This window comes from Alosa alosa, chromosome 8 (genome assembly GCF_017589495.1).
Source record: "Alosa alosa isolate M-15738 ecotype Scorff River chromosome 8, AALO_Geno_1.1, whole genome shotgun sequence".
NCBI classification, from domain to species: Eukaryota; Metazoa; Chordata; class Actinopteri; order Clupeiformes; family Clupeidae; genus Alosa; species Alosa alosa.
The window spans coordinates 8,354,137-8,490,054 of NC_063196.1; the positions used below are offsets into that span (position 1 = coordinate 8,354,137).

Genomic DNA, 135,918 nt, shown 5'->3' on the forward strand with positions numbered 1-135,918 from the left:
AACTCCTTCCAAAAGGTTGCTGAGAATTGCGGCCCCCGGTCTGACACTATATCCTGGGGTAGGCCATGGATACGAAACACATGTTCCAGGACCACCTGGGCGGTCTCCTTAGCAGAGGGTAGTTTAGGAAGAGGCACGAAGTGGGTCATCTTACTAAAGCGGTCAACAATGGTAAGGATGACTGTGTCCGTCAGAGGGCGGAAGACCCGTAACAAAGTCCAGTGAAACGTGGGACCAGGGCCGCTTGGGTACGAGTAGGGGTTGCAGCAACCCAGCAGGAGGCTGGTTGGGGGTCTTGTTTCGGTTACAAGTGGGACAAGCTCGGATGAATTCTTGGACATCCCGTCTCATCCGCCGCCACCAGAACCGCTGGCGGACCAGATGAAGGGTGCGAGTGATGCCGGGATGACAGGCCAGACGGGATTCGTGCCCCCACTGGATCACAGGTGACCTGAGATTTGCTGGAACAAACAGACGGTTGGGGGCGCTGGTGCTTGGGCCTGGCTGGTTCAGAAGAGCCTCCATGACCTGCTTCTCGATCTCCCAGGTGAGGGCCGCTACGACAAAGTGGCTGGGAAGAATGGGAGCTGGCATGGCGGTGATCTCGTCCTTCTGAAACATCCGGGAAAGGGCATCAGGTTTGATGTTGCGAGATCCCGGGCGGTAGGAGAGCGTGAAATTGAAGCGGGTAAAGAACAGAGACCACCGCTGTTGACGGGAGTTCAGCCTCCTGGCTGTTTGGATATACTCCAGGTTTTTGTGGTCTGTCCACACTACGAATGGTTCCTTTGACCCCTCTAACCAGTGCCGCCATTCTTCAAGGGCGAGCTTGACGGCCAGCAGCTCGCGGTTCCCAATGTCGTAGTTGCATTCGGCTGGGGTTAGCCGACGGGAGTAGAAGGCACAGGGGTGCATCTTGCCATCCTCGGCTGCTCTCTGAGAAAGCACTGCACCCACTCCCACGTCCGAAGCATCTACCTCCACCACAAACTGCCTTGCTGCATCTGGCATTTGGAGGATGGGAGCGGAAGTGAAACGTGTCTTGAGGCTATTGAAGGCCTTATCAGCAGCTGCTGTCCATTGGTACGACTGTTTAGTGCTGGTTAGCGCCGTGAGTGGTGCAGCCACTGTGCTATAGTTTCGGATGAACCTCCTATAAAAGTTTGCAAAGCCCAGGAACTGTTGCAACTTTTTCCGAGACTCAGGGACTGGCCAGGACGTGACAGCCGACACCTTCGTGAGATCCATCTGAATGCTGCCCTCGTTGATCACATACCCCAGGAATGAAACGGTCTTGGAACTCGCACTTCTCTGCCTTCACAAAAAGAGAGTTCTCCAGCAGGCGGCGCAGGACCAACTGGACATGGTGTGTGTGTTCTGACAGAGTCTTTGAGAATATTAAAATATCGTTAAGGTACACAAAAACGAATGTATTTAGCATGTCCCTGAGGATATCATTCACTAGGGCTTGAAAAACTGCTGGGGCATTGGTGAGGCCGGATGGCATGACGAGGTATTCATAGTGGCCGGTTGGTGTGTTGAACGCAGTCTTCCACTCATCTCCCTCTCTCACCCGCACCAGATGGTAGGCATTGCGAAGGTCCAGCTTCGTGAATACGGTGGCTCCCTGCAGCAGTTCGAAGGCAGACGAAAGTAAGGGCAGTGGGTAGCGATTCTTAACCGTGATGTCGTTCAGACCCCGGTAATCTATGCATGGACGAAGAGAACCGTCCTTCTTACCGACGAAGAAGAATCCCGCTCCTGCGGGGGAAGAAGACGGTCTGATTATCCCGGCGGCAAGAGAGTCATTAATGTAGTCTTCCATGGCCTTTCTTTCCGGGGCTGACAGTGAATACAGACGACCCTTGGGAAGTGCTGTGCCAGGCAGGAGATCAATCGCGCAGTCATAGGGTCTGTGAGATGTCGCCTTGGATTTGTTGAACACCTCTTTCAGGCTGTGGTAACAGGTCGGAACATTGGATATGTCCTGGGTAGCGCTAGATATTTCCCGGTGAACGGGCAGGGTGGCCCCCCTTAAACAGGTCTGGTGACAACTCCTTCCCCACGCACGGACTGTTCCTGTCTCCCAGTCGATGTGGGGGTTGTGCTGACGGAGCCACGGGTATCCGAGAATGAGTGGTTGGCCAGGTGAGTGTAGGAGGTGAAACTGGATGGACTCTTGGTGGTTTCCTGACAGCAGAATTGTCACAGGGGCTGAGATGTGAGTGACCGTGCCCAGATGATGTCCATCCAGGGCTCGTGCAGGAATGGGTTGTGCCAGTTGATGATGGTTCACGTCCAGTTGCCGTGCAAGCTCAGGGTCCATGATGTTTGCTTCGGCTCCAGAATCCACAAGGGCGGCCAACGTATGAGTCGTGTCGGAAAGCTGAAGGCGGAGATGAAGCAGGGGTTTTCGGATGGAGGGAGACTGAAGACTTGTTGAGCTCACCCGGATCTCCCCTACACCTGGTGAGCTGCGGCTTTTGCCGGACAGGTGGCGACCACGGTGATTTTCACCACCACAGTAGAGGCAAAGGTTGGAGGTTAGACGGCGCCGACGCTCCTCGGGAGTCAGAGAGGCACGGCCAATCTCCATGGCCTCAGGCTGATTGAGTTGGCCTTGGGACTTGACAGGCAGGGGCTGGACAGAGGAGGTATCGACCCGAGTGCGGATGGCAGGTTGACTGAGACGCCCCTTCTCCCTCCTCCGGGTCTGTATACGGTGGTCAATGCGGACGGCAAGGTCAATGGCGGCATCAAGCGTTGAGGGCGGGTCATGAGAAACAAGCTCGTCTTTGATATAGTCCGCCAAGCTGTGGAGGAAGGCTTGCACCAGTGCCTCTGAGTTAAACGAGCTTTGACTGGCCAGGGTAATGAAAAGTCAATGGAGAAGTCTGCCACTGTCCGATTGCCCTGACGGATGGTGAGCAGAGCTTGTGACGCTTCGGCTGTTGGCGAGCCTAGATCAAAGACCTTTAACATCTCCTCCTCAAAGGCACTGAAGGAGGCACAGGCTGGGGTTTGCCGGTCGAATTCCGCCGTTCCCCCACAACCGAAGCTCGGGCCGGTGAGGTGGGTGATGACATACCCCACCTTGGCTCCCTCCGTTGAGAAGGTTCTGGGCTGTAGTGCGAACTGGATTCGGCAGCTGCTCAAGAATGGTCTTACTTGCTCTTGGTTTCCATCGAAACGTTCCGGGTTCCCAATCTTTGGTTCAGGAGCGTGGGGATCTGGTGGCAGCACTGCCGGTGGTACAGGAACAGAAGAACCAGGGGTGGGTGCAGGTGGAGTAGCCGGGTTTGAGAGTAGTTGCAGGGCTTGGGCTAGCAGTTGTTGCTGCAGTTGGAACTGTTGCTGTTGTAGCTGAAACTGTTGCTGCTGCTGTTGAAGCGGTTGCTGCTGCTGGATCTGTTGTTGCTGCTGGTTGGATTGCTGTTGGTTGCCTAGCTGGAGAAGGGAAGCGATGTCGCCAGCCATCCGATTGATGTCTCCCTCAGTGCGTTCCAGTCGCTGTAGGGCAGTCACCTCGGGCTCTTCCTCCATAGTGGTCAGGGAGTGCGCTGGGTCCATGATGGTCAGATCGTTCTGTGAGGGACAGAAGACGACCCAAGAGCGCAAGTTCAAATTCAGAGTCTTTTTATTGAAGGGTTCAGGGGGGAAGAGGAGTGAGAGAAACGTGAGGTCTTGGAGGTTCCGGTTCCAGGGGTGCTAGGAGTGCCAGAGGTGTCAGGGGTTCCAGGGGTTCTCGGGGCTCTGGGGTTTTCCAAGTCTCCGGGGGGTTCCAGTCCAAGGTGCTGAGTGTGTGTGTCCCCCAGTGATCGAGCGGCGTCTCGGGCTGAGGGTGGTGACGCGCCGGGGCTCGCTCGTCTGGTGGTCGGAGGCCTGGGGAATCACACACACAACAGCAAGGTGAACAGCAGGCAGTAGTACAGACCAGGGCTAGGCACTAAACGTGGTGAGAGACAGAAGGCAGATTCGAGTTACCGGGGGGGCTGAAGATCGGAGAGTAATCGAGAAGATCCGGAAGGCGGGTCGGGATAACCGGGGCAGTAGAACAGGGAGGCAGTCAAGAAAGGATCCGAATCACAGGTAGGAGTCAGAGAGTAGACAGGCAGGCAGGTTATTGGTCCAGGTTTGAAGACGATCTGACAGGGCTTGGCTGAAAAACAGGGCTTTATATACTGGGAGAGGTTAGTGGAGAAATGCAGTGCAGCTGGCAGAGTAATTAGAGCAGAGTGGGGCAAGGTGAGGATGGTGAGTGGGAAATGCAGCGCAGCTGGCCAGGTAACAAGAGCAGAGCAGGGCGGAGCCAGGTGGAGCTCGTTAGGCAGAGTAGAGAGAGAGTGAGCAGAGTGGCAGAGAATTGAATCAATTAAGGTTGTTACCAGGGAGAGAGAATGCTCATGACATACGACATATTGTTTACCAATATGAGTCACTGTCACATCCATAAAGCTGGAACTGCCCCAAACCAGACGCATCAGTTGAACATGCCCTTAAATACATGACACACAAAATGGAGTATGAGTATGATTTGCTATAGGCTGGCAGTCTTACATGGGCGGATTATGAACTTTCGGGCCCCTGGGCCCAGATGTATTAAGGGCCCCCCACTTATTGTCGTATAAGTGGGAGGGGGGGGTTTGGGGGTCCTCCCCCAGAAAAAAATTAATTTGTTTGATGTGATTTCCTGTATTCTGGTGCATTTTGGGGATGGCCAATACTAAATTCAATCAGATTCATAGCCTACATCCTGATTTGTTGATATTGAGGCATGCAAAGGCTTGGGCTTCAGGGCCCCCTGACCCCTTGGGCCCCTGGGCCTGGGCCCGGTAGGCCCGTGCAGTAATCCATCCCTGCAGTCTTATACAGTACAAACCAGTAGAGCATAGCTGTCAACCCTCCCGTTTTTTCCGGGTTTCTCACATATTTTTACTTTTTTCCCGCAGTCTTCCCGTTTTAATATTTATATTATATAATATCATAACATTAGCTCTACCATCGGACTTGTCAGTCTCTGTTGATACCCCCTTGCCCTTCCAGCGAAACAGATGTTTTCAAAGCATCATTTTGCTTGCTTGAAGGTGACAGTGAGACTATTTAAGATGACGGCGTGGTTGTCGTGAGAGCACGATTCAGTGGCACCTGCATAGTGTACGGCTGCACGCACTGTGTGTATCGGCCTACCAGGCTACTCAGAGTCCGCTACGAGTAGAGAAAGAATTCCCCGTTTGTATATTCACTCCAAGTTGGCCTACAATAACTTCCCAACTCTGCACTGTAGCCCATAAACTGCATGACAGGCTATTTCTATTTTTCTTTAAAATAACCAAATGCATTTGTTCAACTTTATGAAGAAGAATTACGCACTAGGCTACTTGGAACACACACATTTTGTTTGCACAGGAGAGAGAATGGCAGCGCACAAGGGCATCGATTACAGAACTTTAGCCTTGTTACGGCTGTATAAAGTTGACCAAATGAATATAGGCTGTTGTTAGGCGTAAATAAAGTAGGCTACTTTGTTGTATTGTTTAGCTGACCAATGCATGACCTTGCAATTGCGAAACGGACTAAAACTGCAACCCTTCAAACGTTGGGGGACGAATGTTGACATTTTCCCGTATTCTGCGTGAGAAACCCGGGAAATCTCCCTTATTTTCAAAGCTCAATGTTGACAGCTATGCAGTAGAGGGATCCTCTGCTTCATATGTGATGTTACTGTGTATGTGTTATATGTGATGCAGTGTAACACATTTCCTACAATTTTCAAAAAGCCATTTTCAAGGCTATTGGAAGTATTCAAGCCTATGTACAGGCAGTGAATGTTCCAAGTGACTGGTGAGTATGGTTGCGGATTACCATCCTAACAACTCCTGCCGGCTATCCCCATAATAGATAGGGCACGATAGGTGAGCTATCACCATAATAGATAGGGCACGATAGGTGAGCTATCCCCACAGTAAGTATAAGCATATATACTCTTTTGATCCCGTGAGGGAAATTTGGTCTGCATTTATCCCAATCCGTGAATTAGTGAAACACACTCAGCACACAGTGAACACACAGTGAGGTGAAGCACACACTAATCCCGGCGCAGTGAGCTGCCTGCAACAACAGCGGCGCTCGGGGAGCAGTGAGGGGTTAGGTGCCTTGCTCAAGGGCACTTCAGCCGTGCCTACTGGTCAGGGTTTGCACCGGCAACCCTCCGGTTACAAGTCCGAAGCGCTAACCAGTAGGCCACGGCTGCCCTCAATAGATAGGGCATGATAGGTGAGCTATCCCCACAATAGATAAGGCATGATACTGTAGATGAGCTATCCCCACAATAGATAGGGCACGATAGGTGAGCTATCCCCACAATAGATGGGGCACGATAGATGAGCTATCCCCACATAGGGCACGATACGTGAGCTATCCCCACAATAGATAGGACACGATAGGTGTGTAGCCTGCCTGAACACTGGCCACACTCAGGGGGCTCTCGGCTTGCCTCACCTCTGTCCCCTCTGCAGTAGGACGGACCTCTGTATGTTGTGCCTGTGCACCATACATTGTGCCTGTGCTGCAGCAGTCTTTGATGGGGCACTCTCGCTCCCTGGTGTGCACCGCTGCTGGTAGAACACCTCCCCCCAATCAAAACAACACAGGGGAAAATACGCAAATAGTCTTGGCGCTACAATATCATCACAATTGTCAAAGCTAGATGTGATCATTGAAAACACGCCGCTTCGTTCATAGGCTACCGGGTCTGCCGCACATGCTGTAATTTAATATTGAGGCCACTGTGTTCCCCTGTGTCTTCTGTTTTCCCAGCGTGTGCGTGTGTGTGTGCGCGAGAGTGTTTGTGTCTCCCTCTCCCTCCTGTGTAATGTGTCAATGAGTTCTGATGTGTTTTGATTGGGGGGAGGTGTCCGGGAGGGAATATTTAGGGGTTCAGATAGGTTAGCGATTGATAAGGGGAGGGAATCAAACTTTTCCCAAATCCCGTAGGGAGTAGGTACACAACATCTTTGCCCGAAATAAAATGTGTTAAACACTCCTTTTGTTCGGACTTAAATTCCTGAATATTTGAAAGCGTATAGCTAGCACAGACTGATTTGCTTCATTAACTTCCGCCATTGCCAACTCCTCGAAGACTACAATTCAAACACAGCACAGAATCTCAACGTCGTCTCTCACAACTCCCGCCTCCTGCTCGCTGATTGGCTCGGGGTCGAATTGTTTGTTGCGAGCGAGGCCAATGGCCGGAATCCCAGACGGAGTCGTGGAGGGAGATGAAAATTGAGCGGAAGTACGTGGAAGGCAAGGCCAGGCTAGCAGTAGACAGGAAATCAGTGGGAGTAGACAAGGAAAGGACAGCTGGCGTGTGGGTTTAGGAAATGACCACAGGCTGGACTCAGACCTGGGTCCCCATGGGCATTGGAGCTACATATTGTTTGGGACACCAACGCTCCTGTTGTACTGTGGCTCAGTGAAATGTCTTCAACCACACTCTCCTCTGACTGACTGTTTGTCGTCCACACATCATTCGCACAGTTATCTGCGGTTTGCCTCTTGAAACTCACTTAATTGATGTCACCAGCTTTGTGTGAAAATAGTAGACCCCTTGCACACCTCCACCTACGGTTTATCGGACTGAGGGACTGCTCGGCTGACACTACTGTGGCCAGTAGCACTGGTGCACCACAGGGGGTGGTGAGTCCCCCTGCATTGTTGACACTTTACAGTTCTGACTTCAAAAAGAACTCTGAGTGACTCATGCCTGCCAATATTCTCAGTTGACACCACATTTGTGAGTAAATTAAGGGTGGGCGGGAGTGTGTGTGTGTGTATGGGCGGGAGTGTGTGTGTGTGTGTGTGTGTGTGTGTGTTGGGGGGCAGCGGCGCCGGAACGAGTTTGAAAGTGGGGGTGCAAAAAAAAAGAAAGACAAATTTGGTTTCGGGCTGGGTTCCCCGAGACCATTTTGAAAATTCCAGAGGCCAACTATTCAGCACGTTTTCACGTGGGATATTACGATATAAGATAGTCTAATAATAATTTTTAAGGTGCGTGGTTAGGTGCTGTGGTTTCATTCAAGCTGATTGGACTGCAAGTAGCGTCTTTTTACGCACAGAGTGATTTAGTCTAAGCTACAAGTTCTAAATGAATAATCTGCTAAAATAAACTGCGCCTGATATTGACAGACACAGACACACCAGCATAACCTGGATTTCCATTCAAGGAATAAAGGAGGTAGTCTATAGTCTACAATAATAATAATCACAATCTCCATTTTCTGTCATTTTCTGTGCACGCAGCTAAGCCTTGTTAATGACTGTGATGAAAAGATCTGCACGTAACCTACTTGCTACATTTTGAAGGTTAGCGTAAAAGGTCCCCGGTAACCTGTCACTGTTTATCCCCGTAAGAAAACGACACTAGAATTAGTTACCCAACTGTGCCTGTTCCCTTTGTGTTTGACTGTAATCGTGTTATACATTAATTAGTGATTAAAAATGACCTTTCTGCGCTCCATACTTGTAACACGAACTTTACGTGTGTGCCTGTCTGCACTCATGATTCTCTACAACTTTTTACTGCATTGCCATGAAGTAAAGGCAAAAAAGGTGTTTCTTTGTCGAACAAATTGGGATGCAATGTGAGCCTTGATATACCAATACCATGCAGGAATTTGCTCTCAAACCTGGATTATGAACATTCTTTGCCATAGAGAAACACTCAATAGCGTTGGATTATAAACATGCTTTGCCACAGAGAAAAACGTTAGGTAAGTCGAGCTATATGAAGTTATTATTTTGCTGTCACTTCGTCTGTTTTATAACCCAGAAGGATGTACTTGGAATCAAATGATAGCTCTGTGTCTCCTCTTTCATCTGACATGCGTGGCATAGGCTATCTATCCGATGACAGGTCCGCGAGTAATTCAAACGAGAGTAATGGGTGTGCAGTTGGTTTTTGTACATGACGTTATTATTTTGCAGTCACTTTGTCTGTTTTCACAAGCCAGAAGGATCGACATACTTGGTACCAATGGATAGCCCTGTGTCCCCTCTTTCATCTGATAAGCTTGCCATATCTATGCGTTCACGGGTTCGCGAGTAATTCAAACGAGAGTGGGTGCACAGGTGAACGCAGAGACTAAATATGATGCAATTTGATTTAATTTCATGTTTTTGTTTTTTTATCTTCATACTTTAAAGTACAGACAAGTGCGTGGTCTCGTTGGAAAGCCCTACTTCTGCTCTGTCACAGGATAAAGGCTTCTCGCTGCTTTAAACAGTTGCGGAGCAATGTAACAGAGAAGAAAGGGTGTTTTTTGACGCACTTTGCATCAATCGGCTTCGAAGGGTTACAATCTCACGTACCCCCTGGAGTGCCTTCACGTACCCCCAGGGGTACGCGTACCCCCATTTGGGAACCACTGCTCTAATCAATGCGATGCCGTGTCGGTGTTGTGGTCAACAACTGCCCTTTTTTTTTTACTCCCGAAAAGTGCGTTCGCACCCCCTGCACCGGTGCTTCCAGCGGGGGGGGGTTCTGGACTTGGGCTGGACTGGGCCATAAAGTGAGTCATGAATTGCAAATGACAGGATATGATGATAGTGTCATATACTAAACAGAAGTATTCGTTTTCTTGTCTTTACTGACAGGACAGAGGAGAATTGGACATGACATGTGGGGGAAATGTGTGGGAGAGATAACAAATTGGATCAGGAAATTACCTCAGATAGGATTTGAATAGGCCTATAGGTCAGAACACTTGAGCACTGGACACGAATGTTGTCTTGAACACTTGTACTATGGCTCCCCCCTCCTTCCATTACTTCGTCTATGCCAGTGGTTCTCAAACTTTTTCTTTCATTCCCCACTTTGATCAAGGGGGGCATTCTCGAGCCCCACCTGTCCCTCATCGCTCTAAGAAAGTGGTAGGTCAAGCTTAAAATTGTCAAATTTATTGAAATAATGACAAGTTCTAATCCTCTTCAACAAAGTTAAAACCAGCTGGTGCTGCAGATATAATAATAAATAAATACATAACACACATATTTCTGTTTTCCAGCAACATATTAGGAAGTAGCCTATAGGCCATTTTACAGCATTGTAGGCCTACAATATATTCAATGAAATACCAACATGCTGCATTAAATGGATCCATAATCCAGTCATACTGAGCACTGCTGGTTGGGAAATATTTTTGAAATAAACTTGCAGGGATGTGATGTAGGTCTACTGTTTAATACGTGGGATCACAAGAGTGCCTCCCAATCAGACGTTTTGCTATTTCACTCAGAAATCTCAAAGGCATAAAACTGTCGCGATCGAGGCGCCTGTCCCATACTCAAGTTTTTTTGGTGAATGCAGTAATCTTATTTGCTAGGTGAGGTAGGTGCTTGTCTTTGCCTTGTAACTGGACATTTAACTCAAAAGTATCGCTAAGATATCAAATATATCGCTAAGATAGGCCAGCTTCGTCAAGAAATGTTCATTAGTGAACGTGCTTGCAGATTGAAACATGCGCTATTCCTCCAAGAAGAGGCGACTCGGAGCTCAAACACGCGCGACAGCACTTTACTTCGGGAAAGCCACCTTGCCTCGCTGTGAAACAGTACAGCCTTTTGGTCAGCTACCATCTCTTCGCAAAGTGCGGAGAATAGACACGCTTTTAAGGGCCGGGTTTTGATGAAATTCACCACTCTCACTACAACGTTCAAAATCTCATGTTGGTCGTAACTAACTAAGCTGCCTTGACACGAGCGCTTCCCTGTGAATAACAGAGTGCGTCCATTGCGCATCGGGTGCTACCTGGGCCCAGGCTACAGATAAAATAAATAAATAAACTCTTGTTTTTCACGTCATTTCGCGCCCCACCTGGCATGTGCGACCCACAGTTTGAGAAACGCTGGTCTATGCGGTCAAGCCTGACAGAGGGAGGGTACATTGATACATGCATGTAGAGGGTGAAGGGTATTGCAGTGTGAGCAAGCAATTTTAAGCAATGAGCCCCTCGAGTCCGTAGGTTACACTGATTTTAGAACAGCTAAGGGGGGTTTTACAGCTTTTCTAAAATCAGTGTAACCTACAGCCTTAAATATAGCCCCACACTCACTAAGAAGTTCAGTGAACTTTGGGAAACTTCTCTATCTATAAGCTATATCTATTCTCTATCTATCTATAAGCGCATTGTTTCCTAACGTATCAAGGCGACCTGTGGGCTGCAGCTTGAATTTGTCAGGACAGAAGCCAGTCACCTTCCCTACCTGTATGCAGCGTGGAGCAAATGACAACAGCATTGTCAAAGGTAAGTAAGGCATTTAGTTTTATCCAATTTTTATGATAGTCAGTCTTTCTCGGTGTCGTGTTGCTTTAGCTAAGCTGATCTGAGTGCCCACATTCCGTTAGCAGCTATCACTAGCTAACGTTAGTGATGTCTATGACTCAGTATAGACATCACTCACTATGAATGGTAGAAGCTTGCAATGTTCTGGGAAGACATAACCGGTAATGCTGAACAAGGATGTTCCTAAAACATTCACTTTCAGGAACAATTTTGTGTAAAATGGATGTCAGCAAGGAACGTTCTTGGAAATAGTGTGGTGTTGTTGAAATAGTGGCTATTAGGCTAAGCTAGCCTGCTAGCTAATCTTAGTGGCTTAATTCCACAACTAGTGATAGCCGTAGCTGCTACAGTTCAATTATCAGTATAATTATCTGATTAGCTATTTCCCTGTTTTGCCTAAATGTATGTTCCTAAAATATTCACCTTTATAGAAAGACCTTTGTATTGGATGCCAGCGAGGATAGCTAGCTCACTGTGGAGTAAGCTAAACCCTTGATTAAACCTCACTCCCGCCCAAAGTTTTTAGCAATGTCTTGCAACTGCTGCCACTCGATCTGCATATAGGTTGAAAAAAATTAAATGGCAATGTAATTTTTAATGCAACATATGTCAATAGAATGCAGGCACATAAAACAATGGCAACCCCACATTCGCCGATCGCGGTCCCTTAAAAAATGCTTGATCAGAGCCAACAAATGGACAAGTTATAGCTTCATCACCATGTAAATGTCCTCCAAGATGTTTAAAAAAGTCCACTGCACTACAAACCTATATAAAAAAATAATAATTTTCTACTCTTGTTTGTTGTTGCAGACTCTTCTGTTGCAATGCAATGTAAGGAGTGTCCGTTTTCTCACCCGGATGTAGAGACCCTCCTGACCCATTACAGGCTTCATCACGGTCACCAGGGAAAAAGCTGGCTCTGCCTTCACCCCAAGTGCATGTGCATCTTTAAGACTTAAGGTAAGCTTACATTAAAATTTAATTTGGCACGGTACCATGCAAAAGACAAATCACCTCAGGTCGAAACTACATTCAGTTGTCAATAGTGTACATTCTAATGTGATTGTAGTGCAGTGGACTTTTTTAAACATCTTGGAGGACATTTACGTCGTGGTGAAGTTATAACTTGTCCATTTGTAGGCTGCGACCATAGCATTGGCAATGTACAAAACTTTGTGACACACAAAAGTAGGAAGCACAAACACTTCACAATTAGGGAACTCGAAAATGCAGTAGGTGCACCAGTTAATGATGAACTCAACGTGTTTTAAAATGTATGCAAATTATTTAATTAGATACTGCCTAATTTGCATATGTAAACACTAAATTACAGAAAACTTGTAATACATTATTTTCTCATATTAATGTAAGTTATCTACTGGGAAAGTTTCATAGTGAAATCTGCTAGTTAAAAATTTTACCCTATTCACCTGTAGTGTCTCGCCTTAAGTAAAAAAAGAATTAAGAAGACATCTGAGCTGCACCAGCATTCCTCTCCTTCTCTTTACATTTTCTGTCCTGGCCTGGTTGCACCAGATGGTCGCTAAAAAGGCACACGTCTTGGAGAACCATTGTCTTTTAATTTATTTTTTTTTGCAAATTTAGTGATGTAGTTCTGTGCTTTTCCACCAAGGATGCAGATGCTGAGGAGGACTAGAGGCATGAAAATTGGAATCTTGACTGTCATTGAAGACGACCTCGCCATGAAAGCACCGGACACTGTCACCAATATCGCCATCGTCCTGGAAGAGACTGTTGTTCTACAGGACATCAAGGATCTGCCATCTGCACTGGCCTACCTATGCGGACTCCTGCATGACATGGGGTGCCAATACTTATGACCCCTGTATTTTAAGGAAAAACATTTATTTATTTATGATACATTATTCTTGTTGGATTAAATGTTGGATATTTCCCTCATTTTTTAACTTAAGGCATTAAGATCAATTTCTAAAAGATGATTTAATATTCCTCTTTTTAGTCAGCAGTAGCAGAGGTGCCAATAATTCTGGAGGGTACTGTAGGTCAGGGGTGTTCAAACTGGCTAAAAATAAAAACATTGTTTGATCTATTTGGATTTTTGAGTTGTTATTTAGACTTGTTTTTGGTTAGAGTCAATGTATTAGTTGGAATTATTATTTTCAAGTTGGGAGCATTTGTTGATTCAACTTGATTATTTAAGTTCTTTACTGTCAAGTACAACTTACTCAAAAAAGCTAGTGAAATGTGTTGACTTGTTTTTTTAAGTTGGAAGAACTTTTGATTCAACTTGAATTTTTGAGTTGCCAACCTAATGTAAGTCCACCTTACTCACAATACTAAGTTTGCATTACTAGATATTTCAAGTTGGGAGCATTTGTTGATTTAACTTGATTATTTGAGTTCTTCACTGTCAAGTTGAAATTACTCAAAAAAGCTAGTGAAATGTGTTGACTTGTTTTTCTTAAGTAAACGCAGAGTTTTTTTTACAGTGTATGTCATAGTTAAAATTTTGAAAAAAAAAAAAAAAAAAATTGGATGGTTATACAATTGATTTTTTTTATATGGGCTGACTGTCCTCTTTCTTGAAAACAAAGCTGCTCTACTGACCCAGTGCTTTAGTGATGGGGTTTTCTGGAGAGTCGAAGGGACGGAAAAGATCACGTCACAAAGGAATATCCCGTTGCTCCCGGAAGTGTGTTGGAGTCGGTCCATGTCCTTGGAAAGGCCCTGGACTGAGACTGAGTCTGATTTGGAGGTTGATATAAGCATGATTGCTTCCTGGTAAAACGTAACCTTCCTTGAAACGTAACCTTCCTTGCCCGGTTACTGTTTGTGAAAAAGCAGCTGTGTTGCTTATGTCATGCTATAGTACTGTATACAAGTACTATAAGTACTGTGTTGCTTATGCCATGCTATAGTATACAAGTATGCTTTAGGGAGTCTTCTAGGTCCTAGAACTCCTCCCCACATTCTGCATAGCCAAAATGTTAAGTTCACATGTCTGAGTAGGAACTGAATTTTTTCACATTAGTTCACTTTTTTTTTTTTCATGTTAATTTCATTGAATTGAAAAAAAAAAAAGCTTTCATTTTACATAAGCTTTAAAAAAAAAAAAAAAAAAAAAAAAAGTTAGGGCAACATACTGTAGATTTCACAGAACGAGAGACATGTTCAAAGTGGACCTTGTGAATTTAGGGCCAATCTCAATTCTCTATTTTACCCCTTCCCCTTAGTTTTGCGCGTGCACGTGAGACGAAGGGCTATCTCAATTCTCATTTCGATCGAGGGGTAGGGATACGGGCAAGGGGTAGATACCCCTTAAAACCAAGCAAGATCGGGAGCTTACTTGAAACCGAGGGGTAAGAGAAATACCCAACATAGCCTACACCGCTCACACCGGAAAAATAAGCACACCGAGAGATTCATTGACATGAAATGTTGGCATTAATAAGGATTAAAATGGTAATTGTTTTATGTTGCATTCAATCTTGTGACCATATATTGAAGGTCCTGTTCTTCACGAGGAAGTTTTCAAAAAATCGCTGTTTTGTGAATGTTAACAGCACATCATTATTTGCGCGAATGTCTCGCATTTTACATATTTCCATGTCTACCCCGCGAATTGGCAGCATACCATGTCAGAAATGTCCAACAGCAGCTAAATTCGCTGAACTTTTTTACCGCTCGTCTGATATGAATGCTGCATAGGCCTACTGCTGCCGACTCCTCGCATAGGCAGGTAGCGATTGCTTCTGATGTCAAGTAACGACCATTTGGATATTATTGTAAAATATCAAAGGAGTTGTGGGATGTTTACATAGCAAACTGCATGTTTATTTTGTCCCCTATCCCTGTTTCATTCACCCGGTCCAAGGTAGGCTGCGAACGAACATAGGCACGTTCAGCTGTTGTTGAAATAATCCCTGAACAGTTTTATTCCGAGCTGAAAATGCAATTATAGCCTATTTGACAGAAGGCAGGTTGCTAGTGACAAAATATTAGCTTTCAGTGTGGTACGATCTCTGTAAATTACGTTAATTCAAGTGTTTCAATCATCCAGCTCTCCCTTATGGTTGGCTAGTGGTATCTCATTTCCAAGGGGAATATTCTTCACCCCTATGCCTTGCCACTCGGTTTCGAGGGACAAGGGCTAGGGGTAAAATGAAGGGATAGGGGAAGGGGTAAAACAGAGAATTGAGATTGGCCCCAATGCCGGTACAGGTCAGAGCATGGAGTGTTCATACAGAGCTCCCTCTGGTGGCTTATTTTCCTGCCTGAACACATCAGCTTTAAGATACACCATTACAAATCATTAATTGTCATTTACCTGGGACAATCTCCTTGGAACGACTTGTGATTAAGTGCCTTGCTCCAGGGCACGATGCAGGTAGATCCTGTAAATCTTCTGGTGTTCCAGCATGACAGCATATTTCTAAAAACTTGTACCTGGGATCAGAGTGCCACTACAAGGTCAGCACAGTTAGTGGTTTTGGTTGAGTTCTGCGAAATACAACAGCCTACTTTCGCTTGTACCAAGAATTAGGCTATTTTGAGATGAACATTTTGATAACAAAATCGAGGAACTAGAGAAATATCTGAAGGGAAAATATAAAACCTTGAAAGAAAAAAACCTAGAACCTAAATATAAACCAATTGAGTGTCCAAACACAAACTTGCTACTCTCTCAGCTGCTACTCTCTCAAGTCAATGTCTCCAGTTTTGGGACATGCTGGAAATGCCTTTGGGCCTGCTGGACATGTTTTTATAATAATAATAATAATAATAATACATTTTATTTAGAGAGCCTTTCATGTCACCCAAGGTCACTTCACAAATAAACAAAAACAAAAAGGTTGTAAAATTATAGTCATCTCAAAAAAATAAATTAAAAGTAAAAGTAAAAATAAAAAAGTAAAAATCAGTCAGTCAGTCAGTCCATAAGCCATCTTAAAGAGATATGTTTTAAGTGTGCTTTTAAAGTCAGTAATTGAGTCACAATGTCTCATGTAGTCTGGCAGTGAATTCCACAGCTTGGGGGCTATGTAGCTGAAAGCCCTCTCTCCCTGGGTGCTGAGGTTCACGTTAGGGACATGCAGTAGGCCTGCTGAGGAGGATCTCAGTGAGCGGACAGGAGTGTAGACTTCTAGGAGTTCAGTGAGGTAGGTGGGGGTATAATTGTGTAGGGCCTTGTATGCCAGGAGTAGGACTTTGAAATGTATTCTGTAGGCAACTGGAAGCCAGTGCAGTTGCATCAGTAATGGTGTTACATGACTAGTGGATTTGGAGCCTATAATAATCCTCGCTGCAGAATTCTGAATTAGTTGGAGCCGATGGAGTAGCTTGTTAGGGATTCCGGACAAGACGGAATTACAGTAATCAAGGCGCGATGTCACATACGCATTTACAAGGACTTCTGCACTCTGCTGGGTGAGCGCTGGGCGAAGCCGTGCAATGTTCCTTAGATGGAAAAAAGCACTTCGAGACTTTATGTGCGCACTAAATGAAAGTGTGTTGTCCAGTATGACACCAAGGCTCTTGACCTGGTTGGAGCAAGGGATGGTGCTGCCATCTATACAAAGGGTGAAAGGTTCCATCTTAGCAAGAGCTGATTTGGAGCCAACCACTAAGAGCTCAGTCTTACTGCTATTCAGCTTCAGGTAGTTTTGTGTCATCCACAAGTTTATGTCATGCAGGCAGGCAGTAATTGCAGCTGGAGGAAGAGTGGCAGTAGGTTTTGTAGATAAGTAGAGCTGGGTGTCGTCAGCATAGCAGTGAAATTGAACACCATGTTGTCTGAGGATAGTGCCAAGTGGGAGGAGGTAGATAATAAACAACAGAGGGCCCAACACAGACCCCTGGGGTACCCCTCTTGTCACAATTATTATGATAAACTTAAACTATAAATTATAAACTATAAACTATTCTAGCTTAGTGCTTGGGATCAGAGTACCACAACTAGGCCAGTAAAGGTAATGGCTGTGGTTGGGTTTAAAAGGATCGAGCCTGCCCGCCAAATATTGCTCCTGAATTGTTTTACTATCTACTGTATGAACCACTGCAAAGTAGTACAACATTCAACATGGATTTTTTGGGGGGCAATATCTGGTATACAGACTCTATATTTCCTATTGACTTTTCCAGCTGTCCAGCATCTACAGTTGACCAGTGTTGGATGTACGTGGCCTTAGTTGACTTTTCACTTGTGGATGAGTTCTGCTAAATAGGACAGCCTACTTAAACCTTTACCAAAACATTAGCCTATTTGTTACCATTGAAGAGGAAGTAACTGTGGCACATGTTTCAGCAACAGTTTTAGATTATTGGATTATTCAAGGATTAAAGTTTTCCGTCATACGACGGATTTCTGTCAATTTGATTTTTAGAAATGTCATATTTGAGATCGAGGCAGATCCGATGAGAAAAAAAAATAAGAGGGGGGGGGACTATCACCTTTTCTTTTCCTTCTTTCCAACTACAAATATTAGGTCCGATGAATTAATGTGTGTGATGGTAAATGTTTAAAGACCTAATAGTGTTCTTGATAACTTTCTGTGTCTCAATCAGTGACCGCTCAAGAAGATAGCCTACGTCAGCCATGAGTTTCGCTTTGTTTATGTTGTAGCTACACGCTTGTCTCATTGGCCTGGGGCGTTTGCTTAAAAAAAGAACACGTATGGAGGACTAATAACGGTCTAAAAGTTGGATTATAGTGACACATTCGAGACAGCTGATGAGGTTGCGTTTAACTTTTTTGGATATGATATTGTGAGCTCTATGTGCGAATTCGGAAAAGAAGCGTAGGCTGTGTTCTTTCCGTGCATCAATGTAGACAATTTCTTACTATCGCGAACTCTTGTCAGGGGAGGTCATTCATTTTGGGTGTCACCTATGACTTGAACGGAACGGAAGGTTTTGACTGAGTGTGTTAACATAAAATAATAATAATATTGTCATCATCGCGAACTGTTTAGTAAGGGGGTCAGTCGTGTTTGTGACGCACAGACAGCCTTGTAGCCTATTTTGCTTAGGCCTCACTTTTAACGACAGTAGGTTGTGAGTGTATGTTGACAAAAAATAACCATGCAATTAAAATAGTCAACTTAAAACTTTGCTATAAAATATTATTAATTTATAGCACAAAACCATAACCAGTAGGCCTACCAGAACCTTGCATATTAGTGTAATTTGTGTGCGTCTATTTGGCAAGGCCACTAGCTGTCATGGATGCGTTGTTGCTAAAGGAAGGCAGGTGTCAAAAGTTAAAAAATAAATGGAGATGGGCGGCTGTTGGAAATGGGGGAGAACTAACAAGCCATGGTGTAAAGAAATTAAAGTGCCAGGGTTTGCTTTTTCGGGTTTGCTGCAAGAAAATTGTTTATGGATGCAATAGGAAAACGTTTTAGTACGCCACCAATCAGAAGACCGCCATAAGATTAACGTTCGTGCATTTCAGGACATCTTCCCCACCTGGTGCAACTAGCCACCACAACAGCTACGTTTATCTACTGACCGTTTTTACGTTTAGAAAGTAGGCTACGCATGTTCTTTCATAGCGCCAACCGCGACCTGTCCCTCACCATATCGCAACCTCTTGTCAACCTTATACAATCTGTTGCTGAAGACAAAAGCGCCCTCTCCAGATTGTCGTTATCAAATGTGCAGACCGCCTGCATGAGCACACACAGTATTGCTGCTCATTGGAAAACTGAGTTGTCTGTAAAACTCAAAATTACCATATTTTCATTAAATGCGGATGAGGCAACAAATGGAAATATGAACAATATCTAGAATGTTCTGATTCGTTACTTTGATGAGGAAATTGGAAGTCTTGCAAACTTGATTTTATAGATTTTACTTGTGTTGATTTGCATATTAACAAGAAAAAAATCTCCCCTTTAAACACTTTTGGCCTGAAGTAATTAAATAAGAGTGTAAGTTAAAGCCTTTCTACAATATTGCTGCAGTAGAAAAGAACAGCAATGGCTAATCAGCAATGGTCAGGGATGGTACTAAAATATATTTTTGTTCATCAGGAAAACTCAATCTCAATCAAGAACACTCTCAATTCGCCTTATTCACATGGTGGCCATTGGCGGCTAAAACGAGGCTACAGGGTACACAACCCATAGGATTGTTATGATCTATGCATTCACCTGTAGGTTGCATTAATTATATAGAAAGTGTCCCCTGTAGCCTCGTTTTGGTTTAAACAATGGCCGCCGTGTGAATAAGGCGAATACTCTCTTTATTTTGCTGTTTGCGTCTTTTTGTACATTAAAAACCAATAGGTCGCGACCGCAAAAGGGGTGCTATCTCTATAGGTAGATATGAACAACGTATGATTTATGGCCTGAAAAAAAAGTTCAGTCAAACAATTTTTTTTCTCTTTAATCCCTGATTATTATTCAATCATTAGTTTTGTCTCAAGGTTTTCAGAATCAGAATCAGTGCAGTATGTTGACACAGAGAAGGAATTAGCTTCCGACCATTGGTATCTCTCCAGCAGTACAAATACGCAACATACTGTGACGTGGGTATCAAATGATCACACCATGATTGTTGATTCGCTCTCTACCGTTTATTTAACAAGTCAGATACATACATACAGTAACAACAACACAGCCCTTTTATGTTTTTAAAGCTCACAGCACACATGGTGGGGGTGGGAGAGACCACACTTAACCAAGAACCTGACATAGGCTACCCACCACCCAAACACATAATGCACACACTGGTTAACATAAATACCCGCACTACATTGGTCATTTTGCATAGAATATCATACAGAAAATGTACATATTTACATACAGGACACAGTAAGATACATTTTTCATATCTAAGATTTGATGTAAGATAATAAGGTCATGACGTAGTAGTATACGTAGTGCAAAAAAGAGTAGGCTACCGTACATGACACAAGAGGCCCAAGTAATACAAGAGTATGCACACAATAGGTGACTCAAGTCAGCTATTTATGAGGGTGATGTCATGAGGAAATCATTGTGTTGTGGAGATCACAATAATATATGGACATTTGTAGAATAGTGCAGTATGAGGCCAGTTGGTGTATTGCACTTTATGAGTAGGGAATGTACTGTATGTTAGAAGTTCATTTTAGAGGAGACTGACCACATGGTGCAGTTGCCAGACTGTGAGCTGCAGTTCGGCTACTCTGAACAGGTAGTTCACAGCATTTTCAGTGTTGATGTGTGTGTCCATTAGAGTGTGGCTACCCGACCCGAGCCCGACGGGACTAGTGTTGCACGGTGTATCGATACCAAAAAGGTATCACGATGTCTTCACGCAAAAAACGATACGATTTCCGACGTTTTTAGAATCGATACTTTATTAAAATAATAACGTTCATGCGTCTGTGTGAACTGCTGCTCTCTGCTCCTTGCACGCATCTAGGCAAGAGGGCGTGTCAAGCAGGCATCTCTGAGTGAGTGAGTGGCAGCTAACATCCACAAAGTTCTTTGCCGACAGTCCTCTGCCTTGTGGATAAAACAAAAGGTGAAGTGAAATCTGGAACTATATGGGATACATCGGGAATATAGTGAAGGTAAGCCATCAGGTACACAGAGGCCCGTTTGTAAAATATGTGTCAAAGTCATTTATAAGCTGTAGCCTAGGCTACGCATGGCTAAACACCTCGCAGACATATCCCAACACTTTTAAAGAGTTCAAAGAACGGCAGGTTAACGAATATGCTATAGAAAACACGACTACATGGTTAGTGCCAAGTTCTTCTCTTCTGTTTTAGTCTAGCCTAAGTGAAACGAGTAGGCCTATGGTTCTCTGGGATAAAGCGAACCTTCCTTCATCAATGAATTTTGACGACACATAACGAGGTCATTCATTTTGATGAGACATAACGAGCTGCTGTAGCCTAATCATAGGGTGCTAATGTGATGAAAGCGCAACGTTCACGCCGGAATATCATTACCATAACTTGTAAACAATCTATTTCATGTTCGGTCAGTACTACTGGTAATATTTGTCATGGCATGTAGACTGCAATTTGTTCAATAATTATTGCCCAGATGTTGGATAGGCAACCCGAAATGCGCTAATTAAAGCCCACAGCATATTACCACCGTAGGCTACATGTTGAGTAAAAATAGCGGCTTATTGTTACGTGGTAGAAAATCATGTTATCAAAGAAATGGACGTAATGTAGGAATGCACACAGATATATTGCAACAGGTAATGGTAGGCCTATCTGACGAAGACCTGAGTGGTTGGAACGTCGTACTTGTACACTGGGCACAAGACTATCCTCACATTTTTCCCTTTGCAACTGTCAAAGAAATCCCAGAGCCCGTCTACGGAGAGCCTTGCCACTCCGTATTAAGTCCCATTGTACCGAATTTTGGATGCAGTTCCACCAGAGTTCCACTGGGGGCGATTGCCATGAGTGCAGAATGAATGGGAGTCAATGGAGCTAGACGGCTAAATTTGTCTCTTTCACCTGATTGTCGTTTACAAATCTCAGATTTGATTGTAGTTTGTATAACTTCAACATGGGTTATAGGTCAAAAGTTGAATGAACGAGTACTTATGTCCTTTTGATTTCTTACAGGTTGGGTCGTTGTTGCACATAACACGCTAGCATTGTGCTAATGAATGATGTCATTGACACATTTTAAAGGCTTTTTAGAACAATTAAGTGACTTTAAAAAATATAATACTCAACCAAGTGTATTTTCTTTGCCTCCCCTTTCGAATACAATACTCAAATTACTTGAAAAAAAATTATATCCCGAGAAAAGTGGATTTTTGGGGGTACAGCTCCATAGACCTCCATGCATTCTGCACTCGTGGACGAGCGCCCTCATGTGGAACCACAGAAGGAACTGCAACCAGTTCAGAAACCGGAAGTTTTCCGAGAGTGGCAGTTCTCCCCTTATTAGACATTCTCTGGAAATCCCTTGAACACGAGAAGGCCTAGGGTAGCCTATACTGTACATCAGATGGCCTAAAGATTAGGTTTTTTCAGTTGGCTTACCATCGTACTGCGCTGAATCTTGTAACTCGTAGATGGTTCACATAGAAATTCTTCTCACATTTCCTTCACCTTCAAAGTCATCAAAGTTAAACATTTATTTATGTTTATTTTTATTTATTTATTATTATTAATATCATGCTAACAAGTGATATCAAGTCGTGTTAATGTTGAAACTACCACACATGATCATCTTCAAACACAATCATGGTAAAATAAAACAAAAAAGTTATAGCCTTCATCTTTCCACCTTTCCGACCTACAGTCAATCCACAGAAAATTATTAACGTTAGTGCCGTTTTTTTATTAGGTTTACTTGCCTCTATGTAATGCTTTACCTTAACATATGGTATTGTAGGCTACATAGCTTTGTTCATGAGTTTCCGTGCTGGCAGGACTTCTTATCTTATTCTCAGCTTCTTATCCAAACAATACGGTTGTCTCTCTACTGTGCGAGGCATCTCAGGCATACAGTAGCTAGTTCATTCACCAGGGTGTAAATAGCATACAGTACTATATACACCAGGGTATGAATAGCATCCACTTCTAACTATACATTGATGCAAACAGCATACCTTATTCAGAGTACATTATATTTGTATTTAAATATATGGTAATATTTGTACCAGACGAGGTACTAATAGAACACATTGCTGTGTGCACCGGGGTACGAATAGCATACAGTGATATTTGTACCAGACGGGGTACTAATAGGACACATTGCTGTGTGCACCGGGGTACGAATAGAATTCACTTCTTATTGCACCAGGGTACGAATAGCATACACTGCTAATTGTACCAGGGGTGCAAATAGCCTTACCCTTATTTTTTTTCTGGGGACTTTTTACTTTTACTCCTTACATTTTAACACGAATATCAGTACTTTCTACTCCTTACGTTTTAAAAAACTGACTCGTTGCTTTAGTTTCAAATAGTTAATGAGTTACCGTTATTATTTTTCGTGTCATCAATAGTGGATGGGAATAGGCTATACGTTGTACTTGACGCACCACTACAAGATGACTCGACAGATTTGGGTGGCATTCATTTGCGGCAAATCATTGCAGCTTGATGGCAGTAACGTTAACATTAGCACATAGTAGTAGGCTATGTCTCAATTAAATTTAGTCAAAAATGCCCTCCTCCTCTCCTCGCCTTTAGTGCTTCCCTTCTAGCTGCAGTGTAGCCTATATCCTTAGCAATAAGTAGATGCAGCATTGGGTCTTGAACAGGGATGTAGTTGAGGCTACACACAAGTAGGCCTAAAAGTTTACCCACCTCTGAAATTTCAGAAATAATTTATCCACCTCTTATTAGAGTTTATCCACCTCTCAAAAGAGTTTGTTCACCAATTACAACTGTTAACATTTAAAAATCACACTGTATTATCCACAATAATATAACAATATGTGCACTCATCAACACTCTATGAACCACTTAATGTCACTTTTGTTATAAACATTGGACAATAACCTCCACCATCATCAAACAAGTTCTGAATGCCTTTTCAAAAAGTCTGATACCACATGGAGCAGTCCACCTCGTGATCACAGAATTCATAGTTCACCCACCGCTTATTTTACCACTACATTCCTGGTCTTGAAATATTCACAGGAATCCATAGGAATTAAATATTCATGTTGTTTTATCCAATATTAGTTGTGCAGATGTATAGTCCATCTTATGCACACCCATGAAGCCAACTAAGAAAATGCAAAAATAGTGTAATTTGTGTAATTATTCCATTTTGTGTAGTCATTCTATACCTGGTGCTAGGGCTCAGTTGTGTTTCTAAAATCATATCAAGTGACCTAAAGGGCTGAAATGTGGTTAGTTCAGAGATGCTTGTTATCCGGCAGAAAGAAAAAACAATATTCTAGGCTCTGTAACTTTGTGCCAGTGCTTCATAAGAAACTACAGGATCTTAGCTTTCTAAAGATGTCCAGCATTTGATGGTAGGCCAAAAGAACACACTGCCCTCTGAAGTAGGCAGTGCAATGTGTGTGTGTGTGTGGGGGGTTACAATGATAAAATTTAAAAGAGAGAAGCTTGCACTCTTGCACTCTAGTAGCCTAATTGTGTGGTCCAGGTACCGTTGCATAAAAAAAATGGTTGTCATTCACAAGACTACTTTTACTTTTATACTTTAAGTCAATTTCCAAGCCTGTACTTTGTTACTTTTACTTGAGGAAAGAAGTTAAATCAGTACTTCTACTTTTACCAGAGTATTTTTTAACACAAGTATTTGTACTTCTACTTGAGTACGGGAAGTGAGTACTTTTGCCATCTCTGGTTTTATGGCTCTAGGTGGAATATGCTTGCTGTAATATTTAAAACGGCATTTATCTGCTTCAGAGGGCACTGCTGTAGTACATACCAACACAAGTACAGATGTGAGAGTGTACAATAAAACACAAAAAAATGTAGACCGTATGTATATATTGTAACGACCCTGGCCTTGGATGCCTGTGCTGCTTCTCTTTCCCTGTTTGTGGCAGGTGGCTAGGGCCCAGGTGTATTACGGATTGCAGACCAAGACCCAAACGCAGACCAAATGCAATCAAGCAGGTTTTATTGAAGATCCCAGTCAGTAGAAAACACCACAAATGACAGTATAACAGGTGAACAGTTGTACTGTTGTTAAAGTCCAAAGACAACTCAGAAGATCCAGGAAAAAAGTTCCAAAAACAGATAAAAAGCACAAAAGATCCAGTCAAATAAAGTCCAGGGCAACTCTCAGAAGATCCAGGAAAAAGGTTCCAAAAACAGACAAAAGCACTGGCAAACACAGACAGGCTAGGCAAAGAACTTTAACATCAGGCTTCAAAGCTTAAATAGCAGAAGGGAGGCCTCTGATTAAATGAACAGCAAACTAGGCACAGGGAGAAATCAATTGCAACAGAGCCTCATAGTAGGCTGCCATGAAAGACAGCCCTCTTTCTACTAAACAAATAAAATGTCCTGCCCACCAAGGATGATGTGAAACCATGTGTGGGGAGGCTAGATTTTTCAAGATTCTGTCACGTCTTGTCCTGAAAATGTATTAAATGATAAATATGAAATCATGAAAATATATGTCTATAATGTATCAGCTCTAATATGTATTATATGGATGCCATTGATATGCTCTTGTTACTGAAGGCAAGTGAAGATAAGTTAGTAAATACAAATACAGGAATTCTAGACAAATTGACTACCAACTGTCTAATGCACCTATCATAAATATAGCTGATTTGCAACACCCATCCCTGGGGGGTTTAAGAGGGCAAGATACGCACAACAAGATACAATGAAGCACAAAGTAATAAGGATAATTAAGCAATGCGGTAAGATACACACACACACACACACACACAGAGGATTGCTGTTTGAAGAACCAGGATTTTTCCTATTTTGTAGATTTTTCCAGTGCTTTTGAGTGTTTTTTGGTTGGTTTACATGTTTGTATGGCGCCCTCTCTGGTCATTGTAAAGAGCTACCTGAGTGGCAGAGAAAATAGTGCTGCTGGCTTCCTTTGTGTCTGACCCTAGTGCAAGGCCTTTAACTATTTATTTGTAATTTTTTTGTAATCTATCGTATTGTCAAGAGCACTGAAGAGGTGTATGGCTTGACTGTTAAGTTCAAATATCAACAATCTTTCTCATGTATTGCTCATACCCGCTTCAAGGAAAACTTAATAGTGTTGTAAGTGGAAAATAATGCTGGTCCTTTCAAACAAGGAAATACAACGTAAGTATTTACTGTTGTTTACGGATTTTAAATTTTTCCATTATTTTGACAGTGAATGGTCATGTGAAAGATGACTGGGCTGTTCACCATGCCGTTTTGTTTTCCCCAGTCGTATCTTCTCTGGAGAAGCTTTTTTTTTCAAATGAGTAAATAGCACAGCATAATGTTTGGGGATGTATGACCTCTAGATGGCGACCAATCCTAGCTGATGTTGAAGAGAGGGGAACTTTGCAAATTGGAGTCACTCTGGGTTAGGGTTTGGTTGGGTGGGACAAAACACAAAACATCTTCAGACAAACACAGAAATTGCACACACACACACACACACACACACACACACATAAAATCCACAAGCCAGGATAAAGCCACATCTCTTTCACCTCTCTTTTTTTTTGGTGTCTGTTGGCAGATGCTGTACAAAGTCAGATGTAATAAGTACCCTGTGTGTTGATGGATGTTGCCTTTAACATTTATCGTGTAGGTCAACAGTAATGTCATCAGTGTCCTGTTGGGTTCTCCTGCTGTAGATATCTCAGAAGATCTCTCTGTAGACGCTAATGCTGTGAGTGAGTGTGACAGCAGTGTGCTTTCAAGGCAATTTTCCGAGTTGAGCAATTTCCAAAGGATTTGCCCGTTTCTGTGAAACCCTCCACTAGAAATAAATAAACAAATAAATAAACAAAGCTGACAGCTATGACGGGGTCAAGGGGTACACCTGAAGGGTATCTACACAAGGAATGTAGAACGCCTCTATATTATTCAATAAATACTATGTTTTGAAAACTGCATGTGCTTGCATATGAACAGCATCTGTAATGTTCTCAAGATGATGTCATAAGACAAAAAAACAATAATAAACAAACACATTGTAGTGGCACAAGGGCTGCTCATGGCATGAGCAAGCCATGTGTGATGATGAGCTGTGTGTGATGAGATTGTACTTCACTTTTGGCTTCAATGTGGGGGTAGATTAACAAGGCAGAGGCTTCAGGAACACTGTTCACTGTTTAGAAAACCGTGGCTCTTGGAAGGGAAAACATATATTCTGAAAAGAAGTAGGAACATGATAGGGAAAATGTATGGCTATCATGGTTCTTTTAATAATGAATCCAGGTCCAGGCAGTTGGATTTGAAGAAATTAAAAGGCTTTTATTCACTGAGCTAGATCTGTCCGACTTCTCGATGTGTGGAGTGCATTATTGCATTTACACTTCCCCAGTACCGTATGGTGTGTTCAGATGTAAACATCTTGTGTGTGTGATTTTGTAAGTATAAACACCTTTAATAAAAAAGCTACACATGCTTTCGTCCACCTTGCATCTTAATGTTATGTTATTCATCGCCCCACTAGCACCTCTTATAATTGTATTGGTCTTTTGGAGTCGGGAATAGTTTAATGTCAATAGACCTTTTCCAATGACATCATAAACTTTTCACAAGGAAGTGTATTCACCAGGCCTTACAGATCTTACAAATGTTCAAGTTAAGATGTGCATGTGCCATTGTTACTCTGGCTGCAAAGGTGACTTAGCCTTATAATCTGCTGCTTGTGTTGACCTTATGAACCACACACACACACACACACACACATGCCCCACGCACACACACACACATACACACACCCTCTGACCCCCCAAACACACCTTACTCCCCTCTAGACTACCCCTGGGTCCTGAGAGGGTGCCAACCATTTGTCTGATGCTGCTAAGATGGAGCCACAGGGGACACATCATTACATTTAGTGAAGCCATACAGACGGTCGACTGAAGTTGATTCAGTCTATGGTGCTATTGTATGTGTGTGTGTGTTTGTGCACGTGTGTGTGTGTGTATTAAGATGTCTGATTTGGGCTGGCAACCCTCCCGCTCCACTAGCCCCTCAATTCAGATTAACAGAATCAGAAGTCATCACCATCAGCAATAACATTGCCACCATCAATTCCACTACCCTTCCTCTACTTGTCGCCTCTCTCTTCCTTCTCTTCCTCCTCTTCCTAGATGCCTGCAGGTGATACTGGCGAGATTGATTTTTTCAAGTGGCTGAATCTAGCGGCTTGCGCTCGAGTCTCATAATCAAGTTCATGATAATCAAGCGCTCCACGCAGACCCTCATTTGTATGGCTCCTCATCTCCCTCTGCATCCAAAAAACAAAACAACACAAACAAACAAATAAACAAACAAAGACCAGAGTGACATCGCAGCATGCTCAGCCATCACAACAGCCCACTGAGATGCCAGTGGAAATGGCTACTGTCCTGCTTTGATGTGGTTCTGGTCAATTATTCAGGACACCAGCTGTAGGCTGAAGCACCACCAGCCAAAGAGGTCAGCTATTAAACTGTGCCCTGTTGGTGGCATCAGTGTGGTTACTATTTTCTCAGAGAGTAAATACCTATGTCTTCTTAAATGTCACCCTTGAATAGACCTCTGAAATTCGTCTATACCTTTGTTCGTCATCCTTTCCCATATGGTACCGGGATCTCCTTATATGGGCAAAGACCACTGTGGTTTCTAGACGGCTGCGTTTCTACCTGATGATAGCGTTCGTTTGATTAGGATCCCTTTTAAGAGGGTCTGCAAAGTAGCCCCTTGCTGTTGCCGGAGTGATTTCCAACCGTGATTTCACCGGGCCTTGAAGGCCTCCAGGGAGATGGCTCCAGCAGTGACAACAGAGCAGTTACTGAGATCCAGGAAGGGTCACCCAAGAAAAAAATAAGAGAGATGATTGAAGATGAGGTGACCGAGATGTAACCTGCTTTCAAGCTTAGCAAGAGAGAGAGAGAGAAGAAGAAGCATTAGTCGTGCATGTTCTGTTCAAAAGCACACAGTGGCGTCCCAGCGGGTCTTGTTTCAACAAGGGGAGTGTGAATGGGGCATGTGGTTTGTTCCATTAAGGAGATGGCAAATGGAACAGCAAACAGTGGCGCTGCATCTGTGCCTCCACCTTGCCCTGAGAAGTAAATTATCGCACCTTGAAAGCAGTCATCCACCTCCACTCACTCCATTTGAGGGGGAAAAGACTGTGGCCAAGTGGCGAAATGAATGAAATGAAAGAGTCACATTCTGTCATTTCAATCACATGGCAACATCTCTGTGTGATATTTCCAGTTTTCCGTGCATGTGGCACAATTTTTTAAGACAGCAACAAACTTTCCATTATTTAAAGCATAAACCATGGGGCTGTGAGGTCCCAGTCACACGTCAATATTTAAACGTCTCTAAATGTTTTATGTTGGAAACAATCACAAAAAATATATTCGTAAATGTTGTTTATAAATGATCCCTCCAAAAGTAGACATCTTGGGTTGCGAGAAAACCATACAGAGATTAAGAAGCCATTCATTGACCTGGACGAGAACCTTCTAGTTTCAATTCCCTGTTGGATGCAGTGTAAGAAATGTGTCAATGGTCCATTTACACTGATTCACACCATCACTGCCCAGCTATGAAAAAGTAGCGCTGCCTTCTCGCTTGCATGTGATGTTTTAACTGTAAGCCATGTATGAAAAACATCCACCTTGGGGAATACAATGGCAGAGAGGACAGCAAAAACTCCTACAGTTAAAGGTTTAGTTAGTAAATAAAATACATAAGGATAAACTATCAAACCCAGACCTACATGTTTATGGGACACAACTCAACACTAGCTGTCAACTTACCCTATCCGTATAGCAACACTAAGATATATTTCAGTCAGGACCACTTTGTCAAGAAGGTTGATTGCTCTTGGTAATGCATAATGTTTCATTTGGTGGTATGCTCTGTTCTGGGAGCCCCCTGCCCTTCCATGTGCAAATCAATGTCTAGTTGTGTCAATGTCAACAACTAGACATTGATAAGTCAGATGTATGAGGAGGAGATGGGGTGGAGGTGGGTTGCAAAAAGGCTTGCAGAGAAAGCGGCAAGAGTAGGCATGCTACAGCAGCTTAAAAAGGGCACCCTGAAAGGGACCAATATAAGAGCGAGTGATCAGCTGATCAATCAGCTGGGTAGTCAGCTGAGCAGTTAGCCAAGTTGCTGAGCATGACTCCTAACGCTATGCTCCATTTGAGTGATGCTATTTGTATGTCTGACTCACAGAATCTGGCAATATGGGCTGTTAGAGTGGACCAAAATGTTGCATTGAAGCTTAAATTGCAGCATTACTTTGAAGGCTATCAAGGTAGTTGACATAAGTGTGCTTGTTTTTGATCGGAGGGGATAAACATGACAAACAACAAACAAAGGAAAAGCCAGTGATTTTCCTCAACAATGCACTGAGGATGTTCCTGACTATGCCGACAGTTAGAGTCTACAGTTAGAGACATACCGTGTAAAGAATGCTATCATAATAAGGACTGCTGAAAAGTGAGGCGTCTAAAATCTGTATTTACCAAGAGCTATGGGACATTTGTGAAGATGTATCTGTGCCCTTTAAAGCAATTTTGCAACAAGTCAGGCGTTAACAACTTCCTAGTATTTTGCTTTATTTATTTATTTATATAGCTGATGCGTTTATGCAATAGCCTGACGAGCCAGACCCACATTAAAATGTAGGGTCTGGGCACTCACCGTTCGCAGTGCTCAGTCCGAGGGGCGGGATAATCGGTTGTCTTTCAAACTCCCTCTGCACGCAATAGGACAGCGCTGAGTCCCATGCGTTTTCCCACAAGCGGAGCTAGTTGGCTAGTTCAAACTTTTGCCAACTTAAAACAAGCTTAACTCGTGTCACACTGTTGGCCAACAGCAACATCCATCTTCTTTGTTTTCATATAGCAGGGAATTCCAGCCAAACCGTTGCAACTCTGCCATCAATCATTGTGTTAAGCCCGCCTAACGACTCTATACACGATTTGATTGGCCTGATAGAAGTTTAATTTTTCGAGGTCACAAGCCAACGGAGAGTTGCTAGACTAGCCCTGGAAGCAAATGTAATTTGCTGCCGCTAGGGTGCGTCTAGATTTCTAGGCTATTTGGAGACAATAATCGCTCAGACAGTCCACCTGAGGCAATGGTGTAGCTAGGAATCGAAACCACAATGTAATGGCTACTGCATGTTATCCGAGTTCCTTAGCCACTAAACTACTACCACCACCCCTGAGCCCTTTAAATGTTTGTTTGTATGTGTCATACATACATCTACAGTGACAGCGACACAACCACAGTCCTAAAACAAAGTCAAGGGAGAAAAAACAAAGGCGCTCAGTCATTTCATTTAGGTTTGGAGGCAAATGGGCAGGGTGAGGTTGGATATAAATAGGTTGGTCAAGTCAATCCACTCCACCAATCATTGTTTAGCACGTATATACCCAATGTTGATATCCAATAAACCAATGAGCTCTACCAATCACATTGATGAAACATCTCCAACACAAGCTTAGCAGTATGTAAAATGGCAGCATAATGTGCTTATTTGGCGTAAAGAAAGTCAAGGTTGTCCAACAAATGGAGACAAATGCAACCATATGACTTTAATTGTAGAACACATTTTGGAAATAATGAAAAAAACACTGAATAATAGATAACACATCACATTAATTAATGAAATAACCTGATTTCAGTGCTTTGCCATGTACTAATCATTGAAGACAATATTGGGGTGTCTGTTGTTTGGACTCTCAGCCACATTGTTCAGGACTCACTGCATGGCATACTATCTGTAAAATTGGCCAAAAAAATGAACATTTAGCCATACACATTATACTTTCAGCAATTCCACTCTGTATTGCTATCCAACAACATCCTTGTTTATCATTGGCTGTTCTACAAATTCCCAGGATGTTGATGTTAATTTGTGTGTGAAGCAGTTTCCTTTGGCCATTGTTTGGGCTTTGAATTGCAGCTTTGATGCCAAAATAATAATTTCCAGTCTTGAACTACAGCGTAAACAGTCTAAAAAAGATAAACAGTCTATGTCCATTCTGTTGAGATATACAATTCAAACCATTGTGTTATGGATGAGTGTCAAAATAAATATTTCTTGCCATACCAATTGGAACAATTGCTGAGATTACATCATCAGCACACAACACACACACACACACACACACACAGAGCCAGAGTGGGACCACTTTTCAGCCCGGGAGTTTCAGGCCCAAGACCAGCCTACTTTTTCCATGGTGGTGGAAATTGGATAAATTAAGCAACAGTTCAGTTCTTACTATCCTGTAGTTTTTATTAGTACCATGGTTCAACAATGTGTAAAGGTTATGTAATAATTTACCTAAACTGAGAAGTTAACAAAAAATATTCCACTATTCCACAAGGATAGGTTGATAAGTTAACAAAAACAAAAGAAAGAAATAAAGCATTTGAAATGTATTCCACTCTTCCACAAAGAGGCATATTGAACTAATGTTTACATGTTTTTCAGCGTGAGTAGGCTATCATATTGGTGCTTGGTGATGTACTCCTCTACTACTCACTTCTGAGCAAACAAGGCATATAGGTTGATCATGTAGACTACCATTGTCATATACTGATCTTTCTTACATTAAATAATTTTAATTCATATTGTTTACTCTTTTGTCCTCTCTACTTGTCACTCATGACCTCCTCATCGCTAATTTCGGGCTCATCATCATCATCATTTTCAGCAGGGACTGGCTGATCTACTGCTCAGAGGCTACAATTTTCACTGCATAGCCACACAGACACACAGATCAAGCTTGGGTTTCGTTGTCAATATTTGCATAATATTCGCAACGTCTAAGAATCGCAATGTTGGATGATACAAAAAGGCTAATATTTTAATTTATTTAATAAGTTGATAACGCTAACGCCCAATATTACCCAATAATTACGTTGCTAATCATTGGCTAGGCTATCTCTCTTACCAGTTGCCAGTGTCTGTCTTCTTAAAAAAAAATCTGGAAGCTTGGCACATTTGGCAACATCCTCCTCCAATGCCTTCCTTTCTTTTTTTACCTGGCCTTTCCAGTCCCTCCTGGCCTCTTCATGCCATCCATCCTCCCTGACGCTTATCGCTACGGTAGGGCCAGCCCGGCTATCGGTAGGCCTATCTGAGAAAACTTTTTGGAAAAGACGGGCTATATGGACCTCCCACACACACACAAGCAAATACACAAATTCAAACTCAGGAAATTAAAATAAAAAATGTTTGTCACAATGGAACTTCAATGACACAAAGTTGTACACTGCCATACAAACACAAAAACTGACAAACACATACACTGTACATACATTCAGTACAAAAATATTCATATCTGTATATCAAAGAGGTGTGACTTGGTTTCTATCGACAGAACGTGTGTGTGTGTGTGTGTGTGTGTGTGTGTGTGTGTGTGTGTGTGTGTGAAACGGGGGGTGCAGTAGTCTAGCCCAGCTCTGTCCTGCTGGTGATCAGGAACTCATCTGCTCCCTAAATTTGTGTGTATGTTGTGTGTGTATGTATGTATGTATGTATGTGTGTGTGTGTGTGTGTGTGTGTGTGTGTGTGTGTGAAACGGGGGGTGCAGTAGTCTAGCCCAGCTGGTGATCAGGAACTCATCTGCTCCCTAATTCTGTGTGTGTGTGTGTATGTATGTGTTGGTACGCATGTGTGCGTGTGTGTGTGTGTATGTGTGCGTGAGTGAGTGTGTGCATGCGTGCGAGTGTGTGTGCGAGCGTGTGTACGAAACAGGGAGGATACTCTAGTTCCGTCTAGTCGGGTCAGCAGGAACTCATCTGCTCTTGGTTGAGGAGGCCAGGGGGAGCTGCGGAGTGCGACACTAGTGGCGCGGCGCTGCGGTTATCCCGACTGCTGTTGCGCCACCGGAGGTTGCTGGCCGTGTCATAGCCACCGTCGCCCTCGTCTTTATCAGAGGTCAAGTCGGTCTGCAGGCAGCAACAGACGCGGCAGCACGGGCAGCAGCAACACAGCACGCAGAGATTGCGCAGCTCACGGCGGAAGGACTTCCGAAAGACATAGTAGATGAGCGGGTTGTAGGCGGTGGAGCCCTTGGCGAACAGGCACGGCAGCAGGCTGACGAGCGGAGTCACGCTGTCCTTGCCTGCGGTGTGGAACATGGTCCAAAGACTGATGGCCACGTAGGGCGTCCATGCCACCAAGAAGCCAGAGCTGATCAACACAGCCATCTGGGAGGGAGAGGGAGGGCCATAGAAAAATAGGGAGAGAAGAAAATAAATAAAATAAAATAAATAACAAACCCCTCTATTTATCTATCTATCTGTCTACTTATCTATCTATCTATCTATCTATCTATCTATCTATCTATCTATCTATCTATCTATCTGTCTGTCTGTCTGTCTGTCTACTTATCTTTCCTTTCGCCAAACACAGAGGAGTTGAATCAGTTGTTATATGTAATCTGTCAATTATAATTTTGCCATTTCTTTTACAGTTTTTTTCCGTAAAAAACTGCTGTACTGTTGAGCAGTCTGGTCTTTTGTCCCTGTATGATAATGAATAATATGGTCTGACTAAACTGCAGTACAAACAGTACTCTAAAGCAGGGGTTTTCAACCGGTGGTCCGCGGCCCACTTGTGGTCCGGTGGTCCCTGACCATGGATTCAGTAATGTACAGTAGTTACAATGTGGGAATCAGTATTTTTATACAGGGGTGGTCCTGGCATTGCGTAATTAGTCAGAATGGTTCAATCAGTTGAAAACCCCTGATCTAAAGGTATACAGTAAATTCTGTGCTTTTGCAGGTAGTCCACTGTGTGGTGTACTTACTGTTGTGTAAACAGTAAAGGCAAAGATCCTTGATTACTAGCTTTAACCCTCTCTGGTAAAGGTGCAGTGATTGATTGCACATGATGTCACGTTTGTTGATGTTTATGTTTGTATTTAAATTCTTAGCAGACATTTTTGTCCAAAACAATATTCATTATATTTTAACCAAGGACCAAACAAAATGCTTGAATAGTAGCCCACCCCTCCCTTCAGTATTCCCAGGGAAATCTCACACAGAGGCTGCCCCCACTTTGTTTGTTTCCTGTTTTCAGAGCCTGGACTGCCTACAGAGCCCAGTTTTTTTTTACAGTGTGCTCATGGGATGGGTAGCTAGCGGATTGTGAGATGTTCACTGAATGTGACAAAAATATTATGGGCTTGAAAATCGCGTCCGATTGCTGACTCTACCTTTAATGGTGATACGAGAAATGCATCCAATTGACTGAGGAAAAACTGTAACAGCAAGACTGACACTGACAAAGATTAAAACAATTATATAATTAAAAAAACAAACCCAAGAAACCACAAATAGAAAACAAACAAGCCCATAAAACAACCCAAGGGTTATTCCACGTCAATTCAACCAGGGCCCACGCACTTAGGTCTCAAAACATTCTGACAAAATTACCAGGTGTACCTATGTTACCCAGGAGACACACTGTAAAATTACTCTTATGTAAGATCAATACTTTCCAAGATACAGCCAGTTTTACAGGGGGAGGGGGGTGTCGATTTTGTTCGGCCTCTTTTTTTTGTCAAAGTTCACAAGCCCACAGCGCAAGAACTAAACCATGTAGGAGGCTCAAATTTTGCATGCTGGTACATAAATAGGAATAGTATGTAGCAAACTCGTCATGTTTGGTCTGGATAATCCTGCATGGCCATAGCTGTCCCTCAAAGTTGATACAAATTTTATTGGAGTTTTTGGCTGGGCTCTGTTTAAGCCTTCAGAAGACATATTTGTACTCAACATAGGTTCTTGATTTATGTTCAGGGTGGAAAATAAAAAAGAAAGATTTGCAAAAGACAAGTCAAATTGGTGTTTTCAAAAAGAAGGGATCATGGAGAATAAAGAAAAACATATTTAAAAAATCTTTGTATATTCCCACAAGGTGTTTGGGTGCTCTGAAAATTATAACCAAAATGATTTTTCAGACTTGTGAGGTCTGCTGTTCAGACCCTGAAGGGATTTGTTTTCTGTTCATTGCTTTTTGTGAGAGTGTTTCTACTTATCTCAGTAAGGAAAATAAATCAAGAGCCTATGTTGAGTACAAATATGTCTTCTGAAGGCTTAAACAGAGCTATTTATGTACCAGCATGCAAAATTTGAGCCTTTTGACAAAAAAAAGAGGCCGAACATTGACACCCCCCTCCCCCTGTAAAACTGTCTGTATCTCGGAAAGTATTGATCTTACATAAGAGTAATTTTACAGTGTGTCTCCTGGGTAACATAGGTACACCTGGTAATTTTTTCAGAATTTTTTGAGACCTAAGTGCGTGGGCCCTGGTTGAACTGACGTGGAATGACCCCCAAACAAAGAGAAAAAGAGTGAATTGGGGAGAGGGAAGACCAGTGAAAGATACAGACAGAGAGCAAGAGGGAGAGAGAGTGAGACAGGAAGAGAGTGCGATAAAGAAAACAGGATGTAGGACGCTGACAGATCCTGAATTGGGCTCTGGGAAATTTCATTGACAGATGGGGTCAATTGACCAATTGCTGAAAGGCGTGTGTGTCGAGTCCACACGCCAGATTAAATCATTTTAGATTCACTGCAGTATGGTCCACAAGCTATTCCTACTGGTCCGCCAACATTCTGTCTACATGTGACTCCAAAAAAGAAGTTGTGAGTTACATTGATGAGTTGTCTGCCATATTAAACCAACTATGTGAATCCAAACAGTGTTATTCAAACTGTCTGTTTAATAGTCCTGACAGATTTCAACAAATAAACAGTTTTGTGATGTTGCTTACTCCAGTTTACTCTTTGTAATAATAATAACAGTTCCAAAACACCTGTGCTGAATGAGTGTATATCAGGAGAGTGGGATGTATTTCTGATGCTGGAGGACGTAATCTAGTAACTCATTGGCTACTGACCAAGTTAGTAGCCGGAAACTTGCATGGAAAAGTGCATCCATAATTTTCCATGGTCTCTAATGGGAGTGTTGCCACTCTGTTTTCGGTAACACTTTACAAAATAACAAGTTGTCGTCGTTCTGTCTTCCTCTGCTGCTATGAATGTGTTATGAACTCACCCGTCAAGTTAAGGGTCACCCTGTTTTCTTTACCACTCTGCACATAAGCATATGTGGCATGTTAGACTTCAGACTTTGTCCATCATTCAAATCAGGACCTAACCAGCAACAAGGAAGGACACACCAAACAGGGCTCACCAGAATGACCTTCCGCTCCACGTTGCCATAGTTGGGCAGGTGGTTGCTGTTCTGGATGGTCTGGTAGGCCTTGTGCAGCTTCCAGGCGATGCCCGAGTAGGACAACACGATGACCAGGCATGGCAGGATGGTGCACAGCACGGTCAGGGCCATGATGAAGGTGGAGTCGTTGAGCGAGTTCTGGTAGCTGGCCCAGTCGACCGAGCAGGCCATGCCATATGGTTCGGGGCCATAGCCACCCCAGCCCAGCAGGGGGCAGACCGCCCACATCAGGGCGTAGAGCCAGATGAGGGCGATGTACATGCCAATGGTGCTGCGCTGGAACTTGTTACCTGCAAACGAGCCAAAAACAAACAATCTGTGACATGTCAGTTATCAAAGGTAAAAGTGACAAAAGGTGACAAAGTGACACAGACTCTCAACAACAGGTTTGGAAATTGACTTTCTCTCCACACAAGATGGCGGTGACCTAAAAAAGAGAAAAGTAATTTGTTGACTGCACAAGCGGTCTTTTAAAATACCATTTCTTTAGTAGCATACTTTGAAGATACAGGCTGTTGGTATACCTGCTGGGCATTGCTGCCTGACGCACCTCCACCAGTGCACTCTATGCAAGTGTGTTCCCCTATACACCTATGGGCAGGAACGGGTCATCAGCTGGGGACCACCAGTCACTGATGTTTTGCTCCTTTAACCCCAGTACATCTCTTGGTGGCGGAGCGATGGCTGGTATCTCTACCTGCCACCCCCTGCTGATGCCCTAGGTGTTCTGCCCCCACCCTCTATCTCTCCTCCTCAGCCACAGCCAGAAGCTGCCCTTCTCTGCCTCCTCCGCCAGTTCCTTGATGGCTTTATAATGTCATTTTTGGAGCCTATAGGAGTGATTTACTTTGATACATTTTTTATACGTTGCCCATATGCTATATGCTTATTCCGCTCTTACTCAAAAACTGCACCCACTGACATTGTTTTGGTACCAAATGAAAATCTTCACTCATTATCATCCACAAATAGGCCTTAGGTTGTTGTTAGACCAGAGTTTCCCTTTAGGCTCTTAACATCTGGCATCATATGATGCGATAATCCTAGCATATTTGTTATTTTAGCCCCAAGGAAAAACATATAGCATGACCTTTAAAAATGTTTTTACATGTATCCCACCATGAGAAGCATGCCAGGGGAAATATCTTTTTTTATCTATTTTTTTTTATATCTATTTGTGTCGAGGGCAATTGTCTGGAATCTGCAACAGAATCATGATGGGATACCATGGCTTAATGATTTGCAAAAATATACGTAACCATTGGATGAGGACATGGATGTAGAACTGTATGCAGAATATAAATAGGATTATTTACATCCCCCCCCCCCCATATCATATCAACTAATGAATAGTTGTGCAGTTTCACGTGATAGGCATGTGATTCAGATGCAGTGTACCCCGGTGGCAAAGAGACCTTCTAAAAATGGATAGAGGTTCCAGTCACGTACACTTAAAACTTCTAAAGTAAGGGTTTTTCGCATAATGAGAGAAATGTGATGTGCAAGTTCAAATGCAAATGGGACAATCAGTCCATGTACAAGATAAAAACGAAACACACACACACACACAAGTAACTGAATGGGTATAGCAGATTCATTAGCCAGTGTCAAACCTTGTGGAGGTCTGCATTAGTAATGAAATCAAACAATGAGTTATTCTGCACAGTTTACAGAAGCTCTGAAGCCTTTAGGGTTATAGATGACAGGCCAGCGTTATCTGAGCGCCGACTGCCAGATGCTACAATGTCACCTAACCTTTCATTAACCCCTGTATATGCTCTGTATAAAGCACATGCAAATGGCACTCGATGCTCCTGCTGGGTCCAGTTTCCTGGAGAAAAATACATCACTGCTGCCAGTGACAGACTTCCTCCTACATCAGCTGTTGTTTTTGTTGTGGGTGATTGTGAGAGTGGCTTTTGAAGGAAAGTTATGTCTCTGTTTAGCTCTTTTCTCTGACTTATTACAACTGGCAGTAGAACCACAGACTCTGTCAGAATCCACATGAAGAAATTGCAATTGAATAATAATATATAGTAGTGAACAGATGGATTGATTAATGGAATGGCGTGGTATGTATTTTCTGCCCCTCTGCTCAGAGATAGGGTAGTCATACTGGGCGAATCTGTAGGCAGTGTGTGCTGATACACTGGGAATCTGCAAGTGTTGCCAAGTGAATCCTCTTCAGTCTACTTCACAGCAGGCTACAGAAGCCTATTAGCAGTAATTAACACACTGCCAAATCATTAAGCCACATTGTGACCCGTGTAATGGTTTTCAGGTGTCTCTGTTGAGTGTGTGTGTGTGTGTGTGTGTGTGTGTGTGTGTTGAGACGATGGTTGAAATGTAAAAGCCGACTCCCTCGTTGGTCATTTTATTGATTTGGCAGAGCTTGCATACCCTCTGGAATCCTCACCACGTTGTGCAGTCACACTATGTTTGATGAGCTGCTAAGCCATTTCTGTCATGCAGGACTCTGGGGACTTTGAATAGCCTGCAGTGATTTCTGCGTAAATTGCGACTCGTGAAAATATGCTCTGCATCGCCTTTTGTTTTTTTCCCAAAAGTTTGGTTCTGCGTGTTTTGACAAACACGCCAACACATGTCTGGACAGGAGGTCCTTTAGTGTGCTGTGCTGATGAGGTAATTAGGCCCAATGGAATGTCAAAAACAGACTTTACCTCATCATGTTTCATATTGTCTAATTATGAAGGCCACTAACTGGAATATCTTCACACAAATAAGGCCCATCTGTCCAACCGAAATGATAAGTTGTTATTTATTAATGCAGGAATTATGCATAATTAAGGTACTTCCTTTTTGAGTGATCAAATTAGCCTGCATAATTGAGGTACTTTCTTCCTGAATGATCAAAAAAACTTGAAACCAGAACATCACGAAAGCCTACGTAATCCTTCAAATGATTACTAGGAACAGCACATCACTCTTCCAATGATTTCTTTAGTGGAGGTGTTGGAAGATTATTTATTGTTCATATCAGTAAGAAAATTAAACACAATATTGTTCATATCAGTAAGAAAATGAATGCAGTTATTGCATAACTCATGTGCTAACTGTACGCGGAGCTTGCAGTCCTGAACAGGGGCGTAGCACAAGATCCTGGGCAGTCCTGATGGGCCCATATGTTCCTCTGTAGGCCTAGATCTCTAGCCTACTTTACTGTGGTTACTAAGTTTAAGCTAAATTATATTACAATATTTTTGTTGTATTTATAACATCCAACGTAAGCTATAAAACAGCCTAAAATACCAGTTTAGTTTAGTTTAAGAGTTGGCAAGATGAGAAAATTATGTTAAAACCTTTAAAACAAAACATGCCTGAGATTTGCTAAAGTGTATACTTTGTATTTCTGTTGTATTCATATTATTTAATATGACGTGTATACTATTTTTTTAACAAAAGATAGAACTAACAGCCTGTTAAATTGTCAAATGGTGTAACCACAAAAATGACAAATATCTAATATGTCTCACCTCCTAGAGTTCATGCAATTGCTCTCATGAAATTATTAGTTTATTTTGTAATATCCTATGAGAATATGTTTTATTATATTTATTTCTAAATTTAAATTATATGGGTTTTTCATTGTACTGAGCAAGACCATTTGACATAAAACATCTTGTTTTATGTCTATTCTTTGACCATTTGAGTAAAAATGGTTTAAACAGCCATTATTACAGTGAAGTGGAGTATTAAATCATTATCCATAATAACTTTTTTGTACATTATTAGTCTTTTAGACAAAATACTGGTTACACCAATTGACATAAATCGGTTACACCAATTGACCATAAAACATTTATAGCAATAGGACAAGAAATTGACAGAAAATAGGCATGAAGGTAAACTGAGTTGGATATTTTGATATGTATTCATGTCATTCATCATATTCCATATCAAATATAATTTCATAACATCAATGAAGAAACTTGTGTTATATTTGATTTCAGATCAGTTCTCATACAATTTCAGTCTATACCCATTATTTTCAAAGAGAGTGAGATAAAGGGCCCTATTTTCGCGATGCAAAACCTGGCACAAAGCGTATTATTATTCTGACGCAAAGTTTTTTCCTATCTTACACTTCACTTTTATTAAATAATGCGCCCAGGGGTGTGGAAATTACCGACATAAGGTGTGGTCTGGCACATGATCTAAAAATCGCTATCTTACATCTAAAAATCATTACGCCACTGACCAAGAAAAGTCTGGTCTATAGGCACATTTGAAACACAACATTCGAAAGGCGCATTTGAAACACAACTGAAGACGTACTGTCACGAGATGTAAGCAGCAATTCCTCTGCAAGATAAATGTCCTTAGGTTATTTATTCAGTCATTCGAACATTATAGGGGGAAGTGTTGCTTTTTTCAGGCTATGTTTTTCTGGTAACCCATTGTCAGTCAATAGTGAAAGTAATTAACTGTGTATAACTGTTTTGTCATTGACTATGACACCACGGTGAAGTTAGTTTCACTTTGCCTATAGTTCAATTAATAGACAAGTGCAGATGTGTGTAGCCTATACTCTGCTAGGTTTTAGTAAAGAATGGCTTAGTGGAATACCTGTTCCATACGGTCTTGCGTACAAGCAGATTCCTTCAAATACAACGCTGACTATCAAAATACTGATGCGCTGTTTGATGTTGCCCTGCTTGCTGTTAAAGGGAATGACAGATGTCCTCCTCATTGGTTTAAAGGATGTTAAGCCCAAAACACACCCATGACTGATTAAGAAATATAAGAGCCTCCTTTTTGCGCCAGACACCTGACGTTTGATAACAAAACCACCCCAAATGTGGACTGGACAAACCCCTAAATATATTTACGCTATTCGCTAGTGACCATGTATTTTAGATTGCTAAAATAGGGCCCAAAGTGTGTGTGAGAGAGAATAAGAGTGAGTGAAAGAGTGGGTATGATCATTTCTTAACAACCAACCAACAGCAGGATCTGCGTTCACTTGCACTCTGTGGCGAGACAAGTTTTCCTTGCTTGTAAATGGCATCCATTGGGGGACAAGAGGTACATTTTATATATAATAAATGTATTTATATTATTTATTTATAATTTGAACATACTGTTTACATACATCATAATAAAATATAAAAAAATAATTTAATTTAAATTTAATTATTGAAGTTTAAATTTAAAATGAAAAGCTTTGACATTTCAAAAATCGCTTAAATTGCAATCTAATTAAACCCTTTTAAAGCTATTGTTCATGCTTAACAGTTAGGGTCACTATTTAAATTATAAAAATAATATAATTGGCACCTAAAATTACATACTCTTGGCCCTGAATCTGACCAAACTGGTCTCAAACAGAAAAGAGTCAAATGGTGTAACCGGTTACACCATTTGACATTTCTATTGAAAAGCAAAATTTGCAGGCATTATTATGGACAACTATGTACACACTTCACCTTTATGTGAATATTCAAACACAGGTTTTACATTAAATTGAATATTTTATGATTATTATGATTTGTAAACATTTTCAAAAGGTCATACCATTTGACATGTAACCTAAGCTTGCCTGGCCATGGCCTAAAAACACTATTATGTTACTTTAAGAGAGTTGCTAACCTTGACTCATAGCAGTTGGGGTCTTGAAGGGTCCTTCTCTATGACATAGTTTCCTGTCACATGATCCTCTGGCATAATACATACAAAATTGCTCCTTAAATGATGGTTACACCACTTGACATTTTAAGTGGTTGATGTGACAGACACGATTCCCCATATTAATTAAAACATTCAGAACAATGGGGTTTCATTACTTGTATTAAATATAGAAAAGTTATTCTGCAAGATCATGCCAGATTATTTTAGAAGGGATTTTAGAGAGATTTTCACAATTTTTTCAGCAAGTGTAATTATTTGGTTCATGTTTTTGTGGTTACACCGTGTTCAGTTGGTTTTGTGGTTTTGTGGTTTACACCAAATTCAGTTAATACTCTTTCAAAATTAAATAAATCCAACACTTTAAGATTAGGGTTTGATGAAAATGATATTTGAAAATAATTTGTCAAATTATTTTAAAATTTTACCAATTTTAAATGTATGCAACCCATATGTACACAAACAAATGAGTGTCACGTCATTGACCCTTATACATAACATTGGAGTTTTCCCTCCAGTAAATGCCACTGAAGGTAGCCTAATATTAATGCCATATGTGTCTAAGTCATCATTTCAAACTTTCTTAACATACTCTGGTCTAATGGTTTTTACTTGAGAGAACATTATTTGTAAGACAGGCAGAGACATGGCTAAATATGGTTTGCTTTAATTATGATAAGCTCACATTGTCTCAAATCCAAAGGGGAGGATGAGGGGTCTGTTGCTACTCCAATCCCTGGTGTGACAGTTTCTGAAACTGAGGGCCATGTGTTTCACAACGTTAAGATTTGCTTCTACTAAATCTGACATAACTATGATGCTAACATGATGCATACTGATGAGCTACCAAACTACCTATGACACTGATTAGCCTATTATTGCTAGTTTTGTAGTACTCGAGTCCAGGACTCGGAGTCATGAGCTAAATTTAGAGACTTGTGACTGGACTTGAGCACTGAATGACTCAAACTTGTGTTAATCAACACATGTTAGTGTTGATTATTATAACCGCGCAGCGAAGCGGCGGTCATATAGGTTTAGTCAGATTTTTTTCTTTTTTTCTTTTCTTTTCGCATGTCCAAATTTCCGTCAAGGATTCTCGGGACACTGAAAGACCAGGGTAGACGAAACTTGTTGAGCATGTAACCCCATATGGATAGCATGGAACCATCGTTTTTCGTTTTGATCTGTAGCCCCCCCCGCTGGACTGCACCCCCCGAAAGGAGGGTAGGGCAGACACAGTTTTCTGTGAATATCTCGAGAACCGTAAGGTTTAGGATGACCTTTTTTTTTGTATGTTGATCTCAAGGGGCCATGTCAACCCATTCCATAACCACTCATTTCATGTATAGCGCCACCTAGTTAAACACAAAAAAGTAAAAATGAGGTGTTGTAATCGCAGGTATCTGTGACCTAACATAGTCAAAACTGCATGAAATTGGAAGTGTAGGATCATTATGACACCCTCTGAATGCACGCCAAGTTTCGTGGAATTCCGTTCATGGGGGGCCACACAATAAATTAATTTGTGTTACTATACAACAACTGGCCTGTAGGTGGCCGGAGACAGTTTTCTGTGAATATCTCGAGAACCGTAGGGCCTAGGAGGTCCACCTTTTTTTTGTATGTTGGTCTTAAGGGGGCATGTCAACCCATCCCATTACCACTTATTTCATGTATAGCGCCACCTAGTTAAAAATTAAAAAGCAAACAATGTTGTGTTTTCATCACAATATCTCTGGCTGACATGGTCAAAACTGCACGAAATTGAAAGTGTAGGATCATTATGACACCCTCCGAATGCATGCCAAGTTTTGTGAACTTTCGTTCATGGGGGGCCTTACAATAAAATAATTTATGTGTACATTTAGTGACCCAACAAGGATTCCCGGGACACTGAAAGACCGGGGTACACGAAACTTGGTGGGCATGTAACCCCACATGGATAGCATGGAACCATCGTTTTTCGTTTTGATCTGTAGCCCCCCCACTGTACTGAACCCCCCGAAAAGAGGGTAGGGCAGACACAGTTTTCTGTGAATATCTTGAGAACCGTAGGGCCTAGGATGACCAATTTTTTCCGTATGTTTGCCTCCAGGGGTCATGTTAACCCATTCCATGTGCACACATGTGCATAAACAGATGCACACGCACACACATACATTCACAGTAATCATTCGTATGACACATACTCACACAGTAGACATATGTACGCATGCATGCACATGCACAAACACACATACGCAGGCAAACACACAAGCACGCACACACACACACACACACACATAAACATAAACGTGTACACGCACACATGCACACAATTCAAGAATTTCTCAGAATTATGAACAGGCAAGATGGGGGTGGGGTTGTATGAAATGAATTTTACATGTGAAATCTATGAACTAATCATGTTTTGGTACTTGTTGTCTAGCAGATACCAGTGAGAATTGAGTGTGGATAATGCAATTTAGTGAGACAGTTAGAATCATATAGGCCTTTCAGCGTGATTTATTTTTGTGGAAAAAATGTGCTGGACTGGGCGGCGGTCATATTTTGTACCGCTCTGCGGTACATCTAGTTTATTTAGCCTTTACCTCAGATTACATGTATCATTTGAAAGTACATGTTCTGCTCTTTCAATGAGTGGTCTCTGTTCATTTTAGAACTAATGGTTGTGGAAATATTCATGCAGTTTTTAGCAATGGTTACCAATGGTTTCCCCTCCTTTTGTTTTCTCTCCTTCTCCTGTCTTTCCTTTCTTTTTGGTAGCCTGATTTGCATTCTTTGAGAAAGACATTTCTTCACCAGAATTTTGCGCTCCACCAGATGCTCAACATAAACAAAATGTGTGCAGATGGACTAAACCATTTGGTGCAATAGCAAGGGGTGGCTGACTCCTTAGATAGTCTTTTTTAGGCCCCAAATGCCCCTGCTAGTGAAACCTAGTGTGTTTCTGGGAGAATTATTTTTCTCCCTGGAGCAGTGACTATCAAACACCACCGAAACAGGATTATTCGACTAAGAACATTCAATCCATCCCTTAAGTCTTCAGTGTGTGAAACAAGGGAGTGTCATGAATTTTAATACTCAGGGGTTGGAGGTTTCAAACACACAAGGTTAGAGGTTTCAAACAAACACACTGACAGACAGATCGAGATGTTTCCTGTGTAGCCTGTGACACAAGGCTGGGATTTATTATATGGGATTTATATTTCACACACACACACCACACCCACGCACACACACACACACACACACACACACACAATATGCCCTCATTGCTAGAACCTGATGAGAATGCACCTCAACTCATTTGGGATGTGTGCTCACTGTCAGCACATGACAGTGGAAAAGTCCTGAGCACCGTAACTAATAACAACGGGTATGATTTCAGGCACCACCCAGAGGAGCCAGTGTCAACCGATATTATAATATTCACTTAGCAATGTGGAGAGGAGGACAAGCTGGACATTGGCTTGCTGGTTGACCTCACACACCACTCAATTTCCACACTTCTACCCAGGTGTACCTTACTTTCAGTTGCCTGAAGATATTCAGTAGATCTAAAACCAAGTGAGATATTGACTAACAAAAAATGTTGCACTTACACATTGGCATGAGCCTGAATGGGTTCACTTGACCGTCAGATTATAATTCGGCAAAGTTTTTACTGGGATGTTGTCTGTGAGCCCTCAGTCAAGAAAGCTAGTTTGATGACCCAGATAGGTTTTTGTGTTGTGAGTTGTGAGATTTTCAGAATCTAACTGCAATTTCAGTAAGTAGAGCAGACTGACATGAATAGTGTGACAGAATAGCTTTAGCCTTTACTGATATACCTTAACGTGGATGGAAATTACAGCTGTTCAGTGCTTTTATATGTGAAGTCTTATAGGTTTAAGATCAGCAAATACTTGTCATGTTAACTTTGAAGGATGTTCTATGACTATAAAAAAGTTTAATGATAAAAACTCATTACATTTTTTGGTTTCTCTCTTCACTTGAAATGTACCCCGAATCATAGAATGATCCACACGATTTGGGTATCTGGGGTGGCTACCAATGCAAAATAGCACAAGCCTTTTGTTTGTTTTTGGCTGCCTATATAGCTCTGAAAACATGAGCCATTTAGACTTGATGGTAAACAGACAAATTCACAGACAAATTGGTGTAAAAATAACAATATATTTTTCTAGGATAACATCAAGTGAAATGCTTGATATAAATGTATATGCACACACACAGTATATATAAATATTGTACTTAAATGTAGAATATGGCAATTCTCCCTTCACCCCTGTTAGTTACTGTCGATAAGTCCGAGAAACCATGACCGGAGTTTACTAGAACTGCAATGGTAGCTGTATGCCTGTCTGTAGAAATGACATATACCAAGAGGCTATTTTGGAGACCCAGCACTTGATTTTGTTTAGAATCTGTAAAAGGACTCCAGTTTCTCATGGAGGGACATGTACTGTACAAAATAGAAATGTAGCTTTGTTGGGTGACAAACTTAGACAGGAGGCGAGTGTAATTTACTGATATTAAAGTTAGCTGTGCTACATAGGCTTATAGGCATGTAACGTTACACCAGAGCCCGTCTACGGAGAGCCTTGCCACTCCGTATTAAGTCCCATTGTACCGAATTTTGGATGCAGTTCCACCAGAGTTCCACTGGGGGCGATCACCATGAGTGCAGAATGAATGGGAGTCAATGGAGCTAGACGGCTAAAATTGTCTCTTTCACCTGATTGTCGTTGACAAATCTCAGATTTGATTGTAGTTTGTATAACTTCAACATGGGTTATAGGTCAAAAGTTGAATGAACGAGTACTTATGTCCTTTTGATTTCTTACAGGTTGGGTCGTTGTTGCACATAACACGCTAGCATTGTGCTAATGAATGACGTCATTGACACATTTGAAAGGCTTTTAAGAACAATTAAGTGACTTTAAAAAATATAATACTCAACCAACTGTATTTTCTTTGCCTCCCCTTTCGAATACAATACTCAAATTACTTGAAAAAAAATTATATCCCGAGAAAAGTGGATTTTGAGGGGTACAGCTCCATAGACCTCCATGCATTCTGCACTTTCGTGGACGAAATTTCATGTGGAACCACAGAAGTAACTGCAACCAGTTCAGAAACCGGAAGTTTTCCGAGAGTGGCAGTTCTCCCCTTATTAGACATTCTCTGGTTACACTGTTGTGGACAAACCCCATGCCTGACGTTAGGATAGCACGTTAGCGGCAAGTAGCTAACCAGTTAGAGTAGCTAACATTAGCTATGGGCCTTTCCACTATTGGCCCATAAATAGTGCTAGGCTAACTCAATCATTGGCACCATGCTAGGCTAACTCAACCATATCGCTGTGTGCCTGCGTTCGAGCGTTACCTGATTTGGGGGTGGCACCTGCCACCAGGTATCTAACGAGTCCCATGACGGCCAGAGTCATGATGCTAGCCACACTGAAAATCATTCCCATCAGACCGTAGTAAAGGCAGGTGGGGTCACCGCCGATCCAGGCGTGGTTGAAGGCCGAGGAGATGGAGAACGGGTACATGCTCAGGGCCATGCCGATGTCTGTCACGGCCAAGTTGACGTTGAGCAGCTCAGGTGCTTTGAGGAGCCTCTTCCTCTTAGCAGCAGTGATGAGAACGGCCGCATTCCCCAGGATGGACAGCACAGCTGGATAGAAAACAATACAGAGAGAGATCATCTTTACATGTTTGTTTATGTATCACTGTGTGAGGGTACAGTAGATGTACAGTGTATGTGTGTGTGTGTGTGTGTGTGTGCAGGTGTGTGTGTGTGTGTGTGTATTTCTGTGTGTGTCCTCATAACCAGCCGAGCGAGGCCACCCAGCGGGTAACATTGTGCTCTGCTCTGCTCGGTGACATTTTGAAATGTTTTCCAGGTCCACCAGCAAGATCGATTATACATTATAAAATACAAAAGAAAATAAAAGACAAATTTTTAAAAGCACCTTGTTTGCCCCTGCCTAGTGCAATTACACAGCCAAATCATGCTGCGGCACTGACCCCAAATATGGGCAGCAATTAATTTTTCAGATAATATGCTCTCCACTGTCAGAGGTCGCATAAGGTTCACATGAGATGTGAAATACAAGAAAACAACACAATACATGTAAGCAACATTATTATTACACATTGCAATTGCAGTATACGAAGATTATGGTCATGGATATGGTATTTAGCAGACACTTTTGTCCAAAGCGACATACAAATAACAACAATACAATAGTACAGGGATTGTGGTGGTACGCGAGCTGCCACTAGGGGGTACGCGAGATGGAAAGGGCAATGTCTGAAAGGTGTTAAAAATGATTAATTAATTAATTATCTAATTAATTAATTAATAATTCCGATTCGGGTTATAATGATATGGAAACGTGAAATTAAAGGAAATCATTTGTAAACTCTATATAGCTTATACTATATATAGCTGGCACGTTAGTTTCGTGGAAATATATAGGTGGAAGGCTACACAAACATGGAAAAGTGATCGAAGAGGAGAAGCGAAAGAAACAGAGCAGGAGACCGGTAACGATGGGATGGGGGGCAGAATGATGAAGGCAGAGGTGGAGAGCAGGGGGATAAAAGAAAGGATGAGACAGAAAAGACTGTGTGAAGAAAACGAAAGTATGATGAGGCATATAGGCCTAGGCTTCACGTGGATTGGGAGACAGACTGCCCAAATCCACAGTTCGTGTTTTGCAGTGAGGTGTTATCTAACCAGTCTAATGTTGTTCTCCACACTGTTTTTTTTAGCGTGCAAGCTCATAGACCAGTTGCACATTTTGATTTTGTTATCATGTAGGGCGGCTAATTAAACATGATGCCTGGAATGCGTCAATAGAATCTTTTGCATTTTTATGTGTCGGATGGTGGGGGTAGGCTACGCGAGCCGAGTCAGGATGTAAAAGGTGGTCCGCGGGAAACAAAGTTTGGGAACCGCTGCAATACCCTGGAAATCCAGAGTTCTTGCGGGAGCACAATTTGAATTTGCTCAGCGAGTCACTCTGGCAATGAGTAATAATGCTCATTACCTATGCCCATGAAACCGAGCTGGACCAATCATATCGGTGTATCTGATATAGATAGATAGATAGATAGATAGATAGATAGATAGATACTTTATTGATCCCCAGGGGAAATTCAAGGTCTCAGCAGCATACATACAACACAACACATTCTTTAACAGCAGAAAGAGTAATTAAAGTATATAATATAAAAACACAACTAAGCAATAAGGACAGTAGAACATAAAGAATATGCTAAATATACTAAAATACAAATTATACTAACTAACACTTAATACAATATATAAAAAAATACTAAAATACAAATTACAAAAATACAAATTATACTAACACTTAATCTAAATCAATTCTAAAAACAGTATCCACATAGTGGTGATTAATCAATCAGAGGCACTTGCAATGACTGAGGCAGGGACTGAGCCTGTGATTCTCTGTGCATAGTAAGGTATGGTAAGGTGCTCTAAGGTGCTCTGTGTGAATGAGTGTCATGGTGGTAGTGCAATGGTGATAGTGCAAATGAGTTAGTCCAACAGTGCAACGAATATAAGGGGGGGGAAGGGAAACCTAGGGTTTCTAGAATTAAGTCTAGAAAGGAAGGGAACCTACAGGTCCATACCCCCCTCTACTGGTAAAAAGTGGGAATGTTATTTATCTGAACTTCTATACGGGGGAACCCGTATAACTATCTGTACGGGGGAACCGGGATGTGAATATATAGGCGGGCCAGAGGCGAGCTAAACAGATGACGACAGCGCTGCAACGTCAAAGTCCGGAATCAGTCAGTAAACATTGGTCATAGTGTTAAACAATTGCGTGAAGTGAGATTTTCAAATGCATGCTTGGTGCCGCTCCTCGAGTTGGGCCATTACATTAGTCATGGCCAGACCCTTAATCTTTCTAGATTTCCAGGGTCTGGATTTCCAGGCTAATAGTTACATTTAACAGTAAACAATTTAAAAAGTTAAAGACTACACCAAGGAGAACAGCAATAATAAACAACAATGTCAATTCAATCAATAGCCTAATGAAAATAAATAAATACTATAATATACAAACCATAATGCATAAGAATATGGGGCGGCAAATGTAACATGCCTTATTTCGTGGACAGCATGACTTTCGTGTGACGAAATACATATATTCATTACGAAACTATGTTACATCGTAACGCCTTTTGTCTACGGAATGCACAAATTGGTTTGCATTGTGTCCACGAAACACTGAAGAGAGCACATCATTTCGTGGACGAAATTGACTGGTGGCCTTTTCCTTTCGTGGACATAATGCTGAATGCAGTATTCACTGTCATAGACGAAATGTTTGGTCAAAAGTAATTTTGTCTACGTAAATACGGAATGCACCTACACGCATCATTCTGTGCATCCTATTTCAATTTCGTCCACAGAAGTATTGTGTTGTGTTACAGAAGGCATTCCCTCCACGCAATAGTAACTTAACAACTAACGAAATGCATTCAGTGACATATGCTTTCATTCTGTGGACAAAATGCTTAATAGAATCACATACAATACATTTCGTGAGTCAGCAGTTTACGAAATGAATTATGTGTCACGATAATTTCATTACGTGGACGAAATGCATAACAGAATCACAAAATCAGTTTTGTGACCTGATGCAATACATTTTGGGGGCAGCCGTGGCCTAACTGGTTAGCACTTCGGACCTGTAACCGGAGGGTTGCCGGTTCGAACCCTGACCAGTAGGCATGGCTGAAGTGCCCTTGAGCAAGGCACCTAACCCTTACTGGCTGATGCAGGCAGCTCACTGCGCCGATTAGTGTGTGCTTCCACCTCACTGTGTGTACAGTGTGTGCTGTGTGTGTGTTCACTAATTCTATTGGGATAAATGCAGAGACCAAATTTCCTCACGGGATCAAAAGAGATATATACTTATACTTTATACTTATACTTATTTCGTGAGTCAGCAGTTTACTTAAATGGCGCTGTTGATGCAGGGCCTAACTGGTTAGCACTTCGGACCTGTAACCGGAGGGTTGCCGGTTCGAACCCTGACCAGTAGGCATGGCTGAAGTGCCCTTGAGCAAGGCACCTAACCCCTTACTGCTCCCCGAGCGCCGCTGTTGATGCAGGCAGCTCACTGCGCCGGGATTAGTGTGTGCTTCACCTCACTGTGTGTACAGTGTGTGCTGTGTGTGTTTCACTAATTCACGGATTGGGATAAATGCAGAGACCAAATTTCCCTCACGGGATCAAAAGAGTATATATACTTATACTTATACTTATACTTATTTCGTGAGTCAGCAGTTTACAGAATTAATTATGTGTCACAGTCATTTCATTACGTGGACGAAATGCATAACAGAATCACGAAATCCGTTTTGTGACCTGCTGCAATACATTTTGTGAGTCAGCAGTTTACGGAATGAATCATGTGTCATGATAATTCCATTATGTGGACGAAATGCATAACAGAATCACGAAATCAGTTTTGTGACCTGCTACAATACATTTCGTGAGTCAGCAGTTTACGGAATGAATTAGCCAGTGGGTAGCCTAGGCTACCATTTAGAAGTGGCCACTTCAATCGCGCCTCCCGTTAGTCAGAGCTCCGTGAAACAAAGGAAAGCCCTTTATTTGGACGGGCAAGTAGGCATAACGATTAGGCCTATTATGCGCGCACTCCAGCGAGACGATATAAACTAGGCCTACTGTTAGGCCTACAACAAGTCGCCATTTATTAGGCTATCCAATCGCTATAGTGTTTTCATGAACATTACAGGAATCCACTTCATTCATTGTTTTAAATATCGTTGCTCACTAACCGACCAGAGTTAGTGAGATATTGCATCGAAATATCCAAAAATCTCTTTCCAACTTAGACCTAGGTATGGAAACACTTACAAAACACTCACACAATTTCATCTGCATTGCTCTGTATCTGAAATGTACATTATTGTCAAGGCCATGGCACTCTTGCAGGCTGGTGGTTGACTTTGACATCTGAACAAAGGGAGCAGGTCCATTATGAAATGGAGGATGACACACTGTGTTTCATTAACATCTCCCATTAAAGAGATTTTATGAGTATGCTCTGGATCTCAGAGGTGAAATCAGCTTACAGTAATTTTGCCTAACTGCTCCTTGGTCTAATGCAGGGGATGGAAGAGAAGAGTGGGTAGAACATCAGACCATTCAGTCTGATGCAGATTAAAATGTGCCAGACTTGCCTGTCAGATCTTAAGTGCGAGTGGAATAATGTATCGCACTAGAAAGCTAGGTTACACTTTACCAGGGGCGTCGGCAGTAGTTGAAAACATTCGGGGCTTAGCCCATTGAGTCTAAACGGTTCTCATAATTCCCATTTTGCTTGCCCTTCCTGCTCACTTTTAATAGATGAATCCACCGACTCTAGCCTCATTTGTGCCACCTTGATTGGATATTATGGACACTAATATTTTGACAATTAAATGATGTAATGACATGTTGCTATCTTGACATTTCTGTTTGATATTAAAAAAATATATATATATAGCCTATAGCCACCTAGCAAAGTGGCTTTTTAAATAGCAAGATGCATCATATGGTTCATGTTATGCTTAGCTTAAGGAAAACTAATCATTGTAGACTCACTAATTTGATTCTACAAAGGCAAAGTACCTAGCCTAGATAGGTCTAGGCCAGCACTGTTTGGCCAGCTCCAAACTGTCGGCGAGTGAGTGCAGGGCAGGCTGATAACAAACCTGAACTTGTAGCCTAAATAAATGACAACAGCGTAACTCCACCACCTCCTTGTCCTTGTTGCCTTTATGATTTCCTAATAACTTTCTTATACTAAATAGGAAATGCAAACAATGACATGCCCAACCCTGGAACTGACTGATTGTATCTCTCTCTCTCTGTCTCGTGCGTGCGCGCGATCTAAGTAGCCTACGTTCGTTTATGTTTTATGGTAGGTAACATTCAAGTTAGATCTGCCGCATGAAGGAGAGTGAAAGGAAACCCGTGTCCTGCTTTTATATTTGATAAATAGGTCCATCTCATCTCACAGTTTCAATGCACAATCCGAGTAATGGTTTCATATTTGTTAGTCAACTTTGCAAAATACATTTGGGGCTACACTCAAAACATTCGGGGCTGAAGCCCTGGCAAAATTGGCTGGCGACGGCCCTGCACTTTACTTGAAGGTATCTACATAAGAGTGACATGACACTGTCATGAACGTGTCATAAACATTTTAAACAACTCATAAACGTTTATGACATAACACTTCTGTCACTCGCTTTCGTCAGGTGTCATTTGTTTTTTGTCATGACAAGTTAGGGTTAGTGTCATTCGGTTTTTGTCATGAAAAGTTAGGGTTAGTGTTAGGGTTATGACAGTGTCATGTCACTCTTATGTAGATACCTTCAAGTAAAGTGTTACCCAAAGTTATTTCCTAGCTTGATGAAGAACTTCACAGCCCTATCCTGGGTAAACCCAGACGAACCTGTTAGCAAATTTGAATTAGCTCTGCAGGTCAGTCTGGAAAGGATCATATTGATACCCATTTCAAAGCTTTCCATTTTACGACTTCAAGGGGCATAACCAGCAGTGAAATTAAACTTAAATTGGTGCAATAAACTCTTGCCAAATCATTTATGAAGTGCAGCGAACAATTCCAAGACAATACACCTTCCTGGGTTTTGAGGGATTTGGCAACAGACATTAAGGGGATCCTTTCAATGGGATTCTTACACAGCACAGGAACAGGGAAATCATCTCAGGTGGGATAATTTCAAAAACATGGCGAAACCCCCCTTCTGCTTTGTCTGATATTGATTCACATCACAGCACTTTCACACAAACTCCCCCTGTGAAGCCCAGTAACAAAACACCTGTGCTAGAGTGCAGTGATCCATACTTATCACTCAATATTATTAATTTTACCAGCAAACTTGACACAGGCAGTGATTTTTATTTGAAATGCTCAGTGAGGTAGGACAGTAATGGTCTTTGAAATGCCGTATGATTTGTGTGTGTGTGTGTGTGTGTGTGTATGTGTCTGGGATTTGCTGTGACCTTCAGTGAACTTTACACTTAATCTCCCAAAAGGTTCATCAGGTTTCGTTGTCTCCCTGTCTCAACCCTAATATCCGAGCAAGCAAACACTTTGACCTGTCTGTGTTAGGTCATTAAAGATGCAGTCCATAATTATCCAATATCTGTTTCGTCAAATTCGGCTAATAGCTAGAGTGTGTGTGTGATGTGTGTTAATAAAACAGTTTAGAAATCTTTTTGATGATTAAATGGCCTGTTGTGGTGAAAATGGTAGCTTTCCCTGCAGAGGCGATTCTAGAGTCTGTGGGGGCCCCAAGCAAAAATTACAAGGGGGCCCTTCCGACCAGTGTTCATCACCATTATGTTAGGCTATAAATAATCCAACCAACGGAAAATTTATTAAATAAAACCTTTTTTTTTTATTCCAAATGTTCCAAACATGAAAAACTTCTTTGGATAAAGTCTATCTTTTATTCTTAAATAAGCTACTTGGTTGACCCATCTCCTGACAATGTTACAATGTTTATTGTTTGCTTACAAGTTCTGGTGTTCTTTCTCATATTTGTTTAAGCACCAACTCACAGTCTGATTGGTGAATAGGCTATTTGTAAATCGATATCGTAAAATAAAAGATTTAAAAAAATAGGACTGCCAGAATAATTTGACTGGGCCAAACAATATCAGTGGTGGCAGCTTTGGCCGCCTGTTGCCGACCCATGTCGTAGATTATAGTTTAAACTCGAGGTGTGTCAATGATATTTTAATTCCATGTCGACTGAGCCGACAGGGATTTTACATTCTTTTAAAAAGATAAAGCCCATTCAGCTGACCGGGAGTTCAAAACTACGTTAGACGTTAGTGTTGATTATCTTCATGACTAGGCCTACAGGAGGAAGGCAGACAGTAGTTAGTCAGTTTGAGGACAATAAACAATGCATCAAAGGGTCAAAATATTGGCACCAAAGAGAATTGTTTATAACAGAACAAGTGACGATGTAAAATTAAAAATCTTTGGCGGCACAAATTAATGTGATTAAAAAAATTAACGTGTATGATTGGTCCTTACTCATTAACACGTTATGCTGACAGCCCTAATATAAACATAACGTTAACCATCTCCTTGCTTAACTAGTTGTAACTGTCGCTAGCTAGCTGAAGTATATTGTCGTGATGTAGCAAACCATGTTCAATCTTTCTGCCAATTAACATTAGCCTATAACTTCATTGAGTAAATGTCAAAATCCGATCTTGATCCGTTATCACTGCACCCTCGATTGACGTTTACCACAGTAGCCTAAATATGTGTGGATTCTTTGAACTCTTTTGAACACAGATCCGCTGTTTATAAGGCCATAGCATAGGGCCTACATGTACAGATGTACTGTTTGTAGCCTACAACATGACAGGAGCACGCAAAATCTCGATTGTCCCACCGCCCAAGTACACCTCGCTGAGACCAGGTCGGGGGCCCCCTTGCGGCTCGGGGCTCCAAGCAGTTGCTTGGTTTGCCTGTTGACAAGGTGCGCCTCTGTTTCCCTGCCCCCCTCAAGCACCAGTTAGCCATGCCGGCTAGCTATAAGAACAAGCAGCGATGGCTTAATTTTTTAGATGTTCAAAGGACCAAAGAGACGGTTGTAGGCGGAGGAGGTGAGGAGGTTTTAACGACAGTATTGTGAAATATGCCCTTGGGGTAGGGCTGTAGGGGGAGCTCCATAAAAAAAAATGTGACAACAAAAGTGAGAAATCGGCAAAGAAATGACTGGAGTTACAGAGCCCAAACTCTGTAACTAAAAAAAAAATGTGTGCGATATCAGGGTCAGAAAGCTGTCCAACTCATTGAATTGTGTGTGTGTGTGTGTGTGTGTTGACTGAAACGTCAAGGAAAGTGCCTACTTGTACTAATTTTTCCACGTGTATACACACTGGGCTTGACAACCAGATATATATACCAGCCGTATATGGTGGGCCAATAAATCTCTTGCCACTTGCTAAGGTCGTCTACCCATTTTGTTATCAGCTTATAATCAGGCAGACAATCGTCATTAGCTAAGACTAATTTATTAAGGTATGGTACAGTTTGTGGTCCTGTGGTAACAATGACAGTGCATACTGAACCTTAGTAGCTCAACATTCCGGTCTATTAGGTGCGCAATTATTCTGTTGCCCTGCTGCGCATGCACCCAACTTACCCAACCCAGCCCCCCACGCTCTGGATGTTTACAAACATTGAAGGGGTCTATAACTGACCATGGTAGTAATGCTTTCATGTCAGCGTCTGCCACTGCACTCCCCAACAGCCTCCCTTTTTAAACTAAATGATATTTATGTCTTTTCACATATATAAAAATATTTCATGTGTCTTTCACTCTGCCCTTGGATACTAGTTAGGTTCCAAAGCTTGTAAATTGATTCCCCTTAAATTCATCATCATGCTCTTACACTAAATATGCACTCCTCCTAGTGTCCAATGTAGCCTGGAAGTCAGCCGAACTTAGCCCCGCCCACAAAAGTTGAGGTCGGGAAGTTCGGTCTGGAATTGTTCTGTCGTGGAGCAACTATGCCCAAACCAGAGCGTTTCGGACCAACTCCTGAACGGTTTTGATCAGAGCTGAAAATGCAACTGTGTTTGACAGAGGACAGATTTAGGTTGCTAATGACAAAATATTACATGGTACGATGTCTTTGTAAATGACTTTTAATTACAAGGTATTTCATTCATCCCTATTCTCACTAACAAAAACACTGTTGCTAGAAGGTAGACATTTAGATTTTGCCATTGTGTCTGTTGTAGAAGATATTGACAGTGCAATAACTTTCAAAAAACGACCAGAAAACAATTAAAACATGCCCCATAATAACATCCCAATGCAGCAGTATCAAAATCTTACAGTCTTAGGGACTGTTCGTTATTGAAGGGGCCACCGGAGGAAAATAGGGGAGGGTCATGTCTTTTTATTCTTTGTTGAGGGGAGGGTCACCCAACTTTTTTTTGTGTAGGAGGGGGGGTTACCCAACTTTTGTATTCATGAAAACAGCAAAAAATCAAAGTGGCTTGTTTGATTGTTGATTTCTGTCGCCATATAACGTTCTCTTTCGTTCCATAGTGTCAACATTGAATACTGAAAATAAGGGAGATTTCCCGGGTTTCTCACCCAAAATACGGGAAAATGTCACATTCGTCCCCATTAACGTTGGAGCAACAAAGTAGCCTACTTTATTCACGCCTAACAGCCTATATTCATCATTTGATCAACTTTATACAGCCCTAAAAAGGCTAAATTTACCTTTGGTTTACATTTAGTTTACCGTGTAGCCTAACTTTAAACAGTGTGCATGCTTAGTAAAGCATATTAGACTAGGCAGGATTTGGGAAAATGTGCTTATTTAAAGTCCCGAAGGCAAATCATGTTAATTTTTGGCATACAACATTTTTAGGGGTTTTGAAGGGTGCTGAATTCAAGTCTTCTGTATGCCAAGCTCAAAAATGTCCCATAATGCCCCAAAATGGAGAAATCCAATATGTAAGGGGAGCGACATAGCGCCTCCTCAGTGTATAGATAGAGGGTGTGGCCTCATTCAGGGTTACATATGGGTATTTGTGTATGTAGGGGTAAGGGTAGGGGTGGGATGGGCAAACATGTCATCATGCGCCGCCACCAGGTCAAAATCTAATTAATCACTTATCTTTTGGACTGTACAAGGTAAAAACCTAATTGTAATGTGCTTTCATAGGTTTTCACAAATAGGGAATTCAATGCCATGCTCAGATTTAAAATAGACAGACTAGAGAAAATGCTTGAAATTAATGTACATGGTTAAAATTGTTGTCTCGGATAATGAATAATTCATGAAAAAAGAGGACCATGAAACAGGTTGATGGCTTTCTGAAGAATTTACTTGAAACATGTTTAGAAGCAAGGTTGATTACCATATTTTAACTATCTATTTATATTATTTATCTGTATTTTAACTATTTATTTAGTATTTGAAGAAAATGCTTGAAACTCTTAAGCTAAAGGCCTATGTTTAAAACTGTTACTACTAGATTTGCCTACTAATGAAATATTGTACCTCAGCCTATTGTTTTGATGTCCAGTGTGCTATGATGACATGTTTGCCCATCCCACCCCTACCCTTACCCCTACATACACAAATACCCATATGTAACCCTGAATGAGGCCACACCCTCTATCTATACACTGAGGAGTCGCTATGTCACTCCCCTCACATGATGCTCAGCAGTAACAGGTAAACTATAACATAATATCATAACAATTTGTTTAGGACCATGTAATACATCTGTAATAGTATGTAAAGATTGTTATGTGAGGATTATGTATAGGCTAACTGAATTATTAATACATTATAAGAAACTAAAAAAACGTTAGCTAGTTAGCCTTTGTGAATAAGAAGAAGCTCACTAGAGCTTCCACTCTCCGGGATGTGGGCCCCCTCTTGACAAGATGTTGGCCGCAGCATTTAAGGCACATCAACTTCTCTGAGAGAGTTGAACAGGGGGTGAGCCCAGAGCCACAGGTCTGTTGGCAGGCTGCAAAGACCTGGAGACCCCAAGCCCCCCTGTCTGTTGTAGGCCGCAGTCACCGTGCTGTCGGTCCTCACCATCACATGTTGGCCTCTTAGCCACGGTAGAAAGTGCCGGAGGGCGAGGAGAGCGGTCCTCAGCTCCAGGACATTCATGTGCTAGGATAGCCAAGGGTCCGTCCAGAGACCATTGATGCCCTGACCATCGAGAACGGTGCCCCAGCCTACCGGGGATGCGTCTGTAAATACGACCCGGTGATGAATCACCAGTCCCATAGCACTCCCCCTCTCAGTGTTGGCGGGATCTCTCCACCAGTGTAGGGCCTGTGAAGCCTGCGGGACACAGTCACCTTGGCCTGGAAGGGCCCTTGGGGGCACAGGCCTAGGCTCAACAGGCACCTCTGGACTGGGAGCATGTGAGGGAGGGCAAGGGGGACTACCTGCACCATTGCCACCATAAGGCCCAAGAGGCGAAGGCAGAGTTTCCTTTCCACCTGGGCGTGCAAAGTGAAGCGACATGCGGCGAAAGACTGCTGTCTCGCCGGTGAGAGTCACGGATGCCCTCCTGGAGTCCAGGACCATGCCCAGGAAGGTAGTGACCTGGGAAGGCTGGAGCCTGCTTTTCTTGGGATCGGGGCGCAAGCCAAGTCCTGAATGTGCTTCAACAGCAAGGCCACGTGTAGGCGGCATTGTACTTCTGAGGTTGCACAGATGAGCCAGTCGTCTAGATAGTTTAATATCCTGAGCCCCCACTGACTCATGGGTGCAAGAACTGGGGGCCAGAGAGATTCCAAATTGGAGGACTTCGAACTTTGAGGAACTCGAAGACTGACCCTCAAACGCAAACCTCAGGAACCGCCAATGCCCCGGCCAGATGGGTATCTGAAAATAAGCATCCTGCAGGTCGATGGTAGCAAACCAGTCCCCTGCATTGATGGCCTGCCGGACCCTCGGAACTGTGATGAACCTGCACCTTAGGGACCGGAGGTGCACGTTGAGACCCCTGAGGTCTAAAATAGGACGAAGGTCCCCTGTGCGCTTGGGTACAAGAAAATAACGGGAGAAGAACCCCGCTTGGGGGTTTGAACTCCTGACTTACCCTTATCACCCTCTTGTCCAGGAGGGTGGACAGCTCTGCACGTAAGGTCTGAACGTGCATGGTACTGCTCATCAAGGTAACCCACACAGGGTCTGGTCCTGAACTGCAGGCGGTACCCATGGCTCATGGTGGAGAGCACCCATGGATCCGCTCATAAGGCCAGCCAAGCCTTCCTGCATAGAGCTGAGGTTAGCCAGGCGGACTTGCATCGCTATGGGCCTATGCAGCTTACCCAGCAGAGCCTCCATAGTCCTGCCATTGGCACTGAGGCAGGAGGGACCACCAAAGAGGGAGTTGGGAGAGGAGAAGAGGGGCTCTAAAGCTTGATCCACTGGGAGGAGTGAGCCACAACCAATCAGCCTTTCGCCGTGCATGTTGGAAAGCACCTTAGCCTGGCCAGACCACCTACGAAAAGAAGTTGGGGAGGAAAACTGGCGACAGACCAAGTCACTAAAGTCTGGTAGCAGGGGAATGAGCACCGCCACTGGGCGCTCAGTCATGTCTGTGTGGAACCTAGACGCAGAGGCAGGGGGCTTCTCTGGAAGGGGAATATCAAAAGCCCTGGATGCCCTGCCAACGACCTCCTCAAACAGACGGGCCAGCTCGCCTCCCACCGGGCTGGCTGCACAGGGCTGTCCACAAGGTAGCTCCTCTCCCTCAGACGAGAGAACAGTCTCAACGTCCACAATGGCCTCCTCATCTTCCTCCTCCAGCTCACACGGACTGGTAGGAGGAGCAGGTTGGAGAACTGCAGGCCTTGTGCTAAGAGAAAACAGTGAGGCTGCTGAGGACTCCTCAAGCCCCTGGCTACTCTTGCCATCTTTCTTGACGGCCCCTCGGAAACAGGAGAACCGGCACGTTTACCAGAGAAAAAACGACAACGGGCTTCCCTTGTGTGTGTAGGCATAATAAAACAATGGGGGGCGTCCCTTGCCAAGAAAGCATGTTGGTGGCCCAAACACAACACACACTTATCATGGCCATCAAAATGTGTATGATCAGTTAGTGCCACAGCTACTATCTCTCACCAATTCCAAAAGCTTGTAAGGAGATCACCTCCTGTGGTTGCTTCAAGGGATGTCTAAGCCTGTGCTGCAGTTGCAGGAAAAGTGGCATGTTATGCATGGAGTCATGCAGCTGCAGCAGCACCTGTCCGAACACTGCTGGGAGGAGAGAGGATGATTAGGATAGCCTAAGTGTGTAGCCTACCTCTTCATACCAAGAAGTTTAAAGAATTGAATAGAATAGAATTGATTAATTACTAAATAAATAGGAAAATATGCATTATTAAATAAATAGTTAAAATACAGATAAATAGATAAATACAGGTAAATAATATAAATAGATAGTTAAAATATGGTAATCAACTTTGTTTCTAAACATGTTTCAAGTAAATTCTTCAGAAAGCCATCAACCTGTTTTATGGTCCTCTTTTTTCATGAATTATTCATTATCCGAGACAACAATTTTAACCATGTAAATTAATTTCAAGCATTTTCTCTAGTCTTGATCTTAAATCTGAGCATGACATTGAATTCCCTATATGTGAAAACCTATAAAAGCACATTACATTCAGGTTTTTACCTTGTACAGTCCAAAAGATAAGTGATTAATTCGATTTTGACCTGGCGGCGGCGGCCATATTGGATTTCTCCATTTTGGGGCATTATGGGACATTTTTGAGCCTGGATATGATTTGCCTTCAGGGTTAATTTCTTTTAAAAATTCACCTAGACTATATAGCCTACTTGTGCTTCATTCATCCACACATCCAGCTCCTAACGTTTTGACAAGCATTTCTACCAATTGACCTTGTTCCTGTAGCTTTGCTGTCTCCATCCTTTCTGTTTTTGTTGTTTGCAAAAAAATATATATAGTATATATTGGTAACCAGCAACAAGTGCAATTTGTTAATCGCTGTCATTCTCTCATGCGCAAACAAAAATGTGTTACGTTCCAAGTAGCAGTGCGTAATTCTGCTTCATAAAGTTGAACAAATACATTTGGTTATTTCATATAAATAGCCAGTTTATGGTCTACAGTGTAGAGTTGGTAAGTTATGGTAGGCCAACTTGGAGTGAATATACAAACAGGGGAAATTCTTTGTCTACTCGTAGCTGAGTAGCCGTATAGGCAGGTGCGCACGTTGACATACGGCCGAATCGTGCTCTCACGACAACCACGGCGTTAACTTAAATAGGTTGACTTCACTCTAAGTTCGCATTCAAGCAAGCAAAACGATGATTTGAAGACATCTGTTTCGCTGGAAGGGCAAGGGGGTAACAACAGGACAACACAGAATATGGGATATTCTACGGGAAAATATTAAAACGGCAAGACAGCGGGGGAAAAGTTAAAATACGTGATAAACTCGGACAAAGTTGCCATGTTAGGTATGTTTCGGTCCCTGTGATTATTTGTGAAATTTGAGAAGGAAGGAGTGGTAGCATGCCAGCTCCCAAATTGACGCTCGTCGGAGAAATGGAGTTTTGGACGTCAGCTTCGGCAGCTTTACAATGACTGAGGAAGCCTAGAGACGAGTCCATGTCTTGAATTTGTTATTACCCAGGGTCCTTTGTTGAATGGTCTCAATGTTTTATTGTTTTATTTCATGTGAATACTATTTACTAGAGAAGTAACTTATTTCAAGTAGGCTAATGCAGTTATGCAGGAAGTGTGCATTTAGTTTCCATGCTTATTGTGTTTCCACAACAATGTTAGTGAGTAAATCTACTGAAATGGCCACCATCTTGGTGGAGTGTGATGTGTAAGATCAGAAAGCAGAGGTTGAGTTTGTAACGTTAGCCAAGGTCAGAGTGTTTTCATAGCGTTAAGGAGCACGGGCGGAAGATACCGACAATTGGCTGGGGAGGGTCATGTCTGTTTTTAAATGTGTTGCAGGCAAGGGAGGGTCATGCAACTTTTGCCTGAAGCACCCAAAATTCCTCCGGTGGCCCCATTTATAAATAACGAACAGTCCCTTACAGTTCTCACTTCATAGTATGTAAGCTACTGTGGTGGATCTTGTCAGATTGAGGCTACAGTAAATCTGTTTCACAGACCTTCCATGTTCATGTCCAGACAGACGCAGTATGCAGTCCTGGGGAACCATTCCCCAACAGCTGGGCCTAAGCAGGGGTAGGAGTGCACAGGGATAATGGAAGACGACAGGGCCATACAGTATGCACAGGGCTCTACAGTGCGCCCATTTCACTCGCACATGCGAGTAAAAATGATGGCGTGCGAATGACTTCTAACCATGTCAATGTTTGTCTACAAAAAACACAACGCAACATCAAGAAACATTACTGGTGCAAACCATTGAATCACGTCGCGAATGCAGCATAAAAACTACACCTCCCATCAACGTTAGCAGTTTCGCGTTGTGACTCGCTAGTAGTCACTTCTATCAAATCCAAGAGCGCGCAGAAAAAGCGGAAAGTTAGACTGCAGCCAAGATGCAAAGATTGAAGAAATTAGTTCTTCTATCCAATGAATTCATCGGATATAGGAGGAACAGGATGAGATTCTGAGAATGCAGTGAGAGAAGGAAAGGTAACCTAACATGCCTTTTAGCCCAGTTGACGTATTGGCTGCAATATGCAAAATATAGCTGTAGCTTAACAGGCACAAAAAGTAGCTTCCCGTAATACTCCAATTTTATTCAAAGGTAGAACGCTACTGACAACTCCAGGCCTCCACGCATGCTTGTTTGTTTACACCGAATACAAGCTGAAGTGCAAAACGAAAGTAGGCCTAACGTTTGCCTACTGCCCCCATCAATGCAGATATTTCAAATAAAAAGTAAAAGTATAAAAAATATATATCCTTGATTAGGGTTTTGTGGAAGAGAAAATGGACTGATTTAGTAGTAGTAGTAGGCAGTATGCAGTCAGATAGGTCACCATGGGCATATTTGGATTAGCTACAGATGGATTCACAAATAAATAAATTAGCCTACATTTGGCAGGATACTTGATATACAGGCTAAATGCAAATATGGCAATGTATTATACTATTTTACATTAACAAAATGTAGGAATTCTTAATATTCGCAATTGGTGCACTGGCATGTTTAAGTGTTAGCTGCAGTGTAATGTTGGATTATGTTTAAGTTAAGTACAGAACTGACTGTGCGCCCAAATTTTTGTCTGTGCTCCTACATTTTTTAACTTGGGCGCACAAGTGCTCCTGGAAAAAAATGTTAGTGGTTCACACAGTTGGTCTTCACACGCTGCAGCAACACTTTCCCTGATGCTGCGACACCCAGTGCGTCAGCGAGACGCTCTGCCTTTGGTGAAGCTGGCTGGCCGGCTGGGTCAGAGATGTGTCTTGCCATTGACGGTGACTCTGTATGACGCGCCTGTAGCTTGCATTATTGTTTGCCTCTGCGTGGATGCATGAGCTGTGGTGGCGGCTTTGCAGCTGGAGGATATGGAACCTAGGGCTGTGAAAATTGGATCTTCATCCCCCACCCTCCCCCATTGGGTTATGTGTTGGAGATTTAGAGGCAGATTTAATAGTACTGTATGTGTGGACGCAGTGAAAGCAATGGGGTTTTGAAGCCTCCACAATCCAGAATCACAATCCACAAACATGCATACATACACACACACATATTCATATACATAAAAAAATAATTGTCTGATTTACAATTTCTTTTAACACGTCACACATATTTGCACAATGTCATATTACTCACATCGAGAACTGATATGGGAGAGGAGTGAGGTTGTGAGGTCACACCCTAAGACGAGGAAGAATGGGCTGGGTGGCCGGTCAAATTTGGGATAAACAGCGAAGAAAGAATCATATCTTTCTATTACTCTCTCTCTCTCTCTCTCACACACACACACACACACACAGATTCACACACCGAGAGAGGCTTAACGCTCCTTATTAACATTTCTATATTTTCTCCAATGCTCACACCACATACAGTACCAAGGTTCCCCTCAAACAGAGCAAGTACTTACATAAAATACAACCCCTATTACACTTAATGGTGCGATTTTAAGCCCACAACATTTGTTGTCACCTTAAGCAATCATCTCCTCATGACCGCTAGCTGCCCATTCCGTGAGTACCCTGTAAAAAGAAAAAACCCGGTCTCTGTAAGCAGTGCAGGCTCTGAAAACTAGAAACAAACAAAGGCAGCCTGTCCCCCAAACAAAAAAGGAAATCATGTGTGGAGTTTCTCTGGGAATACTGAAGGGAGGGCTAAGCTACCTCTAAAATATAATGTACAATAAGCATCCTCTAATAAATGTAAATATAAACGTAAACATAAACAAACATGACTTCCTGTGAAATCCCTGACTGCACCTTTTAAAAAACAAATCTCACCGCCCCACTGCTCACACAACAACCCGTCGACCCATCCCTCAAGCAATAGAAAGCTCCATTAATCAATCATTAAGCATATTCAATTTTCATGCCATCATTCCCTTGAAAACGCCCACATAGTGTTTTGAACGCACTGTCAATATCACAAGAGACACATTCTTCCTCTTTAACTTTAGATGTGGTCTGTAATGTTTCAGTTCAAAAGCCTGCTCTTCTATATGCCTCAAACAAGCATGCAGGTACAATCTGAGAATTGGAGCTAAGCCTGTCATCAGTTCATCATCCACAGCTCCACCTATTTGAATGTATTAACTTATTCTATATTTCATTCCAGTATTAAAAAAAAGGGTTGAAAACCCCCTGTCAACCTTCCACTAAAGAATGTTTCTTGAAAAGGCTCTCAGCAGTCACAATCTGAGCGCACCTCCACCTCCTTGTTATTCTTATATAATCAGCCCTCTTAACTGTTCCCTCTAATTTTTTTTATTTTTTATAATGGTTGGACAATGTTTTTTTTATAATGGTTGGACAATAGGAAGCTATATTAATCAATCATTAAGCATATTCAATTTTCATGCCACCATTCCCTTGAAAACGGCCACATAGTGTTTTGAACGCACTGTCAATATCACAAGAGACACATTCTTCCTTTTCAACTTTAGATGTGGTCTGTAATGTTTCAGTTCAAAAGCCTGCTCTTCCATATGCCTCAAACAAGCATGCAGGTACAATCTGAGAATTGGAGCTAAGCCTGTCATCACCACAGCTCCACCTATTTTCTTTCCTAACGATCTAAGCCTCATAAGCAGGCCGTCAAAAAAACGCGTCTCTGTAGGCAGCCTAGGCTCCGAGATCTGTACACAAAAACAATTGCTGCCAACAAGTGTTGGCATCCACTCAAAGGCAAAATAAAGTGTTCCAACCAATAACCGACGAGATGCGCGTTTAGGAGAGTTTCAATTGCACGGGAGGGAGTAGCGAGCTAGCTCTCTGTTTTGTTTGAACATCAACAGAAGTGAAGTTCAGCCGTATAATCGCTGATACAACCTTTAAGCACCATCTGAAGTAGCCTAAACATTACCATTTTGTTCATGTTTAGCGCATGGTCTGCGTAGAACTTGGTAATGGCATCAAGGATGTTTTCTGCAGGGCATCCTGAAAGCTGAATGATTCCAGCAAAAACTGTCTTAACTGAAATCAGTTTGCTTCCGAAACCATATATGCCATATGATCGTGTATCCTGAACTGATAACATGGACATGTTGGTGTTAATTGCTAGCATCACATTGTCGATTAATAATTTTATTTGTTTAGGGTCGGATCGTGCTCTCAGAATTTGTCTCTCTCGGGATTCATTCGTTACGGGGAGAATTAGATCGATAGAGTTCCCATGTCTAAGTCTTAAGGCTCTTACAGAGTCAACGCATCGCTACGCATACATGCCCGCATCGCTACGCTTTGGCCGCCATTATGCGTCGATGTGTAGCAAAATTGAATACAATCACTGGGTGAAAAGGCTCTGAATCAGGGGATATACTGACCGGATATTTTTTATGACATGCAGCATATCAGGAGCATCTTTGATCATATCCTGAGTTTTTAAGAATCAGTGAAAATATTGATTTATTTTGACTCCTGATATGCCAATGAGATATCAGGGGTATGCATACCCAAATCACAAGTCACACACACCATTTCTGGATATCTTTGGATAGGTCTCCACCCTTGGATAGGCTTAGGCTATCATATTAGATAGCCTAGGCCCAAGATCTGCCTAATTAAGTCAATGCATGCCCTACGCCCAAAACGTACCATAAAACATCACTGATAGGCTATTTGCCGTTTGATTTCTATCTAATTTGGGGACATTCAAAAATAGACTATTTACAGTGTAAAGACTACCTTTTTCAGGTCAAGGCTAGCCTACTTACCTAATTATTTTGGTTATGGTTCAATTTCAATATCTTTGAGATTTTATAGTTGCTATAGTCTGTAGGTCTAGCCTACTTTTTATGTATAATATGCATGAGATCTGTTGGAGGAATAAAGTCCACATTTTAAATGATCTGCTTTCCCCTTGTCCCCAATGCTGTCTGCCAAAACGAATTCGGTTCAGCTGGAGTTGCCACATAACAACAATACAAAGTTAAATTTAACAGTAGCCTAAACAATTTGAAGTAGGCCTACATTAAGAAGAATAGCAATAATAAACAACAATTCAATCAATAGCCTATATTGAAAATAAATACATACTATATGCTACAAACCATAACACATAAAAAAGGCTTATTAAACTTGTTAAAGTTGAGCATCTATAATTTCATACTATTGTATCATTACAAGCTTCCTTGTGGGCCAAAGTAACAATGGATCAATCATGTTGTAGGCTAACTTGTCTATAAAATGTGGGTGACTGATAAACCAATTTTGATTTAATTAAGGAACAAGGCTTCAAATGAAATTGACGTCAAACTATATGAGAACCAATAATGTTAATAATCAGAATAGTAGTAATAGCCCACCTGGCTACTATGTTTTGACACTTCTACAAAATCAGTTTGGTAGTCATTTTAATGTAACTAAAATATGCAGGCCTAATAATTTCCACGATTTCTTATGCTTTGCCTCTCGATAAGCGCATGCGCACACACAGCATACCCATCCCCCACCCCTGACTGACTTTTCAACGAACTCCTTCAACCGTCACTTTTCTGTCATGCATCTGACTGCAAGCTGTACAAACTCTGCCGTCATCATATCCAAGGTAAGAACTACAGTACTTTTGTATGCCAATTGAAAACTGGAATTAATTAGGAAAATACTGTTTTTAGCATTAATGTTAACCAAAACCGTTTGTTAACCGTCATGTTAGAATCAGCTAACGTTTGCTAGCTTATGAGCTAACATCGCTTAACGCTTAGCTTGCACGCTAGCTGTTAATGTTAACTTTTCCAATAACTAACTTTACCATTGTGTGGAATATCTGGAATGGTAGTAATATCATATTCAACAAGTCTGTCTGAGATTTAGTTATGGATGTAAAGTTTTAGTTTGAATGAAATGGCCAAGGCTATCAGGCACGAGTAGGTTAGCTAACCTAGCTATAACTTCTAGAAGCTACATTTATAGTGGCTGCTAATGACTATGCAGGCTACCGTGGTTGATGTACCTCAATATGATGCCGACAAGTGAAGGGATCTTTAGTTTGTGAAGGGTAACGTATAGTGTTATATTAAGCCATCCTTACACCAGAAGACTTGACCAGATTTGGGTAAGATTATTGAAAGATTGTAGTCTTTTGAGTAAAGCTTGAAAGCCAAATCTTGTCAAAGGTTTCTGATGTATGGGTAGCATTAGGCAAAATGTTCTTCATTTCATAGCCCTTATTTGGTTATACCTGACTTGTGCCAAGGCATGTGTTTATTTAAGATGCATGTGAGGGCATTAGTGCTTCAGTGATAGTCTTTTCACGTTATGTGTAAGCTTATTTTGCAATTTATTCATCTTAATTTCCCTCTGTTCTCTGTTTGCAGGCAGTGAGTTGTGAGGACTGCTTCCCTGAGAACACTGAGTGCATTCTGGAATATTCCAAATGTGTGCCAATTCCATACAAAAGAAGTTTCAATCCCAAGAAGAGAGTTCACTCACCAGGTAGAGACAGACAGACAGACACACACACGTTAGAATAGCAAATAACATTATAATGTGTGTGCATGTATTTGTGTCTGTTGCTGTGTTTAGTTTCTCCCCTTTTTTCATGTGTCTGTTTGTTGTTATGACTGTAGTGGGCTCCATCAACAGACCAGGGCAAAGTCGGTCTGTCCTGCTACTACTACATGCTACTTGACTATGACTGGAAGCCATGGCTGCTGCCCTCAACATGCTGTAAGTGTTTGTGTGTTTTTGAATGAGGGCTATGTCATTGTGCACACTCTAATTTGTTTGACAAATGTGCAATGTAATGCATTAATACAGGAACTAATCATCATTATTGTCGTTTTTAATAATAGTCTTGAATTTTGAAGTTTAGCCATGTTTACCATTATGTTGGTGGTAATGTAAATAATGTGTTGAATATATGCCAAACTGAGCATAATCATAATTTAGTTAAATCTTATTTTCTATTTACAGAAACTGAAACCCTCACAAATAAACTGATATCAATAATTAACATTGATGGTGATGGTGGCAAGGGTGCCTTCATAAGGTAATTATCATTTTTGTTTGAACACCTGATTGACTTACCAACTTATTTTTTAATGTTTGATTCTGATCTTAATCAACAATAACATAATGTATAGCAATTGCTGTTTTATTTTTTTAGGTGCCATCCAGCAAGTCCCAGCCTGGAGCCAGAGGCTGGCACTGCACGCCAGGGGGGGGATCTATGTTAGGCATCAGAAAGGTGGTTTAAGCAAGAAGGAAAGAGCTTCTGCAGACAGTGTTGCAATTAGGTATGATACTTTTGGAAATTGATCTTAATGCCTTAATTAAAAGAATTAGGAAAAATCCAACCTTTAAGGACAGCAATTTTCTTTGTGAATGAATAATGTATCGTAAATAAATAAGTGTTCCTTAAAGGTTGAATTTTCTCATTTTTTTTTTATTAAGGCATTAAGATCAGATGATTTTTAAATGTATGTGTATGCTAAGGTTATGTAAACTTATGAGCACAACTGTAATACATATCTCCATTACTTCTAACTATTGCACCTGACGTCTAGGCTGCTATTGTGGGTTTGCTTTTATTTGTCACACAAGCTGAGTTAATTATATTGTAATTCAATTGTCAATAGTCAATTGTAACATATACTTTCTTTCTCTTTTTACAGACACCTGACTGTTACTGCCAAAGGGACCATCAGAGCACCTCTCCCTACCATCTATACCAGAAGAGTACGGACAAGGGCCCAAAATGTTTTAAAGGACGTTGCACGCCCAGACCATGGACTGTTTAAACCACTGTGGTCAAGCAGAAGTCTCTGTTCTCACTCGAGGCAGGTCATTGAGAGGGGGCGAGTGTCACTGTGTAAGCCCCCTACTGCAGGCGAGAAAGCCATGTTGATTTGAATATTGATTGATAAATACAATAAAGGCCATGTAACAAATTTTATTGCCTGTCGTACAGTATATGAATTTTCATGGTAAAGTAAAATAAGTCATTGGGATTTAGCAGGTGTAAGTAAATAATGTAATTAAGTGTATGCAAAATTAATGTGAAATATTATTTAAGTTAAAGATGCACAATAAGCTCAGTGATGGTTATGTACTATCTCACATTTAAAACCATTACATAAATCACCATATATAAATCACATGATTCATTTTAAAAATAAAGGCATAAAGCCTATCGAAAAGCAAATAAAGGCAAACACATAAATGCCTGCAAAGCTGTGTCTGGCAGTATATGGGCTGTGTATGCGTAGTCCCATGTTTGACATATCAGGGGGTATATGGGAACAAGAACAAGAGGTGTCCGGGGTCATATAAGTAGCTAATACTTGAAACATGGATCATATCAGGTGAGAATATGAAGTCTGGATATCTTGCATGTCGTCGCAGTCCCATTCAGGACTTTTGATATGCTCCTGATATGGCAATTGGCACTAAAATATCAGGAGCATATCAACCAATATATTTCCTGATATTACACATATCAGGAAATACATCACTATGAATATTCCCTGATTCAGAGCCTTTTCACCCAGTGAATGGCCAGTGAATTATGCAAGCTTATCTTTCTTTTATGGTCTATGGAGCTCCGCATTGTAGGTTACATGCTATTCATTGTGTATAACATGATTGTCACTTGGAGGAGACTTAAGACTTGTAGATAACTTACGCCTACATCGCCTTTGATGCTCAGATTTTTAACCCCTGAAAAAAAAATCGTTTGTGCGGTCTGAAAAATGTGCGCGGTCTGAAAAATCTATTGCGCGGCCACTTCGACTGGCCTGCGCGGCCGCGTGCGCGCAGCTTACAGGGAACATTGCTCTTAACCCTCATTAGCGTTCATAGCACATGTCAAAGCAGATCTCTGGTTGATTACAGTAACAAACCAAGACCTAGTGGAGATCTTCTAGACATGCAAACTCCTCACCTTTCGGCGAAATTCGCCGTTTTGAATAGGAAATGGGTGACTTACGTGATTCGTGCAGATCCGCACAGAAAATATTTGAGGGGGAGTCCACTATCAACTATCAAACCCACTCACTGTCACACGCAGACGAGTGCATCTTGACTCAACATGAACATGAACGCATACGTGAATATTACATGATTGGAAGCCAACGCATCTCTGATTCTAGAATACTCGCGGTAATAACTGCTACATCGCGTGGCGCCAATAAATGAACTGACCAGCAGCGCGCGAGAAGCGCTGTAGAAGCCCACATAGCTGTTCTGCCTTGGATAGAAGAGAACTTCAAGAGCGAGAATCAACGTGGGAAAGCACATTTGAGGTAAGATATAAAAAACGACTGCTGACTTGTATCAAACAGGAAAACACAGTCTTGGAAGAAAAGTGAACTAGCCGTAGCACTACTTTACTATGTATGCCAGTGTCTTAAGTTAGTTAGGTTCTACTGAATGCTAGCGGCTAGGGCACCTTGCATATACATAAGATGGAGTTCATCTAATCAACGAGCTATTCTATGGGGACTCTGCGGATGAATGGACATTTGTAGATGAAATAGCTTTTAAATTTCATGATTTAAATTGATACAAAATAAACAAATAATGTCATATATGTTCAAATCTTCACACCTATGGCTACTGAAATGTAAGGTTCATTTAGCAAATGTTATTTTGAGGTATTAAAAAACATCATTGTTTTAAGAATTTTCAAACGAAATGGTTGGTAATTAGCACGTTTACGATAGGACATTATGGGACCCTGCAAGGCGAAACCAGACGTTTTGTGCACGGTGCTAGTTCGAGAAAATCCATGGTATACAGTGTCGACGGTATACAGTCTACTCTACACTTTCATACTGTGAACAAATTTCACGGATAAACATACTTTTTCACTGTTAAACCTTACTTTATTTAGGTGAAGATTCAACACATTAGCAGTCATTCCCTTTGTCCACGCCGCTATAAGGTTTTAAGGTAGAGCTACAGTTTACTCATTAGGCTACTCATTACTCGTTACTCAATGTGTCAGCTCTCTATCATTCTTGGCAGATGATGTAACCGAATATGAATGTGAAAGACTTGCCCTTCAGGGCATGAACGGTCAAAAGCACGAACTTTTAGAAATATCCTGGCGTCATTTTAGGGACTAGAAGAAGTTTTCCTTCTAATGCTAGCGCATTTTAAAAGTATACACAATCTGTGTACACAGAACTTCCTCTCCCCTTACTTCCCCCAACATACATTTACGGGGGGTTTTTTCCTGCCATTAATACAATTAAAATGAAAACAGTGAAATTAAAATGAAAAACTCGCCATTTAATTTTCAAAGTGTCAGTGCAATTATCCTGCCAAATTTAAAAATAAAATTAAATATATACATTTGGCTTTTAATTTTCCTGATAAACACGATACATTTGTGACAAAAATAAAAATAAATTGAAAACGTCTATTTGTCATTTCATTTTCATTACCATCCTGGTATATTACTGCCAAAAATGAATGTTGATGATGTTAGTTGGAAAATGAAAATGCAAACTTCACTTTGGCTTTGCCTTTTCCTGACAATGTGCACAATGTATGCCAAAATGATAAATAAAATGAAAACTGACACCTGCTTGCGATTTATTTTCCATTTCTCGATTTTTAATTTCCTTTTCAAGTTCACAACATGCAAATGAGCTACATTGTTAATGAGATGTATGTGGGTGGTGCTCTGGTTTATTTTATTATTCTGGCTTAGTTTATGACCGTTCATGTGAGCACAATAACTTAATTTTTCCTACCCTCCTTTCGGGGGGTCCAGTCCAGTGGGGGGGCTACAGATCAAAACGAAAAATGACGGTTCCATGCTATCCATGTGGGGGTACATCACATGTAAAATTCATTTTATACAACCGCACCTCCATCTTGCCTGTTCATAATTCTGAGAAATTCTTGATTGTTTGTGTTATGTTTATGTTATGTGTGTGGGTGTGTGTGTGTGTGTGCGTGCTTGTGTGTGTGCCTGCGTATGTGCCTGTGCATGCAAGCGTACATATGTCTACTGTGTGAGTATGTGTCATACGTATGATTACTGTGAATGTATGTATGTGTGTGTGTGTGTGTGTGTATCTGAAATGGGTTAACATGACTCCTGGAGGCAAACATACGGAAAAAAATGGTCATCCTAGGCCCTACAGTTCTCAACATATTCACAGAGAACTGTGTCTGCCCTACCCTCCTTTCGGGGGGTCCAGTCCAGTGGGGGGGCTACAGATCAAAACGAAAAATGACGGTTCCATGCTATCCATGTGGGGGTACATGTCCACCAAGTTTTGTGTACCCCGGTCTTTCAGTGTCCGGGGAATCCTTGTTGGTGTACGTCACTAAATGTACACATAAATTATTTTATTGTAAGGCCCCCCATGAACGAAAGTACACAAAACTTGGCATGCATTCGGAGGGTGTCATAATGATCCTACACTTTTTTAGCACAATTTTGTGCAGTTTTGACCTTGTCAGCCAGAGATATTGTGATGAAAACACCTAATTTTTTGCTTTTTAATTTTTAACTAGGTGGCGCTATACATGAAATAAGTGGTACTAAGTGGTGACATGCCCCCTTAAGACCAACATACATAAAAAAGGTGGACCTCCTAGGCTCTACGGTTCTCGAGATATTCACAGAAAACTGTCTCCAGCCACCTACAGGCCAGTTGGTGTATAGTAACATTGGTGTATAGTAACGAAAAAAAAAATATATAATAATAAATAAATTAATAAATCTGACTAAACCTATATGATCGCCGCTTCGCTGCGTGGCGGTCATAATAACACTACACGTTTTTAATTAATATTGTTGAATTTTTATATGTTCTAGGCCATGGTTCTTGGCGTGCTGGCAGAAAATTCTCTGCCATTTTCTGTTGCACCGGTAATTGTGGAGCTCGCTCAAACACTGGCTCTGGACAAAGTGGCCCTGCAGGGGATTAAGCTGTCTCGGACAGCAGCATCGTATAAGATGGTGTATGGCCTAGGGAGGACCTTCTCCGATAGGATTTTCGCCAACATGAGGAGATTTCTCTTTTCCCTAAATGTGGATGAAAGCACTTCGAACAACAACAAGAAGGTTGGTCTAATTTCACTACACATTGCATTACAATCTTGCATTATATTGCACCTTACAAACAAACCTAACTGAATCGCAGGGTCTGTCCATGCCCTGTCACTCATTGTCAATTGCCTCAGCACATTGTGGACCTTGTCTTTATCTTTATTCACTTCATTGATCATGTGGATCTCTCTTTATGACAATTCTATCTATCTATCCATCTATCTATCTATCTATCTACCTATGGCTGCTTTCTTAACTATTTTTTCCAATATTTGAATTTAAGGTGCTGTCCATGCTTGTCTGCTACCACCATGACGACTTTGGGAAGGTGATGGTTGAACATCTTGGGTCCCTGGAGATGCTGAAGACCAATGCTGCTACTTTGGAGAGGGTGATTTGTCAGTTTTTTGAAGAAAACAACATCCCATGGAGAAACCTGGTCAGCTGTTTACTTGATTCGTGTGCCGTCATGAAGGGGAGTAAGACTGGCCTGGAGACGAGACTCCATAAACACTGTCCCGGACTCCTTGATATAGACGGAGACTGTTGTCACCATGTCCACAATGCAGCTAAGAAGTCTCGAACAGCTCTACAGTGATCTGCAGACAGACCATCAATGGAGTCCAGATCAGGTATGAAATGAAACTTTAGAGAACTGCCATGTATGACTAGTCTGGTTGGTTGTTGGTAGACGTAGTAACTCACTTCATAACTGCTTATTAAATAGATACTAGTAAAAAGGGACTAGAAAGGGACAAAAAGTTTAACAGTGTAAAAAATGAGCAAACAGGGATAATGGTAGAGGGTACATAATGTTACATACTCTCTATTGGTCAGGTGATGTATCTCAAGGAGGTATGTGCCATACTTGGCATTCCTGCATCCAACCCTCAGAGAGGGTTTGTGAAACATCGATGGCTCTCTGCATATGATGCTAGTATGGAAACACAGTCAATGCTGCCAGCGTACAAGGTACTTTATTTTGGATTCTTGAGCAAAGAGGATCAGGAATTATACAACGAACCTCTGGAAAGGCTTTTTCGCAGAGTGCAGTGTCAGTCAGACATTTAAGGCCAGAATCAAGTTTATACATGGGGACCTCAGAAAGAAAGGTGATGATGAACACTCATTCTACAGTATGAATATGTCAGTCATTACAGCCATCAGTTATTAGTATTAACTTTGTTAATACTGCCATATTTTCTGCTTATGTTTTCACAGGCATGACACAGCAAGGCAGAGACCGAAAGAGGAGAGTCACGCAGAAGATCTGGCTTCAGGAGAGAGAGACGCGGCTACAGCTTAGTGCTTATATGGGCATACTGGCCATTTTGAAGGAGTATGTCATGGTTTTTCAGGTGGGTTTTTTCTTATTAGACTGGCATCCTAGCAACATTTCTCATTTAGCAATGCTCTGTTTACGGGCAATTTTCCCTAGAAACAACATTCAATGCGTTTTGTTATTGACATTGTTATTCTGTGTTGTCATTTTGCTTCCTAGCAACGGAATGGCGTATGTCCCCTTTCCCGTGTATTGACTCTATTATTACTATGTATACCTTGCAACTGTTAATTGTACTTGTATTCAACAGCATGTGTTCTTTTTTGTCACATTTTTTCTGTACATAGGGTAGCCAGACATTAGTCCACAAGCTGCACGACAGACAGCTTGAGCTGTTCCTGACTTTCCTGGGCTGTTTTGTCAAGGCAGAGCACTTCACGCAGCTCTCTCCCAGGGCTCTTGCAGAGTTGGAGATACAGGAAGCAATGATTTTGTCCCTCAGGCAGTTGTTCGTGGGACAAGACACGGACACTTTCAGATCTCAAAACCCAACTCATGCAGTAAGTACTTTGCTACACAAAATGTATTACCTTTCCCTCCCTGACCATAGACACACAAAAAACAAGAAACATAGATAGACATAGTCATAGCTTCCCCACAGTCATACTCCCAAATCCCTCCCCACCCATACACACACACACACACACACACACACTACTCCAACCATCTAAAAGAGCCAATATTGCACATGATAGTAAATATAGTCCGCCTACCATTATGTCCAGCTGCAAGAAACAAGCTCATTTTATCTTGCACTCTAGACAATATTGCACATAGTAATCAATAAAGAGACCAATGCTTCATATTGCACACTGCCCTATTCTAAGCACAACACAATCAGTAAATACACCAATAATTGTCATTGCACACAGCCATATTCTCAATAACTTAATTTAATAAATTATATTGCACCTTGCCCTATACTGAATCTGTCATGAGCTCTCTCTCTGCCTGGTAACACGCGCTGATTGAAGCCTGATGACCTCCACCTGTTCCTGCTCTGCTCTGCCTCACCCTCGTTTACCTACCAGCTGCACTGCATTCACCACTCATCATGCCCTGTATTTAAAGCCTTGCTTTTCAGTCCACATTTGTCAGATCGTCTGCAAACCCGCACCAGTTACCTGCCTGTCTTGGAAAACGACTCTGACTCTTTTGCCTGTGAACCCAGACCCGCCGAATACCTCTTTGATCTCCAGCCCGGTAATCTTGACCTGCCTTCCGTCTCTCTTCTCACTTAATACAGCCTAGCCCTTGACTGTACTGCTGCTTCGTTTCAATTGCTGTTGTGTGTGTGTTTCCCCAGGACTTCCCGGATCATCCAGCTCCTGCCATTGCTGCTCGGCTATTGGGGAAAACACACACGCAGACTCTTGAACTCCCGGAACCCCTGAAACCCCTGTAACCCCCAACCCTTAAATAAACATTCTAACGTGACGCTTTTGTGGTCCTCGTCCTGTTTGGTGTCTGACAGAATCATTTAATAATTTATATTGCACCTTGCCCCCCCCCCCACACGCACACATCTCTATAATATCTATACTATGACTTGTTTAGAGTGGGAAACCTGTGCATTAATTTTCCAATACTGTTTACTCTATTTCAGCTACTGAAGTCATTCTTGCAGAAGCTTAAGAATGCATATACAACAACTGCCTCTTATCTTCAAAAGAAACTTCCCTTGGCCAGCCCAACCCTGATAGCCCTGTCTGCGTTGGACCCATCTCTGAGAGGCCACTCGCAGGCAGCCGTACAACTCAAGACATTGAGTCGATTGTTGAGTCACTTGGTACCTACAGAAAATATCCACCTTGAGATAGTACGGTACAATGTTGATGTCTCCCTCCCCAGATTTGGTGACCGAGATTGTGTGGTGGAGTGGTGGGGGCATGTGTTTCAGAGGAAAGACAAATATCCTGCACTCATCAGTCTTGTTAAATGTGGCCTCTCCATTTTCCATGGTTCGAGAGTAGAGTCCTCTTTCAGTATTATGAATGACATCATTATAAGTATATGTACTTTTTTTGATCCCGTGAGGGAAATTTGGTCTCTGCATTTAACCCAATCGGTGAATTAGTGAAACACAAACAGCACACAGTGTGGTGAAGCACACACTAATCCCAGCACAGTGAGCTGCCTGCTACAACGGCGGCGCTCGGGGAGCAGTGAGGGGTTAGGTGCCTTGCTCAAGGGCACTTCAGCCGCAACCCACTGGTCGGGACTCGAACCGGCAACCCTCCGGTTACAAGTCCAGAGTGCTAACCAGTGGGCCACAGCTGCCCTCATCATTGACCATAGAAGCGGAAACATGAAAACATCTACTTTTAACTCCATTCAGACAGTCAAATATAGCCTTCTGGCTAGGGAGAAAACGGCCATTGAGATGTTCAAATGTGAGGATACACAGTATGGGGAGCTAGATCGCACATTGTGCAAAAATATCCTCTTAGCAGGAACAACAGATAAAAGACAGAGGCAGCAGAGCCTGCTTGAAAAGAGGCAGCTGACTACCTCACCTTTTGAGGAAGAGAAGAGGGCCAGGCTTAAGCATGCTTCCAAGCAGCGCAAACAGGCCATGCACACTTTGGTGCAAGCCAAAAAAAAAAGGTAATTGAGTCCAGGACAAGAGCCCAGGAAAGGAGCACACTGGAAATGTTTTACATTTATTTTTTATACCATAAGGGACTTTTGAATTTACTTTTATACCATAAGGGACTTTTCTACATTTTCTTTAATACCTAAAAGGACTTTTCTTATTATTTGAACAATCCAACTGAACTGCACTTGCTCTTACATTGCCATTGTTGACTACTGTGAGATGATTGATGTGATAGTGTTTATTTGCCATTTTTACATTTATACAGTATTGCCTTGCATACACTACATCCATACACAACATTTTAATAATTCACTAACTGATTCAATGCCACTATTCTCCTTCAGTGTGAATTCCCATTTTTATTGAGATATGTTGTTGAGGTATGCCACAATACAAGCATTTTCTGTAAATGAGTCATTTTGTAGTTTGTTCTCTTTGTAAATGTGTGGTTTTGAGTATTTTTTTACTGTTAAGTTAACTATGCACTGGTCTCAATGTCAATCGCATTTGTTTTGTGACGTAACGGCCATTTCCCTTCTCGCGCACTCTTCTCACCTTTTTCACCCCTGACCAGTTTGCATGTCTGTCTTCACTTCACAGTATAGGAGCTATTTACAAACAGTAATTAAATCATGAATCTTTATTGTCTCTCTCTCTCTCACACACACACACACACATACGCACATGCACACGCACACATGTACAGACACACACACACACACTCTCTCTCTCTCTCTCTCTCAGGAACTGATTCTTGTAAGAAGTCGTTGAAAATAAATTAAGCAAATATAATGAGAGCAAGTCAATTAATTTCAGGGCAGGAAACAGCCTTCCACTATGCACTTGCCATCATACGCAAGTTGATGTATATGAAGAAATAACTAATTTCCATGGTTTTTTGGGGACGCACGTAATAATTCTCTCCTGGGAAAACAGCATGGCTAAAAATGAATTAAGCAATATGACACGATTTGGAATGAGGTTGGTAAAGGCGATTGCCATGGGTGTAATTCGGCCATGCCGTTACCACGAGTGGTAAAACAACCCAAGATGACGGAGCTAACTCATTTCTGAGTAACACACACACACACACATACTGTACACAACCATAACGGTGGATGACGCTTTGTTATATTTGCAGGTTTGATATTCTGGTCTTTTTTCACCAAATCATTAGAAATAATATGATAACAGCTCTTACTGTAAAGCAGCAACTTTCATCCATTCATGACATCAATAAGCATTACATTATCATTAGCATTTACAGTTTAAAGTAAAGTCATAACCCAAATAAAAAAAAATAAAAAGACGATATAAATAATAACTTAAATAGAATTTAACAGAATAATAACCATATAAAAATAAAATAATGCGTAAATCATTGCACCAACAAGGAATCACAGAAGAAAATAGTTTGACGTAAATGTGCAGTCAGGGATTACGCAGGAAGTCGTGTTTGTTTGTGTTTATGTTTATATGTTTATATTTAAAACTATTAGCTGATGCTTTTTTTGCAGAAAAAGTACATTATATTTTAACCAAGTCAAGTCAAGTTTATTAATATAGCACATTTCATACACAGAGGTCATTCAATGTGCTTTACATAAACAAAACCAAACAATAATAACAAATAAAAGCATAGAATGGCAATATAGTCAAAGAATAGTTAAAAGGTAAAGATCATAATAAAAAGAAAACATAAAACATAAGGTAAAATCATTTAAAAATAAAGAATAATTAGTAAGCAAAAGCAAAGGCAAAAGTAGTAAAAAAAAGTAATAAAAGACAAGGTAGAATAAATATCAAGGCAGATTCCAAGGACCAAGGACCAAACGAAAACACGCCAGCGAGGTAGCTTATCCTTCAGTATTTCCAAAGAGTGTAATCACAGAAGCTAGCAGCTAGCGGTCGTGAGGAGTTGATTGCTGAATGTGACAACAAAATATTATGGGCTTGAAATTGCGTAAAATCCCTGACTGCACCTTTAACTGTGTCCTCTTAGTGGTGACGGAAGGCTGACATGGCAGGCGCTCATCAGAGGACCATAGAGGATGAAAGGGGATGTAGAACTGGATCATAGAATTAAGATGGCAAGGAGCAGTAAAACATCCAGTGAATGTGAATAGGACAAAATGTAGGGATTTGAATTTAATTCAGGCTGTTACAGGAAGCCAATGAAGAGTAAGGAGTTGCATGTGTCTTCTTTGCGTCATCTGTAATGGTTTCACTACACAAGCAGGTGAGCCAGCTAACATAAAAATGATAAATGAAATAATGATTGCATAAAATAAAACTGGACAAACTTGGGTGTTCTATGTATATAATGAAAGCATATTTCCTTTAAAAAGGTGACAACTGTGGTTTTATTATCTTATTATGTTATAATGTTTTGATGTTTTACATTTTGATGATTCTGTGTCCAACTGAAAAAAAAGTTTTTAAAGATTGAGAAGAATCTAATCTCATCTAAATATATACATACAGCGCAACAACAAATCAAAACAAAACATTTGTTTTAAAAAGTATATAACAGATAGGACAAATCATTAAAAATGTTCCCGAACAAATATCAACACAGCCCTCCACAGTCCACAATCCTTGAATTTCCCCTGGGGATCAATAAAGTATCTATCTATCTATCTATCTATTTATCTATCAATCAAAGAAAAGAAAAATAATAAGAATAAATATCAAATGAAGAATGAAGAAATTGAATGAAAAGATCCACTCACCTATAATCACCAGGTAAATGCCTGCTGCATAATCAACAGCTGGGGACAGTTTTGAGGTGTACTTGTCGTCCATTCTTGCCTCTGAGCGTTGCCTCCTTTCACATAATAAAATAATTTCCACTTTCAAAAGCACCCTTCCAGCCAGGAATCATCCTCTTTCTTTCCCCAAACACCCCTGACGAAAGGCTCCAGACTATGCATGTTTACTCAGTTGCCTCTGTTGCTGTCCATGCCGATGGAGGGAGAGAAAAGAGAGTGAGAAAAAAGAGTGAGAGAGGTCTGTCTGTCTTTGTCTTGGAGTGCTGGTGTCTACCTCTGGAGGCGCGGACGGAGCTGCTTAGCGGAGGGCTGCGCAGGAATCCCTGCTCACATCGTCTGAAGGCGCCAGAGTCAGTCCTCCTCAGTGAAATGATGCAGCTACACCCAGAGCAGTGGGGGGTGTAAACAGAGAGATGAAATGGAGCGAGAGAGAGACAGAGAGGGAGAGAGAGAGAGAGCACAATGAAGGGGGAGAGAGAGAGAAAATAGGGTGAGACAGAAAGAGAGGAAGAATGATAACAGAGTGAGAGAGAGTGCAATGAGGCTGTGTGTGTGTGGGGGGGGGGGGGGACAAAAAGGAGATATAGAAAGAGAGAAAATGGAAACGGAAAAGAGATGAGAAAGCAGACAAGAGAGGTACAGTACAGTCACAGTGCGTAATAGTGGACCGAGGTAGATAAAGATGAGGAGTATGTGTGTGTGTCTGTGTGTGTGAGAGAGAGAGAGAGAGAGAGAAAGAAAGAGAGAGAACGAAAGTAAGAGAGAGAAAATCCGAGGGCAAGAGAGTAGTGGCAGCCAGCGGTGGTGTTGGTGGTGTGGGATAAATTTTATATGTCTCTCAGTGAATGTTTAGTATACCTTACATACATGTAGTGAAATCTAATTGCCATCACCCTACTCTGACCCTTGTGTCTTTTGCAACTCCTAGGTTAGAATGTTTAGTTAACTTAACCCTTGTGTCAGGGTATTTGGGTAACCCCAGGATGCGGGGTCATGAACATTTCTTATCTTTGTCAAAACACCAGATGGTTAAGTGGGGTTGTAAACATTTCATTTCTCTGTTAAAATACTAGAAGGTTAAGTGATTAATGGAGGGCGACAACTTGTGATTTTCCATGGGTGTGGGGTAAGGTATAAGAGTTGGCTTCACCCACAGATGTGTGGGCTTGTTACTTTGACATTTCATGTGGGTAACATGCTCCCGGCGTCGTGAATAAAGCTGCAGTCTCACACCAGTTGTCTTGGATTAATTTTGACCACAGTGGTGTTTAGTGGTTGGTGCTAGTGCTGGTGTGGCCACAGGGTTTTTCCTCTGGCTGAGAGCATGGCTGCTTAACACCTTGTGGCAGTCGTGCAGTCTGACCTGCATTAGCCAGTCGGGTTTGAGTGCACCAAGGACCCAGAGCTTGTCGCCCCGGCGCGAGCTCATCCTTGAGGAACCCTCGCGTCTGCTACTGCACGTTAACATCCGCCCAGGGACCTCATCCGTGAAACTGGAAGTCACTCTCTGAAGAAACACTTTGAATTTTTCATCAAGTCTGCCACAGTCGCCATCATCTCTCTCTTCTGTTTTTTTTTTTTTATTCTTTCACTAGCTGTTATGTAAAAGGCAGGCAACTGATCTGGATGTGGGGAGTGGGCGGATATTGCCTGGCTGTACTGCCCATATTGGGCAACAGGAAACTTTAATGAGCTCATAAGGCTTCTCCATTAACTAAGCTGTTCCTATTGCATGAGAGGAAATGGGTTGATTGGGGTCATGCAGTAAAGAGGAATAGGGATGATGAATAAAAAAAACAGCTTTTTTATCATTTCTGATTTTTAATATTGTGTATTGAACCTTTGGGTCTAATGCAGAAGGGGACATGAGGTGTAGCCTATAAGAGTGTAAATAAATACTCATTTTTCATCGCACACTGAAAACTGTAGCTACTGTACATTTCAAAATATTTAAGATCAATGTTAATACATTGAAATTCATGCGTTCTAGTTTGTTCAGAAAAAAACTAGTTCACTAGTTTGTTAGTAAAAAAAAGTTATGATAAGAAGATGATGCTATATGATACAATGTGTCAAATACTTTCATTATTCTTTACTTTCATTTTATTAACTGAAAAGCTGTAGTATTTACTTGTAACATGAGAGCCACTGCTACCCTACGCTACAAGGTCCCTGCGTCATTCACTAATGTGAAGCAGCATAAATTAAAAGACACATGTTAATGTGACAAGAGCGGATGATGAGAGCACTGGGGAGGCATAATCCTCTTAAGCACTGTGCGTCACCTTTCCCAGGCTTGCCTAATTGCATTCATATGCATCCTGTCCCTTTTGTTTCCCACATAATAATCCCGTCACTCTCCCTAAGGGGCACTTTGAAAAAGTGGGAGACAGACATTTTTATTGTTGGTGTCCACGTAAGACGTGAGAGAGAGGCTGGGCAGGTTACGGCCCTCGCAGGTCTGCTCCGGGGCTCACCTCACCTTCGAGGCCCACGTACAGTATGGGTTTGTGTCAAGTCAAGTCAAGTTTATTTATATAGCGCATTTCATACACAAAGGTCATTCAATGTGCTTTACATACTGTAAACAAAAGCAAACAGTAATAACAAATAAAAGCATAAAAGGGCAATAGTGAAAGAATAAAAAATAAAAAATCAATTAATTAAAAAAACAACCATAAAACACACAAGGTAAAATGATTTTAAAATAAAGAATAATTTAAAGACAAAATAAAAGACACAAGGTAGAATAATTTTCAAGGCAGATTCAGAATGTGTAACTCAGTGCAGTTGGCAGAAAGCATCTGAGAACAGCAGGTTTTACTAACAGGTTTTTCTCCTGAGAGAGACCTGAGAGGTCGGGAGGGTGTGTACTGCTGAAGCATGTCTGAAAGGTATTTAGGTCCTGCTCCATTTATTGATTTATAAAAGAGCAGTATGTGCTTTAAAGTCAATTCTGTGACTTACTGGAAGCCAGTGCAGGGACTTAAGAATTGTAATGTGGTTAGTTCTTTTAGTTTTTGTGAGAACCCTAGCTGCTGCATTTTGTATCATCTGAAGCTGTTTGATAGTCTTTTTTAGCCTGACGAGCCAGACCCAAATTAAAATGCAGTTCGCAGTGCTCAGTCCGAGGGGCCGGATAATCGGTTTCCTTTCAAATTCCCTCTGCATGCAATAGGACAGTGCTATGAGTCCCATGCGTTTCCCACCAGCGGAGCTAGTTGGCTAGTTCAAACTTTTGCCAACTTAATAAAAGCTTAACTCGTGTCACACTGTTCGCCAACAGCAACATCCATCTTATTTGTTTTCAATTAGCAGGGAATTCAAGCCAAACCGTTGCAACTCTGCCATCAATCATTGTGTTAAGCCCACCTAACGACTCTATACACGATTTGATTGGCCTGATAGAAGTTTAATTTTTCGAGCTCACAAGCCAACGTAGAGTTGCTAGACTAGCCCTGGCAGCAAATGTAATTTGCTGCTGCTAGGGTGCGTCTAGATTTCTAGAAGTCCATTGCAGTAATCAACCCTGCTGGAGATAAATGCATGAGTGTCCTCGGAGGCCATGATTTATTCATTGTGGTCTGCACAGCACTTTGTAGGGGCTGCTGTCGGTGAGCTGCAGGAGGAGCAAAGGTGTGTGTGTGTTACATGTGTGTGTCTGTGTGTGTTTCTTTATGTGTGTCCGAGTGTACGCCCCTGCATGTACAGTATGTGTGTATTTGTGTGTGTATATGTGTGTGTTTGTGTACAGTATGTGCGTATGTGGTGTGTGAGTGTGTGTAGGGATAGGGCTGGTGTGTGTGCGTGTGTGTATACGTGCGTATGTGGTGTGTGAGTGTGTGTAGGGATAAGGCTGGTGTGTGTGCGTGTGTGTATACGTGCGTATGTGGTGTGTGAGTGTGTGTAGGGATAAGGCTGGTGTGTGTGCGTGTGTGTATATGTGCGTATGTGGTGTGTGAGTGTGTGTAGGGATAGGGCTGGGGTTCCTGGTTGGAGACCGCAGTGTGCTGTTCTGTGCCCTTGTGTGCTGCGAGGCATCCGAGCAGAATGCGCAGGTCAGCGGTGCTGTCCAGTGAGTCGTGAGGCATAAGGTTCAGGCCACTGCCTGCCTCCCCTGAGAGCTCCAGGGTCATAGAGTGTGCCCTGTGTGTGTGAGTACTGTGGATCGCCTCACCCTCCATCACACATTTGTTATGGAGATTTTTTCAAAATCATTATCTATCTATCTATCTATCTATCTATCTATCTATCTATCTATCTAATTTACAAAGTAATGTGTAGTGTTGTGTTGAGTTGACATTCACTTGTTAATACAGTAGATATTATTATGATCTCACTTATTTTAACTTTTTTCACACAGGCTGTCATGGATTATGGATTGTATGGTATTATGTTCCTTACTGAAACTTGTAGTGAATGACTGCATTGCATAATGGGATTCGTTATACACTGTATTCGGAGCAAGCACCGTACAATTAGCCTGGGAAAAACCCAGACGTACTTCCGGCAAATTCGAGATTTGCCCTGAAAGTCCATCTGGACAAGAACTCATTCTAGCCCATTTCCAATTTTCCTAGATCTAGGCACCAATCAGAAGAACCCTTGAGGCGGGCTTTACACGATGAAAATAGAGCACCCTGTTGAAGAAGCCGGGGTTTTTTAAAAAAAACATCAACGATGGCTGCTGCCGCTTGTTTGAAGCTGCTATCACGTTGGTTTCAGACAGGGAGTTCGCAACTGCTTCCAACATTGTACAAATATGTAAGGGATACCAATGTGATATCTGCAACAGTGGTAGGCTACTGAAAACGGTTTGATATTCTGTTCATTTATAGGCCTACAGTAGCTGGACACATAGTCGACAGAAAACACATACTTTTGAATTGGTGTGCTATGCGAGCATAACTCGAATGCTCAAAAAATGAAATAGGCCTAGGCTATCCTAAACATTGCAACATTGAGAGTTTTTATGGAAAGAAAATCATTTACAGACCACTATCTGCATTAAGCTACACTTCAGTGTTTGCCTTGAAACAATTCTGGCACAATTGCTTTGAACGTTTCAGTCTCTCGTCCCCCATTCCTGCTTTATATGACGGTTTTGTTCAGAGCTGAACAAGCAATTGTATTTGACAGAGGGCAGATGTAAATTGCTAGTGACAAAATATTAGCTTTCAATGTGGCACAATGTCTTCTTTGTAAATTAGCCTACGTTTAATTAAAAAGTAGTTAATTCTTCCTCCTTCTCCCTACATCAGACAGTGTTGCAAATTGTGTGTTTCCGTCACTCTGTCTCTTTCGTTGCTCTGATTGGTTTTTGGCTTTTCCTATTACGTCTGAGGCATTTTGATCGGTGTCCGTTTGGGAACGCCCTTTGGAAATGGGCTGTGAATTAACCTTCCCCAGACCCTCAGTTACGACTAAAAAGGGTCTGGTTTCAACCGGGCTACCGTACAAACTGAAGAATGCACAGGAATTAGCTCCGACTCTAAATGATGATAGTTGGGTGTTACTGTAATTTAATCACCACTGCGATAACACAGACATATGACACACTGAGCATCAATAAATGTGTGTGACTCCAGACATAAAAAAACACAGCAAAATAAACAAAATCTACTGCTGCAGTTATCTGCAGATTTGTTGTTTGGTCAGGCGTGCTAGACATAACCAAACACAGGCAAACACCGAAAACAAAAAGGTTCTCCAGCAACCTTTCCAATCACAACTGTCTTTTGTTTTTGTTTTGTACCTTTCAGGACCATAAATGTTCTCTTCCTCTCTGAGTGTCTATGAGCTCAGTCCTCCCTTAGCCTTGGAAATGCTGCAGATCCAAGCCTTAATGTGGAGTCCTGAAGTTCACCGAAGTTGACATTAATTGACTCCGTTCTTGCAGATGTGCCACTGGAGTCTCAGCAGTGTGAGAGCTCTGTTCACTTGCCTGAGGGCCTTATCAAAGCCACTGGATTGCAAACTTTGATGCACTTACAGCAAACACTTTAGATTTTAATGCGCTGGCTTTTTGCTTTTGAAATAAAAAAAATGAAGAATTCAAAATGTAGTACATCTAGGGGAGGAAACAAGGATCACGCTTATTGTCAGGGCCTCATATTTAATTACAGGGCTGACAGCAAGATGATGTCTCTTGGTGTTCCCGAGTTTCTTGTGTTTCTGTGATTACCCTATACAAAAAAATAATATAGGAATCGTATAGTATTTTGAAATGAAATATTATTGAATTCTTATAGGAATACTATTGATATTATATGAATCGTATCATGGGACATACTATTAGTACTATAAGATTATACGTGTGTGAAGGAGAGTGTGCTTCAGGAATGTCCACACTCCCTGGACTATATCGAGGACATTGATTTTTCCATTTGATGGAGAGAGAAAAGACTGCTGCCTGTGCTTGATTGTTAGGTGCATCCCAGTGCCCACCTGCTGTGTGGAGTGATGAGGTAAATGTCTGTGGCTTACTTGCCAGCTTTTTCATGTTTTAACTGCCGGCGACTGGCTACATTTTTGAAAATAAGCACATCTTTAAATGCATTCATAATAGCGGGTGTGTTCAAGATAAAACTAGCAGTTTTTCAGCAGAAACATGCAAGGACCCGTCTAAACTAATTGGTAATTTCACTCATCCCATACATTTGTAAAACAAGTAAATGCTTTCACAACATTTCAATCAAGCTTTAGATGGTTTATTTACAACTGGACATATGCAAAATGGGAAATAGCCTAATCTATTAACTTTGCAGATAGTAAATAGCCTATATGAAGTATTAAAATAATTGTTTAAATAGTCTACGTTCGAAAAAATATTGAAGGGAATCATGGGGAGCCAGTCCAGTAACCTATGTCTCTGGCAAGTAGCCTACTACAGACAAAGGTGCAGAACAGTCAGCCTCAGCCAGTACTCAGGCTACTAGCACAACAGCAAGCATCAAAACCAAGCAGCTCAGACCCTAAAACTGGGCATTTATAGTTGTGAAGGTGATTCACACACAATTATATTTCATTTTACTTTCTCCTAGCCCTTTGTGGTGCAAAACACTATATTTAGTAACTTCCGTAGACATCCGAAATGGGATGGGATGATTGTATTGGGAGCACTAATGTGTCAGGTGCGACTGTAAAAAAAATAGATGGCCCTCAGAGTTCAGGTAAGAGGGCCCCTATAGCAGGATTTTGGTAAGGGCCCCATGGAGGTCTGAACCGGCATTACACACACATACACACACAGACACAGACACTTACTCTCTCTCACACACACACACACACACACACACACACACACACACACACACACACACACAGAAACAAACAAATGCTGTGGACACAACCTCTCACATCTACTAAGCTGAGTGTTTTGAAGGCTCTGCCCAGAAGCCCACAGGCTGCGTTACAAAAGACTAAAAGGTGGAGAAGCCGAACGGAGACTTCATCCGGGAGGTGAGCGAGGGAGCACGGCTCGTCTGATCCTAATCCCCTCTGCTCCCTGTGTGCCTCTGTGAAACCAACCAGACAAAAAGACTCCCTTAATAACCAACGTGGAGCCCTCCTCAAAAAGCACTGCACGACAACAAAATGCTTTCGCCCACCTTCTGCTCTTCCAGAAAGTTCCTCGACTCTTCTCTTTTTTTCTCACAGTCAGTCAGTCAGTCAGGCCCCATGTTGTGCCAAGTTATAAGAGGAATACCCTCAGGCACTGACAGCAGAGCCAGCAGGTGTGGCTGAAAGCAGCCATTTTGTGCCTGTAGCTATGTAGCCATAAAGCATTTCTGTATTCACAGTATAATATGGAGCAAACTACAGTAGTGCTAAAATAAACTAGATGGATTGAACTTGTAATTATCATGTAAATGGTAGGAGAGTTCTAGATATCTTTAGATTGCCATAGTGTCAGGGCTGAACCATGTCTCAGGCGGAGCTGCAGATGGAAGGAGAGGACGAAGATTCAATTTGTATCTACATTTAAAGCGATGAGTAATTTCACCCTAGGGTCCTTTGCACCATGACCCTGAGCCAAACACCCTCCCAGAACCTTTTTTCCCTTGGTCGAACCCTGGTCGAGTAGCGATGTCAGAAACTAATGACGTTCTGCAGTCGTAATGGAACCAACTTTTATCTCGTAAATTACCCCACTAATAATGCCCTGAATGGTACGAAACTTCTACAGTAGTACAACTACAGTATGACCTTTAGTCCAATAACGAGGCATTAGAAAGTTTGTAAGTGCACCAGGAGTTTTAAGGAGTTTATTTAAATAACACTTGCCTCTGCATCTGCTACTATACTGCTGCGTCAACGTTTCTTCCGTGATTTGGGAAAAGCCCGTAAAAGTCCTGGCAGGAAGCGATTACATCAACGTTTTTTGGTATATCCAGTTTTTAATTTTTTTTTCCCGAAGTGTTTACAACTTAGTGTTAACTAATAATTGTTGCAAACTGGACTACGAACAAAATATTAGTGCATTCCTGGATCTACACATGGCCGTAGCTACCATAGAGGACACCGAGGTCATGTCCTCGGTATTTATTTCTTTACGTTTCATTTACGAGACAATTATCTTTGCATCAACGGACCGTCACGTGATAGCCTACCTACATATCAAAACGAAAGTAGAGTCGAGTCGGCTATCGCGGCAACGCAGCTCACATAGTTTAAAAATAAATTTCAAAATAAACTTGACATCTTGTTAATTTCTGCTAGCCTAGAAATCTAGACGCGCCCCTAGCGGCAGGAAATTAAATTTGCTGCCAGGGCTAGTCTAACAACTCTCCGTTGGCTTGTGAGCTCCAGAAATCGAAACTTAATCAGGACATTGAAATTGTGTATAGAGTCGTTTGGTGGGCTTAACATAATGATTGATGGCAGAGTTGCAACGGTTTGGCTTGAATGTGTGTAGCCAACTTTAAGAGAAGAGATGTCAATATTTTCCCTCGACCGGCCCAACCGGCTCGGAAGAACCTCCTAGCATTTTGGGGTGCCCAAAATTTCTAGCGACGCCCCTGACCTCGGTATTTGAAAAATCCTGGCTACGGCCTTGGATCTACATCCTTATGCATGCTTCCTGCCAGGACTTTTACGGGCTTTTCCCAAATCACGGAAGAAACGTTGACGCAGCAGTATAGTAGCAGATGCAGAGGCAAGTGTTATTTAAATAAACTCCTTAAAACTCCTGGTGCACTTACAAACTTTCTAATGCCTCGTTATTAGACTAAAGGTCATAGTTGTACTACTGTAGAAGTTTCGTACCATTCAGGGCATTATTAGTGGGGTAATTTACAAAATAAAAGTTGGTTCCATTACGACTGCAGAACGTCATTAGTTTCTGACAGCGCTACTCGACCAGGGTTCAACCAAGGGAAAAAAGGTTCTGGGAGGGTGTTTGGCTCGGGGTCATGGTGCAAAGGACCCTAGGGATTACTCCGAACCATCGCTTTAACAGCCAAAAGCTAACAGTGTTAGGATCTTAAAGGGTCAAACCTTCCACACACACCCAAGTGTCCTCAGACACTTCTGTGCTGCAAGAAAATTATGCAGGTGGTCTAAATTTACACAACTCTCTTTTACATCCAGCAACCTCATTCATATTGCATCCCTTTTCTGTTGAGCACCGTGGGCGCAAACATCCAGGACCTCAGGCGTTTCTAGGAAATGGAGAGAGTGGCCTGTTTATTTGCACAGCTCCCTGCTAATGTGTGACTCACGATGGCTGCCTCAGTGCATTTCATATGGAGGCAAGCTTAGTTTCCCTACACTGTATTCCCCAACAGTGTTCTAAACTCAATAAAATTGCAGAGCTGTACTCAAAACTGCCATATTGTTCAGGCACCACAAAAGTTTTAAGTTCACTCAACTAGTTTCCCAGTTATTGATTATTTTGACAAGATTAGCTCTTAGTATATGAGTAGAACTGACCCCCAAACTCATTTCTTTCAAGAGTGGATTGAAATTACGTCTGACGTAATAAAGACGTGCAACTTCATTGGTTAGGTTCATATCAACATGGCAAATAACCTACACAAACCAAAATAAACCAATAAAAAAAAAAAACGGAAATCCCAATGAATGGTGAATGAACTAGTCTACGATCGATTGTGGCAGTTGTAAATTGATACACTTTGACATCGTAGGCCTAAGACTAATAGAGCTGCACAGTCCCGCCCACAGCCAAAATGCGGTTAGGTGCCGGATGTAAGATTCCCATTCATTTGTCCCATTGACGTTTGGAAAAATTCGTATCTAAAGAGTTTTACAGCATGTCTTAAGCTAACCAGCTACGGCATAACGCATAAGCATACAACATATAATTTCGAGTGAAAAAAAAAAGAGAAAATCCAAAAAAAGGTACAAGACTGTACATATTTTCATTCTGAGCGAAGGAACTACTCATCCCATAAACCACCGCGCCTCACTGAATAATATAGGCAAAATCGGCGACAAAATTCCAACCGGTGACAGCACACGAACCCTTCCTCCAAACAGTGATTTTTATATAGTGGATGTGCAGTTAATAGCATTTATTCAGGAGTAATCGTGTAAATAATAGTGTTTTGATATTGAATTTTATATCGTGTGTGTGTGAAAGCGGTTAACGTTAACGGCAGTGCTTCATAACGTTACCTGACTGATGCATGGACTGGTGCATGGTCTGCTCTTGGACCACCATATTCAGTTTATTAATTTGCCGTGAATTATTACACAAAATGTTCATTAAATGCACGAAGAAGTATTCCTAGGTTAATGATTGATATGAATCATACAGTATGAAGGCTACAGTAGCCTAGCTAATGTTAACTAGCATTACCAACCTCCCTGCAAAACTCACCACACAACTTCGTAGGTTTGATAGGTCTTGTCCCTCATGCTGGCCCTTACAAAACCCACAAGCTGACCCTCGACGCCACAGTCAATAATGTGACCCGATTTAAAGTGGTTTTCACCCCTTTGGACACTCTTGATTTCGTCCTTGAAACAGTGAAATATTCACGGGGGCTTGGACGGTTTGCTAACCATTTTACTGCAGGGCATCCAGCTTGTGGTATCAGCTAGCTAGCTAGTTCAAAGGTTTAAGTACTTAATGGGGATATACAGGGCTTTTTATGCCTCGACTAAGTTGATGTTTCCTTTAAACAACAATTCATGTTCATAGAAACAACAAGGTCACTAAAACATAATATATTTTATACCTGTGTTGCAGCATGTAGGCTAATGTTAGCAGCATTATAATGACATTCTAATGTCTGAAAGGCTAATGATTAGCCAGCCTATCGGCTACCTGAAAAGTTAAATGTTCAAACTAGCATTTACAGTGTTCTATTTGATGGTGTATTGGCCCTGACTAAGTTCGTGTGATATATAAACCACAATCCTAGTTGATACAAGTACCAATGTTCGTCTAGAAAGTTTTTATTCACATTAAGATTTTCGCTGATAAAGTTTCAAACTATGATCAGAGAATGTCTAATAAGGGCGGGCTCTGCTATGATCATAACGGCCTTTCCACCAATCAGAGACATCACTGTGGGATTGTTCAGGATTGTGGGTAATGAAGTACTTATCCAAGACATCGCGAATAAAAGACATTTATCTGAAAACGAGGTTAGTGCCCGGTGAACTTTTGGCGTCTATATGAGCATACACAATCGCTTGGTACAGCCGTAGCTGGTTTTGAGTCTACCATGTGCAGTTAAGTTTTTATGTCTTATACCCGAATTGTCAATGGAGAAATTGCATTGAATTATTACTTCCGGAAACTCCTGTGGGCGGGACTGTGATGCTCCATAGCCTCTACACAAAGGTAAGAACGCGCCTTAATGTAGGTGTACTTTGTTTATTTATTTGTGTACCGTCTTCCAGCGGGCAGACCTCAGCTAAAGTGTAGGCTATGTAAGAGAGACCTTTTGCGGGCTAGCTGCATGTTTTAGCGAGTTAACTAAAGTTTGTTGTCTGAGCTGTCACCCAGCCAGCCAGCCAGCCAGCCTGTTATTGCACTACTTTAGTGGAAACTGGACAGACAAACAGTATAGTTTAGCATTACCAAAGATCCTTTATTAACCGTTTCTGGTGTGGCCTACTTTGGCCGCGCAGGTTAGACACCAAAGCAACGTTTCATAAGTTGGAAATCAAACACATGACACGCACAAACAGGCAGCGCACTTTTACATTTTTTATTAGTAGCCTACTATAGCTACTAAGCTATATGGTTCGTATTAGCTGCTAGGTGTAATGCAAAGTAACACTGCAGGGTAATTCTTCAACTATGATCCTTTTCTTGTCCTTGGAAGAAATAAGAAAAACTAAAAAATATGTACTACTTTTTTGTTTTTGGTGGTGGAAATGACATGGTGACGTGGTGGAAATGACATTGCCCTAAAAACACAGTTTATTTGCTTCATAATAGGCCTACTAAAGAATCTAGTAGAAAAAAAAACATCATAATTACATAACATATGGCAGGGACACATTTTTTTTGTTTTAAATCTTAATGCTTTTAAATCTTAAATGTGTCTATGTATGTCATCTCCACCACACTGTCAATTGCATCACAACACATATTTTAAGTTAAAGGAACCGTATGTAAGAAATGTATTTCAAATAATCATAAAATGGCCCTGATATGTCACTAGACATTAAGAAATCATGTTCATTTCAAATACTTATATCACTGACAACAGTTGTCCGGCCAGGATATTGTCATTTAAAAAGTGAAGTTGCAGCCCTCAACTGATGTTGATGTTGTCATGTTGTGTTTTGGCCTGATGCGCCACCCTCCACCTGTCTACTAATCACGAAGTCAGTAGTGTTTCGGCATCCAGGTTGCTAGCTCTGCTATTCAGGGGGGAGGGGGAGGGGATACACCGCTCTACAGTAATTTGAAAGTGATTGCAGTACCAGTTTTGGCCACAATCTTACATACTGTTCCTTGTAAAAATAATACAACATGCATTTCTGGAAAATTAATAAATTGAATATTTTGGCTGATATGTGTTAACCTGACTCCGCCAGATGGATTTGCTCCGCATATCCATCTGGGAACTTTTCATTGAAGAACTTTTGGGAAGGGGCGGAAATACTGGTTAGCTGATTGGATAAACCATCTGTCTATCACCACCTTTGGTGGTTATCGACGGGCCAAATCAACCAATTAGATGAACAAAGTGTTCTTCTAATGCCTTCGTTTAACATACAATTAAGTTAAGTAACGTAACTAACGTTAAGATGTTTTAACTTACCATTTGTATGTGACATGAACCTAATCAACGACAATTCCCATCAAGTTTTCACAGTAGGCCCTACACTTCTGAAGAAAGTATATTCCTCCATTATGAACTGGAATCGGCCGTGGAGGATGTCTGTGTCGTTCATTCCTCCCAGCTGCATGGCTGAGACTCATAGCTTCACAGCTTACCCAGGAACACTTTCTAATTTGAATAAAACTTGCGCAATATAATAGCTATGCTCATCTCATCTGTGGATGCCGTCATGTTGTTCGTTGCGTCACACCTCATGTACCTCACACCTCGTGGCCTACTGGTTAGGGCTTCGGATTTGTAACCGGAGGATTGCTGGTTCGAACCCCGACCAGTAGGAACGGCTGATGTGCCCTTGAGCAAGGCACCTAACCCCTCACTGCTCCCCGAGCGTGGCTGTAGCAGGCAGCTCACTGCATCGGGATTAGTGTGTGCTTCACCTCACTGTGTGTTCACTGTGTACTGAGTGTGTTTCACTAATTCACGGATTGGGATAAATGCAGAGACCAAATTTCCCTCACGGGATCAAAAGAGTATATATACTTATATACTTATACTGGAAATGACAGTTAGACTTTTGGAATAAAATGTCAAAAATATATATTATTCAAGTGAAATCTTTACAGCCACTATGAGGGCAAGTTTCTAGAAAGAGTAGATCATTAAACCATGCAAAAAGATTTTTTACTGAAGGATGTTATATTTTCTGAAAATTACCAGGTCAAAGAGTACTATAGTTTAAGAATAACCCTGCAGTAATAGCATATGTCTTATATTAACGTCAATTCCAGTTTTGTTAACACGGATAGGAAGCCAAGTTGTAGCTCCGAGCTTACTGACAATAGCCTAAGCATGATCAATGGCAACGTCTGACTCTGATAGGCCTGCCTATACAGATAGAGAAGAAGAGACTGTCTGACTGACTTTTGTGCAAAAAAGTGAAATAATACTGTTCATAATATTTTTCTCCTCAGGACCAGATGGCTGTGTGACATGTTTTCAGTTCTGTGCAAGGAACCACCATCACACCATGGTAAGTGATAACTTACTTGTCCTCCATTTCACAATGTAGCCAACGTGTAGCCTATATTATTATAAGTTATAGTGATATTTTGTAAGCATTTATTTACCAATGAGAATAGCCTAGCCTAATGTTATCCCTTTGCATCTCTCCACAGGGATACACAAAGGCTAGGGTTAAGTGATGCTTTTGTATCAAAAAAGGGATGACACCTTAGACTTATTTTATGTGGCATTTTCAAAATGTGTTGGCTATGCAGGTCATGTGACGCCTCTTCCACGTTGTTGCTCGAGGCTTTGGATTATCGGACTCTATAACCTTGATCGCCAAACTTTTCTGTCAAACGTTAACGTTAAACGTTAAGCCAGTATCAAGGGCTGCAAATAATACCGGGCCAAGGAAACGATATCTGGAAGAAGAAAGCATCAAATTCCTTCTAACGTCTCTCAAAACTAGTGACTCAATATAAAAGTGAGATCTTCTCAGATTACTTACCCGCTACCTGTGTTCGAAGTTATCAAGGAACTGCACGATATCGCTGTTGCTAGCCAACTAGCAAACAAACGCTTAAAAACATTTGACACCGGGCGAGCCCTCAGCCGACACGATGCCTCCCTCAGCTGTGCACCAGGCTGCGACTCATGCCCTTCTCAGCTTAAAAGATAGTGGAACTCGGCCAGAATAGCGACCCTCCATCAGATTGAGAAGGATGAAAAGTTCCTCGACACCATTCTCTCCGTAAGTAACGCTACCTCTCTTACACACACAAATGCCAGATGCCCTGATTTCACTCTGTCCTCCAATACTTTAACCATGCCATGCACTAATGCAACTTCTGTCCCTGTTGCCTCTCCCCCCGGCCTCTGCTGAGAACCAAGCCTGCTCTGCTGGCCAGCTCCACTCCACACCAGCCTGAGCCATGGCGTGAAGCAAGCATCACAAGCACGGGCAGACGGTCCGACGGCACTCAGGCCCAGCCCAACCTATACGACTGGAAAATCGCTATGCCATTCTGACCGAGGATGAGGAGCCCCTCCAGCCCCGGAGAGACAACCATCCTGGTCCCTCCTCAAAGTCGGCCCCCCCGACCCCTCCTCCCCGGACCTCATCAACCTCCACCCTGGTCATCGGCAGTTCCATGGTTAGAGACCTCTGCATTCCCCATCATGTAGCGGTCCCTCCAAGGTCTACTGCTTCCCTGGTGCCAAGGTCCTTGACATCCAGCAGAAACTCCCAAGCATCCTGGCCCGCCACACCAAGGTCAACAACATCATCGTACACGTGGGCAAGTACCTAACGACATCAGAGATAAGCAGTCAGTAGCACTGCAGGAAAACTACAAAACTCTCATCACCACCACTCTGATGGGCACAGAAAAACGCTTTGTCATCTCTGGGCCTCTCCTACCTACAGAAAAGGTGCTGAGAGATGGTCCAGACTGTTCGATCTCCACACCTGGCTCAAACGCCACTGCGCTTCCCTAAGCATCCCCTATGTCAACAACTGGGGCTTGTTCTGGGAGAGGCCCAGTATGCTGAAGCGTGATGGTCTCCCACCCAAACCAACATGGAGCCAGGCTACTCTCTGACAACATAGCGTCCACACTGAGACATTGACATTCTGTAGAAAAATATTACAGATTCACTTCCCCCAGGTATTGATTCGAATGGCATTATACATGTGGATGAGTCTGAGAATGTTTTCTGCAGGGTAACATACAATACTACTACCATAGATCAAGCTGTGTCATGCAATAGCATGACTTATGCTTATAGTTCTATTCCAACGCTGATTTCTACCCAACGATAGAAAAAAGAAAAAGACAAGTTTAAAACTAGAAACCTAACAAATATTCTTTCCATACCTCAGCATATTCCCTCAAAAGCCAGAGGCATTTTCAGCTAACATGGGTTTACTAAATATAGGTGCACTTACTACCAAAACCTTTGCAATCAATGATTTTATTAGTGAAAAAAAATTGGATTTTCTGTTTCTTGTTGAAACCTGGCTGACTTCAGACAGCGAAGCTGTTCTTGTTGAGACTTGTCCCCCAAATTATAATTTCTTCCACTCAATTAGACAAGGCAAACGAGGTGGTGGAATTGCCTCCATTCTCTCAAACAAATATAGTTGCACACGAGTCAACTTTGGCGAATTCGCTTCCTTTGAGTATGTTGCCCTCACTCTGAAGGCTGACCCAGCTGTACTTCTATTAACCTTATACCGCCCTCCTAAACTATGGACTGGCTTTCTCGACCAGTTTTCTGAACTTATGTCGCTCATCATCACTAGCTATGATCGGATAATTGTAAATGGCGACTTCAATATTCATGTCAATAAGACAACTGATGCTAAAGCCAGTAAGTTCCTTAATGTGTTGGACAGTTTAGAGCTAAAGCAGCATGTTACAGGACCCACCCACAACCTTGGCAACACCCTCGATCTAGTAATTTCCAGAGGGATAGAAGTCACAGACTTATCAGTAAATGATATAAATATGTCTGATCATCATTGTGTCTCTTTTAATATTGTACTACATACTCCAAAAATTCATCCCGAAATTGCAATCAAATCGCGACTTTGACATTAGAGCAGAACAGCAGTTCATAGCTCTTATAGACTCCATAAATTTAGATATTTTACATCATCCCATTGATCAAATGGTAGAGGCTCTTAATCGTGAATTAGGCTCTGCTTGACAGAGTGGCACCCTTAAAGACTAAAAAAAAGGCCCTGTAGCAAACTGACACCTTGATGAACGAAAATATCCATGATCTAAAAAGATCATGTAGGAAAGCTGAGAGAACATGGAGAAAAACTAAGTTACAGGTTCACCGTACATTCTAAAAAAGAAAAAATTGCAAATTATAATAGAGCTATTCGAATGAGAGGAGGAACCACTTCTCTAAGGTAATTGCTGAAAACAGTGGAAACTCTAGGGTGTTGTTCTCTACCATTGATAGGCTATTGCATCAAACACCTTTTGATACACTCAGTCAGGCATCCTCTCTAAGATGCTAAGAATTTGCAGACTTCTTCAAAAACAAAGTCATTTCTATAAGGGAGGCTATTGGTAACACAAGTAATATGTTTGATAGTACACCCAAAAACAGCCCCCCAAAATTAAGGTCCTTTAGCACTATTACTCAATCTGAGCTTGGTAAAATTATAACTCAAACCGCTCTCAACATGTGTTTTAGATCCAATCCCTACTACATTCCTCAAAAAAAAGTATATGATGGCTTAGCTCCCTTTTTCTCAAGGTAATAAACACCTCATTAGAAACAGGTATATTTCCAACTGCTTTTAAAACCGCTGTTGTGAAACCTTTACTTAAAAAAGTCAAAACTTGACCATACCAATCTGAGCAACTACAGGCCTATATCAAATCTATCGCTTTTGAGCAAAGTACTTGAAAAAGTTGTTTGCAATCAGTTAAATACCTTCCTCAACGAAAACAGTATCCTTGAAAAAATTCCAATCAGGTTTTAGATCAAATCACAGCACAGAAACGGCTCTAGTAAAGATAGTCAATGATCTCAGACTAGCTACCGACTCAAACAAAGTCTCAATCCTTATTCTTCTGGATTTGAGTGCGGCATTTGACACCATTGATCATAGCATCCTAATTCACCGCCTTTGCGAAGTGGGTGGGTCTCTCTGATAATGCTCTAAACTGGTTTCAAACCTACATTACTGGCAGAGATTTTTATATCAGTCTAGGAGATCATGTATCTGAAAAACATGACTTGCCTTTTGGTGTGGCCCAGGGGAGCTGCCTTGGTCCCCTGCTATTTTCTCTATATATGCTTCCATTGGGAAACGCCATAAGTCAGCATAATGTAAACTTCCACAGCTACGCAGATGATACCCAATTGTATCTTTCTGTGGAGCCAACTAACCCAGATGGCCTTTGCTCCCTCACTGCATGCCTAACCTCCATTAATCAGTGGATGAGCAAAAACTTTTTGAAACTAAATGATGACAAAACAGAGGTACTTCTGGTTGGACCAAAACTAAAGCGAGATATTATTCTTAGTAATCTGGGGAACTTGGCACACCAGGTCAAACCAAAAGTAACAAGCCTCGTGTCATCTTAGATACAGAGTTAAGTTTTAAGCCCCATATCAGTAAAGTTACTCAGACAGCCTATTTCCACTTGAGAAACATTGCCAAAGTGCGGCCCTTTTTTAACTCAACAAGATGCAGAAAAACTAATTCACGCCTTTATCACTAGCAGGTTAGACTACTGCAATGCACTTTTCACTGGTCTTCCCAAAAACATCTAAAGAAATTGGCACTCATACAGAACTCTGCGGCTAGACTTTTAACTAAGACTAAGAAGAGAGAACACATCACCCCTGTGTTGGCTGAACTGCACTGGCTCCCTATTTCCTATAGAATTGATTTTAAGGTTATGTTAATTACTTACAAAGCTCTGAATGGCATAGCACCTTCATATATCTCTGAGCTTTTAATATCTTATCAACCACAAAGGAAACTTAGATCATCTAATTCTAATCTTTTAATCGCACTCCAAAGTGCTCCACAAACAAAGTGGAGAAGCTGCGTTTATCCATTATGCCCCCAAACTATGGAACACCCTGCCTCTGTACATCAAGCAGGCGAAGTTCAGTAAATATTTTAAAAAAAGATCTGAAAACATACCTGTACAGGAAAGCTTTTAGTTAACTCATCTTATCCTGTAGACTACATTTTCAGATTATTCTACATCTGCTACTATTGAGGGCTTAGCCTGCCAGAAGCAGATGGGCTCCCCTATTAAGTCAGGTTCTGCTCAAGGTTTCTTCCTGGAATATGGGAGTTTTTCCTTGCCACAGTTGCCATATGGCGTGCTTGTGGGGGTAAGAGGGTTAAGGCTGCCAGTCTTATGACGCCATTTTCTATATTTTTGATATGTTGCTGAGTAAAACATAAACAGCAAAGAAAAAGTGATTGATAATGACTGACTGACTATTATTGTGTTACATGCTTCAAATGTAAAGCACTTTGAGCTGCATTCTGTGTATGAAAGGTGCTATACAAATAAAGCTTTATTATTATTATTATTATTATTATTATTATCTTCCGAGACACAGGCTCAGTTACTTTGCCATTATTAGTTAAATCACAGTCAGTTTTCAAGGGTCAGCCCATTACCATGCATACACCACTCATGCATTTGCTCATTTCAGTCTATTAATGCACTGAACATTCATCTCTCACGATTTCATAGAAAGACAGAGCAGGAGGTTGCATATCAGGAGCGTGAAGGAGTGAATCTTGTATTTACATGTCACCTGTACTATAGTCTTATTTAATATGCATATGATTAATATTCTGCTGCATATGATGCATATGATTAATATTCTGCTGATTTGTCTTCCCATTACCCCACAATCCCCCCTAGGAAGATGTCAATGTCAACAGCAGAAGGAAAATTACTCTGCAGGCCCTTCCCATCTTCCTCTGGGAAGATGGATTTTTTTTAAGACCTGAAATGTAAGTTTTTTGTTATTGTGTGTCCTCTTTCACTCTTTCTTCTTTTTTTACTTTGTCTTCTCTATATATCTCTATTTCTATTCAGCCCTCTCTGATACTACCTTGCAACCAAAAGACAACAATCACAACCATCTTCCTAGCCACCAGAATAGCAATTAAATAATACTACAGTAATTCACCAAGAATGTCATATTTGGGAATTTTACCTGAACTTTTCATTCACTGGTATTTCATATTATATTAAATACACATGTAGTGTTTTTTATTGACTACTCTACTTATTAGCTAATTACTGTCATGGTCTTCAGGCAGAAGAAATTGACCTGCCAGACTTCTCGGATGCAGCTGTAGCTATTCCCACTGTTTCGGGTGATACAGACTCCCTTGTGAAGTTTGGTCCTGCTATCCATTCTATAGTTCTTGACAGAGATATTGTTGTGTGTGATATAGCAGAGTTGACAGAGACGTTAATTTTGCTATTTGGTTTAATTTATGCACTTCATCTCGATTATCCAAAGCAATTGTCCTACACATTTAATTTAATTCAAAAAATGATAATGGGTTTGGAAGACCTGAAGCGGTTACCTCCTAGACTGCTGCTTAGCCTTAACCTTGGTACTGCCAGCATGTTAATACTCAAGCAAGCAATGGACAGTGATGCCAGTAATGCGTTAGTCTATTTTGACCACTTTTTCCGGTAACGAGTAATCTAACGCGCTACTATTTACGAACCAGTAATCAGATTAAAGTTACTTATCTAAATCACTGTGCGTTACTATTTTTGTAATTTTCCTTAGTAAAAAGATATATTCTTTGCTTTCTCCTCGTCTCGGGGATTAACATCATGTAGGCTATGCCAACCTTTTCAGAATGAGGACAACTCACGTGTAAAACCACGCAGCGACACAAACGTAAACAACAATGGAGGGAGGAGAGAGATGCATGTTTTATCTATAGGCCTACAGTCATTATTTTGAGTTTGTGTCAGCTAAACATGACAACATTAAGGTACGTTGGAGTGGTGCGTGTGTGCCTGTAAGCGCATCCAAGACAGAGAGCATCCTGGTCTGTTTTGCTAAATCAACCAATCAGTTTTCAGTGATATCTCTTTTCTCCCTAACTTAATCAGTTCAGTTAGTGTATCTAGGAACAGGAGCGTCATGGCTCTCAAAAAGGAAAGATTTAAAGCCCATTTCACATCAGACTATACAAAAGTGTACCCAATTGTCTCATAAGAGTAAAACCTAATGATAGTATTGCACACTGCACTGTTTGGAACAGTGACTTTAGCATTGCTCACGGCGGGTTAAATGATTGCAAAAGACTTGTTGAGGTGTGTAATTTCATTTGCATATTACTCAGGCCTATACTAGATGGCTAGTTGCCAAGGCTGCATGAAAAGGCCAAACTACCAAAATCTACATATTTTACTATCACAATTTCTATCAATAGGCCTTCCTTATTTTGTGTACTGACTAGACATTATTGAACAAACATCTGCATTTCAGTATCTAAGTAGGTTAGGTTGGGATGTCTGCTATACATTGTTGGCATTACTGTTAAAATGCACTTCCAGTATAGGGAGTATTGGCAAAACCGGTTATCATTTTTAAGTTGAGGTGGTGGGGGTGTTGTCGGCAGCTGCTGAAAGTAACTAATAAAGTAACTTGTAATCTAACTTAGTTACTTTTAAAATCAAGTAATCAGTAAAGTAACTAAGTTACTTTTTAAAGGAGTAATCAGTAATCAGATTACTTATTCAAGGTAACTGTGGCAACACTGGCAATGGAGCTTTTTGCTTTTATTTATGTTGGCCTATTATTTTGTTATTTGAGTATTATTACCTGTGTCAAGTTTGTTGGTTTTAACAATGGTTTCAAAATGATCAGGTTCATTGAACTTATCAACGATTTAAGTAGTGATTACTTAAAATGTTTGTTTGTCAAATTATTGTTTCAGTTCATCAACTTCCTAAAAAAATGAGTGTGAATAACTTCTAGTTTAGAGTAGTAATTACTAAAAATGTTTGTTTGTTGAAATTATTGGTTTTAATGTTGTTCATTTTCTCAAATATTTGGAGTCTTAAGAGCTTGTCTGACTAATGTAACAATAACTTAAAACCTCTATTTCTCACATTATTCTTTTTAATTTTATCCTTGTACTTAAAGATTTTGAGCATTTAAAAAAGTCTTATTTTAAGTAGAAATTACTTAAAATATTTTTTAACATAGCTAAATATTTTGAGGTAATCAGTTTCATATTACACAATAAACATCTTTCACAACATATTTCACAATAAATATTTTGAGTTCATTGAACCTGTTGGGGTTTACAGTGTATGAATTACTGTAAAATACATGGAGAGTGTTTTTAAAATACATTGGCATGAAATAATTTACCACGCTCCTTTTCGAACCGTCTGCATCTAATGGAACTCAACAGCTCAGAATCTGCCAATGACAACAACAACAACAACAACACAAAAATACTGGGGCCTTAATGAGTAGTTTTTTTCTTTCCAGTTTTGTCTGCTAGAGACTGGTATGAATCCACTGATTATGTAAACTACACAGTACCTCCATCAGCAGGATTATAACACATGACTGTACACCTGAAAAGTGCACAATTTAGTAAACGTGATCAATAAGAGGAAGTAATTAAAAAAAAGCTGTGAAATTCTAAACTGCATTAGAGATTAAATGGTTACTCCGTGATGATCATTTATTAGATTGCCTTCACAGTGGGTCTGCCAGCACAACACTTTAGACTGTGCACTATTATTATTATTATGCAAAATACCATAATCACACAGCTCTACATGTTGTTTTGACCACTGCGGTCCTCTGGTGAGGGTCTACAGTATGTTGACTGTCCATTAATGCCAAGAGGTCAAGACTCTTTATCTATGATTCCTTGTTGGAGTTACCTAATGTGCTGCTTGGAGTTACCTAATGTGCTGCTTGCTTGTGACTTTGAACTTCTCAAGACTGTTCTTTCAAGACTCATCTTTTCACCTTTCACTTAATTAAATAATTGACTTACAATGTTATTATCACTATCAGTACTGTCATAGGCTTTTCGACTTGTAAACAATTATTATAGCTAACTAGATGTACCGCATAGCGGTACAAAATATGACCGCCGCTCAGTCCTGTACATCCGTTCCGCGAAAATAAATCACACTTCAATTTGTCTCCATATTTTACTCCATCCCCCACTCTTGAAACTTTTTTGTGTATGCTTGTTTGGCATGCCTGAGTGTGTGTGTGTGCGGCTGCACAGAAAGTAGCCTACTGGTGCTGAAAAGGTGAATAGATTGTAGAATAGCCAAAGAAGATGTAGCATTGTTATAAAACCTTTAAAATCTCTAAACAATCACAAGTAGGGCAGTTCATCACAGTTCATCCATTGGAACTGGATTGATGAAAGGTCACTTACACCTGTAGGCTACATTGTATTTGGGAAAAGCAAAAGGTATCAGCATAATGTTATTTATTTATTTATTTTTTATGTATTTATAAACAAAAACATCTCTGTCAGTTCAATGCTGTTTTCAAATAGCTATCAAAACAAAGGTCATTTTTGGATGGATGGATTTTTTTTGTGAATGTTTCTTCTTCTACATAAGATTTTAGTCATCTTTAGTTCATGTAATACTTTATTGTCAATGCACAAATTAAGTAACAGTAGTCTGAAACGTTATTGTTAATGCACAAATTAAGTAACAGTAGCCTAGTCTGAAATGAAATGCTGTTTTACATCTAACCAGTGGTGCAAATAACTGACATGTCCAAATGGGCCTTGATGAAATGCGTCGCTAGACTGTTCATACACATTTTAACGGGCCAAAGTTGAAGAGCTTTTGTCTGTTATTGTTCGTGCAAATATAGGCTGATTCATGTTCCCTTGCATTGTTTAACTGAGGTCCATGGCTAGTCTGGCTTTCATCAGACCAAGCTCAATCCTTTAAGAAATCAAAAAAAAAAATAGCGGGCAGATCAGGCTGGGTTCACCCAGCCTAGTCCATAGGCACCGATATTGTTTAATTTTCCGATTGAGATATACACGCTGGCTATTCTAAATGCAAAAATGCATCAGGGAGTTATGACAAAACGGTAACTAACAAACTAGATCCTAATAGAAAGCTGTTAGCTTCCCTAAGCTACAGGTAGGATTATAAGGTAGGCCTATTTACAACATCAATTGTCAATAGGCTATGCTGGCTTACACAAATAAAATCTCCTTTGGAAACCAATGGCATACTTTACAGTATCAAGCGGACTTAAACTGTCATATCGTGGCGAAAAGTTGTAATAACATTCACGCAGCTCCATGAGTCAAGAAAGCGCGAATGAAGTAGCCACTTCTAAATGGGACCCACTACACAGTAGCTTAAGGTGTGTTGCTAAAGCAGCCATAATGAAATGAAGGTGTCATTGTTTGGATACTTCACACACACGTGCTTTTTTAATTTCACAGACTACAACTACCAAGCTGTAATCAAAGCACATCGATTCCCTCTCACACCCTGCACGCACTTAAAACAAAAAAATAAACAGGCGCCTCAGTCTCACGCATGTATAGGCAAAACTGTATCAGACCGGTGTAACGTTGGTAAAATCTTCCATTGCACAGAATGATTTTGTAGCACGTGCAATAAATGACAGTCGAAGATACAAACAGTGCTGCTATACATTTGCTTGGTATAACCGCATTTATAGTTTTCTACAAATGCAATAAATCAAATGCCTCCATCACTCAACCAACGCTTAACGGTAACATTACCTAGGTCCTTATTGATATTAAAAGATTAACGCATTCGCAGTAAAACCAAGCATGTCCGATAAACATCCTCAGATTTATTTCGCTTCAAGAAGAAATGGGAATTACACTTCATGTGAACATCGTCCTATCCTTATTAGATGTTAAGCTGCGGTAAATTACAGTCCTTGTATGAAGCGTCCATTGTTTTTCCAACCCACTTTTAACTTCCAACAAAATTACGCCTCACTGCAACGATGCGCCATCTAGTGGACAAACGACTACTTCTAGCCAATACTGAAAATGCAGCCATGATGATGATGATGAATATTTATTTTGGCTTTCTTTTAACCCTCTATACCCCAGTGGAATTCTACAACAATGCTTCAGATTCCTGGGAATTCTAAGAGAAAAGGGCAATTTGAGAAACATTTTAAATAACCAAGAATAACTAAAAATCTAATGAAAAGTGTCAATTGTAAGTTTCTTTCAGTTTAAAGATTAGAAATTGCTCTTTCAAATGATATATGATCCATTAAAAATTATATATTCATGTTTCCCATAGACAGCCATAGGCCTACTCACTTACAGTCTCAAAGTTTTTCACTAACAAAAGTTATAAATATGGTTCACATATTTCTGTATTAGAAGCTGGGAAACACGATACTATATGAGTACTGATTTCATTGAAATAGACTGGCATATCTTGCACTTATTTGGGATTTAGCTGGACAGTGAGCCTTACAGCTAAAAAAAAAAATGATGAGGATATGAACTAACGTAGGCCATGAAGCATAAGCGTATGAAATCGTGACTCATTTGATAAGCATGTCACCAACAACAGGGACTGTTAATCCTGACATGGATTTACGTTTTGTTTTATATGCACATCATGTTATATAATTTATCTAAACTTGACCAGTTGATGATAATGAACCTGTTGCACTCGTTCACTAACCTTCAACCTATCCTGTGCTAACATTACGAAGTCTCAGACTAACGCTAACGTTACATCAGTGAAGGTAGCAAATTAGCAGGCTTTTTTGTAATCACGAAGATGACGAGACATTGGCCTACTTGTATACAAATACATTTTCCTGACATCCATAAGCAGAAAACACAACGGTGGTTCTCGCTTTGGTTATTAGTCAACAAAAACTCATTTAGAGAGACATACATAAGTAGTAGTTTGCAATAACTATCTGTAAGTGGGATAACGATAATGTTAGCTTTACTGTACATGCCAGAAAGGGGTAATGTTAATGTGATATAACTGCAAATAAACCTGGCATGGGTTTATCATAAACTTTATTGTTAATTAGGCCATGACCCATCATTGAATTATGCCTATATTTTGCTGGTGCTAGCTAAACTCAAACTGACTTTCACAGTGACAGCCATACAATTTTTTTTTTATGCCAGAGAGGCAGCTAAATCAGTCATGACAAACGGGAGGATGCTAACGTTAAATGTATTACACTTTCATGTTTTTATTTTGTCAATTTCTTACATCAATATGATCGTCACTTACATCAAAACATGGTGGATGCACATCAATACCATCTCATCTAATGAGAAAAGACGCTGGGCGCTTGTTAGAAGCCATAACTCCAGAGGCACCGTAAGTCCTCAGCCGGTCAGTCAACAGGCTAAACTCAAAAATACCGGAGAAAAGTCAATAGCGACCTAGCCATTTAAGTGTGTCAAAATAAAAGTCTGGTGTTTATTTATCCACTAACGCTGTATTATTTCATGTATGAAGGTTATACTGTAGCAGATGTCTCTTTAAAATTGCGGCGGGCCGCCGCTACAGGAGGAGAATACAGAACGGCCGTCGACGGCCGCTACGGGGTATAGAGGGTTAATCCTACTGAATTTGTAATTATGTATCGGCCGTTCTGATACCGATAGTATGTGGGTGCCTGTGTGTGTGCATGTGTATATGTGTGCACCGCCATTTACAGGCCAATGAGTGTACAGTCACTAAATGTACACATAACCTAATTTTTTTAGACCCCCCCCATTGATGAAATTCTATGAAACCCGGGGACGAAATGAAATTTTTCCGTAAAAGTCTAGTGTGGCTACATACCCACCAAATTTCATGTACCCCGGTGGTTCGGTGTCCCGGGTATCAATGACCAAAAATTCAGGGAGTAGATGACGGGAAAAATTCTTGAATTGTTTGCATGTGTGCGTGTACAAATTTATGTTTATGTGTGTGGGTGTGTGTGTGTGTGTGTGTGTGTATGTGCGTGCTTGTGTGTTTGCCTGCGTATGTGTGTTTGTGCATGTGCATGCATGCGTACATATGTCTACTGTGTGAGTATGTGTCATACGTATGATTACTGTAAATGTATGTGTGTGCGTGTGTATCTGTTTATGCACATGTGTGCACATGGAATGGGTTAACATGACCCCTGGAGGCAAACATACGGAAAAAATTGGTCATCCTAGGCCCTACAGTTCTCAAGATATTCACAGAGAACTGTGTCTGCCCTACCCTCCTTCGGGGTCCAGTCCAGCGGGGGGGGGCTACAGATCAAAACGAAGAATGACGGTTCCATGCTATCCATGTGGGGTACATGCCCACCAAGTTTTGTGTACCCGGTCTTTCAGTGTCCCGAATCCTTTGTTGGTGTACGCCACTAAATGTACACATAAATTATTTTATTGTAAGGCCCCCATGAACGAAAGTACACAAAACTTGGCATGCATTCGGAGGGTGTCATAATGATCCTACACTTTTAATTTCGTGCAGTTTTGACCTTGTCAGCCAGAGATATTGTGATGAAAACACCTAATTCTTTTGCTTTTAATTTTTAACTAGGTGGCGCTTATACATGAAACAAGTGGTAATGGGATGGGTTGACATGCCCCTTAAGACCAACATACATAAAAAAGGTGGACCTCCTAGGCCCTACGGTTCTCGAGATATTCACAGAAAACTGTCTCCGCCACCTACAGGCCAGTTGGTGTATAGTAACATAAATTAATTTATTGTGTGGCCCCCCATGAACGGAATTCCACAAAACTTGGCGTGCATACAGAGGGTGTCATAATGATCCTACACTTCCAATTTCGTGCAGTTTTGACTATGTTAGGTCACAGATACCTTCAATTACAACACCTCATTTTTACTTTTTTGTGTTTAACTAGGTGGCGCTATACATGAAATGAGTGGTTATGGAATGGGTTGACATGGCCCCTTGAGATCAACATACAAAAAAAAAAATGGTCCTCCTAAACCCTACGGTTTTCGAGATATTCACAGAAAACTGTGTCTGCCCTACCCTCCTTTCGGGGGGTCCAGTCCAGCGGGGGGGCTACAGATCAAAACGAAAAACGATGGTTCCATGCTATCCATGTGGGGTTACATGCCCACCAAGTTTCGTGTACCCGGTCTTTCAGTGTCCCGGAATCATTGACGGAAATTTGGGCATGCGAAAAAAAAAAAAAAAAGAAAAGAAAAAAAAAAAAAAACCTATATGACCGGATCAAGTGCGGCGGTCATAATAATGCAGTGGTTAATTTTTTTGTGTAGTCAACATTTTGTATTAGAAAAGGGTTGTGATTGTACATGCATACAACAGTCACAGTTTACATTGACCACATAATCTACAACCCACAGTATTACACTCAATATACAGCTCATGAGAGACAGAACAAGAGATGGTGAGAACAGGAAGAGTTATAAGAAAGCAATTACAATGTAACAATATAATATAAAGGGCCCTATCTTGGCGATCAGAATCGGATGTTCAGAGGTAAAACATTTATAGACATTAAAGGTGTGACTAGTCAATATTCACTAATTTACGTAATGGCATGATTTTGTGATCAAACGATGGACGCCAGGCACAAAAGGCTTGTTTTTATATTTCTTAATCAGTCATGGGTATGTTTTGGGCGTAACATCTTTTAAACCAATGAGAATGACATCTGTTACAGCAAGCAGCGCAACTTCGAACAGCACATCGGCATCTTGTGCCGGGTGCACGATAATCCAGAGTTTTGGACAAAAGCGTCTGACAGCTGTAAATAGCATTGACTTTGCAGCAACAACGTGTCCTATTCTAACACCGTGTGAATATGACAATCCTCCCACCACTGTATACCACCATAGGAGAACAAGTCCTTCCTGTCCATTTGTCACCGTCATCAACAACGTGCACAGTGTGTGTTTTTCCAAGAATGCCTCGGGCCTTTTTTTCTCCACAGGGTTCCCGCGGGGTCTTAAAAAGTCTTAAAAAGCCTAAAAATGTAAGGCCTTAAAACGTCTTAAAAACGGACAGATTTTCATTCCGAGGTCTTAGAATTCATTTAGTCAGGTCTAAAAAATATTTTACCATCGTTCATTTCCAGAAACGCTGGCTGCAGAAAGTTATTACAAAGTAGCAAAAAAGTATTGAGTCGTAGGTTGCAAAGCAGAGCTTTAGCGTCTTTGCTACCATTGTAACAAAACCAGCAGAATGCTCAGAACATTGGTTCAGTGTGTTGTAATTCTTTCTGGGGGATATTGGTGTTGGTACGTAGCCTACGCAGTGATAAATCTACAAATCCCGTGATACATGCTATACCTGCCCGCCAAAAATACGCCTCATCTCCTCCTCAGAATTTGTTAAAGTTCGCTACGTGTGGAAAATGGGAAAGTGTAGGCCTACTTTCAACGAGACATGGCTAGATCCAGTGATGCTGCGTTACTCTATTTTGACCACTTTTTTCGGTAACGAGTCTAACGCGCTACTATTTCTAGCAATCAGATTAAAGTGACTTATCCAAGTCACTGTGTGTTAGGCCTACTATTTTTGTCATTTACCTATTTTTGTCATTTTTCTTGTCTCGGGGATTAACGCTCACGTTTTCAGCATGATGACTCACGTGTAATAGCCTACCACGCAGCAACACAAACATAAACAACAATAGAGGGAGGAGAGAGATGCGAATTTTAGCTATACAGTCATTATTTTGAGTTTGTGTCCGCTAAACATGATAACATTAAGGTACGTTGTACACTCTGTGCTGGTGACAAAGTGCTGTATAGCTAGACATCCCAAGTCTCCCGAAGTTCTGGGAGTCTCCCGATAGCGGCTCCCTGACACCCGCAAATTAGATAAAATCTCCCGGAATCTAGAATGAACAAGAGCGCGCAAGTCAGACCGGGAATTCAAATCGCTTGTGCATCTGAGTTTAGCGCGCACACGACGGAGAGGGAGAGAGAGAGGGGTGGTGCGTGTGTGCCTGAAGCACATCCAAGACAGAGCATCCTGGCCTGTTTGGCTAAATCAACCAATCAATTTTCAGTGTAGGTGGGCTTTTATCTTTTTTCTCCCAAACTAAATTAATCAGTTCAGTGTATCTAGGAACAGGAGACCGTTTGTTCTCTTTTTGAAAATGAAAAGCCCAAGCTACCAAAATCTACAAATTCTATATCTATAGGCCTTCCTTATTTGGTGTACTGACTAGACATTATTGAACAAACATCTGAATTTCAGTATCTAAGTAGGCTAAAAGGCTACCTCCCTAAAATTACTTTTTTTCAGGTTGGGATGTCTGCTATACATTGTTGACATTACTGTTAAAATGCATTTCCAATAAAGTGAGTATTGGCAAAACCGGTTGTCATTTTTATGTTGAGGCGGCGGGGGGTGTTGTCGGCAGCTGCTGAAAGTAACTAATAAAGTAACTTGTAATCTAACTCCGTTACATTACTGATTACTTGATTTTAAAAGTAACTAAGTTACTTTTTAAAGGAGTAATCAGATTACTTTTTCAAGGTAATTGTGGCAACACTGGCTAGATCACAGCGATGTCTGCTGTTGGTTACAAGTGGTACACAAGTGCAGAGTGTCCACCCAAAACACACTTTCACACCCAGTTTCAACTCGCCTCATTTTTGACTTCCTTGCTGAAATCTATTCTATTTGAGAGCTAGTTTGTTTTAGATTATTTTCATTTTGGGCTTAAGGTTTAGGGCATTTGGTGCGACACGGATATTTTTTCCTTGAGTATACTACAAGTGAGCAATGTAAAAAATCAGTTGGGTTGTAGACGTTGGGTGTGGAAGGTTACTAGTTTGATTGCTTTATCTGTAAATTAAATAAATTAATGCTTTTTCAACGACTTTTCAATGATTTTTTCAGAATTTCTTTGATTTGAATGTTTTTGGGTAATGCGTCGTGTAGGTCTTAAATTTCAATCTTTATGGTCTTAAAAATGTCTTAAAAAGGTCTTATATTTGACTTATTGAAACCTGCAAGAACCCTGTCTCCAATCGTTTTTTAAACGTACATTTCACTACGCATGGAGCTGGATAGCATGCAGCGCTGTCATCTCAAATCTCTCACCGCCAGAGACAACAGAGAGAGAGAGAAAGAGAGAGAGATAGCGACAGTGAGCGAGAGAGCGAGAGAAACCAATAGAGGTAGCGACAGGTAGAGAGAGACAAAGAGAGAGTAAACATCAGACAAAGAAAGACAAAAAGAGAGAGAGAGAGCGAGAGAGCAAAACCATCTGCATTAGGCGAGTCTCTACAACCAGGTCCCTTTCATGTCCCTCCCTGCAGGTGACCAGAGTGTACAAGTCACATCAACAAGCCACTGCCCTCATCAATGATGCATGTGTGGCTGGACATGCCAAATGTAATATTGCATTCACCTCTTAAGGGAAAAGGGAATTAGCAGATTATGAACAGGGGGATGAAAAAACAAAATGTATTTTAAACCATGTTAATAAAACATCACTCTGAAGACTGTTTCATAAACAAATGCTACCTTTTTATTCATGCAATGAGATCTCATGAAGAAGCAAAACAAACAAACAAACAAAATCATAGCTGTATCATAGCTTTCCTGGTCACATTTGCGGTCCCAAACATCATTTCCACAGGCAATCTCATATGTCTCCCAAACATGAGGTAGGCTGGGGCATATCCTGTCGAGCTATGAATGCTGTTGTTGTACGCCTGGACTAATGATGGTAGGTATTCTGCCCACTTTGCCTGTTGCTCCTGTTCCAATGTGCCTAAGAGATTCAAAAGGGTCTGATTCAGTTTCTCGCACCCCCCATTTGATTGGGGGTGGTACGGAGTTGTATGGGTTTTGTGACACCCATACAGGTGGCAAAGTTCACTGATCAGGTCAGATTCAAAATTTGCACCTTGATCTGAATGGATGGTCTCTGAACAACCAAATGGCTGGATCACATGATGCCAAAATGCTCGTGCTGTTGTGATGGCGGTTTGGTCCACTGTAGGAACGGCCCAAGCAAACTTTGTGAATAAATCAGTCATGACTAGGATATTTTGGAAACGATCTGTTGGCCTACTGAGTGTTAAGAAGTCCACAGCCAGTATTTGTAATGGTGCGCAGGTTATAATAGGCACAAGAGGGGCTTTATCATCGGGTCTGGACTTACGCAACACACAGCGTGGGCAGGTCTGGATCCAGTCCCGCACAGTCTCTTCCATCCTGCTCCAATAGAAGCATAAAAGGCTCATTAGTACGAGAATCTTGAACACCCCGGCAAATTTGCACCTTGTATGTAATGTGTGTGTTAAATTACTCCCTCCCGCATTTCGAGCTTGACCCATTGTATTGGCTGAACAGGCGTTGCACGTGCCATGAGTGTTTTTTTCTTTCATCCGCTTTTGGGAGTCGACCTTCTGCCAGATGTTGACCAATAACCTGAAGGTCCACATCCTTTCCCTGCCACTCTTTCCAGCGAGTTGGGTCCCACCTCCAGCCCTCAGGGTAACACTTTCCCCCTATGTCTGTTCCTACAGCACTAACCAGTAGTTGGTCTTCCACTGCAGCAGGAGCCCCGTACTTGGGAGGGGTGGCTGGGTGCCAGGCAATCGGGACAGAACATCAGCATTAATATTTTCTCTCCCTGGTCGATACTTGATGACATAATCAAAACTAGCCATCTGTCCCACCCATCTTTGTTCCACTGCTCCCAATTTGGCGGTATGGAGATGTATGAGAGGACTATTATCGGTGAATATAATGGTGCGGCCCCCCCAGACATAGTCTTTGAACTTCTCTACAAGGGCCCACTTGAGTGCGAGCAGTTCAAGCTTGAATGAACTATAGTTAAAGTCGTTACGTTCACCCAGGTGAAGGCTGCGACTTGCATATGCCATCACCTGCTCCAGGCCATTCTGCTGCTGGGCCAAAACAGCTCCCAATCCCAGGTTGCTCGCATCCGTATAGAGGATAAAAGGTAATTCAAAGTTCGCACACGCTAGAACTGGGGCCTCAAGTAGTTTCTGCTTCAGTTGTTGGAAGGCTAGTTCGCACTGTGGTGTCCAAGTGATGGGAGGTGGGTTTGGCCACTTTGGCAAAGTCTTTGATAAACCTCCTGTAATAACCTACAAAGCCCAAAAAGGCCCTGACTTGGCGGACTGTTGTAGGGAGTTTCCAATCTTGGACTGCCGTTACCTTTTAAGGGTCAGGGGCCACCCCCTTTTGGCTGACTATGTGGCCTAAAAACTTCACCTGTCTGCAGAAAAGTTGCCATTTTTCTGGCCGTAAATTTAAACCATAGTGTCCTATAGCCTGAAAGATACCTTTCTAGGTCTTGAAGGTTGGTTTCAAAGTCCTTAGAATAGCAAATGAGTCCAAAGTCCAAATACACTAGTGCTGATTCTGTCAATTGGTTGCCTAGGCAACGCTGCATGAGCCTTTGGAATGTTGCTGGGGCGTTCATTAGCCCAAAAGGCATTCGCTCAAACTCAAAGAGCCCAAAAGGTGTCGTAAAAGCAGTTTTTTCTCGGTCATCCTCTTCTACTTTGACCTGCCAGTAACCGCTAGCAAGGTCGAGTGTCGAGTAGAACTCAGCTGCACTCAGGTTGGTTAATGACTCCTCAACTTGAGGGAGAGGGAAGGCATCTCTGTGTGTAACGCTATTTAGTTTTCTATAGTCGACACAGAAGCGCCATGCACCTGAGGGCTTCTTTACCAAAACTATAGGAGCTGCCCAAGGGCTACAACTTTACTTGATTACACCGCTCTGCAGCATACCTTGAAGGAGGGAGCGAAGCTCTTTATACAAGGTTGGGGGCACTGGCCTATTACGCTCACACACAGGGGCCGCATCCCCAGTGGGAATGCAATGTTTAACTGCTGTAGTCCTACCATAATCCTCTTCGTGTTGGTAAAATATATGCTGCCATTTGGATAGAAACTGTCGAAGTTGTTGTTGTTGCAAGGCATCCAACCCTTCCCCCTGTAAGCTTGCTAGATGGGGTGGGTCACTCTGCTCGTCTGTCAGCTCTTGCCCAAGTTGCACTAGTTGGACCTCAACCAGTCCCTTACTGACCATCTTTAGGGAAATGTCCTGACCATCCCTAATGTTTCCAGGGTCAATAGCAGAGACAGTGGCTAGTCGCTGTAGCCTATGTAAAGTAACAGGGTGGGGGTGTACATTACGCACTCTCAACTGACTCTTCCCCGGACTCTTCCCCGATGTACAGTGCCTATAGATCTAGCCACTTCCACCATGCTAATCCCTTCTAAGGACTCAATGACAACGGGACAACCCTGTAAGGGTATATCATTGTTGACTCTTGCCCACACTAGGGCCTCTGCTTGGGCAGGAATAGTAACGCTGTGAGTATAGGCCAGCCTGGCTGTACGTGGCTTACTTCTCTGCATGTTGGTGGTGCGGATCCTACAGCAGTCTGCAAAAGCGGTATCCCACCCCTTGCCTAATGTGCCGTGCTGTCTGGGGGCTGACATCGTTGGACCGCAAAACAACTCCTGCCAACAAGCGGATATTACATTCATTCCAAGGATGGCCGTATTTGAACCTAGACAGCCATCTTTGACAACTACTACCCCCCTAGCGGGCACGCTAGTCTCTCCAATCTTAACCCTCTAGACGCCACGGTCGAGTTTACTCGACAAGATGCAGTACTGAATAAAACGGCCGATTTAGTCAAATAGGGTGTCATATTTCATTCGACCTCCACTCCACTAGATGGCAGACATGTCATACGTCATCCCCGAGTCCAAAAAAGGTCATGCTTTAAACAAAACTTTCGCGCTACAGCTGCATTGAATCAGTGCGTGCAATACCGGAGCTAGTGTGCGTGTGAGCTACTTTATCAGAGCGATATTGTCAACGTCAGCGAGTATTTGCATTAGATTATCGTCTAATGGCATCAAAAACGTTTACCCCAAATGAAGTGTTGGGTCTTCTATTCGCGGACCCTGATTCTGAAGGGGAATATCTGCCTTCAGAAAATGACGGTGATTCGTTTAGTGAGGCTTCAGATGCGTCCCTGCCTTGCAAAATGCAGCTGGACAAAGTGAGAGTTTAGCTTACACCAAGCACAAACATTGAATCGTTTGCCCAATGTCAGTGGTGGGAATAATGTTTCACGGGTCGGAGGTTCATCGGGAAGTTAGCAGGGTGTTAGTGGTGTGGCTTAACGAGGCTGGAGGTAATGTCCATGTAGTGCTAGCTTCTGTCTTCTGACCGTGTGCCTCTCCGCAATCGCGGCGACAGTAACGTGGTGGAGCCTTTGTCTAATGCCACTGGGTATGTTAGACAAGGTCGAAGTGCTCATAGGACAGTTGGGGGGAACGTAGAGGCAGTGTGGGGAGTCGCAGTGAGAATGACAGTAGTAGGCCTAGTCCGAGCTGCGCAAATTCTCTCCACTCGGCGCACGTGGGAGGCAGATCTGACCGTGCTGCTCGCAGCAGGAGCAGAGGTGGTGACACGGGACAGGGGAGCCATTTGGCCATGCATAGTCTATCACAAGATGATGGGAATGCCGGCCCTGTATAGATAGGGAGTCATTATCTCTACAGCCTGCTACATAAAAAAAAAATGTCAGCCATTTAGCCTATTAGTAATGATTTACACTGTTGATTTGCTATCTATTTCCCTGACCATTTAGGACATACACTATGTGTTCTTTTTTGTGTGTTCATGTCCTTGTGATGTGTGTGTCTTTGTCAGCTAAGAAAAAAAAATAAATAAATAAACAAAAACAACAAAAATGGTCTCAAACATTGTCTCTTGTCTTGTCTCGTCATCGCACTCCTGATCTGTGCCTTGCCGTGGCAAGTGAGCTTTTGAACTAAACAGGTCTTGTCTACTTGTGTTTGTGTGTCATCTGAAAAATATATATGTGCCCCATACATGGAATCAGAGTGCCTACTGTATGTAGAAAATTGACATCTGAATCTCTACAGCAAAAGGCCAGCCTACCGCTACATGCATTTGGTTTGTTTCTGCCATTTATTAGTAATGATTTACACAGTTTGTTTACTACTTACTATTTACCTGAGCATTCAGTATTGTCCAATATAGCATACAGAAGGTGAGGGACATTTTGGGGGGGGGGAAATGGTGCATTTTATCATTCAAACATGCAACTTTTCATGAAAATTCTATAATCCAAGATAGCCGCCACCATATGACGTCATGATATGCAAATTAGATGTAAAAATGTAATCTCTACATAAACTTTGGGACATCCCTAATGGTGTAAACCACACCCCCGAGGTGAATAGTCAGGCGTGTTAGTATTCCCACAGCAGGCTGGTTCGTAGCGACTGCTGGCTCACGTTGGACAGGACAGGATACCAGGACGACACTCCTTCGCTAGAGTATAGTAGAAGCACGATCAGCAGGCAACAACCTCTCAAGGGCAAGCTGCAGTCCCATAACAATTATGACGAAGTCAATAGCACTTAACTTGGCAGAGGGCGACTGCAAGCCGCACCCCTGCGATGAATGAACAGGCGTTGTCACTGCTTTGCAATGGTTCGATCACAGCAACGTCCCTTCGAGTCAAGCGTCCAAAAACTTTAGCCGTCACCAACCCAAAACTGGCTCCACTATGCGCTGTGCCTACTGTAGCTCTCATCCACAGTGTTCGCAGAACGTGCAGACACCCTCTCACTCACTACACCCCACACCAGTGACTCGCGACTACTCAAATGCTACTTGGCCCATCACCCCTAAATTACCACACCTCCGTGGATTTGTAGTTACCTCAATGCACCCCAATGATCATACAACAGACTCCAGGTAAGTTCTTACGTCACACGACACACCCACCTTCCAATCTCGCAGCCACCACCACACAGACACAGACACAGACAGATAAACACAGGCACGGGTTTCCCCGTGACATATACACTAATTATCAAAAGTATTGGGTCAGTATAAGTATAGTATAAGTATACTTTTTTGATCCAGTGAGGGAAATTTGGTCTCTGCATTTATCCCAATCCGTGAATTAGTGAAACACACTCAGCACACAGTGATTACACAGTGAGATGAAGCACACACTAATTCCGAAGCAGTGAGCTGCCTGCTACAACAGCGGCACTCAGGGAGCAATGAGGGGTTAGGTGCCTTGCTCAAGGGCACTTCAGTCGCTTCCTACAGGTCGGGGTTCAAACCGGCAACCCTCCGGTTACAAGTCCGAAGTGCTAGCCAGTAGGCCACGGCTGCCCCAACAGCACCTGGCCATACGGGTATAACATTCCATTCTAAATCTGTAAGCATAGGCTAGGTATTACAGCTTCCACTATCTGCTTTCCACAAGCTTTTGGAGTGTGTCTGTGGGATTTTTTGCTCATTAATCCAGAAGAGTAATTCTGAGTTCAGGCACTGATGTTAGAAGAGAAGCCCACACAGTCTCATCCTAATGGTGTTCGATGGGGTTTAGATCAGGACCAGTCATGTTCTCCCAAATCAAACTCATCCAACCATGTCTTTATGGACCATGCCATGCTTGAATGCACTGAGCTTTCCAGTTCCATTTCCAGTTTTTTTTTTATTATTTCACAAATGTTTGTGAATACAGACTGCGTGACTAGGTGCTTGATTTTATACTGTACACCTGTGGCAAGGGGTCTGAAAGAAACACATGAACTCAGTGAATACGTGTTCCAATACCTTTGTCCTTATGGTGTATGTATATCATATGTCATGTATATCTAAGACAGAGAAATTAGCATTTAGTCCTAAAACAACCCTTAATGTTCGTTTTCAAAACTGTGCAACTCTGAGTGTTTAGTGGTGTTCGTTGATGTTCCAAAACAAGTAGCGTAGCGAAATACAGTTTCTGTCGTGTTTTTTTTGGCATTTTGTAAAATCCCATTGATTTCTGTTGGAAGACTCATTGCACGTTGATATTACTGGGCCACCGTCTATGCTTCAGGCTCAAATATTGAGCGGAAGTTTATACACGGTTTTGAGGTGTCTGAAAAAATAGTTCCACAATAGCAAATAAGACGGCTGGAAATCATACATTGCACCGATATATTTGATTTTAATAATCAACGAACACCACTAACCACTCGGTGAGTTGCACAGTTTTGAAAATGCCTGTAGGCAGCCACTCAAAGGCGATTCAAAACGAGTCAGAAAAGTCAAGACAGGACCAATCGTCAAAATTTCGGTGTCCACCACTAGTTCATCCAAAACAAACCAGAAAAGGGACTCAAAGTGCTAAATACTGGACTTTTCCTATAAATAATGTATTTATCTAGGGGTTTGAAACATGGTCTAAACAGAAAACTGAGTGCAGTGCCAACAGTTTTATTCTGTGTTTGTCTGCTTTATTCTAATATTTGTTAACACTTTATAATAACTACACACAATTAAGCATTTTTTAAGCATTTGTAAACTATTACTAAATGTTTTTTCCTCATTTGTAAAGCATTGTTCATACATTAATTCTCATCAGTAAAGCATTTCACACATTTATAAATGATTGTTCAAAGTAAATAAGCCTGTATCTAAAATATGTTACCGGTATACAGTATATAAATGATTACTTAATAAATTATGCAATAATAATTTGTTGATGAAGTAATATTTCCATTATTTAACCGTTGTTACACATGCACTGATGATTAGTGAAAGTGTGGATACATGTTTTATAAACCACTTCCTAATACTACTTTAATTTATGATTCATGAAGTCAGGAGTTATAAATGGTTAGTTAATGATATTTTGTGAGCTAATCTAAACTTTTACTTTTACTTTTTCTATTACTTTACTAAACAAAGGCTTTATGTGGCTTGCAACACATTTACAAATTATTTGTAAAGGTTACATTTGCATTATTCATTTTGCAGACACTTTTATCCAAAGCGACTTACACATGTCAATCAAATTAAAGGCCAAAGGCACAATGGTGGAAGCCGGGAATTGAACCCCCAACCAGCTCCTTATCCACTACACTACTAGCATGACTGGCGTGACTTCCTAAAAACCCAAATCATCTGTTTAAAAAGCTATATGCAACAAGACATACTGTAAGCTTCCCAAGGTCACTAAAAAATATGAGCAACATACAGTACCACTTCAATCCACTGGATGCATGCTTGACGAGTAGGAGTCCAACACACTGTAAAAAGGAAATGCTCGGTATAAGCAGACATGTAAACAGATAACTAGCAATAGAAACACAGAGAGCACCATCATACGTACGGCGATGGCGAAGGTCAGGGAGGCAAAAACGGGGCTGGCCTTGGACGCCTGGCACATTGTAATGAGAGTTCTTGAGTTTAAATAGAAACACACCCGTAGGCTAGTAGTTGGCTCACATCTAGCTACTGAGAGACATTTACAATGAAGCAGTCTAAGCCCAAATGAGAGGTGAACACAACACAATTTAATTCTGCCACAAGTGCACTATTTATTACAATGAGGAAGCATTATGGAAAAGCACCATCAAGAAAGGCAGCAAAATCAATTGAGGCTGCACACCAGTGAGGCAATCAGTAGCCTAAGTGTCAATGTCAACTGATTGTTGCCCACCACTTTACCCTGGTCTATAATTTGCAGACAGAAGAGGAGTGAGGGGCGTGCTTATGTATTGACAAAAAACTCAGAGAAACTCGGTCAAGGAGAGAGAGAGAGATGTGGTCTGTTGTCTGTGTGTGCAATAAGCCCCAATAGGCCGTTGCGCAAGCAGAGTGCCTATAACCCCACTTAGCCGTTCTAAAATAAGTGTAACCAACGGACTCGAGTGGCTTATTGTTTTTTAGCAAGATTTCATAAAATAAAGGCACAGCAACGATAAATTTAGCGATTTATTCATAGATAATAGCCAAGAAATATATTTCCTCTATCAGAATGGTTGCCAAGCAACTTTAAGACGCAGCTACTCTACTGCAACTTTTGTATCGAGTTGTGGTAGCTCAGTAACCTGGGTTTTCCCATGCTGCCTTGCGCGCATGATTTAATTCACGCTGCTAGGCAGCCTGGATACCATTGAGCAAATTTTCGCCTCAGTTAGGGGACCAATCACAGAACGGAGGGAGGGCAGTAAGACGATGACGACACACCGTAGCCGTTATGAGCCACGTACAGACGCATTTGATAGACATTCGTAGCGCCCAATAAACGGCTCATTTGTAAACCACGTTTCAAATACGAGAAAATTAATGCCTAGTTCCCAGACCCCGTCTCATCTGAGATGAGGGTATGACGTTAGCCAGGCTAGTAGCTCAGTAATATAGAATGAAATGCGGTCAAGGTGTATGTTTGTGCTGGATTTTTACAAAGGCATGGAATGCAATTCTGCCAATCATAATCAAAAACTGGAACTATCCGTTTTAGAAAAATGTTTCTTTCCACAGCCTGATTATTTCTTTCATAGCATCATCGTTGTGCTATGTGTGTATGAGAAAGGAGGTTAGTAAGAAACAGTCTGTCTTTTGAGCGCAACACCAATCAAATGATCTGCACACTGAGCTGACAGCAGTGATAAAGCCATGCGTGTGGCAAGGAGAGGAGGCTCCTAACAAATGCTTTGTCCCTCGTGTACACATTCTATTTACTCTCTCACACAAGGCTGAGGATCGATCCCAGCAGTTAATGCTTAGTGTGTGACTGGAGCTTTCCTGCAGTTTGCTAACGACCAGACTCTTGAGCCCACCCGATAACAAAGGAGGTTGAAAATCACTTCTGTAAATGTAACTATGTGCTGGAGGTAACAAAATATTGACTCTGAAAGAGACACACACACACACACACACACACACACACACCACAAACACACACACTCTTTCGCTCTCCCTCTCTCTTTCTCTTTCTCTCACACGCTCACACAAACACCACACACCAAATAAAATGGAGAATTACACCAGCAGGTAGCAGTGTTGCTCATGTCAGGAGAACCTCTGGAGGCTTTGAACTGATCTGGGAGGAGAGTGGCCACAGAGACAGCAGAGGAACAATACTTCCCCTGAAACCCATTAACCTTTCACTGGCATGCTGCATATGGAGTTTATCATATAATTTACTTTTTACACTCATTTGTATATAAAATGTCTGTAAATAGAAGCATTTTCTGTATAGCAACATCAACAAATGTCCAAAAAACATGAAACATTTATGTTGGACACAATCACAGTGTTTACATATCGCGACTTCCAAGTCACTACTAACTGATGCATTTTGTGACCTGAACAAGGTCCATTTCCATTGCAGAAAAAACACAGGGGGCCGTTTACTAGACCCAAACATGCTCTGAAGCATGAGGCCGTTTACTAGACCCAAACATGCTCTGAAGCAGAATGATGAATTAGGCCTTAACACTGAGCACGAGCGCAAACACGGCTTTCATGAAACATTCAATCTTTCCACAATCTTTCCACAACTTCCGCTCACAAGGGCAAGCTGTTTGTGTACACATGTCTGTGTCTGTGTGTGTGTGTGTGTGTGTGTTTGTGTGTGAGTGTATTTGTGTGTGTCTGTGAAAGAGAGCTTTCCTCGGGTGTCACTTGGAATTCTTAGTCAGAAAAGCTTACATTTACACAAGGATGAAACAGTGTCTGTGAAAGTGTGTGTGTGTGCTTGTTTGTGTGTGTGTGTGTGCGTACATGTCTGTGTAAGTCAGAGCTTTTTTTTTATGTCATTTTAAAATCTCTGCCAACAAGACAGCAAAAAAGGTAAACAAAAAAGCTAAAAGCTACATGTAAAATAAATAAATAATGACCAAAAACACCACCTCTGTCGTAGCACATAACCAACAGCAGAGCGGTGACACATTGAATTCCTTTGCCACTTCTCAGTGGCTGACACCCCCGTTAGCTTACACATGTCAGAGCTAAGCGAGAGGATGACAACGCTCGTCAAGATCTTAGGAGGGGTGGGACACTACGGTTACGCCGAGCCTGTGGTTGAACCCCATGTGTATGTATGCGTGTGTGTGTGTGTGTGTGTGTGTGTGTGTGTGTGTGTGTGTGTGTGTGTGTGTGTGTGTGTGTGTGCGTGCGCGCGTGTCTATTCCCAACATTTCAATGAGCCATGGGACGCAAACGACGCAACTCTTGTCGTTTTATTTGCATTAGAGTGACAGCCAAAATGGCACGGTTTTCCCGCTGTGCCGGCAAATTAGCAGCCCACCTTTGAACTGCTAAAATGCCAAACAGAAATCGAATCCCCTGTTGACTTAGCGTTTAACGACGGTGTTCCACAAACACTGGGGCGCCCCTGCCCGACTTGGGGGACTCCTGTGCGTCTACAGGAGTTAGTGTACAGTATAAACAGCTTGTGGAATATTATGGGGATCGGATACCAAATTGAGGGGGGACCACAAAGGGGTTCCTTTGCATGGCGCGAAATCTTGAAAGCCCTCATTACGACTACTTACCAGCTGGTGACTCAAAGAGATTGTTGCGAAATTGGCCCTACTCTCGTGGAATGTGAGGCCAAGATATGCAATAATTGCATTTCCTGTTTGCCCTCCACTGCCAACTTGAGCTAGAAGCAAAACAGCAAATTTCCGTCTCCCTCCACTCATCGTAGGGAATATCCAGCTCCTGGTTTGCAGGGTGGAAGACGTTCAAATGGAAAAAGCAGCACTTTAGACTAATTACAGTTCAAACGAATTTCAACTGTAGCCCACTGCCACTGAGGTGCAAATGTTAGCTTAAAAGAGAGATATGCACAATTGTTTTCTTCAGATCAAGTCGAATTTTGATGATATTCTTGGAGTCCTAGTTTCCTCCACTTGTCTGGTGAACATGAGACCTCAATAAATCATTTGATTGTGACTTACACATTCCTTGTTATTACATTTCTGGCTGTGGAGAGGAAGGAAGCCGGAACGCATAGGATCACTATAAGCTGAAATGTATTTGTTTCCTCCGTACTCACAGCATTTGCTCACGAGAGATAGAAATCATTTTTTCATTTCATACCACATCTCTTACCTCTCTCTTTTTGTTGTTATTCCCCAGAGGGTGTGGGTTAGCCACTACCCCTATGTCACACAAACCCCCGAAATCTAATCTAATCCTCTAAGCATCTCTCTGGAAAACCAATCAGGACCTTCTGGTTATCAAGCGGCGGGCGGAACCGGTCAGACACGTGTGTTATTCAAACGCTGTTCAGAGTTTAGCCTCGGCCCACAAGGCCCCGAGGATAATTAAGGGTTGTCATATTCTCTCTACGGCAGTGACGAGTGCGTCTGCCCGGCGTCGTCCGTCTTTCCTCTGAGGAAACGCAGATTATTTATGCGTCCAATGGTGCATACCTGACTAAACTGTGATGCTTGCGCGGGAGCCAAGGCAGAATGTGAAGGCCATGAAGCGCTCTCCATGTGGTGCTGGCTGTTTTAGTTTCCCCTGGCAGTCGCGCTACTCCACCGTCTTGTTATGAAACACATTCGGCCTACTGTACAGTAAAAATGAGCGTGCAATAGTTGAAAGTAGTCCCTCTGTTAAATCCACAGACGTGGCGACCAAACTTTGGAAGTGGGTTTCGCTGAGCCATATCAATCCTTTGATCAGGTTGGTTTCTGAAGACGTTATTGATGACAGTGCGAATGTTTTGTTTTTTAATGAAAATGTGGTCTACTGTTAAATGCATAGCAGGCGTTGAAAGCTGAATGTGTTTTATGATTGAAAGAGCGCGTGGTAGTGAGATTTCTTGGCCCCGACTGTAACGCTTGGCGAAATCTCTGATGGAATGAAATCATGGATCTGATTAGTGCGCGAAACAGGAGGACGCAGGAGCTGTCAAACACGAACGCGAGCACTCTTCAACCAGCCAGATGAACGGGTACAACATCAAACCCAAAACAAAATTCGACCCTGGAGTCAAAACGTCTGTTCCTACTCTCATTACGCATGGTGCTGCAAGGGTGTACATTGACTTTTCCGAAGCCATAGGTTGAGGAAGAAAAAAAAAACCTCTCTAACACATCACACCTCCCATTCATAGACACTAATTTAAGCCATCACGTAATAGTACGAAAGCTCATGTGTCTGACCTTGCTACAAGCACGTCTGGGACCTGCTGTCTCTACACTGGGATTCAGACCCACAAATGGGGGAGCCTAGCCATGAGTTTTAATGCCAGCGGGTCTTCTAAGGATACACTTACTCCTGTGCAATCACAAACTAGCTTATGCAGCCTCAGCCACAGTAGCTAATGATTAGATCTTCATTGCTGGTGCCCTATTAGATTAGGATCAACAACTTATTGGCCAATGCATTTCAATTGAATGTTAATATGTTTTAGCCTGCTAAGATTTGGACTGCATTCATTGAGGTGAAGTGAGTGAGTAAGGACTTTAGATGGACAAATATATTATTTAATAGTATGCATGACTTTGTGGAATGGCATTCCAAAAGTAACATTCCACGCAAGCTCACAGAGCCATCGGAATCACAACCGCCTGAACTCTGACAAAAAAAAAAAAAAATCAGGTTACGTAAATGGAAATCACTTTTATGATTGGTTTTGGCCATCGCCATCTCATGCTTTCTGAGTGATGGCTTTTGAATAGCTGCCTTGTCCGATGACTGCTTTTCTTCCACCGGTTTGGACCGAGATTACTTTTTTTCTGGCAGTGGATGACATCCCTGCATTGTTCCCCATCGCTCACTGAACTCATTGAACAGTGACTTATTGATAGGCAGATGGACTTTACAGACAGGAGCCCAGCATCCACCGCAGTCTACTCGCCTCTCTCACTGCCTCACCCTCTTGGCCAGATCGACTCACAGATAGGACAAAGAATGGATTTAGCGACCCGAGATATAAGGATATCAGCTGACTGATGCTGACAGCAAAATTTCCGGGACCCTCCGGCGATATGACTCATCACTGACCTCATAGGCATGAACACCACCATTCCTCATTGCCACAGTTCCACAGTGTCACACTTTGGTGCTTTGTGAGGATTTGCTACAAGAAAAGACCAGCAGATGATTATAAAGGCTGCTGGTAAACAACAGACCTTTATACATTTTGAAGCATCTTGGAAAAAAATATATTCATGATGGCGCATTCTTTCTTGCTACTAAAATCTGCAGGCAGTCATGGATAAGCTCTTCAGCCTCCTTGACAGAGCTACTGCATTTGCAAGTCCATTTGTAATAAGATGCACATACATAACTTAAAGGAGAGAGAAAATGCACACACACACTCTCACACATGCCTTGCCCTTGGGGCCAAATCTCGAAACTGCTACTCCAACTCACGAAAAGCAGATCGTCGCAAAGTTTATTTAAATTCTTCCAAGGACTTGATATGTACATTTCAATACATATTAATATCCAATCGAACCACTTGATGGGGAGCATGAATGATTTATCAAGTAGCTCCATTAATGCATTCTTTTTCCCTGGGCACATTCCTACATACTGGTAGTGAAGAAAAACGCACAAGAGAGAATCCAAACAAACTCGCTGAAACGACGTAAACGTGGGCCCTGGCATAAAGAATGTCTGAAACGTTAGACGAGGGTTTACTTCAACGCGCCATGGTTTTCAGATTAGATTTAGATATGCCACGCAGCACTTGAGCTCCATGAACAATGACAGCCGTTTCCTGATGTCATTTGAGCTCTGCGGTAGTTTTTGCGAGGCTTGTGCGTGCATGTGTCAAGCACGCATGGCTAAACGTATGTATCTTTCGTTAGCGTGTAATTGATCCTTTATTGGCATGAAATTCCTCCCAGTAAATGGTTAGCAGTCCAATAGGGACCCTTTCCAACCTTCTCTCTCCCAAATGAAGCTTGTGCGTCAACGGCCTATCACTGGAAATTATCCTCCGTTTGTAGTGTCTTGGCCAGATCTGGGCCATATTTTCATTCAGTCTTTTCTATGGACAGCTGCTGGGTGCTCTCTGTAGGTCCTGGGATCTAATGAATGAATAAGGCCAAAATTGGAGCCTATGTCTTCAGTTTGTGCTTTTTTAGAGTCAGAGGATGTGTAGTAAATTATGTGAGTGTGCTCTAAACCAGAGCAGAGTCAGTCCAGATTGGTTTCAGACTAGGGCCTAGGACCCTCATTTAAATGATGGGCAAAGTTTAAAATCTAACTAAAGCTAATTTATGAACTCCACAAAATCTATTCGCTAATGTAATATGGTGAGCAAGGTAATAAACGTTGATGGGTCAGCCCAATGCTCCCACACACCACATGCTTGCTTTTGTCACTTTGCTCATTGGGTGTCTTTAAACTTTGAACCCATTTAAATTAGTAGCTGTCTGGGCTGTGTCTGAGGCACAGTGCCACCCCTATTCTGGAGGAGGTCTGTGCTGCAGGTCTGGGGAGCTGGCTCTTCCAACATCTTTTTTATTTCTTACTGACTCCATCCTTCTCTTTGTCCCCGTTTTGTTTTTTCGCTGTTGTCTGAGAGCCAGTGCCTGCCAAGCCGGCGCGTGGACCGTAAGAATCCCATCATGCATCTGGCAGGAGCAGGACAGCACAAAAAGAGGATGGCTTGTTCTTGCGAGGTAGTGAAGACTCCCCGAGCCCACCCGTCACCCACCCCCCTCATACCCGACTCATGTTTGGCTTGGACACCAATGAATAGCATTGTATGTGGGGGGGAAATTAAAAATGCTGGGTTGCAATTTGCAGGAGAGTGGAACTGATTTAAGGTTCTCTCTCTCACTCTCTTTTTCTCACTCTCCTTCCCTCTCTCTTTTTTTTCTCTTGATTTTTTTTTCTTCTGAAGCTTCCGTCCTTCTGCATTCAAGGCTTCCAAATGCACCACAGCTGAGTGAGAACTGAGATCTCTTGTGCTGGAAATCAGGCGAAAGTCGAGACTGCTGGCTCCTTTGTTTGACCAAGGCGTGATGGCGCAAAGCTAAATGATTTATGAAGCCCAAATGCTACACATGCCGTGCCCATTTCATGTATTGATTTAGCACATTTTAGGCACTTGCACTGGACTGTACACACACGCACACACACACACACATATATATATATATCATATATACTATATATAGGCCTATATATATATATCATCTACTTCTTGATTCATTATTATAAATAATTTACTCTTGATTGATTATTATAAATAATTATTTCTATAATGTATTGTAAAATCTGAAAATAGGATGATGTGTGAAGATTTGGGTGTAGTTATGAAATAATATTATTAGAAAGCTCTTTAAAGCATTATAACCATGTTATAAACCCATATGTATGAAGTCTCGCTTTCTTACCAATCTCTGCTCAGATTTTGTGAGGTAGCATTTCACACAACACACACACACACACAGAGAGAGAGAGAAAGAGACCCCCCACACACACACACACACACACACACACACACACACACACACACACACACACACACACACACACACACACACTTCCACATACACACACACACAGCAGGCTACACTGCTATGCTATGAATCCCTTGATGTCATCATTTGACTGATTCAAACTCCAGTTCCTCAGAATCTAGATTAAATGTCTGCTGTTAACGTGTGGGTAGTCTTTGCCACTGCCACGCCTCACCATGGGTGGCCACAAGATGGCGATATTGTCCCAGCTTGTCATGTCATTGTCCAAATGTCAAAGTCCAGTCTTCCCTTTGTTTCCTGTACTATCTCTGTGAAACAGGCCCTTGATATTCACTGAGCTCAAATACATGTAAAGCTCACTGTTCAGACTTTGAGAAGACTTCCTTTATCGAAGTATTCATGCGTAAATTTCCTTCACAAACTGAAAAAAAAAAGCCTGAAAAATATGACGAGGGATTGACAGCGCAACGAGACAAATTTGAAGAAAAGGAGAAGAGCTTAGCGATGTCTACCTCCAAGGGAAGAATCATTCACTCAGTCAGGGCAAAATAAAAGACAGAATGAACAGGAGATTAGAAGGGAAAAGACATGTCTCCAGGGCAGAGAGGTACACTGGATAGATGAGGTGGCAAGTGAGCTGTTTGCGTAGGGGCTAACACAAAACCAGGGGTCTGTCTGCTTCTAATGATGGCAGTGGGAGAGATGTTTTCCTACGACCAAAGACCAAGACAGGCAGACAGAGAGATGAAAGCAGAAACAACCCCCATGTCCTCCCCCCTCTTAACAGACAGAAAGACACACACACACACACAGACACACTCATATTTACAAAAACACAGACACACAAACATACACACATACTCACTCATATTTGCAAAGACACAGACACACACCCACCCACACACACACACACACAGCAGTCTGAAGACCCTCCAGAGAGAGGGAGCTGAAAGTTTTCCACGCGGCTGCTGTGTTTACGTGGCGGCGGCACGAGTGTGAGCTGACGGGGTGTGTGTGTGTGTGTGTGTGTGTGTGTCTGTGTGTGTGGGGGGGGGTAGCCTCGCTCAGTGCTGCCATCTCCTCGGCTACCACCGCTGCTGCTGCTGAGGAGGACAGTCTCCTGCACACACACACGCACACCACCATCACCATGCCGCTCCAACGCTCTGTTTGTGCTGACAGCCGTCAAGGAAATGGATCCTCCGGGAAACCACCACGAAGTAGGGGCCAGACCCCCTCCCCTCCCACCCACACACACACACACACACACACACCTCCCCCAACCTCCTCAACCCCTCCACTGGCTGCTAGTTGATTGTTATCCCCCTTTTCCTGGCTTCTGGCTCCTGGCGGAGGAGGCTGTCAGAGACGGCTGTCCCCATGCCTGAGCCTCTGCAGGCTCTGAGAGCTGGACACAGGCACAGGCCTGCTCGTAATACAGTCCTGATGATCCCAATAATAATAATAATAACACTACTACTACTACTACTACCACTAAATAATAATAATAACTAGATGTACCGCAGAGCGGTACAAAATATGACCGCCGCCCAGTCCAGCACATGTTTTACACAAAAATAAGTCACGCTGAAAGGCATATATGATTCTAACTGTCCCACTGAATTGCATTATGCACACTCAATTCTCACTGATATCTGCTAGACAACAAGTACCAAAACATGATTAGTTCATAGATTTCACATGTAATATACATTTTATACAACCCCACCCCCATCTTGCCTGTTCATAATTCTGAGAAATTCTTGAATTGTGTGCGTGTACATGTTTATAAATGTGTGTGTGGATGTGTGGGTGGGTGTGTGCGCGTGCATGTGCCTGTGTGTGTGCATGTGCATGCATGCGTATACAGTATATGTCTACTGTGTGAGTATGTGTCATACGTAGGATTACTGTGAATGTATGTGTGTGCGTGTGTATCTGTTTATGCACATGTGTGCATATGGAATGGGTTTACATGACCCCTGGAGACAAACATAGGCAAAAAATTGGTCATCCTAGGCCCTACGGTTCTCAAGATATTCACAGAAAACTGTGTCTGCCCTACCCTCCTTTTGGGGGGTCCAGTCCAGCGGTGGGGGCTACAGATCAAAACGAAAAGCGATGGTTCCATGCTATCCATGTGGGGTTACATGCCCACCAAGTTTCAGTGTCAAGTCTTTCAGTGTCCCGGGAATCCTTGTTGGTGTACGGTCACTAAATGTACACATCAATTATTTTATTGTAAGGCCCCCCATGAACGAAAGTCCACGAAACTTGCCATGCATTCGGAGGGTGTCATAATGATCCTACACTTTCAATTTTGTGCAGTTTTCAGCCAGAGATATTGTGATGAAAACACCTAATGTTTTGCTTTTTAATTTTTAACTAGGTGGTGCTATACATGAAATAAGTGGTAATGAGATGGGTTGACATGCTCCCTTAAGACCAACATACAAAAAAAGGTGGACATCCTAAGCCCTACGGTTCTCGAGATATTCATAGAAAACTGTCTCCGGCCACCTACAGGCCAGTTGGTGTATAGGAACATAAATTAATTTATTGTGTGGCCACCCATGAACGGAATTCCACAAAACTTGGTGTGCTTTCAGAGGGTGTCATAATACACAATACATAATACACTTCCAATTTTGTGCAGTTTTGACTATGTTAGGTCACAGATACCTGCGATTACACCTCATTTTTACTTTTTTGTGTTTAACTAGGTGGCGCTACAAATGAGTGGTTATAGAATGGGTTGACATGGCCCTTTGAGATCAACATAAAAAAAAAATGGTCCTCTTAAACCCTACAGTTCTCGAGATATTCACAGAAACACTTTCGGGGGGTCCAGTCAAGCGGGGGGGGCTACAGGTCAAAACGAAAAAAGGAGGTTCCATGCTATCCATGTGTGGTTACATGCCCACCAAGTTTCATGTACCCCGGTCTTACAGTGTCCTGGGAATCCTTGACGGAAATTTGGACATGCGGAAAAAAAAAAAAAAAAAAAAAAAATCTGACTAAACCTGACTATATGACCGCTGGTTTGCTGCGCGGCGGTCATAATAATAACACAATTTTCGTTTGTCATGTGGCAGATGCTGTTATCAAGGCCAATGCAGAGTGAACTAGGAATCTGGGATCTAAGTCACAGGCCAGATACGTAACCACCGACTACCAGCACCTGATCTCCCCTATTACAATCATCACAATATTGATTATTAATATTCATTATGACACTGTCACTGTCTCCCTTCTCCAAGATGCAGTTCATAGGAGGAAAGAACTGTTAAAATCTCAATCCTGCTGATGATCTTTGAAACTACTCCCATATGAATTACCCTTTTAAAGTATATTTATATACAGAGCATGTTCATAACATTACCCTCTTGCCAAAGTCCCTCTATATTTGTGGCCTGTGAGTGCTGCCCTATGGTTTAGCATTGGTTCATTCAGTCATTCAGGGGGAGAACAGGTCCCACAGATGAGTTTGTTTACAACCCTCAGGGCAGAGGAAGGTGGCCTGGGTGAGCTCCGCTGATGGGGGTTAAACAGATATGGACGTGCATTTCCTTTGGAGTTGAGTAAACAACTGCATTTGTTTACAAGAGTGATGTGTTCGCTGCACTTCTACAGTAAATTGGTTTGAGTTGAATTGCACCAATTTGAGTTTCATTTCCAGATAGCTTCCTTTCCAGACGGACTTGCAGAGCAAATTCATATTTACTAACAGATTTGTCTAGGTTAACTACCCTGGAAATCCAGAGTTCTCGCGAGAGCACAATGGAATTGTCTCTGCGAGACACTCTGGCAATGAGCAATGATGCACGTTACTTTCACCCCGATATCCCGGGGAACCAGCTAAACTGATGAAGACAGAGCTGCAACGTTGGAGGACAGTACACATTGGTCGTAGTGTTATCCGATTGCGTCGAAGTCAGAAATCATTCAGAGTAAACATGGTCTAGTGTTATCCAATTGCGTGCAGTGAGATTTTTAAATGCATGCTTGTTGCCGCCCCTCGAGTTGGGCTATTACATTGTTCGTGGCCAGACCCTTAATCTTTCTAGATTACCAGGGTCTGGATTTTCCAGGCTATAGGTTAACCCAGGCTAAGAGGAAGTAGCAGTACGTTGAGGGGTTTCACATGAGGGTGGAGTTGCCACTGTGAGGTCATCTGCAAGATATCTCAGGAACTCCAGTCACTGTCCGATCCATCAGCATTTCCTCTGCTATGTTCAAACTCATCAGGCCGAGACTGAGTCCCATCTCCCTTGCTACAAAAGTGGTATTGATCAAGATTATCTCACGGTGAGACCATGCAGCGATGAAGGACGTTTAGTCTCGAAGTTGTCAAGAAAATAGCAGAGGGGCTTAAAGTATGCGTCATTAAATAAATACACACCTCGCGCTCCCTCTATACGTTTGGCCCGCTGAAGTTTAAAGTGTCACTGGCAAACTACGAGCTTGGCATCAGATCTGAGCGCCAGCGCACCACTTGACTCGGGCAGAGTGGAGCCGCAGCGTAACCGACTGCACATAAACCCACTGGGGGTTTTGTGAAGAGAGAGGGAGAAAGAAAGAGAGAGAGCGAGAGAGAGAGAGAGTGTGAGTGGGAGCTTGCTGTTGGGGACTGACAGGTCTTAACAGGATTAGGACCTTTGGGTTGTGCAGTGGCAGAGTACCTGGGTTTGATTTAGCTTCTCCGTTCACACAGAACCACGAGGCCTGTTTGTTTTCACTCCTGAGTCTCAAGGACGTGTCAGAAGCCAGGCAGATGTGTGTGTGTGTGTGTGTGTGTGTGTGTGTGTGTCTGGTTGTGTGAGACAGGAAAGGAAAGACTCTATCCACACGTGGTCCAGCGCGGCGGGAGGGAAAGATGGAGAGTGAAAGAGAGCAGAAGAAGAAGAGTGTGAAAAGGTGAGGAGAGAGAGGAGGTGAGAGAAGATGGATGTTTCATTTGCAGGTGCTGAGCATCTTGCCACGGGTGCAGGACATGCACGATGAACCCCGGCCCCCTCGATGACAGCATGGCTGCGTATGACAAGAGCAGTGACGGACAAGACTCTGCCATTCCATATTCCCTTTTTAGAACACAGGACGTGCACGGTACAGTGCAGAATTTTACCAGAGGCGGACAGAGTACACAGCTTCATTACTTGAGTAAAAGTACAGAAACCCTTTGCTAAATTTTACTCAAGTACAAGTAAAAGTACAACAGTCAGATGTCTACTTAAGTAAAAGTACTGAAGTACTTGTTTTTAAAAGTACTTGAGTATCAAGAGTACAAGAGTGCATTTTCTAAACATTGCATTACTACTGCCACAGTGCTTACATTTATGTACGGAAACATCCTACATGGACTTATGAAAAATGTTAATGTTAATACCTTGGAGAATGTAAAAGGAATTGAAAGTAAACTCAAGTCATTTTCATCTTTTTACCATGTTGGGCAGTATTTCTAATACATGTATTTAAAATATGTATTTCAAATACAAAATACTATTTTGTAATTGAAACACTTGAAACACTTTCCCGAGATTGGCCTGCTGCGTCTTCATCCATTGTTTCGTTCATGGTTTCGTATCTTATCTAAATCTACAGTAACCATGGAGTTGACTTTGGCAGAAAGCTTAAGGTGATTACTGATAGGCTGTCCCAATCAGTGGCGCCTGCACAATCCAATCACGTTTGAGAGGGAAACAACAAATTGAGGGTTTCCGAGATTTTTCTTTTTTCCTTTTTTTTAGAAGTAGTAACGGGTACTCACGGTTATGGATAGAAATGTAGTGGAGTAAAGAGTACAATATTTGCCTCTCAAATGTACTTGAGTAAAGTCATGAGTACTCCCCAAAAATGATACTCAAGTACAGATCCCTCAAAACTGTACTCAAGTACTGTACTCAAGTAAATGTACTCCGTTACTGTCCGGCTCTGAATTTTACAGCACACATATATCAGGTTTGTGTTTCTTTCCTGTGTCACACATGGATTGACAGGGTTGTGTTATGATATAAAACTTTACATTTGCACATTTTCACGCTCGTGTTCCCTGGAATCCATACCTCACTCAGAGGCCGCCCGTGTGCCTGTGCCAAGAGAGGAAGGGAGGGAGAGTGTGTGTGTGTGTGTGTGTGTGTGTGTGTGTGTGTGTGTGTGTGTGTGTGTTTTCCAACAAGATGAAACAAGGAGAAGCTTATGAGGATCGCAAGCGAAAAATCGAAGCTGATAAATTCATCGGCTGCACTCTTACAAAAACACACATCAATATATATATACACACATATCCTGCAAAAAAATATTTTTAAAAATCCAACGGGTAAACATGGCCAGGGCATCTCGTCACTCACTCGAGTTTGAATTTGCTTGCCTGCATTTTTACAGATCCATTAACTAAAAATATCTCCTCAAGAGTCCGCACAGCAAGCATCGACTTTAGCACGGACCAAGAAAAACACGCCCGGGGAGGCTTGGGTACAGAAGCCGTATGTTCATTATGACGTGCGGAACTCAATGGCCATATTAATTAAGACACTGTAGCAGGAGCTAGGCTAGAGTGACGGGCCGGACTGTTCACCAGAGGACCGCACGGTTTACGTGCCAAGAGTTCAGCAGCAGTGTGTGTGTGTGTGTGTGGGCGAGTGAGTGAGAGAGGAAGAGAGAGGTGATTTATGAACTAAGGGCTATGTTACGGGAACAATATCCAAGGCTTGTGTTTCTAAGCCCTGTTGGCCATATGCAGGTTTTTTTTTTCCAGAACCTGACCCCCTCGGGACATCATTTGTCCTTTATCGGAGGGCTGTGGCGATAACATCCTCCTGAACGCGCTGCACAAACACCCAGGGGGACTCGGACAGAGGTCTGTCCCGCACAATACGCAGCACGGCTCTAGGAACATAAATACGAAAAGTCCATGTTTAGATCTGAGCCCGTCTGTTTTTATTCGTTTATAATCTCGGGATGTTAAACAGGAAGTAATAGAGAAGTACATAAAGAAT

General features: G+C 42.0%; 1 protein-coding gene and 5 long non-coding RNA genes across 7 annotated transcripts; 5 read left to right on the plus strand and 1 right to left on the minus strand.

Annotated features, from left to right (window-relative positions):
- The first annotated feature begins 10,927 nt into the window (after nucleotides 1-10,927).
- On the plus strand, nucleotides 10,928-13,384 carry LOC125299685. The gene is made up of 3 exons (XR_007194427.1): nucleotides 10,928-11,303; nucleotides 12,156-12,305; nucleotides 12,979-13,384. It is a non-coding gene; the product is annotated as an uncharacterized LOC125299685 (long non-coding RNA).
- Nucleotides 13,385-32,297: 18,913 nt separating this feature from the next.
- On the minus strand, nucleotides 32,298-82,172 carry opn8a (opsin 8, group member a). Of its 2 annotated transcripts, XM_048249521.1 has the most exons (5): nucleotides 82,105-82,172; nucleotides 81,792-82,014; nucleotides 48,216-48,509; nucleotides 37,134-37,465; nucleotides 32,298-34,137 (listed from the first exon to the last, which is right to left on the minus strand). In XM_048249521.1, exons 2-5 carry the CDS (start codon nucleotides 81,862-81,864, stop codon nucleotides 33,712-33,714), a joined length of 1,125 nt encoding a protein of 374 aa, XP_048105478.1. In that variant the 5' UTR covers nucleotides 81,865-82,014; nucleotides 82,105-82,172; the 3' UTR covers nucleotides 32,298-33,711. The 2 variants fall into 2 exon arrangements, with proteins under 2 accessions (XP_048105478.1, XP_048105477.1); XM_048249520.1 differs by lacking the exon at nucleotides 82,105-82,172 and having other exon boundaries at nucleotides 81,792-82,061.
- On the plus strand, nucleotides 69,614-70,265 carry LOC125298729. The gene is made up of 3 exons (XR_007194265.1): nucleotides 69,614-69,774; nucleotides 70,021-70,096; nucleotides 70,214-70,265. It is a non-coding gene; the product is annotated as an uncharacterized LOC125298729 (long non-coding RNA).
- Nucleotides 70,267-70,997, plus strand: LOC125298730. Its single transcript, XR_007194266.1, has 2 exons — nucleotides 70,267-70,343; nucleotides 70,722-70,997. It is a non-coding gene; the product is annotated as an uncharacterized LOC125298730 (long non-coding RNA).
- An 11,397-nt stretch (nucleotides 82,173-93,569) lies between the features above and the next one.
- Nucleotides 93,570-96,503, plus strand: LOC125299590. The gene is made up of 3 exons (XR_007194405.1): nucleotides 93,570-93,645; nucleotides 96,073-96,131; nucleotides 96,277-96,503. It is a non-coding gene; the product is annotated as an uncharacterized LOC125299590 (long non-coding RNA).
- A 5,030-nt stretch (nucleotides 96,504-101,533) lies between these two features.
- LOC125299591 lies at nucleotides 101,534-102,166 on the plus strand. The gene is made up of 2 exons (XR_007194406.1): nucleotides 101,534-101,621; nucleotides 101,930-102,166. It is a non-coding gene; the product is annotated as an uncharacterized LOC125299591 (long non-coding RNA).
- Nucleotides 102,167-135,918: the final 33,752 nt, after the last annotated feature.

Bases quoted from the DNA above. Each gene is read 5' to 3' on its own strand.
- opn8a (XM_048249521.1), bottom strand. From the start codon at position 81,864: ATGGACGACAAGTACACCTCAAAACTGTCCCCAGCTGTTGATTATGCA. The intron at 37,466-48,215 runs GTAACGCTCGAA...GCTCGTTTGCAG, and splicing joins AGGTGCCACCCCCAAATCAG to GTAACAAGTTCCAGCGCAGC. The intron at 34,138-37,133 runs GTGAGCCCTGTT...TCTCCCTCCCAG, and splicing joins TGGAGCGGAAGGTCATTCTG to ATGGCTGTGTTGATCAGCTC.